Source organism: Andrographis paniculata, unplaced genomic scaffold (genome assembly GCF_009805555.1).
Source record: "Andrographis paniculata isolate CXL003 unplaced genomic scaffold, ASM980555v1 Contig56END, whole genome shotgun sequence".
Taxonomy (NCBI): domain Eukaryota; kingdom Viridiplantae; phylum Streptophyta; class Magnoliopsida; order Lamiales; family Acanthaceae; genus Andrographis; species Andrographis paniculata.
The window spans coordinates 2,210,506-2,354,684 of record NW_026137591.1 but is presented as its reverse complement, the minus strand read 5'-3'; the positions used below and the strand labels follow the sequence as shown (position 1 = coordinate 2,354,684).

Genomic DNA, 144,179 nt, shown 5'->3' with positions numbered 1-144,179 from the left:
AGCCTTTCGGTGTGGCGTGGCGGTAACGCTCCGGTTTGAGCCAGCCGGGGTGTTACAGCGTAGTCACCGACCGCCGCCGCTGGATGTCCGATCGCTGCTGAGTCGTCACAAGTTTTTGCCGTTGCCGAATTCGTCCTCTATCGTTTTCTTGGTTCGAATCGGAAATGGTCTTCGCATCTGTGAAAGTGGACGACTAGAGAGTTCCTTTCATTTTAATTGTTGATTTCAAATTTGGGTTTATTCGATTTAATTTGCTTCCGCTAATTCATATTCGTATTTTTGTATACGAAGTTTATACGATAAATTCAAAAGGATTCGGGAATAAATTCACAACAATTTCCTCAAACAATCAATCATTAGAACTAGACCTGTTAATTGGACCTGTTTCAGGTCGGATCCGATCCGGATCTGGTATATTTTTTCGGATCCGGAACCTCATATGGATACCGGGTCCGTGTCCGGATCCGACTCCATTTTATATAGTTCCGAATCTGGTATTTCTAGTTCCGATCAATATACGGTTGTTTATATATATACTACTATTTATTAATGTACTAATAAAATTGTTTCTTTGGTATTATAATGATATTGTTAATTAGAAATTTTTTTATATTTAAATTGAAAATATATGTTGATTAAATTTAAATGTTGATTTTTTGCAACTATTGACAGATTTTATGCATTGATCCGATCTTGAATTCAAATATAATTTATTGAATATTAGACCCGGATCCGGATTCGAACAAGACCAGAACCGATGGGATCGGATTCAGTCACCATTTTTTAAGTTCCGATGGATCCGATTCTAGATCCGGAAACTGTAATGAGTGGTCAGATCTGGATCTGGAATTTCAAGATCCGGACCGGATCCGACCCTTTGACAGACCTAATTAGAATTATCACTTTTACACTTTTGTTGAAACAACAATCAGTCAAATTTCATATGAATCAAAGCAAAATTTCTTACAATAGTCCAAATCTAACATTCAAAAAATAACCCCATCCGAAGCCTTCAGAAAAACCAGCCAATAAAACAAATACCAAATTGACACACAACAAAACCCTCAACCCTATAATCATAGAAGATTTTATCCAAATATTCGAATATTTGTAAAAATTTACAGATAGCGTAGCTTCCGCAAATTGAAGATATCCCCGAGCATCCAATCTAATCAAATCCAAAATTGAATCACGCACAATAGAGAGAAAAGTGGCTTCTTCCATCTCAAAACATGGAAAATAGGCTAATGAAAAAGAATGCAAAAAAACAAGAAAAAAAAAAGATAAAGAGAAGTAAAGAAAAAAAGAAATCAAATTTGAAGAAAAAAAAGTGGAAAGAAAAGAAAGAAAGTGAAAATAAGGCAAATAAACATAAGAAAAAAAGATTAAAAGGAAAAAAAAAAGATGAAGGAGAAGAAATGGAGAAAAGAACATGATAAATTTGTATATTTATTATCACATTGTTGCTGAAGAGAAGTTGGGTAGATGAACTTTTTGTATTTCATAAGGAATAGATTTACAGTACAACAACACTATATACATTCGTCCTATGACAGAGAATAACAAACAAAATCTAATCCTAACAAACTAATTGTAACTTAGGCTTAAAACTGATTGACAATAGGCTACAAATGTAAAAAATATAATACAAAAGAAGTCCATGAAACAACCCAATCACCTAACATTCATCTTCTTTCTCACCTTCTTTCTCACATCGGTTCCAATTCATTTTGCAGCCTTCAACTTCTAATGCTCCATTGTTCTTCAATTATTGACACCCTCTCCTCGAACCAAGTGTGATCATGCACAACTTGGAGCGCAAAATTTGAACATTGGATTGAATAAGTTCTTGGTGAAGATGTCAACAATCTGAGATTTGCTTCTAACATGAACTAAAGATATGAAACCAGTCAAGACATGATGTCTGACAAAATGACATGCAATCTCAATATGTTTTGTTCTTTTATGGAACACCGGATACGAGCTATATGCAATGCTTATAAGTTGTCATGGTGCAATGGAATAGGTTGTGACACAGTCACCTTCAATGAATTCAAAAGATTGGAAATCGAAACCAGCTCGCTTGTTGTTGTGCTCATGCTCCTATACTCGGCTTCTGTTGATTAAGTGCTTACCGTAGATTGCTTCTTAGCTTTCCAAGAGATAAGATTGGATCCAAGGAACACACAATAACCAATAATAGATTTCTTTTGAGTCAGGGCATGTACCCCAATTTGCATCACAATAGGCTTCCAACTGCAATGAAGATGTTGAATCCAATGCCAAGCTGTGATTCATGGTTCCCTTAAGATATCTTAGTAAGTGTGTTGCTTCCCTCCAATGAGTGATATTAGGTTCACTCATGAATTGACTCAAATGTTGTGTGACAAATGTTACATCCAGTCTAGAGAAGTTCAAATACAACAACCTTCCAATTAATCTACGGTACCTTGATGCATCAGCAAGAGGTTCACCATCTTTTGCAGAGAGGTTCAAACTAGTAGGCAAAGGAGTGGCTGTAGGTTTGGCTTTTAACATATTCATATCATCAGGAATATAAAAAATATACTGCCTTTGAGTCAAAATCATCACATCTACGAGTAACTTTATTTCCAATCCAAGAAAGTAGTTGGCCTCTCCCAAATCCTTGATTGTAAAAGCTTGATGAAGATATAGTGTGACTTCATCGATGAGTTTTGGTGAGGATCTTGTCAGCAAGATGTCATCCACATAAACAGTTAAAACCAAAATTTCTGCACCAATATACTTGAAGAACAGACAATGATCATGAGGGGACTTTTCAAAACCAAACTGTAAGACCTTATCAGCAAGAGTTTTGTACCACACACGTGGTGCCTGTTTTAGTCCATAGAGAGACTTCTTTAATCTACACACTTGATCAAAAGTAGCAGAGTAACCAGGTGGCGGTTTGAGATATAGTTCTTCCTCCAAAGCTCTATGTAAAAAAGCATTATTCACATAAATTTACTACATTATCCATCCTCTTGCAACTGCAACTGCTAAAACCAATCTTACAGTGACACTTTTGGCCACATGAGCAAAACATTTGTCAAAGTCAACTCCATGAACTTGTAAGTATCCCTTTTCAACAAGCCTAGCCTTATACCTGTTGATGGTTCCATCCTTATTTCTTTTTGTTCTAAATACCCATTTGCATCCAATTGCTTTCATTCTTTTTGGTAAAGTGATTAATTCCCATGTCTCATTAGCTTCTAGGGCCTTAATTTCCTCATTCATTGCCTCAACCCAATGTGTTTTTTCTGCAGTTTTAGCATAAATTAAAGGCTCTTCACCTGCATCTTCGGGAGTTTCATGAGCACAAACATAATCTTTCATCCAGCATGGCTTTCTTTTGGCTCTATGAGATCTGTCAAACTCCTCTGAAGTAGTTTGTGTAGGACTGAGAAATGCTGGTGGTATGTAGGTTTTCCGAAAAAATCTGCTAGTGGAGGAATCACACATTAGAGTCATCAGTAGGAATCGATGCAGTCAAAGGGTTGTTCCTTTGTGCTGGAAGCTATGTGTTTTCACTGTTTATGGCTGGTGACAAATTATTAGGTGTGTGGGAGACACGTTGATTCTCTCCCACAGTAGGCAGTGTATGACATTGTGGCATCTCAAGGTTGCAACTAGATTTATCTTCAAGACCAAGAAAGACATCCTCATAGAAGATGACATCCCTAGTTATTTGAACCTTATTTTTTTTCGATGTCCAAGACTCTATAACCCTTTGATACTTTGATTTCATTAAGTAATTCCAAATTGCTCTGCTATGATCATCTACCATAGTTAAAAAATATCTAATTCCATTAGAGGAAGGAAGACTATACGGCCCCCAAATATCCAAGTGAAGCAAGTCAAAGCAACATGAAGCATATGAATTACTTTAATCAAAAGGCAACTTCCTTTGTTTAGCAAAGTGACACGTGTCACAAGGTTTATTGACTGCAGCAACATTAGAAACATAAGGTATGTGTATCAACACTTTATTGGACGGATGTCCTAGTCTGTGATGCCAAGGAAACTTCTTTTCGGCAGCGAGCACCTTCAAAGAAGATTCATGTAAGTAGATGGTATAAGTTCCCATTGAATTTTCCCTTTCCAACATCAGTTTTACTTCTCTGGTCCTAAATCAAGCATTCATTAGCTCTAAAACTCACAAATATATTAGAATCCAAACATAATCTAGGCATTGATATGAGACAATATTTGAAATCAGGGATGAGATAAGCATCATATAGAATGATAGAATCATTCAACATAATATTTCTTGTATGTGTTGCAGTTTGCATTGTTCCATTAGGCAAGTGTATCCTCATAGGCTTCTTCAAAATATTCAAGAACTTCAAATGCATAGGGTCGTTGCTAATATGACATGTTGCCCCTAAGTCCAATATCCAAGAATAAGTCATATTGATATAAGTAAACACGTTTAAACATCTTTTACCTGAGTAATCAACCTCCAACATATTGAGGTGATCAAAGGGTGATTTCACTATGTCAAAGGCCTTTTGAATCTTTTTTTTGAATTAATTCTGTGAGTGCATCATAATTCCAAGCAGCACTTCCAGTTAGTTTCTCCTATTCAATTTGGAGTGCAGTCTCAACATATTGGTTTGAAGAGCCAGCTCTATTTTCTCTTTTCTTTTTCTCTTGAATTGTCTTAAACCAATCAAGAGTTCCATGTAATTTAAAACATGTCTCCTTAGTGTGCCCAATCTTCTTGCAGTGCTCACACATCAACCCTATTTTGTCAATTTTCTTATTGTTAAAAGGCTTGAGGGTTGGCCTATGGGAGCTGAGAAGGACGGTTAGATTAGTATCATGAACAAGGCCATGGATCTCTTGTTGTTTTTCAACACTGCAGAGCATTCCATAGATTTTGTCAAGTGAAGAAAGTGGATCTTGCATGAGAATTTGGCTCATAACTGCATCAAATGTGTCATTCAGCCCTATAAAGAAGTCCATTATATCCTGCCGATGAATTTACTCCTCTACTTCCTTCCTTTATTCAGGAATAGGTGCCAAACAATACAACTCATCCTTTAGCTTCTTAATTTTAGTGAAGTAAGAGGCTATACTCATGTTACCTTGGGTTAAGCTTGAGATTTCCCTCTTCAGTTGATAGATGAGAGGACCATTGCACTGCCCATATCTTTCTTTGAGCATAGCCAAAAGCATATGTTAGCTGTGGAGAAATAGAGTTGAGCATCCACTGAGAATCATGTTATCAGTTCTCCTCCAAATGGCTGCAGCCACAAGTTCCTTAGGCTTTGGAATTTCTCATGTAATGAAGCCTTCTTTGCCCTTAGTTGCAAGTGACCACATTATGCCACGGCTCCAAATCAAATAGTTTGAGTAATTGAGTAATGTGGTCACCAGACTTATTCCTGGATGAACAGAAGGAGGGAGTTCCAAATATGCCATTGATAAGGCAGCAGTATTACCAGGGATGAAGCACCAGATGTGGAGGAATAAGTTGCCATTGCAACACTGAGATCACCATCTCATAGAGAGGATAAAAGGGAAATAAGATCGGAGTAATACCAGGATAATTCAAGGCTCTGATACCATGAAGAGAATTTGGGAAGATGAACTTTTTGTATTCCATCAAAGAATAGATTTACAATACAACAACACTATGTACATTCGTCCTCTGATAGAGAATAACAAACAAAATCTAATCCTAACAAACTAATTGTAACTTGGCGCTAAAATTGATTGACAATAGGCTACAAATGAAAAAAAAAAATTAATACAAAAGAAGCCCATGAAACAGCCCAACCACCTAACCTTCATCTTCTTTCTCACCTCAGTTCTAATTCATTTTGCAGCCTTCAGCTTCTAATGTTCTATTGTTCTTCAATTCTTGACAGTTGCAAATTATGACTTATACTCACATTGAGGGGCACGTGCAATTCAATTTCTATTAACCATTGACGACAGGGGGTCCGACACAAAATTTATTAAACCATAAGGGGTTTAATGAAATTTTAAAATTATAGGAAATTCAGGGCAATTTTTGAAATCATATACTGTGAGTTTTATGTTATTTTGCTTATTTTTATTCACAGTAGGTTTTTTGAGATTTTTTTTTAAAACAAAATAAAATGTACAATCTTTATACTTTACTATAATATATATTTCTTATAACATTACTTTCTTTGTGTGGCAATTTAGTCCATTTTGGATCAACACATAGATTAAAAAATATAATATAGTTAGTGGTGTTTATGAACATTGAAGTAGAATTAAAATAGACAATGTAAATAATATGTAATAATGATAGTAACATTTATTATAAATAAATATTGAATAAAGGGTAATAGTTAAATATGATACTTTTAATTTTATCAAAATTAGTAATTAAATAAATTTAATAAAAAAGAAAAAACATAAATTTGACTGATGAAGAAAGTATATATTATACTATTGTTTAAATAGAAAATGCAAATATAGATACAAACCAATCACACTATATATATATGTTCATTAAAAGTATTATGCTCCCTTCATCCGATATATATCTATTCATTTATTTTTTACAATGTAAATTTTTTAATATCAATATTTTATATGTATGAGATATAAGAGATATTTGAATAGTCAAATTTACCGTTAAAAAAAAAATTAGCTAGATATATAGTGTGTTTGTTTTGTGAAACTGTTTGAAGAGATATTTTTTAAAAATTGTATATTTAATATAAATATAATATAGGTGTAATATATAAATATTTTGGAAAAATAAAATATGTTGATTTATTTGAATAGTCAAATTTACCGTTAAAAAAAAAATTAGCTAGATATATAGTGTGTTTGTTTTGTGAAACTGTTTGAAGAGATATTTTTTAAAAATTGTATATTTAATATAAATATAATATAGGTGTAATATATAAATATTTTGGAAAAATAAAATATGTTGATTTTTTTGACAAAAACAACATATCCGTAAATTTTAAGGATTTTTTTTAATTAATATGAAAATTGTAAGGATCTTTTATATATATATATATATAAAAGTATGTGAAAAGTACAATTACCTAAAAAATATATATATATATAAGATAAGTTGATTTCAAATGGATCAAAATAATAAAATGAATATATTGATTACAAGTGATCAGATATATTGTAGGGATCAAAATAATAAAATGAATATATTGATTACAAGTGATCAGATATATTGTAGGGATGAGACTCTCGTAACAAAGGAAATATTAATATTATATAATTTTTATTTGCCTAAAGTGGACTTTCTGGCTATGATGCTTATTGTGATTTGTCTGAAAATTTTGCCAATATATGTTCAAAGATTATATATTATTAAAAATAACCATTCGGATAAGGGGATAACTTAAAATATAATTATAATAATTTATATAATTAAATTACATAATTAATATAATTAGACAAAATATATCTTTAACCATTAGCACACTGAATTCAGCATACTATCAAAGAAATGTCTTTTAGCGGAATTGAAAACGCTACAAATGTTTATTTTTCTTTGCCATTACAAAAAAATATTAATTTTGTAACAAGATTTTTTTGTTGTTAAATTCACTTTTTCCGTTACTAATGATATTAGAGACGGAATTTGAGATGGAATTACGTTAGCTATGTGAACTTTAGGAATGAAATTCCGTTACAAATATACTATTTTTTTGTAGTGTGCAAAAAGCTATTTGTGACGATTTTGTTGCGGATTTTGATCGATACGTTTACTCGAGTAACAAAAAGTCGTGTCGCCACAAATGTTGTAACAAAAGAGTAGTGGTCAATGCCTGTAGGAGGACTTTTTGTTACGATTTTTTGTACGCGACAAAAAGTAGAATTCTTTTCGTAACGATTCATTTCCATAACAAATGGTGCGGTACAAAAATTTTCTGATAGTTACATCATCTTTTTACATCAGTTTTTGCTACGGGTACTTGTTTGTGACAAAAATTAAAAATCTATATGTAATGAAGCGTAGTCGTAAAAAATAATACCTTGCAAATATTTTCTGACATGCACAACATCATTTTATAACGGTTTTTGTAACATCTTTTCGTGACAAAATAGATCACTTATATGTTAAAATAACATTTTGTTGCAACTTGAAGAGACAATTGTAATAAATTTTGTAGTAACATCTATTTCGTGACAATTAACATATAACCTTTTTTTTTTTCCATATTCCCTATGAAATCCATCATAAAACCTATAGACTAAGGGATCTCATTATAAGTTATTCTAACAATCATGTCAACTACGCACGGCAGGACTACATAAAGAGCAAAAAAGTCAAAATTACATACTTATGCACAAAATGATCATCTAGTAAGCCTTGAAGACATCATAATTATATGCAAAATGTTCACTCCAACAAAGTTAAAACATGTATCAGCCCAAATTCAACACATAAACATGATGCGAAAATGCTCATGCAACGGAAAAAGTACGGCGAAGGAACTCTAGTGTGATGTACCATCCACCTCTAAGATTGTCCTACTTAAATAGTTTTTTATTTTATTTTATTTTATTTAAGTTTATGTGATCGACCATCCACCCTATTTATCAGTTTATCATACTCTTACTTCTATTTATCAAAATACCATTAAACACTATACATATATTTAAGGAGTTGTTTGGTTCAAGAATTTAGCACGATTATGTGGGATTTGGATTTTAAAATCCTACCAAATCCATGTATTGTTACAAAATAAACAATGGAATTTAAAATAATGAGAATTTTAAAAACAGTCTTAAATTCTGCAAATAAAAGATTATTTAGTAATAGGGTACCTAGAGCTGTTAAACAAACCGAGCCGTTCGTGAATGTTAACGAGTCGAGCCGAACAACATAATTAACAGGCTCGTTTGGTAAACGAACGAGCCCGAGCTTTGTTCACGAACGTTCGCGAACGTTCGTTTAAATGATATATTTGTTATAAATATTATCTTTACATATAAAATTATAATTTATAAATAAATAAAATATTAATTTAAAATATATAAATAAAATAAATATTAATTTTCTTTATAATTTATATATAAATTAAAAGAAATAAGACAAACGAGCTCGAACGAGCTTAATCGAGCCTAAACGAGCCGAACACGAACACGAGCTCAAACAACAAAATTCTTAACGAGCCGAGCTCGAACACTACGAACGAGCTCCAAAGCTTAACGAACAAACACGAGCCTTGTTCGAGAACGTTAACGAACACTTAAAATTTGGCTTGGCTTGGCTCGGCTCGGCTCGGATCGTTAACAGCTCTAAGGATACCCTTATTACTTTTAAATCTCTTTCCTATTGTATTTTAATTTTTACTTTTATACCCTTCCCAAAATAACCCTATTTTTTTTTTCTTTTCTTTTTCATTCGCGGCGTCTTCTTCTTCTGGCTTCTTCTCTAAGTGCGTCTTCTTCTCTAAACTGCTTCTTCTCTAAGTGCGTCTTCTTCTCTAAACTGCTTCTTCTCATCCATCTTTCCTTCCACTGCGATTTCACTTCACCGGATTCCAACTACAAGTATATTTTTTTCCTTTCTTTCGCATTTGCGGAACTGCTCTTGGGGACAATTCTTCTCGCTTCTTCTTGCAACTACATCTTCTTCTTGTTCCTCGCGCTTCTTCTTGCAACTACATCTTCTTCTTGTTCCTCGCGCTTCTTCTCTTCCATCTTTCCTCCGACAGCCATTTTACTTCACCGGATTCCGACTACAGGTATAAACTTATTATATTCTTTCTATCTCTTTTTTTTGTTACATTCACACGGCCGTATCTTCTCTTCTTCTTCTTCTTTTTAATTTTTATTTTTTTCTAGTCATGCGCTAGTAACACTTCTTCTGTATTTTTTCTTCTACAATATTTTCTTCTTCAATTAATCGACGCTACAATAGTTATGAATATTTATTTATTTTTTTTTAATTCCAGGTTTGTACTATTCCAGGTATTTTTTATTGCTCGTATCTGTTGAAAAATATTCTTTCCTTCTAACGATTCAATTTATAGGCAATACCCTTTTGTAGTTTTATTGATATTTTTATTTTGGTATCTTATTATATGTATTTTTATTATTATTGCAAGATATACCTCGATTAAGTTTAAGCACACGCAAACGTAAAGTGAGAAAAATGGAAAATTACATGGAATCTTATTATGCAGTTTTCATGGTTGTAGTATTCTTCATTTTATCGAGTTGAATATTAATAGTCCGAAGGAAAAAATATAAACCTAGAATTTCAAACCCTTCTCTGAAGATTGATCGGCACCCGATATTGCATAGACTTGTTTATAAGAGTGATACGCTAGCGATATCAGAAATTAGAATGAACCAAAGGTGTTTTACAAAGTTGTGTGGGATGCTGGAAACGTTAGGAGTGTTGCAAGAAAGTAGAACTGTTAGTATTGAAGAACAAGTTGCTATTTTTCTTCATATTATTGCACATAATGTAAAGAATCGAACAATAATTAGTCTTTTTCTATTTATTCTGGTGAAACCATTAGTAGGTATTTTATTTGTGTTTGTAATGCGGTATTACGAATACATTCATATTTTCTAAAAAAATCGGAACCGGATCCTGAAAACTCAACCGATTTGAGATGGAAATGGTTTAAGGTATATATGTACTTCTTTATGCATTTTTTTCTTTACCGTAATTTGATTTTTTTTAAATAATTAATAACACTTTTTTTGTATTAGAAGTCTTGGGGGGTTAGATGAGACATATATAAAGTGCTTAGTTTCTCTTTAAGACAAACCTAGATAGAGAACGCGAGAGAATGACATCGCAACAAATGTGTTAGGGGTGCGTGTTCTTAAGATATGCAGTTTATTTATGTATTATCTGGACGGAAAGGATCAACAACTGATAGTAAAGTGCTTCGGGATGCTCTTATTATTATTATTAGGTTATCACTTGGTTGATGCTAGCTATACAACTGAGGAGGGTTTTCTTGATCCTTATAGGGGTCAAAGATATCATTTGAATGATTGGCGTGATGGATACCAACCTACAACAACAAAGGATTTTTTCAATTTGAAGCATTCATCTGCGAGAGATGTTATAGAACGATGTTTTGGGATTTTGAAAGAAAGATGGAAGATTTTAAGTGACAAATCCTTTTATCCCATTCAATTTAAAAATAGGATCATTATGGCATGTTGTCTTCTATTAATACTTCAAACGAGTGGACTGCATTTATAGATAATTTAGTTGAGTCTATATTTCAGACTTTGAGGGCTTCCTACTAATCTTGGATTATTTTCTTCATATATTGTTTATTTATTTATTTTTTTTTTTTTAACTATTTGAGGTCATATTTCTAGAGTTATATTACCTTAGAGACATTTGTTGTAATAATACTACTTCAAGTACTACTTTAGTGATATTGCAGTCCTATCTCATACATGTTTCTCAATATTACAAGTTTTTCTATTCAAGTCAGTGTTTATTTTTATCTTATTCCGGATAATATTGCATGCTATTGTCTTTATGTATTTCTTTGAATTATTTGATAATTGTTATAGTTTGCTATATATGTTGTTAGTAGGATTATTTTAAATATACTTATGTATAATGTAGGTATGGCGAGTGAAGGACGACACTATCAAACCTGGAAAAATATTGAGGAATCAAAACTTGTGGAGGCTTTTGTAAACATGGCAATGGTGGTCATATAAAGCTGACAATGGCTTTAAGACGGGATATCTACCACATTTGGAACAAGTACTATAGCAAGAACTACCAAATTCAGGTTTGTTGGGTAAACCTCATATTGAATCAAAAATAAAAGTGATGGAAAGAGATTGGGAAATTGTACACGACATACTCAATTGATCAAATACTAGTGGATTTGGCTACGATCCAGTTACCCATTGTCTGGTTGTTGAACCCGAGGTTTAGGATGCATATCTTAAGGTAAAAAAGTTAAATAATTTTTATTAGCTGTAAAGAATTACTATCTAATCATGTGGTATGAAACAGATGAATAAAATAGCTAAACAATGGCAAAACAAAGTGAAATCTTATTATGAAAAGTTGTGCACTGTATTTGGAAAAGACAGGACTCAATGAAATGAAGTTCGAGATTTTGTTGAGATGGAAAATGATGCTGACAAGAAAGAAGAAACACAAGATTCTGATGGAAATTCCTTCGAAGTTGTAAAACCAAGTCAAAGTAAGAAAAGGAAAAGCCGAGTTGATCCGATGATAGAAGTATTTCAAGATGCAGTTATGCTGCTTGGTGGTGGAATTGAAAAAAATTATAATAAAATTAGTAAGGGAGTTGAACGAGATGAGAAATTTCATAATAAGCATTCCATAATCACACAGAAATCTCAAAGATGCAAGACTTGACTATATTTGGAAAATTCAAAGCATGTGAAAAAATACGAGTTGATATTGAGAAGGTCAAATTGTTTTGGAATTTGGATGAAGGATGACAAAGAGACTTATGTCAAGTATATTTTGGAGTAATGAATGTTAGGCATCATTTGATATGAATCTCTTTTGGATTATTGTTTTGATTGGGTTGACATAAGACTATTGTGTTGGTTAACTAGTTTATGAATTGTTATTAACTATGTGTTAATACTTGTTCAGTTGATTTGGGAATCTATATAGACTCGAATGTCCTAAAACATTACATTCTTGTGGCATTTGGATGATTGGTATTGTGTTTTTATTGTTTCTAATATATGTTGCCGGCTTATCGCATTTGCTTAGTTTATTTGTATTAAATTGAAGTGTTTTAGATGATGTGGTCATCTAACAAATTTTAAATACTAGGAAATTAGATGCTCTCAATTTATAATTTTGCAGCTGCCCATTTGTGAATATTAATTATTTGATTTGATTTATTTTTTTGAATGTTATTTGATGCTCTCAATGCTAATTCTGCGGGATGATTTGTTTTCGTGAATATTAACTATTTGATTTGATTTTTATTTTTTTTTATAATTAAATTACATATGCTATTTATAAAAAAATGATGTATGGGTTTAATTTATCAAAACAAATAAAATCTTCTGGGAGAAGTTATGTCATTTCAAATATAAAAAATAAAAATCCTTCAATTAATTTACAAAACAAACTGAATTTGGGAAATATAAATCTCCAATAATTTTAGAAACCAAATACAAGATAAGATTCCAAATCCTAAATATAATCAATTCTATCACATATAAATCCTATTAATCATCCTAATCCCATAGAGAAAAAGTCCGCGAACCAAACGGACCCTAAGAGTATTTTAGACCTCCGATAAAAAAAAAAAAGAAAAAAAAAGAAGTAATTTAGAATTTTCAATATGTTGTAAACTCACTAATCAATATATACTTATTTCTTTTAAATTAATATTTACTTGTAAGATTTTGATTTTTTATTTTGGTTTTGAATAGTAAAATTTTGAATTGAAATAATTGTTTGATGTGATATAAATATGTATTGATGTACTATTTTGAATGTAAAATTAAAGTTTAATGTACTATAATAAATATAAATCTGTATTTGATTTGATATTTTTTTAGAAAAAATAAAGTTGAAACGGTAAAATCAAATAAAATGTTGTACAAATAAACACACAATAAAATTCTTTATAGACAAATCTGATATGACAAAAGAGTATATTTTAAGTGGTGGGGTGAAGGGGGTTATATTGTTAATTGATTTGGTCAGCATACAGTAAAAAATATGAGTTGCATATATCATTAACATGCGTTATTATTTATATACTATATATTGTATTGTATACATGCAATATGTGTTTGTTGTCGCTCGAAATATTTTTTAACGGTTTAATGAGATGAGCCGGTCGAAATTTAGTAAGTTTTTTTGGCTTTCTCAGGAAAGGGTTTCTGAAACCATCATTACAAGAAAATATCATTTTTGTAACGAGATTTTTTCGTCATTAAATTCACTTTTTCCGTTACTAATGATATTAGAGACGGAATTAATGATGGAATTATATTAGCTACGTGATCTTTAGTGACGAAATTCTGTTACAAATATACTATTTTTTTTTTTTTGTAGTGCATGTTGAACAAATCAGAAGAAAACAAAACCAAATTGATCCGAGAGAGAACCAAATCAAGCAAAGTGATATTTGAAATATGAACCAATAGGAATAGAAGTGGAACTGATGGGCAGTAATAGTGCAAAATGGAACTTCTTATAACAATTTAAGGAAAATGAATTACAACATAAAATAAAGAATAATACAATGGAATTAAAATAAATAAATAAAATAAAATAAAGCTGAATTTGAATGGAATCGGATTTTCTCCCCCATTTTTTATAGTCTTGATTAATTCATTTTATATGTAGCAGAATGATGGAGTTACTACCACAACTTCACAATATCTCAATTTCTACTTCTACTCAACTGTTCGGTCAACAATTCTTCCCCCTGAATTTTCTCAACCAAGATTGGTCAATCATGTCCGTAAGAGATGGCCTGATGGTGTGAAGATGGACTCGTGACCGTGAGGTCATGGGTTCAAACTCTCGACGTCTTTAGATCTTGTCGGTCATACATTGTTCATCTAGTACAACTTACCTTGTCGGACCTAGTTTGTAGGCTATTAGGTTTGACCGGAGGGTTTACACAGAGTGCCCTCGTTGAGTAGCAGTTGCGAATTTCTACATTATCAAAAAAAAATAAAAAAAAAAGATAAAATTTGTCAACCACAATTTATCCTACTTGATCAATGAAATTGAGCAAGTGGATTTTACCCAATATAAATTTGGAGTAATAATGTTGAGATTAATGGTGACATGTGTTGTATGGACTATTTTCATGTGTTGTTAGTTTGTATATTGACTTCTATCATATTAACATACAATGTGCCTTATCTGTCTATATTGTGCTAATATATGATATATGCTGAAATCAATAATAATATGTATTGTATGAATTATTATCATATTCTTTTAGTTCATGTATTATATTAACAAAAATTATATGTTAATTAATTATGTATTATGTATTATTATATGTACATGTACTATGTATTGCCAGTAAAATATTACTCTCACTATCCTATATAATTTGTCATTGTTTTTTATTTTGTTAATCCCATATAATTTTTTTTTTAAAAAAAATAAGATTATACACTTTGTAATCGTAATTTCAAGATCGACAGCTAGTTATTTATACATAATCGAACAAAATCTAAAGAAAACGTAAAGGATCTTTTATATATCAAAAGAAATGAGCTCAGGCTCAGGTTACCGAAATAGAAATCAACCGTAAACCAACTATAGCACACAAACAAACCTCAAACCACAACCGACATCAACGGAAACACAACAAGCATGAGAATCTAACCCCAATTTAAGGAAACATCAACAATCTATGCCTATTCTCATCGCGGACAGACAAAATACACCATAAACTGTAAAGAAGGCAAAGATCAAGAAACCAAACCAAAGAACAGCCTTAGCGCAGGCTGAACATCAAAGCCAACAGTCAAAGCTCCTGATTCGCCGGACAGACCACATGAGAAAATCCAAAGAAGATCGATTGGAACCACCATCGGGATGCTAGGGTTTTTAGAGAGATGAATCGCGATGTGAGAATGAGTTAACCTCATTGATGAACCGGCCCCAGCAGATATATATATATAAATCATATCAGACCGGTTCAAAGAGGATGGACCAGCAAACCGGCGGTCTCACAAAGGTCAGGGTCGGGTCGCAGTTACGGACTCCGGGTTTCGAGGGCGGGTTGAGTTGTGCGCATCTGGGCCTCAAAAGTCACTGGCCAAAAATCTCCACAAATCTCCACGTTTTGGGGCATGGAGAAAGTGTTTAAAAACTGGGTGTCATCACTGTCCGAGCATCGATTGGTTCCAGTCTTTTAACCTGCGGACTTATTAAACATGATTAGTATTCACAAATTTCACCCAATATACGTAAACAACACTAAATCAGTCTTTTAACAGTAAAGAAAACTAGTGCACATTTTTTTCCTTTTCAAAACAGAAATAAAAACAACAATTTTAAAATAGTAAGTTAGAGTTTTTATAGTTTCAAAAACATTTCTAATTAAAAGTATATTGATACATTGTTTTTTTTACATAAATTGAATTTTGGAATTGACAAAATCTTTGTTCCCATATCTGCAGGGTTGTATTCAGTTGGTATTTTTTCAGGTTTCAAAAAACCTTTAGACACAACATCACAAATAAAGTGATACCTTGCATCTATATGTTTGGTACGATAATGAAAATTCGAGTTTATACATAGTTGGATACCAGATTGGCTATCCGAAAAAATAGTACCATCATTATGCAAATAACCAATATCGTTTAACAGACCCTTTAACCACAAAGTTTCTTTTAATGCTCAGTTATAGCCACATATTCAGATTCGGTAGTAGAAAGAGCAACTATATGTTGGTGTTGTCGATTCCAACTAACACATGAACCACATAACGTAAAGATATAAGATGTAGTTGACTTTCTAGAATCTCTATCATTCGCATAAATGGAATCCACATACCTATTTAGTTTACTCTCACTTATGTGTTTACCAGAGAATAAACCAACATCAATAGTACCAACCAAATATGTAAACAAACATTTTAAAGCATTCCAATATTCCACACCCCAATTAGCTATATAACGACTCAAGCAACTAATAACATATGCTAAATCAGGTCTAGTATACACCATCAAATACATGATAGATCATATGACATTAGAATAAGGAATATTCTTCGTGTAAATCAAATTATTTTCAGATTTTGGACATTGTTCTTTTGACTAAAAGAAATTAGATGCTAGAGGGACTTATAAGAATTTTGCATCACACATGGAAAAAAAATTTTCAGAATTTTCTTAATATATGTGAACTGATTTAAAAACAATACATTATCTTTCATATCTCTCACTATATTCATGCCAAGAATTGTTTTTGCATCTCCTAAATATTTCATATTAAATTTCTTACTTAAACAATCTTGCACATGATTCATTCTTTCCACACTAGGAATCATGAACAACATATCATCAATATACAACAACAACAAGATGGGATGTTTAAATTCTATTTTAAAATATAAGCAATGGTCAAATTTACTTCTAATGAATTCCAAAGATTTCATACATTCATCAAATTTTATATTTCATTGCCTAGGAATTCTATTTTAAAATATAAGCAATGGTCAAATTTACTTCTAATGAATTCCAAAGATTTCATACATTCATCAAATTTTATATTTCATTGCCTAGGGGACTGTTTTAATCCATAGAGTGATTTTTTTAAAAGACAAACATGATTACTTTTACTTTTATCAAGATAATCCTCTGGTTGTTTCATGTATATCTTTTCGTACAAATCACCATGTAAAAATATTGTTTTTACATCTAATTGTTTCAACTCCCAATCAAAATAAACAACCAAAGGAAGCATGAATCATATAGTGGAATATTTCACAACCTGAGCAAAAATCTCATTATAATTTGTTCCCTCGTTTTGAGTATACCCCTTATCAACTAACCTTACTTTAAATCTTACTCCATTTTCATCTTGTTTGACTTTATATTGGCTTTTGCAGTCAACAACATAATAGTTTGGCAGTTTTTGCACCAAAATCCAAGTATTGGTATCCTTTAGTGATTTTATTTCTTCATTCATAGCTTTAACCAATTCATCTCTATATTTTGATTTCATTGCCTCATTGTATGACTTAAGTTCATTATCATCTAATGACTCAAACACATTATAAGCAAGCAAGGTGACATCAAAATCATTTCTCCTAGACGGTTGTCTAATGTTTCGCCTAATTTTATCCCTAGCAAGTTGATAATTCTCTAGATTATGGGATTCAATTTCAATAAGTTCAGATTCTACATTTTCTCTCAAACTATTAGCACTAATGCCTAGAATAACATATGAATTTCCAACACTGAAGTCTGGATCAGAATTGGCTGATTCAGTATCAGTTATAGCTGGAGTAGAATTTTCCATTCATTCAGTCTCCGTCTCGGCTAAATTATGTAATTTTTCTCCACCTCATTTTGAGTATTACAGAATCACTAACAACATAATTATCATCAATTAAGAACTGATTTTGTTTCAAACAAGGCATTTCATTCTCACTAAATGCTACATCTCGACTAATAAAAGTTTTAAACCCCGACATAGAATTTAACCTCAACCTATATCCCTTAACTTCCTCATGATGCCATAGAAAGACACATTTTTCAGCCCTAGACTCAAGTTTATCATTAAAAACACGTAAACACAAAAGAACCGAAGACCTTTAAATTTGATAAATCGACATTCCTACCACTTCAAATAGACTCGAGACAAGCACCTTTTAAAGGTACTTAAGGAAACCTATTTATTAGGTAGGAGGTTATTTTAACAGCCTCACACCAAAAGCATTTGGATAAACACGAGGAAGCTAACAAGCTTCGAACTTTTTCCAATAGAGTTTGGTTCATCCGCTCAGCAACCCCATTTTGTTGGGGTGTGTAAGGGGTTGTCCTATTTCTTCTAATTCAATATTCAACACGAAAGTTGTCAAACCAAGTATTGCAATATTCCAAGTCATTGTCTGTTTTTAAGCACTTAATCCTTCTACCCATTTGATTTTCAAGTGAAATTTTTCAATTTTTAAAAGTTTCAAACACATCATATTTCCGTTTCAACAAGATAACCTAAACTTTTCTGGAAAAATAATCAATTATAGACAAGAAATATCTCTTCCCTCCATGTGTGAGTTCACTTGAAGGGCCTAACACATCGGAGTGAAGATATTCTAAAATATATTTTAAAAATTTTGTACTTTCAGTGGGTTTTTTAGGAAAACACATTTTATGATGCTTCTCATAAATGCAGTTTTCACAAAATGGCACATTTCAGAATTTTTCAGAATAAAAATGTAATGCCCTGATTTTGGAGTGTATAAAATAATATTATTATAGCAAATAAATATTTTTATAATATTTCGGGATCAAGAAATTAATATTCTGAAATAAATTTTATTCTTATTTTGTATATTGGTTATAATTATAAAGACGGTTAAACAGATAAATATCGATAAGCATAAATATAAAATGTAATATATATATAATATAATAATAATAATAATGATAAGGATGGACGATGAAAATAATATTAATAATAACGTTTATTAATAATAATAATAATAATAATATAAATTATATATATATATATATAATAGACAAACAAACCAAACCCATATTACGAAACAGAAGCAGACGTCCGCATGGAGAAAGAAACAAGGGAGAAAGGAGAAGAAAAAAAGGAAAGAAAAAGATTTAGTCGTTCGATTTTGATTCCAATTTTGGTATTGTATTCTTTGTTATACATAGAATTTAATTATAAATTTTAATATGAATTTAATATTGAAGATATTGAATTAGAAATTTTTCAAAAATTTCATAACTGGCTATTTGGCTATTTAATCGACGAATTTCTTTAGCTAATAGCCTATTTGTAGTCCTAGCATTATATTCTGAGAATTCCGTATCGATCCGAGCCGAATTGAAAACGGCAGTGCACTGTACCTGCCTGTTTATTCATATCTTTAAGTATTTTTATTTAATAATCAGGCGATATAAATATTATGAGGTATAAGATTTTTACAGCTAGAATATCATAGTCTACTAAAGATAAAAGTTTGAAACCCAACGAGCTAATTATAGAAATTAGCTTTTGAATAAGCAGGTAGCTCCTATGAATAAGCATATGGCTCAACTGATTTGAGTAAATAATAGGGCAGGTGTACGTTGAGGAGATTTGGGTGAGATTGCAAAAGTTAGGGAGTGTCGATAAGAGGTAAGGAGTAAGAAATTAAATCTAATTTTAAGAAATTAGGTATGCATGTTGCATGCGATTCTAATTAATAAGTTAATGTTATATTATGTGAATCATTTTGTTAGTGCATTTATATTTATATATATATGTGTGTGTATGCATGTGGGAGACTTCCCTGTTTATGACATTTGATATACGTATTTGATCGCGTGAATAAATTTATGAAAATGAGGATAGGTGAGTTGTCTCACCAGCCCTTTTCAATAAATTCACTTATTTGACATGCTGCACACATATTGCACGGTTTATTGGATATGTTTTATGGATCTATTGTTTAGTCGTCGTGTGCGGTAGTGTTAGGCGAGGGCATCATCTGTGTTAGGATATTCGACCCTGATGTACCGTAACACTTTGGTGATAGTGGATGATAGTAGTCGGACAACTGGGTGACTTAGTCGCACGGTCATTCAGGGATTAGACCCATTGTAGTTGAGACGTATTTGGTCTAATCATTTGTGTTCGGTGTTGTTCCACTCATTAGATTTGCACCTGGTGAGGTCTACCGGTAGTTTAGGATCATATGTCAAGCTCCAAACATGATCCCGTTAGGGCGCGCGAGGAGGAGTAGAGTTTCCGGGTTTCCCTTGGATGATTCAAGTTGCACGGATTCTACTACATTACACGGGATAGGGTTAGTCAGTGGGAGCCCTATCTTCACTATCACAGACTATGGGACGCCTTGTGGTTAATGGCGACAACGTTCGGCTATCCATTTATTGATTGTGGGAGTCGTATGGTGGGTATATGGAAGTGACCGAATGACCGTTATATTATTATGGGTGTATCAGGTCCTTCCTTGAGCCAAGGATTTTTCGGTTATTTATTGATGATCGTCTAGTGAGCTTGTTATTACGGGGCCGAGGTTATTCCGGCTGCTCACTTAGACAGATGTAGTGAGCCTATTATTATGGAGCCGAGGTTATTCCGGATGCTCACTTTGGCGGATGTATATATATATGTGGATGTGCATTGTTGTCGAGTTTGATATCTTTGTTGCATCATTTCACTATTGGCATGACATGACACGATTTTATGATTGACGGGAATTAGACTTTATTTTAAAAAGGTATGAAATGACATATTTCACGTTAGTTCTTAAAATAGATTTAATTCTAGACTGCTTTGCAGAAAAATATTTGTTTCAGATATGCATGGTACATCCGAGACAGGGGACGTCTTGGGATATAGAAAGACGGGCTAAGTGAGTGAACTTACATCTATTGTATTATATGTAAATTTTTAATCGGAAAAACCTCTTGTTTAGGAGCGTATTTGTAAATATTTATAAATCAGATTTTGTTTTTATATAATAATGCGCTTTTATGTTTAATTTTAGCCTTAACACTGTATTGTGGGACCCGAAGTAAGAGATGACGACCTCATGATGCAGTGTGGCGGTAGCATTTCCAGTATGAGCCAATTGGGGGTGTTACAAGTTGGTATCAGAGCATAGGTTTGGTAGATTTTTGGCTCTTTGGATTAAAAAGGTTTTGAAAATAATGATTATTGAATTGGTTTGGCGAGGTTTGAGTTTTGTGGATGCATTCATGTTAATGTGGTTTATGTTTTAATGTTATACCTGGTTTAGTTGTGTTGCTGAGTTGATATTGAATCAGGGAAGTCGGGAGGCAGTATGTCGAATTCTCGAGGTAATGCTTTACGTAGGGCTATTCGAGACCCAGAGCTAGATCCTTCGTCTGATGAGTTACAATATCCTGTGCCAGAGCATGTACCAATAGAGGCACCTAGTCAGGATTTCTTCCGGCAGTTTATGACTGTGATGATGCCTCAACAGAGGAGTTTTATTGATGTTGTGATGCGGCATAACCTACCAACATATTCTGGTTTCGTAGAATCTGGAGTTCTTGAGTTCTGGGTTGAGAAGATGGAAAAGATATTTCGTGTTGTTCAGGTTCCACCAGATCAACGAGCCAATATCGGAGCTTATTTCTTAAAAGGTCGAGCAAATCGATGGTGGTTAGGTGAGGAAGCTGCGGGAGTGGACCAAGTGGATATGACTTGGGATGAGTTCGAAGCAAAATTAAAAGCTAGGTTTATGCCGTCACATGTTCGAAAAGCAAAGAAGCAAGAGCTGCTGGACTTGAAGCAGGGTTCGATGTCAGTCGAGAACTATTTTGTAAAGTTCAATGAGATGGAGATGTATGTTCCCGACTAATTTTCCTGTGAGCGAAATAGCGTTGATCATTTTGTAGATGGGTTGCAGCAGAGGATTCAAGAAGCTTTAGCTGTCTTGGATATCATTTCGTTGTATGAGGCTTACGAGCATGCTGCTCGATTCTATCAGAAGCAGAAAGTCAGGCATAAGAATAGTGAGAAGGAAATGGGATATCAACATCATTTTCGATTAAAGAACCGAGTCAATAGAGGTTTCAACAATCGGGGGTTATTTGTCAATGTTGTGGAACAAGTCATTCAGGTACCTGTTGTGATAAAGTTCCATTAACATGTTTTAAGTGTAGTGGTAGTGGTCATATTGCCAGACTATGCCTAAGTGTGGTAACTGCAAGGGAGTTTCCAGAACCAAGATTTAGGCCACGGCAGCAGCCGTCTTCGCAGTCACAGGGGAGATGATTAGGACTACCATGGCGAGATGGTCGAAGTCAGTCACATCCATCATCTAGGCAGCCAGGCAGAGGACCTGACCAGCGTGGCAGAATAAATGTGGTTACCCAAACAGATCATCACCCAGGTGAGGTTCTAACGGGTAGATTTCTTGTTTGCGGTTTGTCAGCTCTTGTGTTATTTGATTCAGGTGCAACGTTCTCGTATCTAAACGTTTGGTTAAAATATTGGGTCTGAATTCATCGGTAGAAGTGGTAGTGGAAGTTTTACTTCCATCAGGAGAAGTACTGGAGTGCCGAGAACTCTATATGCAAATTCCAGTTAGTATTTGGGGAGTTGATTTTGCTACTAACTTGTTGAGTATGAAGTTATCCAAGTTCGATGTGATACCGGGGATGGATTGGTTAATGGCATATCAAACTCAATTTGATTGTCGAAAAAGATCAATTTTGTTGGTTGGAGCGATGGGTGAACAAGTGAACTATGCAGGATCTGCAAGACAACCTTCTACGAAGGTAATTTCATCCCTATCATTTCAATCACTTATTCGTAAGGGGTATCCAATGTATCTGTGTGAGGTAAGAGATTTGAAGCAAGGGGAGCAGCGATTGCAAAATATTCCTGTGGTTCGAGATTTTCCTGATGTATTTCTCGATAATATTCCTGGTATGCCACCAGCTTGTGAGGTGGATTTTACTATTGATATTGTGTCAGGTGCCGAGCCAATATCGAGAGCTCCGTATCGCATGGCACCGTTAGAACTCGCTGAACTTAAATTGCAACTACAAGAATTACTGGATAAAGGTTACATTCGTCCTAGTACGTCACCTTGGGTAGCTCCAGTTTAATTTGTGAAAAAGAAAGATGGAAGCTTGAGGTTGTGTATTGACTACCGTGGGCTGAATAAAGTAACGGTAAAGAGCAAATATCCTCTTCCGAGAATTGATGATCTATTTGATCAACTGAGAGGTGCAACTATATTCTCCAAGATTGACTTGAGGTCTGGATATTATCAACTAAGGGTTGCAGAGAATGATATTCCTAAGACAGCTTTTCGTACTCGACACGGTCATTATGAATTTACGGTTATGTCCTTTGGCTTGACCAACGCCTCGGCTGCGTTTATGGAATTAATGAATCAAATTTTTCAACCATACCTCGATCAGTTTGTGGTGATATTTATCGATGATATCTTGGTATATTCTCCAGATAAAAAGACATATGCAAAACATTTGTGTGTGACACTAAATACACTACGTGCGAGGAAGTTATATGCCAAGTTATCCAAATGTGAGTTTTTTTTTTTTTTTTTTTATCCAAATGTGAGTTTTGGTTGAAAGATGTTGCTTTCTTGGGGCATGTAGTTTCTGGTAAGGGTATCTCAGTAGATCTTTCTAAAGTTGCGGCAATCTCGGATTGGACAAGACCTACCAATCAATCAGAAGTAAGAAGCTTTTTGGGTTTGGCAAGGTATTACCGAAGATTCGTTTTTGATTTTTCGAAGGTTGGGAAGCCATTAACTAATTTTCTGAAGAAGGACACAATGATTAATTGGGATCGTGAGTGTGAGTCCTCTTTCTTAGAATTGAAACATCGATTAACTTCAGCACCAATCTTGGATTTACCAGTAGAGGGTGAGGATTTTGAAGTTTATAGTGATGCTTTGAAAAAAGGATTGGGATGCGTCTTAATGCAGAATCAAAGAGTTATTGGTTATCCGTCACGACAACTAAAACCTCACGAAGATAATTATCCTACACATGACTTGGAGATGGCAGTAGTTGTGTTTGCTTTGAAGATTTGGAGGCACTATCTTTATGGTGCCCATTGTAGAATATTACTGACCATCATAGTCTGAAATATATCTTCACCCAAAGAGAATTAAATTTAAGACAAAGAAGATGGTTAGAGTTGGTGAAGGATTATGATCTCGAAATTGTATATCATGAAGTCAAAGCAAATGTTGTAGTTGATGCCTTGAGTCAAAAACCAAGGCATAAGTTGGGTTTTATGCAGTTTCCGATGAACTGTATCAAGATTTAGCACGGATGGAAATTGAAGTACTTGGACTGGGCATGACGCGGGGATATTTGCAAATGATGCAAGTTGAGCTTGAAATTTATGATTATATTAGAACGGCTCAAATGGAAGATAATAAGATGGTCGAGCTGGCTATAAAAGTTCATTGCGGTCAGACTCAAAACTTTAATATTGCTTCAGATAGGAGTCTTCGATTCCATGGGAGGTGGTCTATCCCAAAGGACCGAAGCAATTTGAAAGATAAAATTATGAGTGAGGCTCATAATACACCATATTCAATGCATCCATGAGGGATTAAAATGTATCAAGACTTACGTCAATATTTTTGGTGGAAGGGCATGGAGAAGGATGTAGCCAAATTTGTTGTATAATCTTTAAACTACCAAAAGGTGAAAGTAGAACATTATAGACCAATGAAGTTGCTACAACCTTTAGAAGTTCCGCTCTGGAAATAGGATTCTATTACAATGGATTTTGTGACAGGACTTCCAAGGGCGAAGTTGGGAACATATGCAATTTGGGTGATTATAGATAGATTGACTAAGTCAGCAGTGTTTATCCCAGTACGTATGACTTGGAGCATGCAGAAGTTGGCCAAATTATATGTTCATCATGTGGTTAAACGACACAGTATTCCTGAGGTAATCATATCGGATCTTGATCCACGTTTTCAATCTCGATTTTGGCAAAAATTGCAAGAAGCCGTTGGTACTCAGTTGCATATGAGTACTGCATTCCATCCAATGACTGATGGTCAATCAGAGAGAACTATCCGTATTCTGGAAGATATGCTAAGAGCTTGTGCAATAGAATTTCAAGGAAGTTGGGAGGACTACTTGGATTCAGTGGAATTTTCATATAATAATAGTTATCAAACAAGTATTGGAATGGCTCCTTTTGAAGCTCTTTATGGACGAAGATGCATGACTCCTTTAAGTTGGGATGACATAAGTGATCGACCGATATTAGGTTCAGAAATGATCGAAGAATCAAAAAAATAAGATTCGAGTTATCAAGGAGAAGATGAAGATAGCTCAAGATCGCCAAAAAAGTTATGCCGATAAAGCCCGGCGTGAAGGTCAATTTCAAAGTGGAGATTTCGTCCTGGTAAAAGTATCTCCAATGAAAGGTATTAGAAGGTTTGAAATTAAAGGAAAATTAAGTCCGCGTTATGTTGGACCCTATGAAATCCTCGATCGAGTTGGGGATTGAGCTTATCGGTTAGCATTTCCTAATTCCTTGGAACGAATTCATAATGTGTTCCATGTATCACAGCTTTGTAGGTATGTCGCAAATCCTTCTCATATTTTATCTCCGGATGAGTTAGAGCTAAATGAGGATCTTTCATATGAGGAAATGCCTCTTTGGATCATGGACACAAAGGTTCGAACTATGAGGAACCGAGATATTCGTATGGTGAAGGTAATGTGGTCCTGGCATGGAGCGGAGGCGGCCACGTGGAAAGTAGAACAAGAGATATTCAAAGCATACCTACATTTGTTTAATTAAGTAGTGTTGTTATGCGTTTGAGTTTCGATTTCGGGGATGAAATCTTTTAGGAGGGAGTGAATTGTAATAACCCGATTTTCGAGTGTATAAAATAATATTATTATAGCAAATAAATATTTTTATAATATTTTGGGATCAAAAAATTAATATTTTAGAATAAATTTTATTTCTATTTTATATATTGATTATAATTATAAAGACGGTTAAACAGATAAATATCGATAAGGATAAATATAAAATATAATATATATATATATATAATAATATAATAATAATAATAATAATAATGATAAGGATGGATGATGAAAATAATATTAATTATAACGTTTAACAATAATAATAATAATAATAATAATATAAATTATATATATATATATGTAATACACAAACAAACCAAATCCATATTAGGCAATAGAAGAGACGTCAGGGAGAAAAGGAGAAGAAAAAAGATGAAAGAAAAAGATTTAGCCGTTCGATTTTGATTCCAACTTCGGTATTGTATTCTTTGTTATACGTAGAATTTAATTATAGATTTTATTATAAATTTAGATATTGAAGATATTAAATTAGAAATTCTTCAAAAAATTCATAATTGGCTATTTGGTTATTTAATCGACGAATTTCTTTAGCTAATAGCCTATTTATAGTCCTAGCATTATATTCTGAGAATTTCGTATCTATCCGAGCCAAATTGAAAACTGCAGTGTACTGCACCTGCCTGTTTATTCATATCTTTAAGTATTTTTATTTAATAATCGGGCGATATAAATATTATGAGCTATAAGAGTATTATAGCTAGAATATTGTAGTCTACTAAATATAAAAGTTTGAAACCCAACGAGCTAATTATAGAAATTAGCTTTTGAATAAGCAGGTAGCTCCTATGAATAAGCATATAGCTCAGCTGATTTGAGTAAATAATGTGGCAGGTGTACGTTGGAGGAGATTTGGGTGAGATTGCAAAAGCTAGGGAGTGTCGATAAGAGGTAAGCAATAAGAAATTAAATCTAATTTTAAGAAATTAGGTATGCATGTTGCATGCGATTCTAATTAATATGTTAATGTAATATTATGTGAATCATTTTGTCAATGCATGTATATATTTATATATATGTGTGTGCGTATGCATGTGGGAGACTTCATTGTTTATGATATTTGATATACGTATTTGATCGCGTGGATAAATTTATGAAAAGGAGGATAGGTGAGCTGTCTCACCAGCCTTTTTCAATAAATTCACTTATTTGATATGTTGCACACATATTGCACGATTTATCGGATATGTTTTATGGATCTATCGTTTAGTCTCCTTGTGCGGTAGTGCTAGGCGAGGGCATCATCTGGGGTTAGAATATTCCACCCCGATGTACCGTAACACTTTGGCGATAGTGGACGATAGTAGTCGGACAACTGGGTGACTTAGTCACACGGTCATTCAGGGATTAGACCCATTGTAGTTGAGACGTATTTGGTCTAATCATTCGTATTCGGTGTTGTTCCACTCATTAGATTTGCACCTGGTGAGGTCTACCGGTAGTTTAGCATCATATGCCAAACTCCAAACGTGATCCCGTTAGTTCGTGAGGAGGAGTAGAGTTTCCTGGTTTCCCTTGGGTGATTCCAGGTTGCTCGGATTTTACTACATTACACGGGATAGGGCTAGTCAGTGGGGGCCCTATCTTCGCTATCACAGACTATAGGGCGTCTTGTGGTTAATGGCAACAACGTTCGGCTATCCATGTATTGATTGTGGGAGTCATATGGTGGGTATATGGAAGTGACCGGATGACCGTTATATTATTATGGGTTTATCAGGTCCTTCCTTGAGCCAAGGATTTTCAAACTATTTATTGATGATGGTCTAGTGAGCTTGTTATTACGGGGCCGAGGTTATTCCGGCTACTCACTTCGGTGGATGTATATATATGTGGATGTGCATTGTTGTCGAGTTTGATATCTTTGTTGCATCGTTTCACTATTGGCATGACTTGACACGTATTTTATGATTGACGGGAATTAGACTTTATTTTAAAAAGGTATGAAATGACATATTTCACGTTAGTTCTTAAAATGGATTTAATTCTAGACTGCTTTTCAGAAAAATATTTGTTTCAGGTATGCATGGGACGTCCGAGGCAGGGGATGTCTCGGGATATAGAAAGACGGGCTGAGTGAGTGAACTTACATCTATTGTATTATATGTAAATTTTTAACCGAAAAAACCTCTTGTTTAGGAGCGTGTTTGTAAATATTCATAAATTAGATTTTGTTATATAATAATGCGCTTTTATGGTTAATTTTAGCCTTAACACTGTATTGTGGGGCCCGAAGTAGGAAATGACGACCTCATGATGCAATATGGCGGTATCATTTCCAGTATGAGCCAACTGGGGGTGTTACAAAAAATAACCAAATTTTTGCATAATCTCTAATTCTCTATTACTTAAATGACCTAATCTCCTATGCGACAGTTCAATGTTATCTTGGACAGCATTAACACACATTTCACATTCAACAACAGCTATAGCAGTCACAACATAGAGGTTATTTCTCAAATCAGCCTTAAAAACAACTAGAGTACCCTTTGTAATTTTCATAAAATTCATTCATCATTTTCCTTTAGCCATAGGGATGAGAAACCAACACAAGAAAGTAAATTATTTGACAGATTAGGCACATGTCTTACATTGCAAAGTTTTAGCACATTGCCCAAGTTAAACTTTAAAACAACAGTCCCTGTCCCCTTAACACTACAAACCCTATTATCAGCCATTGTTACATTACAAGTTGAAAGAGTTTTGTAATCACTGAAAAATTCTTTAAAAGAAGTCATATGATAGGTACATGCCGAATCTAATAACCATTTATTTTTGTTAAAATCAATTATATTCGAACATTTAACAGTTACAAAAAACATATCACCTAAACAATCATCATGTAAAATCAAGTTTGCATGTTCATTTGAAGTGGTATTAACAGGAGTTGTCCCATTGCTAACATTGCTATTATTATTAACATTGTTACGATTTTGCTTAGGACAATTCATAATAAAATGTGAAGGATCCCCATAATTAAAACAACGTTTGACGTACTTAGAGAGGGTTTGAGACCTATTCTTAGACTTACTTCTAGGTTTCTTCTTATGTTGACTATTATATAAATTATTCCATTGTTTATTGTTATTGGAAGAAGAGCCATCCTTACTAGGCCTAGAGAGAGATCCACCCCTAATATACATGACTTCACCATGTAACTGTTTACTAGTTTTATAAAGTTATAAGTCAATTTCTTTAATTTTTAGACCATTTATAACAACATCAAGTGTAATCACATCCCTACCATATTTTATTGTTGATTTTACATCTGAATATGAACTAGGAATGACATTTAACAAGACAATAGAGTTGTAATCATCTATATTTTTATCCCCAGTCAGTCTTATATCTTGAATTAACTTGGTAAAAAATATCTAGAATTTCATTTATTGTCTTAGAAATGTCTAATTTGAAGGTAGAGAATTTTTCTAGAAGGTATATTCTATTTGGAAGAGAGGTTTCAGTAAACATATTGTTTATTTGTCTCATAAGTCCTTAGCCGATTCATAAACCCCTAATTTCTAATTACATGGTTAGGTAGGTTCAAAATAATGCACGATAACACTAGCTCATCCAGTTCATTCCTCTTAGCAAAAGGAAAATCAATTGTTTGTTCTAATCCAACGGCTTTAATCAATCTTTGAGTTACAAGGACATTTCTTATCTTTTATTTCCAAATAGAAAAATCAGTTTTTCCATTAAAGGGTTGTATATTAAAGTAGGTTTGATTTGTCATTTCATAGAAAATAAAATAAAATAAATCTGATTTGATAAAATTGTTTTTAGCAAAGAACATATTTAAGAAAACAAATAAAATCACACAAAATTTCACAAACCGGCCACAATCTCACACAAACAGATTAAGGGAAAAAAAGATTTTAGTTTTCTAAACACCCAAAAGATCACCAATCAGTTATGCAGAGACTCAAAACAGATTTGTAACTAAACACACAAGAGAAAACCACACAAATACTAATATATTTAAGGAGCAGTTTCTTGTTTTCAAGAAACCAACTCAACTAATTGTTGGTATTTGCCACAAATTTTAATAGATTTGACAACTTTAGCAAGATACACACTGAACAGTTACAAAAAGACACAAAACAACCACAACACAATGAACCCCACATGTTTAATATGGAAAAAATGAAAATGTTACCGACTCCTAGCTCCGCAACAGTTCTTTGACTTTCTTTTAGTAATCTAAGAGACTCCACATGTCAACACCTTGTTCACTGTGCACTTAATACACATATTAGTAAAGTTTGGATGGTACAACTAAAAAAAAACCATAGAAATCAACCACGTTGGGATGATTTCAGATGTAAATCTCCTACAGGACTTGTTTCAGTCCTTCACAAGGAGAAAACAAACTTTACAAAAGTGAAAAACGCCCTAAATCCAGGCTTCACTTCAACAGTGCTTCAAAAACAAGATTTTGAAAACAATCTTGAGTCTATTTACAAAAAACTTTTAATTTTTACAATGAGAACAAGTTTTTCAACATTAATTCTCGATTTCAAACTTTCCAGTAAACAAAACAAGCTTTAAACAGCTCTGATACCACTTTTAATCATAATTTCAAGATCGACAGCTTGTTATTTACACATAATTGAACAAAATTTAAAGAAAATTTAAAGGATCTTTTATATATCGAAAGCAATGAGTTCGGACTCAGGTTACCCAAGCAGAAATCAACTGTAATCCAACTATAGCACACAAACAAGCCCTAAACCACAACTGACATCCACGGAAATGCAACAAACATATGAATCAAACCCCGATCTAAGGAAACATCAACAATCTATGCCTATTCTCATTACGGACAGACAAAATACACCACGAACTGTAAAAAATGCAAAGATCGAGAAACCAAATTGAAGAATAGCCTCAACGCAAGCTGAACATCGAAGCCTGCAGTTGAAGCTCCTGATTCGCCAGATAGATCACTGGAGAAAACCCAAGGAAGACCGATTGGAACCGCTGTCGGGATGCTAAGGTTTTTAGAGAAATAAATCACGATGTGAGAATGAGTTAACCTCCTCGATGAATTCGCCCCAACATATATATATATATATATATATAAGAATAAGATTAGACCGGTTCAAACAGAATAGACAAGCAAATCGGCAGTCTCGCAAAGGTTAGGATCGGATCGTGATTACAGAATCCGGATTTCAGGTGGCGGATCGGGTTGTGCGCATCTGGAGGCACAAGTCACTGGCCCAAAAAACTCAACATACTTTAATCACATTTTAAATTTTATAATTTATAATTTTTTATCTTAATTAAATTATTTAGTTATCTTACTCTTAATTTATATTGATTTTTATTATATAATAATTATTTTTATTAATATATTTTTTAATTATTTAATAATTATATTTTACTAAAATTCTTATATATCGCTGATGCGGCCAAATTATCCCGGGCAGATAGAGTTTAATAAATAATACCGCACTTTTGACATCCTTCTTAAAGTGAATACAAAATTTTGTATGAAATTGTGTATTTTGTACTCATTTGAGACCCTCCGTTACACTATCGACAGCACAACCAAATTTGATAAGACCAACCACTAGAAAAAGCCATCTTACAAAACACACATACCAGATTCGTCCCCCGGTCCCGGACCACACCATTCTCTCCCCTCACCTCAATCCACCGTACACAACAGTCCAGGAACCAAAGTCCCGGTTCCTCCGAGCCCACCAACCAAAAAAAAAAAAAGTAAAAATAGCCTGTATCTAAGTGACACATCCCACACTTCCCTTCAAAGAAAGGAATTCCAAAATTTGCAAAATGCACCCTCAGATCTCATCCACAGTACTAATTAAATAAAACTCAGAATTATTTTCCAAAAAAAAAAAAACCATATGGCCGTGATCAAGCTTTTCTTGATCTCCTTCATCCTTACCTCCTTAATCATCTCCGCCGTCTACAACATTCCGACGAACCGGCGGCGCCACCCTATTCCGACGTATCGGCGGCGGACGTCCCTATTTATCCCCAACAACGCCCCGGGTCCGTACAACGCGACGTTCGCTTACCTGATCTCCGGCGCCGGCGGCGACACGATGAGGCTGAAGCGGCTGCTGCTGGCGGTGTACCATCCGGCGAACGTGTACCTGATCCACCTGGACGCGGCGGCGCCGGCGGCGGAGCAGCGGGAGATGGGGCGGTTCGTGGCGGGACAGGGCGTGTTTTCTGAGGTGGGGAACGTTTGGGTTGTCGGGAAACCGAACGTGGTGACGTACAGAGGGCCGACGATGGTGGCGGCGACGCTGCAGGCGATGGCGGCGCTGCTGCGGGCGGGGCGGCGGTGGGATTGGTTTATTAATCTCAGTGCTTCGGATTATCCGTTGATTACTCAAGATGGTATAGTCTGAATCTGATCCAGAGTGAGTCATGTTTTCTTTTCTTTTCTTTTTTTATTTTTTATTTTTTGTGAAAATACTTTTTAAAATAATTAGTACATTCAAAAATTAATTTTGATAATATTTATTTATAATATTTTATGAATACTATTTGTTCACTATTTTTATTTTTATTTATTTACATAATTTATCATTTTTTTTATAAAAAATAATTATTATTTTATCATAGTATTTTAAATTTATAATTAATAATTTTTTAACTTTTATTTAAATTAATTAATTATTTTAATTTAATTTATAATTATTTTATAATATAATAAGTAGTTTTATTAATATATAGTTTTAATTATTTATTAATTATATTTTTTTTAAATTTCGTGTATATAAGAGTAATTTCTTTACATTTCTGTTTTTTTTTTTTAATATCATATAAGATGTTTTTTTATTTTTTTATTCTCTATAAAAAAAATTAAATAAATAATTATAATGATATTTTTTATAATAATATACTCTAAATCTATTTTTTTTCCAAAAAATATTTATTATTTATTTATTTAAAATAATATTTGCATATTTTTTAATTTATATCTTTCAATGTTGAAATTTTATGTACAATTATTTGCATATTCAATCTTAATTTTTTTTTTTTTCATTTAATTAATACAATCATTTAATACTTTCTAAAATATTTTTATTTTATATTATAATCAATTAATATATCATTATATTTATTAAAATTTGTGTTTAATCTAGTACAAATTGCAATTTTTTTTAAAAAATGTTATGCAACAAGTTTAATAAATAAAAGAAGTATAGGGATAAATTTATTTTAGACAAATCAAAATAATAAAATAAATAAATTGATTTTGGAAGCGACGGAAGGTGTGTTATTTTTCAAAATTTTCAAAATTATAATACTTTTTTTTTAAAAAAAAAATATTATATAAATTGATCGAAATAATTTTTTTTTTTTTACATATATATTTTTTTATTATTATTTGTAAAAGTAATAGATTCGATAGATTAGTTTATACTTTATATATATATATATATATTCTTTTTTACCATACAATCCTTACAAAAATACATTAATCCAATCCAATAATTATGAGTGAATGATTCGAAATTGTTCATACATATATGTCGTATTTGAAGCAGAATATGCCTATCATAGAAAAATAATTTGTAGAAAATAAGTTTTTAATTCCATATTTTAAGCAAATAGAAAAGATCTATTCTTAAAATATACTCCCTCCGTCTCAGATACTATGTCCACGTTGCCGTTTCTGTCCGTTCCACATACCATATCACTTTTGTTTTTTGGAAAAATGATTACACACTTTAATCTCATTTTAAATTTTTAAATTTTATTTTTTTTAATTTTAATTAAACTAATTAGTTATCTTAATCTTAATTTATAATTATTTATATTATAAGATAATTATTTTCACTAATACATTCTTAATTATCTACTAATTACATTCCTCCTAAAATACTGTGTGTACAGTGTTTAGGGAGTATTTTTTTAATTAATAGTGTTAAAAATTTTAAATGCATACATAAATTGAATTTCTTTAAATTTTGATTGCAGATCTGATACATGCCTTCTCTGACGTGCCTAAAGATCTCAACTTTGTACAGCACACCAGTCGCCTCGGCTGGAAATTGTACGTAACAATTTTAATTTATTAAATGGTAAAATTGTTCTCAACTTCCTCATTATTTCAAAATTAAGCGTAAAATTTCTTAGTATTTTAATTATTGCATGACACATCTTATATTTTAAAAAATATTGTATAAAACCCTACCACCATGAAAATTTTTTTGTATGATGAGAAGATAATTTTATACCTGTATATCTTGCATGGTGCAATATTTTTTAAAGTATAACAGAGCGCCATCCAATTTTTTAAAGTAAAATGGAAATTTACGCTGAGTTTTAAAACTACATTGAGGTTTCCTGCAATATTTTTTAAAACATAAGAGATGTCATGCAATTTTTAAAGTAAAAATAATTTACGCTGAATTTTGAAATCATGAGCAATTTTGCCTTGTTAAATTTGACCTCAATTTTATATTAATTTAGTATTTTAAAAAATTCGAATATATAATAAAAAATAATAAAAATAAGTTGGGGTGCAGGAATAAAAGAGGGAAGCCAATAATAATAGACCCAGCTTTGTACAGTGCCAATAAATCAGAAATTTGGTGGGTAATTAAGCAGAGGGCTCTTCCTACTGCCTTCAAGCTTTATACAGGTATTTATTTATTTATTTATTTATTTATTTATATGATTCTCTTTTGCACTTTATATTTATTTATTTTATTTATCTAAAAATATTATTGTTTTTATGGGATTCCAAAAGAATAAGCATTACATGTGGGCTTCTGAAAACAATGCCCCACAACAAAATTAAAGCCTTAAAATCTTTAACTACCCTATATTTAGAGCTGTTACGCGAGCCGAGTCGTCGGCTCGGTTAAAGCTTGTTCGCGAACGTTAACGAGTCGAGCCGAATAATATAAACAGACTCGTTTGGTTAATGAACGAACCCGAGCTTTGTTTGCAAACGTTCGCAAACGTTCGTTTAAATAATATATTTATTATAAATATTATATACACATATAAAATTATAATTTATAAATAAATAAGTATTAATTTAAAATATATAAATAAAATAATTTTGAATTTTCTTTATAATTTATATATAAATTTTAAAAAATAAGACAAACGAGCTCGAACGAGCTTAATCGAGCCTAAACGAGCTGAATACGAATACAAGCTCAAACAACAAAAATTCTTAATGAGTCAAGCTCGAACACTACGAACGAGCTCGAAAGCTTAACGAACGAGCCCGAGCTTTGTTCGCGAACGTTAACGAATACTTAAAATTTGGCTCGACTCAGCTCGGCTCGGATCATTAACAGCTCTACCTACATTACTACATGCATATATATATATATATATAAGACAACATATTAGGTTTGTCTAGTGTGATTTGTCTATTAGGTCTAATTTGTATTGTATTAGGTTCAGCCGAGAATTTAAGCCAGCATATTAAATATAAATTTATAACACATATAAAAATAGAACTTCCCGCAAATATTTGACACAATATATATTGTATATTATAGTTTTATATGTAATTTATAGTATTTTTTTTATGATGCTGATAAATCTTCAATAAATAGTCTAAACAAATATATATATATATATAGATACACAAATTAGTTAGGTATAGTCGGTGCAAGTTGTCAATTGTAGCACTTGCAAGCAAAGGTTGGTAATGATTTATTTCATACCAACAAATCCTTTTTTATTATTTATATCCCAATATTTATTAATTATATGCATCACTTTCATATATATATACATATATATTCCATCTTTATTTCAATATTTTTATTTTAAATTATTTTTATAAATTATACTTTTTTTTCTCCCCTATCTCAATATATATATATATATATTTCTTGGTTTTCTTTTTTTTTTTTCATAAAAATTATACTATTTTTTTAGAAAAAATTATACTTTTTTAGTTTTTACTAAAAATGTATATATTACTATAAATACAAAAATTTAGGTTAAATACTATTAATAAAAAATTAAGTAATTATTGTATAATAAAAATAGTTTAATTAATGTTAAAAAAATATAAATTAAGAAATTTTAAATGTAACTAAAGTGTAAAATTATATTTTAAAAAATGAAGAAATAAATTATGTAGATAGAAAAAAAAAATAAACAGTTGAGGTGGACCTGAGAGAATATTATTTTTTTTACTTTATTTTATCTATTTTTTATTTTTGTTATTATAAAAGAGAAAAGTACATAATACACTAAAATTTTACTATTCATCCAAAAATTTTCACTCAGAAACATCAAATCAAACACCTATTTTTAATTTTTTATTATACTAAAAATCAATTTTACATTCGAAACATCACATCAACACTTATTTATATCACATTATACAACTATTTAAATTCAAAATTTTTACTATTCAAATTTTAAATTAAAATCCAAAACGTCCAAACAAACACACGATAAATTTGGTAGCCAAATAAATTATATATACTTTTAGACAACAAAGGGAATAGTATTTAAATTATTTTATTATTAATTATTGATAAATATGAAAATGTTATTAATATATATATATTTTGTTGGCTTTTTTAAATATTATTTAAAAAAATATATTATATTAAAAATACTGGGTATCAATCGAAAGAAAACACACAAGTATTTAAAGCAGTCTAACGCATTTCTATTTTCAAATTAAAATTAAAATTAAAATCGCACCGACACTAATACGCCTTTTAATTTATTAATGGAGGCCATGTGAATTTTATTGGACAAAGAGATTTTTTCTCGGTTTATTATTACAATTATTTTTTAAATTAATAATTTCAATATTTTTTTTAAAAAAAATAATTCTCTCTGCGTCCCAGATATCATGTCTACGTTGTTGTTTCTGTCCGTCCCACATAGCATGTCATTTTCCTTTTTTGGAAAATAATTACACACTATAATCAAACTTTAAATTTTTTAATTTTCACTAATAAATTCTTAATTATCTACTAATTAATCCCTCCTAAAATACCGTGTCTACTGTGTAGCAGACACGGTATCTGGAGACGGAGGGAGTATATAGTTAAAACTTCAAAGTTTATTTATTTTATTTTGACTATGTTGTTTTGGGTTAAACAGTGTATATGATATTTTGGGAGAGAATTAATATAGTATTATGTTTTTCATTCCTTAAAATTATATTACTAATTTTTTTAGTTGTCTATTAAATTTATATTTATTTCACTTTCAATAAATACTAATTAATCTTTTTACTACTATCTCCGTTCCACATTAGTGTCTTAATTACCGTAGACACGAGAATTTAAAATAAGTATAATTAGTAGATAATTAAAAATATAGTAGTGAAAATAATTAACCTATAATATAAATTATTATAGATTAAAATTAAGATAACTAATTAGTTTAATTAAAATTAAAAAAAATTAAATTAGAAAATTTAAAATAAGATTAAGGTAAATAATCATTTTTAAAAAAAGAAAAGTCAGTGAAACGGATAGAAACGACAACATGGACATGGTAAGTGGGATGGAGGGATTATTATTTTATTTATCGCATCATTTCTTTTACCAAATTTTAATAAAATTTTCATAACACATCTAATTTATTTTTTTTATATTTCACTTTAACATTAAAATACTATTACGGTATTATTTTTTAGTCTCTCTGTCTAAACAAACTTAAATAAGTTTGCCGGATAGAGAGAATATATTTTTATGTCTAAACAAACTTAAATAAGTTTGCCGGATAGAAAGAATATATTTTTATAAGAAACTATATATAAATCAATATTATTCATCCTCCATAGTTCTCAATAAAAAAAAAAAAATATATAATTTTCTTCAGAAAATATTACATCAACATGTTATTTAAACAAAAATTCAAATTGAAACTTCAAACTCAAATAAAAACATTTGTTTGATTTTAGTTTGAATTTTAATTTTCTACTTGAAATTTATGTTAAATAATATTTTGATTTGATATTTTTAAAATATAATATTATATTTTTATTTAAACCCATAAATTGATAATAAATAATAGTAACGTATTTTCATTTATATATATATATATATATGTTTCTTTAGCAATATTTTTTCAAATTTACCATTTGGAATCTGCATTTTCCGAAAAGAAAAATATTTTTTTCTCTCACAAAACATCCCATCAAATATTATTTTCATACTAAATTTAAACCAAATTTTTTTCCAAACTCATCAAAAAAAAAAAAACAGCAGAAAGTCTATTTTTTCTTAAAATTTATAACTAATATTTCAATAACACAAATTAGTAAAATAATACATTAATTCACTGTACGTATACTTAATTGGATTCGTATCCTGTGGTAGTTGCGTCTGCCTAAAGATATTGTATTATATGCAACTAAATACCAGTAATATTTTTATTTTATTGCACTTGGAACACTTCAATTTGTTGCAAGAAATATTAAATTAAAATTGTTTGATTAGATAACTAGATAAATATTTTATTATCATGTAATTTGATTGGACACAATAATTTTTTATTTTTCCTATAAAAAAATAAATAAAATCAATAACATATCATTGCTAACCGGTGACTATCACAAAAGTTTTAGCAATGCCGTGAATTTATTTTATTTTTATTTTTGTAAGTTACAACCAATATCGTTATATTATTACAAAAAATTATAGCATTCTCACAATATATCTCACTACAAAAAAAAAAAAAAAAAATAGTATATTTGTAACTGTTACGTACGGAATTTAGAATTAGGTTAAAAGCCCAAGGTAAAAAGAAGAATGGGCCTGGCAATAGAGTTGATTGAATTGGCTGAAGGACACCATGAGGAAATCAAGGAAAATAGGTTTACCTCAAGTCGGAAGGTCGGAAGGTCGGAAGGTCCTCAAGACGGAAAGACCTCAAGTCGGAAGGTCTTCAGGTCGGTAGGTCCTCAAGACGGAAAGACTTCAGGTCGGAAGGTCCTCAAGACGGAAAGACCTCAAGTCGGAAGGTCTTCAGGTCGGAAGGTCCTCAAGACGGAAAGACCTCAAGTCGGAAGGTCTTCAGGTCGGTAGGTCCTCAAGACGGAAAGACCTCAAGTCGGAAGGTTTTCAGGTCGGGAGGTCCTCAAGACGGAAAGACCTCAGGTCGGAAGGTCTTCAAGTCGGGGGGCTCTCAAGACGGGAAGTCCTCAGGACGGAAAGACCTCAGGACGGAAGGTCTTCAGGTCGGGAGGTCCTCAAGACGGAAAGTCATCAGGATGGGAAGTCTGCAGGTCGGGTAAACCGTAGATCGGATAGAAGGTGAAGTCGGGCAGACGCGGAGGTCTGTAAAGAGGAAGGTCGGGCAAGGAAGAGGTACGGACAGACGCGGAGGTCTTCGGTCAAAGACGGAGGGCGGCTGATGAGGTTGGCCCAAGTGAGGTCGGGCGAAGAAGCAGGTCGGGCGAAGGACGAAGTCGGGCCAAAAGGGCGGAAGGTCTGTAGTCGGCTCAAAGAGTGAAATATAGGGATAATTTTGGTCTGCTGAGGACGCGTGCCAGCAGGAGAAGGGTTGGAAGGCGGTTGAAATGGAGACGTTGTAACCGTTCGGGTGACGGTTTTCAGTACGGTTTCCCAGAGAATATTTAAAGGCTTGGATAATCATTTGGCAAGGCATCTTCAATCAACTTCAACAAAGCAAAGTCAGATTTGGGGATCACCACTTTAAATTTCAGTCTTTTATTTTCCAGTTTATTTTCTGTACCGTACAGTGTTTAGAGATTCCTAATCTCAGGCACTAATTAATCAAGTTTAAGGATATTTTCTATATCTTTGAATTTTACTTTATTTTTGTTGAAAAATTACATCAACAAATTGGCGACTCCACTGGGGAGCAAGACACAATTGCTCATTCCAATTCCAGCGATAATTTCATACGTCTTAGATCCGGCCGTATCATCGAAAGGGTCCATATGGCAGGTTCACAACCTCAATCATCATCGGCACCGGTGGGAGAATCCGTTCCACCACCTAATGTGCCAAATGCCGGGGAAATCCCACAACCACCAACAGATTGGTGGTCTTATGTTCAACAAATGCTGCGTGAGCAACAAACGAACATGTTGCGTGAGCAACAGAGCATGATGCAGAACATGATAGATCAAGCATTGTCAATGGTTAGTCTTCAACCCACTCAAACTCCACCAGGAGTATCACCGTCCAGACTACAGACAAATTTCGCAGGGCCATCATTCGTGGATAGTATATTTCCAAGTGCCACAAATCCCAACCGAATGGATAGGGGAAAGTCTCCTCTGACTTTTCCCAACACTGTTCCACTGGGACCAAGGGTTACCAATATGCAGACGAACAATACAAGGGAGGACAGGCCTGAAGGATATATACATGATCCTATTCATATTCCTGTGCAGGATCCGTTCCATGTTCCTGATCATCAACGCTTTCATGTAGATCCTGATGAGCTTGCACATATATTAAGGGATCAGTATGGATTAACTCCTCAGATGGCTAACCGCCCTGCATATCAGAGACCTTTCCCAGAAAGGATCATTAATGAACACCCTCTCCCAAGGAATTTTCGACCACCCGACTTTCATGCATTCTCAGGGGAGGACGGATCCTCCACCATAGAACATGTTGGTCGGTTTACAGCACAATTAGGAGAAGTTGGCAATAACCCTTTTTATAAGTTACAGCTGTTTGGTTTATCTCTTACTAGAACGGCGTTTTCGTGGTTTGTAAGTCTGCCTCCTGGACAAATTCAGACTTGGGAAGGACTGGAGATGGCATTTCACGCTAGATTCTTCAATCCTTTACCAGTTGTTTCTTTAACTGATCTTCTAGAATTGAGACAGTTTCCAGAAGAATCTGCTTCACAGTTTATAGAAAGGGTGCGATTGATGAAGGGACGATGTCCTACGGTAATCAGTGAGAAAGAGATGACCAATTTAGTGGTCCGGAATATGCATACTCGTTTAAGAAAGGCACTCACTGCCCTGGATGTTGAGGATTTGGCAAGTCTTGCATCCAAGGCAGGACGTCTAGAGTCTTTGTTCAGAGAGGAAGATCAGCATAACAGGCGTAATAGAGGCCAACATATGGCGAGTATGGGAACAGAAACATGTGACTTTGATTTTAATCAGTCAGAAGAGATGGCAGCCGAAATCCTTTCTGGAAAACCGTATGTATGCCCTAAATTGAAGCCAGTACCAGGATCTGAAGGAAAGGAGCAACCGACCTTTGATAGTTCGAAAGCTGATGAAATCTTTGATATCCTACTGACTGATGGGCAGATCCGTATTCCAAAGGGGCAAAGACTTGCCACTAAAGAAGAAATCAAAGGGAGACCATATTGTAAGTGGCATAATTCTTTCACACACACTACAAGTCAGTGTACTCATTTTAGGAAGGAAATTCAAAAGGCCATCAAGACAGGTCGGCTCAAATACATCACTCTAGGTGTAGACCAGCAACCGTTTCCGAATGTAACAACGGCAATGGTTGACATCCAACCAAGTTCGGAAACAAGGAAAAGTTCGGCCAATGATGGACAAAAAGGGGAACGAACTCAGCCAAGCCCCGGAACAAAGAAAGGAAATCAGCCAAACAGTAGGCGACCGGAAGAACGACTCAAAGTTTGTGAGAAACCAGTCGCTGAAAAATGGGACCACCCAGATGGTTCTTTTAATGTGGAGGTGAAAGAAAAGGTTTTGGTACGAGATCACCCGACCAGAAAAACAGGGTCGGTCGGGAGCAATTGGGCTCGAAATAAAAAGCCTTTACCAGTTGATTTAGATCCTCGGTTCCCAGGTATGAATCGTACACAGATTCGCAATGCCAAACGCAGGTATGCTGCAAAGTATGGGAAACGAGTTCCTTTAGCAAAACGACTAACCGACGAACAAAAAGCAGCCGACCACTTGGCAGGAGATCAGTCTATTAGAGTCTTTACAGAACAAACGACTAACGAGCAAGGAGCATCCACTCAATCTCCAAAAGGTCGGTCCAGTCGGGTCTGTTCAGGAAAGCAACCGAACGACGGATTAGGCGCTTACGACTATGCCAAAGGAAGTTCGTCGGGATTGGGGAAAGGTAAAGGGATGGCAGATGAAATAATTAAAGGTTTTAGATGCCAACATTGTGAACGAATCAACATCAATCCATCTCTTGAAGAATTCCGTATTGAATCTTTGACGGTTCAATCTCAATCTCGGGATAAGACAAAGGAAGAAGTAGTAACTACAGAGGAAAGTTCAAGATCTGTTAAATCTCGTCTGGGACCACGAATCCCTTGTCGAATGACAGAGATTAATCAGATGAGTGATGAACCGATGTGGGCGAGTCTGGTAGATGAAACTATGGACGAACCTTTATGGGCATTCTTGGCAGATGGTGAATTAGAGGAGACAGAGGGGGCAAAGACCTCAGATTCCGATCCTCAGTCGGAAACACCTTCGATTGTGTTTCCTCCTATTCCAGAGGGTGCGATCTCTCATTTGAAACCTCTGTATGTTAATGCTCACATTTGTGGGAAACCAATCACAAAGGTTTTCGTGGATAATGGAGCAGTCTTTAATGTTATGCCATTGAAGACTCTCAAGAAGCTAGGGAAAGGAATTCATGATCTGTCTCCTGTGGAATTCGAAATGACAAGTTTTACAGGGCAGCCGACTAAGCCTGAAGGCATGATGGTTGCCACGATCGAGGTCGGGCCAAAGAAGATCTCCACTGTTTTCTTCATTGTGGACGCAGATACTACATACTCTCTCTTGCTGGGAAGAGACTGGATTCATGCCTCTCAATGTGTGCCATCAACCTTGCACCAACAATTAATGTTCTGGGAAGGAAATCAGGTCTTCAAAATGGAAGCGAATGACAACCCATTCGATGTATCAGAACAAGTTGAAGAGTCAGTGTTTTATTCCAGTCCTTTGGCTCCGATGTCTCAATTGTATATGGCCAGGGAATACCCAAACAAGGGTTATAAAGTCACTGGCCAGAACTCGATGTTCTATTAAAAGAACACCTTTATTGTATGGCTCATGATAAAGCCACACCCATTCCCATATAATTTGTTTGTAATGGAAGATACAAGCTTAGAAGTATGTAGTTCTCTTATTAATAAGTTCTATTTAAAGCAGTTATTACATAAAGCAGAAAATAGTAAAGAAATTCTGGATGTTCACCTCCAAGAAGATGAACAATTTCGTTGGCCCGACTTATTAGAAAAAACAGAACCAACAGCTTCATCACAAGACCCATTATTGGAGTTTAATTTAGGAACCGAATTGGTTCCAAAAGTGATCAGGTTAAGTGGTTATTTGTCTAAAGAGCAACAAACAATGATGCTCGAAGTTATTAGAAACAACATTGATTGTTTAGCATGGGATTATTCAGAGATGCCTGGTTTGACAAGAAGTCTAATAGAGCATCGATTGCCTATCAAAGAAGGTTGTAAACCTTACAAACAACCTCCAAGGCGAATGAGCCCGGATCTGATGCCTCAAATCAAGGAAGAAATCCAAAAACTTCTCAAAGTGGGTTTCATTCAACCTTGCCGTTATGCGGAGTGGCTGGCTAATATTGTGCCAGTGGTCAAGAAAAATGGTAAGATTAGGATATGCATCGATTTCAGGGATTTGAATCTAGCTACCCCTAAGGATGAATATGTGATGCCTATGGCCGACATGTTGATAGATGCAGCAGCAGGGCATAAAATCCTTAGTCTGATGGATGGTTATGCAGGCTATAACCAAATATTTCTGGCAGAAGAAGACATTCCTAAGACAGCATTCAGATGCCCAGGGGCTTTAGGTATTTATGAATGGACAGTCATGCCATTCGGGTTAAAGAATGCAGGGGCAACTTACCAAAGAGCCATGAATTCAATCTTTCATGATTTAATTGGCAGATCTATGGAAGTTTATATTGATGATGTTATTGTTAAATCTGCTAGTTTTGACGAACATTTAAGAAATCTTGAAGAGGCATTCGAAAGAATGAAGAAATACAAGTTGAAGATGAATCCAACCAAATGTGCTTTTGGAATATCAGCCGGGAGTTTTTTAGGATTTTTAGTTCATGAGAGAGGAATTGAAATTGATGCCAATAAGGCTAAAGCCATTCTTGATAGTCGGCCACCCAAGACGGTTAAAGAAATCCAAAGTCTGTTGGGTAAGGTGAATTATTTGAGGCGTTTCATTTCTAATGCTGCTGGCAAGGTCAGACCCATTACTAAATTGTTGAAAGCTGGGAAAAATGCTTTTGAATGGGGTCCCGATCAACAGACGGCTTTAGATGCTATCAAGCAGGCATTGGTTCACCCTCCAGTCTTGATGCCTCCTAAACAAGGTCGGCCACTCAAACTTTATTTGGCAAATACATATGAAGTGGTTAGCTGTTTATTGGCACAGGATGGTGATGACGGGAAGGAAAGGGCAATTTACTATCTCAGTAAAACCCTTACAGGACCAGAACTGAATTACACTATGCCAGAAAAAATGTGTTATTCATTGGTCTTCGCTTGCACTAAACTCGAGCATTATTTGCTGCCCAGAAGAGTTGAGGTCATATCAAAGGTGGATCTTATCAAATTGATTTTACAGAGACCTACTACGAAGGGCAGACTCATGAAGTGGGCCATCAAATTGGCTCCTTTTGATCTTCAACATTCCCCTTTGAGGGCAGTCAAGGGACAAGCAGTAGCCGACTTCTTAGCAGAATTTTCGCAAGTCGGGTATTCTCATAGTGATAGCGGCCGACCACTTGGTTGTTCATCATATCTGAATACCCTACAGGTCGGATGTGTACCTTATATAAGTACCAGAACATGGTTGATGTTTTTTGATGGTTCTACCTCTGGAAACAAATCAGGGGCAGGGGTCTTTTTGCAAGGACCTGATGGTCAGAAGATCAACTTACAACTACGATTGGAAGCCATGACCCATAATTCGGCAGAATATGAAGCTTTAATTTTGGGTTTGGAGGCTTTAATTGCCAGGAAGGTCCAGTCTGTAATCATAAGGGGGGATTCTCAATTAGTAGTCAACCAGGTAAACAATCAATATGTTTGCAATTACCCTCATCTGCGCAGATACAGGGACATTGTGGGTCGGTTACTGACAAAAATCTCAGAAGTAATAATTGAGTTCATTCCGAGGAAAGAAAACCAACGTGCTGATGAATTGGCTCAAAGGGCATGTAAAGGAATTCTGGAGGATATGTGGTCGGAGGTCAAGTCGGGCATAGAAGGAAAGACAGACCCGATATGCGAAGTTACGGTCGGGCAGGAGATAGTCGCACAGGAGCCCGACTGCGAAGTTACGGTCGGGCAGGAGATAGTCGCACAGGAGCCCGACTGCGAAGTTATGGTCGAGCAGGAGACTGTCGGACAGGAGCCCGATTGCGTAGTTGATATCAGGCAGGAGTCCGACGGCGAAACAGTGCCCGATTGGAGAACAGAGCTTATCATGTATTTACAGAATCCAGGTGCGAGTGTTTCGATTGCGACACGATTGAAAGCTTTACGTTTTCAATTGATAAATGGAATTTTGTATAAAAGATCATTTGAAGGTTTACTTTTGAAATGTTTGGGGTCTAAAGAAGCTCTAGAGGTAATGACAGAAGTACATGGTGGGATATGTGGAGCTCATCGGGCAGGCCTGAATATGAGATGGGCCATTCATCGTTTGGGTTTTTTCTAGCCAAAGATTTTTCAAGATTGCATACAATTTGCCAAAGGCTGCCAGGAATGTCAGAAACATGGAAACTTAAACCATTTGCCAGTAACCGAATTGCAATTCTTGGCAAAACCATGGCCTTTTAAATCATGGGCTATGGATATTATTGGTAAGATACATCCTGCTTCATCGAAACATCATTGTTTCATATTGGTCGCGACTGACTACTTTACCAAATGGGTGGAAGTAGTTGCTTTGAAAAATGTGGATCAGAAAGAAGTGATAGACTTCGTTTTGAACCAAATTATTTACAGATATGGTATTCCTCAGTCTATAACAACCGACCAAGGCCTGGTTTTCACAGGGGAAAAGTTCTCTAGTTTCTTTGCAGAATTCGGTGTTCGATTACATCATTCTTCACCTTATTATCCCCAAGCCAATGGACAAGCGGAAGCAGCAAATAAGATTATTATTGGGATTATAAAGAAGATGGTTGAAGGGAACCCAAGAAAGTGGCATTTGTTATTGTCTCAGGCTTTATGGGCACATAGGAATACCAGAAATACGGCCACAGGGTTCTCACCTTACCAACTCACGTTTGGCCAAGATGCTGTTTTACCAGCCGAAATCCGAGTATCATCTGGCTGAACAGAATTTACTGATGGTGGTCTTACAGAAGAATACCAACAACTTATGTTGCAACAGTTAGAAGATTTGGATGTTAACCGACTCCATGCAATAGGGCGAAGTGTGAAACAGAGTGAAGTCAGAGCAAGGAGTTATGGAAAGAAAGTTCTTCACAGGACATTCCAAAAAGGAGACCTAGTCTGGAAGACCATTCTTCCTACATATAAGAAAACTGACCAATTGGGAAAATGGTCACCGAATTGGGAAGGACCATACATTGTTCAAAAAGATATTGGGAATGGTGCTTTCATTATTGTAAATCATGAAGGTAGAAGAGTACATGATTGTATTAATGCTAAATATCTGAAGAGGTATTATCCTGCCTTTTCAGATAACAAAACTGCCTGAAGCAAAATATTATTCTCAGAACCCATTTGTGGGGTTCGAACCTATTTAAAGGTTCAGTTCGGTTAGTCATCATGTATTTGTGAGAAATTTTCTGCCTCTGAATCAGACTTTTCATCCCAGTGAGTGGATATTAGCTCTGGTTCTTCTTCAATAAGATCTTCCAAATCTGGTCGGTACCTTTCCCATTGGCTTTGCATGTCGTCTAGATCTTGATGGGTACGTGCTTGCATGTCCGTTAGGGCTTGATGTTCACGGTCAACGATGGTACGCAGTCTTGAAAAGACTTTTCGTTGATTGGAAAATATATTATCCCAACCAAGATCTGGAAGTATGGTTGCTGCGTGATTTTCAATCATTTCCATGTGATGATGGAGGTCAGGAATGCGACCAACGATGTCACGAAGAGGTTCATACCCCTCAATGATTTTTTCCATTAGGCGGATGACGCGATGAATGTTTCTTCTTCCTCGTTGGGAGAATCGGAATTTGAAGTCTAGTTGCTTGAGTATATGTAGCAAGTCTTCTGCATGGCCTCCAATAGGGTGATTACCCACAAAGAAGGGTTGAAGAACACCTTCCCAGTTGCTTGATGGAACATGAGGTCGATCATTCGCCATGTTTGTTAACACTTCAAGTGTTTTTGATTTTCAAAATATGCCTTGGAATGTGTTTCTTAAAATGTGAGAAACAATGTTCTTTTAAAGAAGGAGTTTGTTTCGATTCCTACAAAGTTGGAAATTGAAAGGTGATCCTTGTCTTGAGAGAAGAAAGAAAAAATGGATTACTAAGTCAAATGTTGTTACAAAGGGGGAAATATTACAACAGTGCCCCTAGGGCAGTTTTTATATGTGTCCATTTGATTTCATCCCTGGATAGCCTTCTGGTATTGGCAGCCGTCTGATATCTTATGATGAATTGGGATCGGGCTTGGGTTTTCAGCTCTTGATCCAATTCAGCTTCATTCTTGGTATACCTCTCAAGCAGACACTGCTCATTGGTAACTTGCTTATCCAGGGTAGACTGTTCTTTCCTTAGTTCCCGCAATTCTGCCTCCTTTTTCTGAATGGCTTCATCAACTTGAGCCTTCGTGCTAAGGAGACCGCCCAGCCTTCCAGTAGTCTGCTGAAGGGATTCTCGGGTCTTGGCCAAAGAATTTTCCAGTGTTGTTTGATCGAAGTCGGGCTGGGGGGTTTCGGCTGACAGGAGTCCAATGACTAGTACTTCAGTCTTGAGCTCTGTAAGTCTTTCCATCAGCCGATGTAGAATGGGGACGGCTGGAGATTCCGTCGGAGTGTAGAAGAGAAGGCCACCAACCGTCTGAATGAGTTTGTCCAGTAAGTCGGATCTCAATTCTGACAGGGGATGGTTAATGGCCTCAGTGAATATAGTTCGGGCCTCCGCCGGAACCGGAACAGTCGATAGGACAGCTAAGTCCGAAGGCCCCTGCAAGTCCTACAATGTCAATAAGTATTCCAAGAGAGGTGCAAATTTATTCTTATAAGATATATGTCACCTCTGGGCGGACTGCTGTCAGTGAGGGGGGCAGCAATGAGGTCGGTTGAGTAGGGCAGACAGCTGGTATAACAGCAGCCGACTCGTCGGCTGCTGCGAATGGTCGCTGAGGTGCCGACCTGGGTCCCTATGGAAAGTGGTATATAAAACAGTTAGTGTTTTCTGAAAGAAACATTGTGGTATGAATTGGTTTAATCTTACCAAATTCACAGAAGTCTCTGATTCGGACGAAGACATTTCTTCCATTTCTGGAGGTTGGGCTGCCGCAGGTGGTTCTTCTGCCTGCCACTCAATGGCTAGATGGAGCGCCGCTGCAGGTTGGGCGGCTGCAGGTTGGGCGGCTGCATCTAGAGCCACTGCAGCCGGGATCTCTGGGACACCTTCGATTTCGGGATCAGCAACATCAAGGATGTTGTTTTGAGGGTCAGCTTCGGCGAGGGCAGTTGGTCCTTCCTTCGAAATGGATGAGTCTGATGCCATGTATGGCGGTTGACCCATCTGGGAAGTTGTCCCCTCACTGTCCGAAGAGACCCCTGCTGCTGATTCGATGGGTGAAGGTGTCTGTGAAATCATGGCAATGTTGTTGTTAAATATATCAAAGTTGGTCATTAGAATCCTAAGTATTGCTGATGAGAGAACTTACTGGTTCTATAGGCACTGCTGGTAGAGATTGCCTCCTGGCCGGGTGCCTGACCCGACCACTCCTCGGTACGGGAGGAAGAGTTTGCCTCCTCGTCGGGTCCTCCGCCCGACTGCTCATTGGCAAATTGGTCTGGACTAAAGGTCCGGTTGAATGGTCGGCTGGGAGTGGCGTCGGTTGTGTGGTCGGTGTCACCAAGGTCGGTTCTGGTGAATGAAATGAGTAAAATCAAAGTTACGATATAGTGAATTGGTTCACGGTGTTAAGAAAAATTACCAATTCGGGGTCGGGTCCTTGCTGACGTCCTAGTAGTTCCAAGGTCCGCTTGCGCTTGCTGGTCGGCCCCAGAGGTCGGGGGTGTTTGCAGCTGGGAAGCTTTCCTTTTTCGTATTGGAACACTAGATCCGGTCCCCGGGGCGGCTGTTTGTGGCTGGGTGCTAGTGTGTCTAGCCGCCCCTAGAACCAATCCTTGGGGGGGAAGGAGTATGTTCAGCAACCGACCCTCATCAGGGGAAATCAGGGGCCATACAACCGACCACCATTCATTGAATGTTTCTACAGTCTCAGGGTTGGAGCGAAAAGGAATATAAGAATTGGAAATTATATACGTGGTGAGCTGGGCGATATAAGAAGGGATTGAATTCGGTAGGACTCGTCGGTATATTGGTCGCGACTGACTACTTTACCAAATGGGTGGAAGCAGTTGCTTTGAAAAATGTGGATCAGAAAGAAGTGATAGACTTCGTTTTGAACCAAATTATTTACAGATATGGTATTCCTCAGTCTATAACAACCGACCAAGGCCTGGTTTTCACAGGGGAAAAGTTCTCTAGTTTCTTTGCAGAATTCGGTGTTCGATTACATCATTCTTCACCTTATTATCCCCAAGCCAATGGACAAGCGGAAGCAGCAAATAAGATTATTATTGGGATTATAAAGAAGATGGTTGAAGGGAATCCAAGAAAGTGGCATTTGTTATTGTCTCAGGCTTTATGGGCACATAGGAATACCAGAAATACGGCCACAGGGTTCTCACCTTACCAACTCACGTTTGGCCAAGATGCTGTTTTACCAGCCGAAATCCGAGTATCATCTGGCCGAACAGAATTTACTGATGGTGGTCTTACAGAAGAATACCAACAACTTATGTTGCAACAGTTAGAAGATTTGGATGTTAACCGACTCCATGCAATAGGGCGAAGTGTGAAACAGAGTGAAGTCAGAGCAAGGAGTTATGGAAAGAAAGTTCTTCACAGGACATTCCAAAAAGGAGACCTAGTCTGGAAGACCATTCTTCCTACATATAAGAAAACTGACCAATTGGGAAAATGGTCACCGAATTGGGAAGGACCATACATTGTTCAAAAAGATATTGGGAATGGTGCTTTCATTATTGTAAATCATGAAGGTAGAAGAGTACATGATTGTATTAATGCTAAATATCTGAAGAGGTATTATCCTGCCTTTTCAGATAACAAAACTGCCTGAAGCAAAATATTATTCTCAGAACCCATTTGTGGGGTTCGAACCTATTTAAAGGTTCAGTTCGGTTAGTCATCATGTATTTGTGAGAAATTTTCTGCCTCTGAATCAGACTTTTCATCCCAGTGAGTGGATATTAGCTCTGGTTCTTCTTCAATAAGATCTTCCAAATCTGGTCGGTACCTTTCCCATTGGCTTTGCATGTCGTCTAGATCTTGATGGGTACGTGCTTGCATGTCCGTTAGGGCTTGATGTTCACGGTCAACGATGGTGCGCAGTCTTGAAAAGACTTTTCGTTGATTGGAAAATATATTATCCCAACCAAGATCTGGAAGTATGGTTGCTGCGTGATTTTCGATCATTTCCATGTGATGATGGAGGTCAGGAATGCGACCAACGATGTCACGAAGAGGTTCATACCCCTCAATGATTTTTTCCATTAGGCGGATGACGCGATGAATGTTTCTTCTTCCTCGTTGGGAGAATCGGAATTTGAAGTCTAGTTGCTTGAGTATATGTAGCAAGTCTTCTGCATGGCCTCCAATAGGGTGATTACCCACAAAGAAGGGTTGAAGAACACCTTCCCAGTTGCTTGATGGAACATGAGGTCGATCATTCGCCATGTTTGTTAACACTTCAAGTGTTTTTGATTTTCAAAATATGCCTTGGAATGTGTTTCTTAAAATGTGAGAAACAATGTTCTTTTAAAGAAGGAGTTTGTTTCGATTCCTACAAAGTTGGAAATTGAAAGGTGATCCTTGTCTTGAGAGAAGAAAGAAAAAATGGATTACTAAGTCAAATGTTGTTACAAAGGGGGAAATATTACAACAGTGCCCCTAGGGCAGTTTTTATATGTGTCCATTTGATTTCATCCCTGGATAGCCTTCTGGTATTGGCAGCCGTCTGATATCTTATGATGAATTGGGATCGGGCTTGGGTTTTCAGCTCTTGATCCAATTCAGCTTCATTCTTGGTATACCTCTCAAGCAGACACTGCTCATTGGTAATTTGCTTATCCAGGGTAGACTGTTCTTTCCTTAGTTCCCGCAATTCTGCCTCCTTTTTCTGAATGGCTTCATCAACTTGAGCCTTCGTGCTAAGGAGACCGCCCAGCCTTCCAGTAGTCTGCTGAAGGGATTCTCGGGTCTTGGCCAAAGAATTTTCCAGTGTTGTTTGATCGAAGTCGGGCTGGGGGGTTTCGGCTGACAGGAGTCCAATGACTAGTACTTCAGTCTTGAGCTCTGTAAGTCTTTCCATCAGCCGATGTAGAATGGGGACGGCTGGCGATTCCGTCGGAGTGTAGAAGAGAAGGCCACCAACCGTCTGAATGAGTTTGTCCAGTAAGTCGGATCTCAATTCTGACAGGGGATGGTTAATGGCCTCAGTGAATATAGTTCGGGCCTCCGCCGGAACCGGAACAGTCGATAGGACAGCTAAGTCCGAAGGCCCCTGCAAGTCCTACAATGTCAATAAGTATTCCAAGAGAGGTGCAAATTTATTCTTATAAGATATATGTCACCTCTGGGCGGACTGCTGTCAGTGAGGGGGGCAGCAATGAGGTCGGTTGAGTAGGGCAGACAGCTGGTATAACAGCAGCCGACTCGTCGGCTGCTGCGAATGGTCGCTGAGGTGCCGACCTGGGTCCCTATGGAAAGTGGTATATAAAACAGTTAGTGTTTTCTAAAAGAAACATTGTGGTATGAATTGGTTTAATCTTACCAAATTCACAGAAGTCTCTGATTCGGACGAAGACATTTCTTCCATTTCTGGAGGTTGGGCTGCCGCAGGTGGTTCTTCTGCCTGCCACTCAATGGCTAGATGGAGCGCCGCTGCAGGTTGGGCGGCTGCAGGTTGGGCGGCTGCATCTAGAGCCACTGCAGCCGGGATCTCTGGGACACCTTCGATTTCGGGATCAGCAACATCAAGGATGTTGTTTTGAGGGTCAGCTTCGGCGAGGGCAGTTGGTCCTTCCTTCGAAATGGATGAGTCTGATGCCATGTATGGCGGTTGACCCATCTGGGAAGTTGTCCCCTCACTGTCCGAAGAGACCCCTGCTGCTGATTCGATGGGTGAAGGTGTCTGTGAAATCATGGCAATGTTGTTGTTAAATATATCAAAGTTGGTCATTAGAATCCTAAGTATTGCTGATGAGAGAACTTACTGGTTCTATAGGCACTGCTGGTAGAGATTGCCTCCTGGCCGGGTGCCTGACCCGACCACTCCTCGGTACGGGAGGAAGAGTTTGCCTCCTCGTCGGGTCCTCCGCCCGACTGCTCATTGGCAAATTGGTCTGGACTAAAGGTCCGGTTGAATGGTCGGCTGGGAGTGGCGTCGGTTGTGTGGTCGGTGTCACCAAGGTCGGTTCTGGTGAATGAAATGAGTAAAATCAAAGTTACGATATAGTGAATTGGTTCACGGTGTTAAGAAAAATTACCAATTCGGGGTCGGGTCCTTGCTGACGTCCTAGTAGTTCCAAGGTCCGCTTGCGCTTGCTGGTCGGCCCCAGAGGTCGGGGGTGTTTGCAGCTGGGAAGCTTTCCTTTTTCGTATTGGAACACTAGATCCGGTCCCCGGGGCGGCTGTTTGTGGCTGGGTGCTAGTGTGTCTAGCCGCCCCTAGAACCAATCCTTGGGGGGGGAAGGAGTATGTTCAACAACCGACCCTCATCAGGGGAAATCAGGGGCCATACAACCGACCACCATTCATTGAATGTTTCTACAGTCTCAGGGTTGGAGCGAAAAGGAATATAAGAATTGGAAATTATATACGTGGTGAACTGGGCGATATAAGAAGGGATTGAATTCGGTAGGACTCGTCGGTCAGGGCTTTGAAAAATTATATGCGGACACGCGACGGGTCCAGGGATACCTTGGCAGTTTAATTGAGGTTCATAATTAAAAGTGTAAAAGGTTTTCTGCCCCTTTTTATCAAGTTTTTTGCTACTAAAAAGAGACCTGGGTTTGAGGGCAACGTCCCAGGCAAAAGAATAGGTGGGATGAGGACAAGGCTCAGGAGTCGGAAGAGGATTTGGTGCTGGAAAAGGCCAAAAATGGTCGGGAGCATAACCCGCATATTTTTTATACATAGAAAATCGAGAGTTATTGCGGGTATCTGTTAAAATTGCGGTTATTATTGGATCGGAAGATTGGAGTTTATTGCGTCCTGAGCAGAGTCGGTTGAGGGCTAATCCCAAATGTTTTTCAGATGTTGGCATAGTGGGCGGAGATCCTAAGTTAAAAGCGTTGGGGAAGTAAAGACGGAACCAAAGTTCTAAAAACCAAAAAGGACCCGACGCGGCAGTGTCTAATTTTCTATTATCGTTATCTGTTAAACGAAGGCTAACCCTGGTGAGTCCTTCAAACAGATTGGCTAAAAACAGGGTGCCAAGGGAGAAGAACCGACCTGACGCGATATGAATGGCCAGGTCAAAATGCGAAGAAAGAACACATTTGGAAGGGGAAACAATTACGTACCTACAAAGCCAAAAAAGGATAAAGGCAGTATGCTCCCGGTCGGTCACAGGGGTCCCTGGAGCCCCTTGCTGGTCGGTTGCGAACTTTGTCCAACCCCATTCCTTCACACCTTGTAAAGGCCATCCTGGATGGTCTTCTGATGGCTCCTGCCCATCTAGGGCTCCCATTACAGGGTCTTCACCCACGACTGGGAGATGCGCGATCATTGCCACATCCATAAGAGTTGGACCAAAGGGGCCCGATGGTGAGAGGAAAGTCCCATTTTCCGCATTCCAGAAGGCAGACATGGCCAAGAGCACCTTCTCATGCAGGTTGATAGGCATGGTGGACAGTAGTATTGCTTGGTCGATTTTTTGAGATCGCCATTGGGTCTGGAAGTGTTCTGCTACCCGTCGATACCAAGCGCGGTAAGGATCTTTTGGGTCTGTGAGATGGGTTTTGATGCTGTCTCGAGTGCGAACTGCTTGGTAGTTAGGGTTGTTGATGGCTAAGGAATTTCGGGATTCCAAAACTTCCCTCATCCGATTTGCGTCTTCAGGAGTAGTGCAATATGGGCGGATCGTCGGAGTTAGTACTTTCGAGGCTGAAAATGGGCCATCTGGGAGAGTTCCGTCGAAAGGAAGAGCAGGAAGGTATTGATTCGCCATAGTTAGAGTGTTTTGGGATTGTGATTCACAAAAGCTTGTATTGCGGAGAAGGAAGTTAATCAGGAGTGTTGCAGTAACTGGTGCAGTTGCTAAGAGAATTTTTCGAGAAGGTAGTGATTTATGAACTTCCAAACATTGATTGTTAAATGGCGTTTGAAAGTCCCTTGGCGGCGGGCAAGTTGTTACGTACGGAATTTAGAATTAGGTTAAAAGCCCAAGGTAAAAAGAAGAATGGGCCTGGCAATAGAGTTGATTGAATTGGCTGAAGGACACCATGAGGAAATCAAGGAAAATAGGTTTACCTCAAGTCGGAAGGTCCTCAAGACGGAAAGACCTCAAGTCGGAAGGTCTTCAGGTCGGTAGGTCCTCAAGACGGAAAGACTTCAGGTCGGAAGGTCCTCAAGACGGAAAGACCTCAAGTCGGAAGGTCTTCAGGTCGGAAGGTCCTCAAGACGGAAAGACCTCAAGTCGGAAGGTCTTCAGGTCGGTAGGTCCTCAAGACGGAAAGACCTCAAGTCGAAAGGTTTTCAGGTCGGGAGGTCCTCAAGACGGAAAGACCTCAGGTCGGAAGGTCTTCAAGTCGGGGGGCTCTCAAGACGGGAAGTCCTCAGGACGGAAAGACCTCAGGACGGAAGGTCTTCAGGTCGGGAGGTCCTCAAGACGGAAAGTCATCAGGATGGGAAGTCTGCAGGTCGGGTAAACCGTAGATCGGATAGAAGGTGAAGTCGGGCAGACGCGGAGGTCTGTAAAGAGGAAGGTCGGGCAAGGAAGAGGTACGGACAGACGCGGAGGTCTTCGGTCAAAGACGGAGGGCGGCTGATGAGGTTGGCCCAAGTGAGGTCGGGCGAAGAAGCAGGTCGGGCGAAGGACGAAGTCGGGCCAAAAGGGCGGAAGGTCTGTAGTCGGCTCAAAGAGTGAAATATAGGGATAATTTTGGTCTGCTGAGGACGCGTGCCAGCAGGAGAAGGGTTGGAAGGCGGTTGAAATGGAGACGTTGTAACCGTTCGGGTGACGGTTTTCAGTACGGTTTCCCAGAGAATATTTAAAGGCTTGGATAATCATTTGGCAAGGCATCTTCAATCAACTTCAACAAAGCAAAGTCAGATTTGGGGATCACCACTTTAAATTTCAGTCTTTTATTTTCCAGTTTATTTTCTGTACCGTACAGTGTTTAGAGATTCCTAATCTCAGGCACTAATTAATCAAGTTTAAGGATATTTTCTATATCTTTGAATTTTACTTTATTTTTGTTGAAAAATTACATCAACAGTAACGGAATTTCGTTCCTAAAGTTTACGTAGTTAACGTAATTTTATCCCCAATTCCGTCACTAATAGCATTAGTAATGGAAAAATTGAATTTAGAAACGAAAAAACGTTCGTTACAAAATTGATATTTTCTTGTAGTGTCTATTACTCAAAAAACTCAACCACACTAGAGAAGACCAACCATCCTTTACTTTTACTTATAACATAATTTAAATATGTGATAAATTTACACAATAATTAGATTATTTTTATTTTTATTTTTTTTTTCTAGTAGTGATAGAAAATATTTTAATCTATCTCAATTTCGTATCCACGTTACGGTTTCTATATATTTCACATCCCATGACACTATTAGATACTTTAATCACATTTAAATTTTCTAATTTCTAATTTTTAATTTTAACTAAACTAATTAATTATACTATTTTAATTTATAATTATTTATCTCATAATATAATTATTTTTATTGATAAATTTTTAATTATTTGCTAATCACATCGTTCTTAACTGTATTTACTTCTTCACTACCGTCAATATAAATATTTTGTTTAAGTGACCATGTAATCTAACTTAATCATAAACAAAATACTACATTTGTCCGGCTCGAAGTGTCTCATTTACTTTTTGCCTATTAATCTTTAAATATTAATTATTATATAAAGATATAATACAAATTAAAAGAAAATGATAAAAATACTTTTATTAGTTACTTATAATATTATTATAATGATATTTGTGCAAAAAAATTATACAAATATAAAGATATTTTTAATGTTAAGTACAATGACGCAAAAAGTAAATGAGATCCTTAGAGCCGGACGAAGGGAATATTAATTTTTCAATAATTTCAATCTTCTTCTTCTTCTTGTAAATTTTATTTTATATGAATTAATCTAAATGAAAACATATGATCATGCTAATATAAACAACAATTCCAGGTTCAGCATGGACAATCCTATCAAGATCCTTCGCGGAGTTCGTCATCATGGGATGGGACAACCTCCCCCGAACCCTTCTCCTCTACTACACCAACTTTGTCTCGTCGCCGGAGGGATACTTCCAAACGATTCTCTGCAACTCCGACCATTGGAAGAACACCACAATTAATCACGATCTCCACTACATATCGTGGGATGTTCCTCCAAAGCAACACCCTCGATCGCTCGGCCTCAAAGATTACCGGAAAATGGTCCTTAGTAATAGACCCTTTGCGAGAAAATTCAAGAAAAATGACCCCGTGCTTAATAGGATCGATCGCGAGCTTCTGAAGAGAGGAAGCAGGCAATTTTCATGGGGTGGGTGGTGTTCGAAGGATGATGGTGGTAATAAGTGTAGTGAATTGTATGGTGAGAATTATGGAGTGTTGAGGGTTGGGGGTGGGTCGAGGAGATTGAGGATTTTGTTGAGGAAGTTGGTTCGTACTCGAAATTTTGGCAAGAGACAATGTAAATGACTTTTTTAGGGTTTTGAGTTTGTGTACAAGGAAAATGAGAAAAAAAAAAAAAAAACATATATATATACTGATGAATTTCTACACATTTTCTTTCTATTGGAAAAAATGTCCAAGAAATTAAATTTCATTGAAAATAATCGGCATTGGTTGTTTGAGTGTGTTTTCTTGTATTTTTGGAAGATTTTTTATTATTATTTTTTTTTTATACTTGGATTATTTTATGTTTAAATGAAAATTAATAAGATAGTGCATTTGATATTTTTGAATGATATGTATATAGAGAATGGTTAGTAGTTATGCAATTTGCCTAAATTTTGTCTTTTTGTGTTTTTATTTAGAATTGGATAAAATTGTTCCGTTCATTCAACATGGAAATATGTTTTTTTGATCATTTGAGGTCATTTACGGTATTAAAATAACTTATTTTTATTTTACGGCATTATCTTTAATTTTTATTTTTTTTCTACAAATTTTCTTATTTTGAATTTATTTTTTTTTGAACGTTAGGATTTATGAACCTATAAATATATAATTGTCTATCTTCATATTCAATTTTCATTTTATTAACAAAATGATATTCAACGTTCGAAAAATTATTTTTGTTTAGCCATGTCAATTCATACAATCAACATATATTGGTTAACGTGTTGAGTAAGGTTAATCAATACATCCCGTGGTGAAACCAAAACCACATAAAGGAGAAATTAATTTTTCAAAATTTTAAAATAATACATTTTATATATTCGTGTTTTGAAAATATAGCAATTCAAAGAATAAAATTATCTGAATATAATAAATTTATGTTCTTATATATAAAAACACGATTACGGTGTTGACTAGGGCTCATTCAACACATTGTAATAATATAATATGATTGCTGTTGAAATACAATATATAATATTATTCTAACATTTTAATACTCACCTTTAAATTTATTGATAAATAACAAATTATAGAAGCACTATATATTCCGTATATTTACTTTAGTATTGTTTGAAATCGACAAATAATACTATAAAAGAAAATTTGTACTTTATAGAAAATTATTAAAATTGTCTCACTTCTAAGGTTTTTTTGTTTTGTTTTGTTTTGTTTTAATTTAAATTGTAGTTTTTTATTTATTTATTTTTGTTTAAAGTGTATTTTAGTATTATATAGTAATTTAGAAGATAAAATAATATATTTCATTAATTTTTTTCAAAAAAATTAATACTAATAATTTTGATTTGAAATCAAAATCAAACAAACCTTAATTTTTAGTATTTATTTTAATTATTTTTTATACTATATATTGACATAAAATATTTTTTAAAATAGTAATAAAACAAATAGGAGGTGTGAGCAGGGGTTTTAGCCCATTACAATTGACACTATTTCTATTTTGATTTGTCTCGTAATAATTGACACTTTTCTATTTTTGATAAAAATTATTAAAAAAATATATATTTAACAAATATAAATCAATTTAATTAACTATATAACATACAACATCATAAATCAACTTAATTAACTACAAAACATACAAAATCAAAATCCATTTACTTCTATCTCTCTTAAAAAAAATATATATTTTTATTTATATTTAAAACTACACATCTTTTATAAAATTGATTTATGTTAATTATAAACAAACAAAAATTATCTTTTAATTTAGTTGTATTATATAAAATTTTATTCTCTACAAAATGATATCCATATTGCCATATATTTTTTAATTGCTATGTAATTTTTAAATATTTAAACATATTTTTTAATTTTTTTAATCATATATATTAAATTTACTTTAAAATTATAAATATTATTAAGTACATAAAAAAATATAATAATATAATAACTCATTATTATTAACTAATTAAATATTCTTATTTTAAATACGGTATTTTTAATCAAAAGTTTCAATTGCAGTGGGGCGAAGAGAGCATTATAGACGGAGGGAGTATAACGAATGTTGTGTAGACTATGTACTTTAAGCATTTTTATTATATTAAGGTACAATCTTGCTTTGAGACTAATTATGACAAGTACTACTTATTTTATTAATATGTATTGATTAGGACAACTTAACACTCTATCTACTACCGGTATATATATTACCCAACACACCTCTTCTTAACAATCACAAAAAAGATGTCATCTTTTGATTCCATGGCATGAACTTGTTATAAGAACTAACCATTGAACACACAACATACAAGAGAAGTTGTAACTTCAAATAATAGTACAATTGAAAACCATTACAATATATGTGTTGAGTACGAAAAAATCAATGTGTAGAGCTTTCGAGAATGAGCCTATAAATTGTGCTGCGGAATGGTATATAGGTCAATGGGCCTCTTAATGGCAGTAAGACCCTAAAATGGGCCCAAACGATATTAAGAAATAGGTTTTTGGGAGAAACCTATGAGATCGGTGAATACAGAGGTCTGACAAGGGAGATGGTAGGTATTTCGGTCGGTTGGCATAGAGGTCGGACAAAAGGAAGTCGTGTGAAGAAAAACCAATACAGAGGTCGGGCCAGTGGAAAGCGGGCAAGGGAAGGCATAGTAGTAGATATGCAGGTCGGGTGAAAAGCAGTTCTAAGACGGTTGGAGGAAGTTATAACTAGCGAGCGGATATGGAGCCACGACCTAGATGCGGCGGTTGACATGAGGTTTTAAATAGGTCTTCTCACGACCTAAGCAAGGATCTTCAATTGACATCACTATCAGTGAATTTCTTTTGGGGATCATCCTTTTACTTTTACAGTCTTTAGTATTTCTTTTCTATTTTTCTTATGCATTGTACGGTGTCTAGAGATGCTTAATCTCAGACATTTATTTTGTCAAATTCGAAGATAATTTCTATTTTTGAATTTTACTTTTTATTGTTGAAAATCGACATCAACAATATGATTTATAATATATTTTTTTGATTAGTTTCACTTGATATGATTCAAAGCTCTTTTGTGGAGATTATTGATGTATTTAGCTTTTTTAAGCGATCTTCTGGCACAGAAAATGGCTTAAGTATTGAAGACAAGTGAGGGTGAGCCCATTGTGGCAAGAAATTCTCTTTCCACCTGCGCCCGAGCAAGCAGAAAGACATCCACCACTGACAAGCGAGATCCTAAGGTACCCAAATTTGCTTAAGTGTTAAATATCCCAGCGGTTAGCCATTCAAATACCGGCTAACGACAACAACACTATTTGAGTTGTTTCGATGCCCTCAAACCAAGCCAGCCAAGTCAGGCAAGCGAGAAAGATCTATACCCCTACAATGTCAGCCAAGGCAAGTGAACAAGCTGGGAGTTAGGGCAGTTTCAACTTATCAACGCCCTAATTGCCCAGCGGTTGCAACAGTTTCTAACTACTCTCAACTGTTACTTTGCAATCGCTTAACTACTGTCAAGTTCCGATCCATAAAATTTATAAATAGGGCTAAATTTATTTGTAAAAAATACTACATAAAATTTGCTCATATTGCTTTTACTCTATTCAATTTCCGAGAGCTCCAATTATGTAAAGGAGTTCTATTAGTTAGTGAAAGTAGAGGGAGTGGAGATTTTCTTCTCCCTTGACCGTCCTATTAATGCTTTATGTAGGTAGAATTACAGTTTTGTTATAGCTTTTCTTTATTGTTTTCATAATGTAGATTCACTGTTTTTCGTAGTTATTAATTGAATATCATGATTTCTCCACATATATATATATATATCTTCATCCATAAATTTAAGTTTATATTTGATTGTTTAAGTATGAAATCTTGACAAGTTGCGGAAGTTGTTCAAAAGAATGGATTATCTAAGTCTAAATTTGCATTGTATTTTTATTAACAGATTTTAGGTAGTTCATGGTAGTTAAATACGCGTGAACTTTGTCAAACTGCTTAATTACTGTTCAGAAAACAAACAGTAATTTAGTAAAACGCAAAAAAGAGTAACATTTATATTATATTTTAAAATGTTCAACTAAAATATTTGAGTTTAGAATTTTTGATAATATTTACTATTGATTATCGAAAATTATGAAAGTACTATTAATATATATTTTTTCCATTTTTAAATACTTTTGTAAAAGAATAATACTATCTTTGTAACGCAAAAAAAGTAACATTTGTTTTGTGCAAGTAAATTTTTTAATATTAGTATTATATTTATTTATAGTAAAAATGACAAAAATGCCCTATTAGATTGTATGATATAAAAGTAATGATTTTGTATAATATATTAGAAGTTGAAAGAGTATTAATTATCTTAGGTAGGTAGTACAATTACTAAATTAGAAAATAATATTTCTTTTTTTGGACGGACAAAAATAAAAAATGGTATCATTCTTGTAGGATGAATGAAGTATATTTTTACTAAAAGAAAAAAACAAAATTTTGTATTGAAAATAATATAAAATATGAAAAACGAAATTTTAATAAACCTATTTTGATTATTTTAATTATTAATTTATTTATTATTATAATTTTCAAAAAAATTATTCTATTTTATTTATTTTGATATAAAATTTATATTATAAATAAATTAATAATATTTATATTTTTCCCTTAATTTAATAAACTAATATATTTTACAGATATATATATATAATAATTAATAATTTCAATTACTTTAAATTTAAAAAATAAAATTATAACTACCAAAAATACAAATATATTAAAATGATAAATAAAAATATGTGTAAGAAAAATTGTTAGTATCTAAGGAATATAATAATATGGAATAAATATAATTAAAGTGAAAACATTATTATGAAATTTTGGGTAAGATGAATTTTCAGAAATTAATTTTTTACAATTCAATGAATTGTTTCAAAAAGCTTATTTACTAAATATCATAATTAATTTCTTTTACCTATATAATAATAATAAAGAAAACAAATGTGTGTTTGTTTAGTAATTTAGTTCTCATATTTTTTTTATGAAAGATTTTATTGTAAATAAAAATGAATATATTTTTTATTATTAAATAATATTTTTTTTTACGAGAGAATAAAAAATATATATTATGTATATTAAAAATAGTGTGAGACAAAATTGATCAAACGAACAAATTAACAAACCCCAAATAAATTAATGTCGATAAACCATATATATATATATATATATATATATTCATTCCAACACTTGCATATCGATTTATATTCCATTCATTAGGAAAAAAAAATAAAAAATAAAAAATTCATATTTTTCATATCTAACACAAAAATATTTTTCATTTTTAACATAAAAATATTTCAAACTCAAAAAACAAACACTACAAAAAAATCGTATACTTGTAACGGAATTCCGTTCCTAAAGTGTACGTAGCTAACATAATTTCATCCCTAATTCCGTCTCTAATGTCATTAGTAACGGAAAAAATAGATTTAGAGATAAAAAAACTTCGTTACAAAAATGATATTTTTTTTAAGGGAAAACAAACACACCTTTACACATTATGCATGCCAGATATCCCACTTTTTAAGTTTAATAATCATATATATATATATATATATGTGTGTGAGTCATTTGTGAGATGTAATAATTATATTTTTTTTTATTTTAAAATAATATTTGTAAGAGACTAATACGATTATGGTAGCGCATAATGCCATATAATGTTATCCCACACTTGCACGCACGTTCTTTGCTATTATGACTATCGATCAAAATATATATATATATTATAAGTCCTATTTTTACTTCTTATATATTCCCTCCTAAAATTATTTGTGTCCTAACTACAAATTATGGACAAAAATCTATTCTTCATTTTGGCCTTCTGCCTTCTTCTCCATGGAGCTAATGCTCAACTCAAAATCGGGTTTTACAACTCCTCGTGTCCTCAAGCTGAGTCGATAATCGAGCGAGTTGTCCGATTAAGATTCAGAAACGACCCTTCCGTTACACCGGCATTGCTTCGAATGCATTTTCACGACTGCTTTGTCAGGGTAAAATTGTCATTTTTCGCGCTATAGTTTTAATTAGAACAAGTTAGTGAAAAAATTCGTCGTGAAAATTTACTTGAGTTTCAATATGTGCTCCGAGTCTTGGGGTTTGTTTTCTTTAATACATGTACACATATATATATATATTTATATTTTAAATTTATTTATTATATAATTCTAATGTTTTTTTTTTATTAAAATATGCTATTTAGTCTCGTAAAATATTACATTCAACAACTACTGTATAGATATAAAATAAGAACATTCTATTTAGAATGTGTGTACTATATAGTCTTTATGTGGTAAGGATGTTTTACTTTGTCGATAATATTATTTTGTCCTATTTAATCATATATTTATTATAAGTGATTAAAATCTAATATTGATAAATCCGCTACACTAGTATCATATTAATTAATTTTATAATTATATAATTTATTGAAATAATACTTTAAATTATAATATCATTGTTCAAAGTAAATGCACCATAAATATATTACTCTCTCCGTCCAAAAAAATATTTCCGTAAGTATAAGAAATATTAGGATTGGTTCAAATAAAAATTCTAGAAGATCTAAAATTAAAAAAAAAAAAAGAAAAATTAAAAAATAACAAAAAATAACTATTTGATATGATATTTTAAGATAGAAAAAATATGTCTTACTGATATTTTTTAAAAAATTTATTAATATTAATCAATAATGCAAAACACTCTATAAACATTTATATAAAACTCTACAAATCACTTTTAGTAATTTGGTACTATTCAATTTTTTAAAACATATTGCATCAAATATATATTTTCTCTTATAAAATATCAAAACTAATATTAATTTTTTACCTTTTTTTCTTCAAATTTGCAAAATTTTAAATCTCTCCAAAAATCTCGCTTAAACATATTTGTCATTCACAATCATTTCCGAATATAACTATAGGGCTGCGATGCATCGATACTCGTAAACTCGACGAGGACAAAGTCCGCTGAAAAGGACGCCGGTCCAAACGAGACCGTCCGAAACTACGACCTCATCGACGCCGCCAAAGCGCAGCTCGAGGCGGTGTGTCCCGCCACCGTCTCCTGCGCCGACATAATCACATTAGCCACGCGCGATGCAGTGGCCCTATCCGGTGGGCCCCACTACAAAGTCCCAACGGGCCGGCGTGACGGGCTCGTCTCCAACGTTGAAGACGTAAACCTGCCCAGCCCGGCCCTAACCGTCCCCGAGGCCTTCGCATTTTTCGGGCCCAAAGGATTCACACTTGTCGACATGGTCGCCCTTTTCGGCGGCCACTCGGTCGGAGTATCGCATTGTGCGTTTTTCCAGGACCGGATCTCGGATTTTCAGGGCACGGGTCGACCCGACCCGACGATGGACCCAAGGCTGGCGGAGACGCTCCTGAAGAGGTGCGGGACGCAATCCAGGCCGTTGAATAGAGATCCGACCGTGTTCCTCGACCAGGGTACGGGATCGGTTTTCGACAATCAGTTCTACGGTCAGATTCGATCGAGGAGAGCGATCTTGAAGATCGATCAAGAACTCGCCCTGGATCCATCGACGGCTCGGATTGTTTCGATTTTCGCCTCGAATCGGACTGCGTTTAATCAGATTTTCGAGAGGGCTATGATCAAGATGAGCAAAATCCAGGTTCTTGTTGGAAATGCTGGGGAGATAAGGAAGAAATGCAGTGTGTTTAATCCTCGTCCGAAGGGAAAACGAGGTTGATGATGATCATGACATTAAGGTTTTATTGATTCGATTAATTTCATTCTTTTAAGGTTTGGGGATTTTAAGGTTTGGATTGTGGGACAGTCATTTGTTTGATCTTGTATTGCTCGTTATGTTCGGAACTTTGGGAGCGCGTGTAAGACCAACGGCAATAATATCTCGACCGCCACATCAGAATTTAAAAAATAAAAAATAAAAAGGTGATTTTTCCTGTCAGGTATCTTCACGTAGATGCCTGAGAGATGTTTTATGATTTTTGTAATTTAGTTTAAGTATGTTATTTTATTTTAATTTTGCAATAATTTTATAATTTATTAAATTTTATATTTTATAAAATGATATAAATATAGAATATTAATTTAAAATTTAAAATATATAAATAAATATTATTTAATTTTATTATTCAAATAAATATTAACAAAAAATTAATTCAATTTATTGAATAAAATATAAATATAAATTTTAACACAATTAAATAATATGATGTTATATTAAATAATAATTAATCACAAAATAAAAATATAAGTAATGTATATTTAATTAGAAAAATAGAATGAATATCTTTGTTGTGAGTATAAAATAAAAGAAAGTAGCACCGACGTGGTAGAGAAAAAGTGACGTGGAGGACAAAAAACAGTGGAGATATCTAAATTTTGCTGGGGATAATACTACTTCAAATTTAGAGGCTTTAAGACCGTTCGTCAATTCTATTGGTGTGGGTTCCGAAAGTACTCCAAAGAACCTATCATTTCGTAGGATTTTGAGGCGGCTCTGACGCTAGAGCTTGCACAGCTTCGAGCCTAAATGAAGCTTCGATGGATTTAAACTAAAATCTACTAAATTTAAGATTAATCTACTGAAAAACGGATAAAAACATGTTGAAAACATAAATTAGCAAGAAATTCGGAATCTCCTAAAATCTATGGATAAACTAGAAATAAAAGGATAAAAAAGACTAAGGATAAGATTTGTGTTCTTGTCATATGTGTCTATGGTATTTTCACTAGTTTTATTCATAATATCAAATAATTACCTCTTCTACTAAAAAGGTAGTTTTAGTTATTCCTTTCATTACCTCCAATCGCCTGGTAATCTCCCTCAATCAGCTTTCAACCGTTGGATTTGCTTTGAACCACCTCCATTACATGTGAACCGGCTCCCCACTCATTTTGAACTTTTCCATTGCCCTTGAATCGATCTGCAGCTTACCCCAAATTGCCTCAATCACATCTCTAGCCGGTCTACGGGGTTTTGTTTCCAACAGCCTTGAGTAGCATGGAGTCTTCGGTTTTCGTCTTGTTGCCTTGTTTCATGGAGTTTTCTGAATAAAATATGAAAGTGCATAGGTCTTCCACTAATGTTCAGTACGAAATTATTAACTCAGGGCGAATGGAGGTGGTTATCCCATGATATGTGGAAGTTGTTGCTTTCTGTCTTGTGGAGGCAACCTTCATCTATTTTGTGGAAGCACCGCAGTCCAATGGAGGCAGTTGTTTCCAACCCAATAGAGGCAGCAATTTTTGACTTTATGAAAACATTGTTCCGGGATGGAGGCTCCATAGTCCAAGGGGTTGTTGCCCCAAGGGTAATGGAGGTTGCTGCCCCAGGGTCCATAGAGGTTGTTGCTTTCGGCCCTGTGGAGACAGCAATCATTTGCTTTGTGGAGGCATCACAGTCCAATGGAGATTGTTCCATTCGGTTCTATGGAGGGAGCAGTCTTTGGCTCCGTGGCATGAAGCTCCATTGTTGTTGGATGGCTCCGTGGCCTGGGAACTCCGGCTCTGCTTTTTTCTTCGAGCCTTCTTCATATTCGGGTGCTTTTGGACTCATGTCCAACAATGCCCTCCTCAAAAGGGCTGGGCGATTGCTTTCATTGAGCTCATGTCCTTTTGCTCCGAGTTGTTCGCTTGCATCAACTGTGATAACTTCCGTCGACAAGGGATCATTCTCGGCCTTCATTTCTTGGACTTCATTTCCATCCCAAGACATCAATTTTTTATGGAGTGTCGAAGGCACGCACTCACATGCATGAATCCAATTTCGTCTCAAGAGAGCCGAATAGAATGGCTTACTATCAATCATCATGAAAGTTGGATGGTATTTTCTTTGTCCCCACCTGCACGTCCAAAGTGATCACACCTGCCGGTTTGTAAGAATTTTCCATAAAATCGGTAAGTCGTACAAATATAGAAATCAAATTGTCACTAGTCTTTTTGAACTTTCATAGGGTCTCAATTAGCAACACATTCATAAAAGCTCCACTCTCCATCAGAACTTGGTCAAGCGGATGGCCATTCATCGAGGCCCGAATGCGCAAAGGCTTGACATGTTGGTTTTGGCCAGGCCCGAGCCTCTTAAATTCTATCATGGTTACCACATCATTCCATTCGAAGATAGGCTATTCGTCAACGACAACTTTCTATAACTCTTGAATTCTTCCAGAGCTTTGAATTGTTCCAGAGGCTCCTCCACTTGCTTCATTTTTGGAAAAGACTCCTCCATCCGCTTTCCTCTTTGAAGGGGCTTATTCGTTTGCTTTTTTATTAGAAAAAGCTCCCCCATTTGCTCTCTTTTTAGAAGCGGCTCCACAGCCTGTGTCCTTAGCGGTTCCACAACCTGTTTACTTTCTAGAAGCGGCTCCACAGCTTGCTTTCTTTCTGAAAGCAGCTCCACAACCTGCTTCCTTAGCAGCTCCACAGTCCGTTTCTTTCTGAAAGTGGCTCCATAGCATGCTTTCTTTATGAAATCGGTTCCACAACGTGCTTCCTTTCTGAAAGCGGCTCCACGGCTTGCTTAGCAGTTCCACTATCTGCTTTCTTTCTTGAAACGGCTCCACAGCCTGCTTTCTCTCTGAAAGTTGCTCCATAGTCTGCTTTTTTTTTTAGGCGACTCCTCCATCTGATTTTCTTTCGGAAACGGCTCATGTGACATTTTCTTCTCCATACGAGCTTGCAACTTTCTTCTTTGAGCTCACCTTTTTTTAGTCCTCTTATTGCCCCTCTAGCGGAAAGGTTCGGCTCATTCACAATCTATTTTTCATTCTCTTTCACGATAGGGGGTTTCCGTGTCGCCTTGGGAATGATGGTGATTTGGCTAGCCGTGGTAATAGTCCAAATCCATTTTCCATTTGTGACTTTCACTTATGCTACGATGGCCTCCGGCTTGGGTTCTTTCTATAGTTTCTTCTTTTCCGATCCTGAGGCTTTTAGACTTGGGATGGTGACACCGACATTAGGCTTTTTCTAGACCGTCTTTGGTCTTGCCTCCTCCATGTTCAAACTTCAGCATTTCCCAAATGTCATTCTTGTGAAGACGGTTTTCTTAGCTGCTGCCTTCGGTCCTAGAAGTCGTGAAGCGAAGGTTTTGACGGCTGGGTGCCAAGCTCGTCTTTCATAGGCTCTTTAGCCGACACGGTATTAGCAGTATGAATAAACCCTTTGGTCAGCGCCAATGCCGGACACAAATAAATCTTTCCATTTGCTAATTTTGTGGCTAAAGCTTCTGCCGCCACAAAGCCTTTTTCGTCAGAAGTCGCTAAGGCTTCTGCCCCCTGCATGTTTTTTTTTTTTTCGAGTGGAACCTCTATAACCTCTGGAGTCTCTGCCCCTACAGCCTCCTTTATATGGAGCTTCCATGGTCTCTGGAGACTGTGTTCTTGCAGACTCCTTTTCATATGGAGCCTCTGCACTTGTAGCTTCATTTTTGTTTTGGATCCTCCATGGTCTCTGGAGTCCCTGCCTCCGCAAACTCTGGAGCTTCCATGGCTTCTGGAGTCTCTACTTCCGCAGGCTCCTTTTCGGCTGGAGCCTTCACATCCTCTGCCCCTGCAGCTTCTTTTTCGTATAGAGGTGAATTATCCGTGCTCAAAGTGGCTTTATGTTTTGTGGAGGCATCCTTCCTCTACTTTGTGGAAACACCGCAATCCAATGGAGGCAGTTGTTTTCAACACAATAGAGGCAACAATTTATGACCTTATGAAAGCATTATTCCGAGATGGAGGCCTCATAGTCCAAGGAGTTATTACCCCAAAGTTAATGGAGGTTGGTGCCAGGTCCGTGGAGGTTGGTGCTTTCGGCCCTGTGGAGACAACAATCATTTGCTTTGTGGAGGCATCACAGTCCAATGGAGATTGTTGTTTTCGGCTCTGTGGAAGTAATAGTCTTTGGCTCCGTGACATGAAGCTCCATTGTTGGTGGTGGGCTCCGTGGCCTGGAAGCTCCGACTCTGCTTTTGTCTTCAAGCCTCCTTCATATTCGGGTGCTTTTTGACCCATGTTCAACGGTAACCATTCAACAATCTTATACTCCCTCCGTCCCGGATATTTCTTCCGGTTTACTGTAGACACAAGAATTTAGAAGTGGTATAATTAGTAAATAATTAAAAATGTATTAAATAAAATAATTATCGTATAATAAAAATAATTATAGATTAAGATTAATATAACTGATTAGTATAATTAAAATTAAAAAATTTATAAATTAAATTTTTTAAAATAAGATTAAAGTGTATAATTCTTTTTCAAAAAAAGAAATGTGACAAAATAAGTGAGACGGACGGAAATAGAAAGATGGACGTGAGAAGTGCGATGGAGGGAGTATTTTTTTTAAAAAAGGTATATATATGTTTTCTTTTATATATGACCACTTATTTACATTATTGCAAATATCTAGTTTTTTTTTTTTAATTTTTATTATAAGCTTATTTTTAAAATTTCAAAATACTTTCAATATATATTTAAATATATACCTGGTTTCTGCGTACTACGTCATTAATATTATTTTGAAAGTGGTATGGATGGATTATATTTTTAATTTGGTTTAAAATTCTTGTATTAAATGGTATATACAACTTAGTAAATGATATGAGAAATTTATAAGGATTGGGGTTTGAATTTTGAGTTGGGATTTGAATAGTAAAAATTTTGAATTTAAATAGTTGTATGATATGATATAAATAGGTGTTGATGTGATGTTTTGAATGTAAAATTGATTTTTAGTATAATATAAAAAATGAAAAATAGATGTTTGATTTGATATTTTTTAGGGGAAAAAATAGGATGAATAATGGAAATTAAATCCAATACCCCAAACAAACACACCCTTAAAGGAAAAAAATATCAAACGTGGACCGTAATATAAATTTGTTAGACAATAGCGTAAATTCGTTTAATCATATTGAAAATCTATGAAATGTTTATGTATTAAATAAAAAAAATTCTATAATGGACACGTAATTCTAGTAAAAAAATTGTTGCACGTGAGATAAACTCGTGACCGGAAATAATGGAAATCAAAGTGAAAAGGAGGTGTAAGCTTACTAAAGTGGCTAATCACTTGGGCCTATGCGTTGGGCCAAAACACTTGTTATATTTTAGGTAATTCATTTTATTTTTTTGGTTAGTCTCTTTAATGGGTTGTTAGTTTGTCAGGCTAAGATTTATTTTCTATTAGGGCATCAAATTGCCTTTTATACACATATATATATATATGTCGATACACCTAGTATCAACATAAATACTGCATGACATTTACGTGGATGCAATATGGTTTATTCAAACTCACTTACCTGTTGTAATTTGTACCTATAAATATGATTGAAAGTAATAAAATGACAGACACCTTATTTATTCCATAAATCACCCATCTTTTTCCCTCGCTCTCTTTATCTTTCTTTATTTTACATACATACACATATCATTAGTACATAAATATATAAATATTTCATATAGTAGTACATATATATATATACTTAAATACATATATATACAATATAATACATAGATATAATATATTATATACAATATATAAAATAGTAGTTAGCGGTAGAGATAATTAATATTTTTATTGGCTAATCCTATAATATTGCAATAATATATATATATATATATATTGTATACTCTTTTGCTCCTACTCAATGAATTGATATTCAATGTGTTTTTCTTTGAGTCTCCACGTGGTATCGAAATTAATAATCGACCCATGTGTTTTTTAACTTGATCGATTCAAGCAAGGGTTCTAGTTATCATGTCACCAGATTATGCTAATTCCTTATTCATCTTGCAGAGTTAAGTATTGAGCTTCAATTCATTCAATACTATTGTTATCTTAATAGTTCATCTAGAATTAATTGTTCTGATTATTCAGAAATGCGTTTAATTATTACCAAAATCATCGATATCGACTACTTTGAGACATAATAAGGGAAGTATATGGGTGTGTCCGTTTTGTGAAAATAGTTTGAAGGAATATTTTTTATGTGAGATACAGAGAATTATGTAAAATATATAAAAATAATGAATATGCGTAATATATTAATATTTTCTGAAAAATATGTCGGAGAAAAAACCAAAAAGAACAAACCTGTATCTTTGTTGCAAAGGGAAAAGAAAGCTTTGTTATCGGAGAAACTCCTAAACCCGTAGAGTATGTGCCATTTGGAGGAAAACAAATAGTATGATCCTATCATGAATCCTTAAGTCGACCTCTCCTCACTTAATTGATACCTTTGGCTATGTTAACACAAATTATGAATTATGAAAAATGTATTAACTAACTTTGTAAGAAAATCTTAATTATGAATTATGAAAAATGTATTAACTAACTTTGTAAGAAAATCTTAGATTTAACTCAAGAAAATAGGCATTGTTACATATTTCACAAAGATGAAGAAGTTGTAAGAGATAACTTTGTTACTTGAATTTAGTATTTGATGATAAAATGGGATTGAGAAATTTATCAGTAAATAAAAAATAATAGACGTTTTTTTATGTGACCAAGTGATTTTTATAATTTTTTAAGATCATCTCCAACCAATTATATTTATTAATTTTTATTATTTTATATGTGGAGGAATTTGAAATCCAACAATTTTCTGTTTTTGCCTCTAGCTTCCTCTCCATTTTTGGAGGAAGAGTTTTTAAAATTTTTCATTTGGTCATTCATTTTATTTTTTGTTATATAATTTATATTTTAAATTTATTTGTATATTTTATATTATTTTATAAATTATAAATTAAATTGAAATGTTTATATTGCAATAATTAATATGTCATTATTACAATATTAATATTACGTAACATATAAAAGAAAAATTAATACTCACTCTATTAGGCAACAAGAGTTATATTTATTTTTAATATAAATATAAAAAAATATTATTATTTAATAATAGTTGGTGGTATTTTAGATTAAATAACAAATTTAGTTTTGTGAGTTTATTTATAATTGAATGATATTTATGTAAATAAATGTCATTGAATGAGTATTTGTTATAGCCAATGGAATATATAGTTACAAAACAATAGTTTTATTTTCTTAAATATTCATTTCACTGTAAAACTATCTCTATATTTTCTTATTATTACACAAATATCACTATTTCTTACACTAATACACTTATAATGACAAAAAAAAAAATATTTTACTCATGTTTTCTACCAACTATTAATATACTATCATTATTCTTTAACACAAATAAGACTATAGTTTTATAGTTTTTTAATGAAGTATTATACACAAATACTATCATATAAAATTAAAATAAAATATACGTACATATATATGTAAATATTTCACACAATATATAATTAAATTAAATGATTTTATTATTGTTGTTGTTGTTTTAAAATTACCCATATTGTATAATTTGAATTTACGAAGAAATATTTTTTGGGTTAATATGTAATTAAATAAAAATCGAATAAATTTTACGTAATTGTATAAAATAATGAATATATATGAAAAAAAAATTAGTGGAAAAAATAAAATAGGTTAAATGAAGTTAAAATTTAGAGAAAATTTTAAAATATAATATAATATTCGGTTGAAATTGGTCTAAGAAGCCAAATATTTATGATGGATTGCTTTCCATCCCTTAACAAAACTTATGTTATGTTGAGAAATGTTGAAAAAAATAAAAAGAAATTCATAGTTTAGCTCACGAGATATATTATACAACAAGACATTTGTAGTTGCATTAGTGTTTGCACTCTCAAATCAAAAAAGAAAAGAAAAGATGTTTTCCCTAGTATGAAGAAAGGTTACTCTCATAATGTATATTGGTCTTATTGTGCTTTTTAAAATGCTATGAATATAGTCTTTCCAATGATGGTCACCCAAATACTAGCATTGTTTTAGTGTTAATTTAGCAATTTCCCGACTCTTTTTAACACTATATGATGAAGGAAATTACAAAAAATATATCATATGTATACCCCATTATCACTTTTATCTTATATTTATACTGCTGACAAAATATATCCTATATGTTTTTAAAAGTCGTTATTTCTATTCTTTGTTCGTGCATGGTATGAACATCACGTGCGGCCAAATGACAGAAATAACGACTTTTGAAAACATGTAAGATATATTTTGCCAGCGGATAAATACAAGAGAAAAGTGATAATGAGATATACGTGTGAGACATTTTTTGCAATTTTTCCATATATGATGTTAAATATATATATATATATTATGTATACTATCTTGGATAATTTTCTTCTTTAGGTAAGCTTATGATTTGAACTAGGATATTAGAAAATGTTAAATGTAGATTAGTCGGTACATACTCAAATGGCATGTTCAAAATAATGCTAAATTTAGGAAACCTATCTAAAAGAAAACTAGGGTATGAAATTAATTACAACCTTATTTTTAGGTTTTTTAAACTTTATGCCATATACTTCTTTTCTTTATGTTTTTCTTAGATTACTTTTCTTTTAACTTTTACATTTAGCTTTATTTTGATAAAATTAATTCATTAGATATTGTTACTAACTTTTATAATATTTCAAGCATATGGCTTTTCCATAGATATTTTTTTTTTAATTTTTTAGTTTGTTTTTACTTTCACATTGCTCTTATCTACTGCAAGAATAATTCACTGTCAAACAATATCTAATAGTTAATAGATTAGCAACACATGATGTTAGTACTGTTACTAGATGTTGTTAACTTGATAGACTTACAACTTATTTTGCTATCTCATACTATATAAGATAAGTACTCTTGACTTCAACCATCATGGCCTCGACGGAAATGCAGATGCTCCACATATCGCGTGATTTATATCTTATGTATATTTTTATTTATATTTTATTTTAAGAGGTAGACTAAATACTATAATACGTTATATTTTTTGAAAGAATGATTGAGTATGTTATCAACCTTTTTGTTTATGAAACATGTTGACTCTTTCATTATTAATGGTTTAGCTTCTAGAATTTAATGTAATTTGTTTTTAGGAGCGGATCTCCTTCCTTTGTTTTGTATTGGTTGAAATATATTTTTTTACAAGCATAATTTAAATATATTATAAGCGTTGAAGGTCTATACGAAGGTTCGAGATAGGATATTATTAGTTTTTTCTTATATTATGAGCAATAATGTTGTCCTCTTAAAGACATAGGCAAACTTGATACAGGAAAACTGAGTCACAAGGGCCACAATATCCTACTTTAGGGAAAGACCAGCGTTTTTGGATCCATTGGTCCATGCACAAATATTTTGGATGACTTGAATATTGTCGCCTTAAAAATTAATCTTTTCTCATGATTTAACAAGAGCAAATTTGTATGCAACCTTGAGCGCCAAAAATTCTCTAACGTAAGGAGAGATCAAACTCTAGCAAACAATGGAACTCCATCCACAACATTCTCCTTGGTCATTCTAGGCAATGACACCCATTAAAGTCTTTACAGATGAAATATCAAACCGTGAATCATATTTAATTTTTAACCATAATGAGAAAGTGGGGGAGCCTAGCTGATGGCATGCCCGCAACTTGATAGATCAACACATTGTCATATGTTCCTAAGCATAATGGTCAAATCAACTGCTACATTTTTTTTTGTCCATAAGCCAACTTTGAGATCTCACTTTCAGAGGAGAAGATACGTATATTTCTTTTCCTCCAAATATTGTGAAGGAAAACGGCTACCTCCTAAGGAAGATCCTTGTTTTCGAGATGGAAGACGGATCCGAATCTGAATATAAGTAATATCAAAAGTAGCATTTTTCCAAATCGATATATTAGTTTTCTTTCAAACGAGATAGGAATATGGGCAAAAAAGTAGAGAGTGTGATAAGTCCTGAATAAAAAAATCTACAAAGTAAAAATTATGGTGATAGTCGAATATTTCTCTTGTTGCATGCCTAAGTTGTTGGTAGGATGTCAATACTAACTTTCCATAGGAAATATTTAACATGTGGACTAACATCAACATTCTAGAGCACCTTCCAAAAAGATCTAAAATAACACAAAGATGGACAATGATTCCTTTACTAGCGTGGTATGCACTTTTAACCTAGAATTTCTCGTAAGAATCATAGTGCCAAATAATAGTATTAATCATATATCTTTGTAAGAATGGTATGGATAGATTTTTTTTCGATATCAACATCAAGAAAACAAAGCTTAAGCTTCATCAGGTCCCATTCTCCGTAATCTCAATTGATAAGTTGCCCTACCTTATGAATTGAGGGTGGGGATGAGACATGACTTTAAAGAAAAAAGGTCGAGGAATACACTGGTCCTCCCAAATATTGAAAGATACCCCATTTCTGACTTAAAATTGAACTCCTTTAATTAAAATATTTTTACCTGAAATATCCATTTCCAAATCTATAAAACTTTTCTTGGTGTGTACTCTAGAAAGAGACCAGTTGGAAAATATTTTGGATGGAAGAGTTTAAATAGTAGGGAACTTTTATTTGCAATAATCCGCCACAACTGCTTGACTATAAACACCAAATAAATATTCTAAGATCTTGGAAGCAGAGTCTACCTTCATTTTTGCTATTGCACATTAATTTCCATTTTTCCAACAGATCGAACGATCATTCCAATTTCTCCACCAAAACGATCTAATGATTTTTCCCATCTTGTAGATAATGGAATTAGGAATTATGAGAATTGACATCTCATAAATTGGAACTTTTTGAATAATGGATTTGATAAGGATTTTCTACCTGCCCCGGACAAGAGCTTCTCATTTTTATCTTTTAACTTTTGCATATATTTTGCTGACAATAAATCTGAAAGCATGGGCACACCTTGAGTGAGGTATAAAAGGCAGAACCAAGTATCTCCAACTTTCAAGAGGCATAGGTTTCATCTTAAAAAACTATTCGGCCAAAACTTAAATCAAAAAATTAGTATGTATTTTTCTACTAATAAAGATACTCAATTTATAGAAGTTGATCAGTTGTCCAGAGGCCTTGATGTAGCAATCTAGAATTGTAGAGAGTGAATGTATAGATTTTCAATTTGCTTTGGTAAAAATGATGGTGTGAAACCTCCAACCTATACCTGCATATCGACACTCCTTTAAAGAGTTTATTGACTTTAGCATCATTAAAAAGACCGAAGAGTTTTTCTATGATGATAAGAAATAAATAAAGGGAATTCCTTTGTCAAAGTCCGTGAATAGATTGAAGAATTAGGTTGATATAAAACGACATAATAGCTCCAGAGGAAGCACAAACCAAATCCATAACACAAGATACAAATCTGAAGTCGAATCCAAGCATGAACATGATTCTTTTCAAGAAATATTAGTCCACTCTATAATAAGCTTTGGAGATGTCCAATGTGATTGCAAGGAACATTTTTGCTGGTTGTGGTTCCTCATGAAATGAAGAATGTCATAAGCTAGGAAAATGTTATCAAAGATTATTTTGCCTTTGAGAAATGTGGACTACTCTGCAATGATAAGTTTTCCAAGCTCAATCTTCAACCAATTTGCCACAATCTTTGATATAATTTTATAAAAGACATTGCATAAAGCGGTGACCTGTCGCGTGGTTAATCAAATAATTCACTTATTCCGTGATCAAAATTTAATGTAATACAGGGGAAGGGATCGTCTCCACAATGAAATTCACTCTTTCGCGTTCTAATGCAGTAAATAAAAAGGGGGAATTTTCTTTTGTTATCTAATGAAAATAAAATAACAAATCAATTAAATTAAGGGAGAACTAGCTATTAAGGGGATGTCTAGCTCAAAGGATGATGCAGTTATGACACTTGTGTTTTATCATTAATTCAATAAAGTTAATTCTTATTAAAGTATCAATAAATTGGTTATAGTTATCAATAAGCTCAGACAACCAATTTTTTCTTACAGTGTAGGTAATTAAGGTACGACCGTTAACTAGCCCTAATTAAGCAAATAAACATAGGTGTGCCCATAAGAAATATTGCCTAATTGCATTCTAATCTAGGAAAACCCAATTCAAAACAATGACTACCTAAGAGGAACAATTAGATTTGATTGTCTAACCTCCGGGAAGAAACTATTCAACCCGGTTGTCACATATTCAAGTGTGAATATAATTACGGATATCCTACCTGAATTGACTTTAGGTTATTAGACTAATTCAAATATCGGTACCAAAGTATTCAATCAATCTAACAATAAAAAATGTTATTCTCAGAATTAGACAAATATTTATAAAGAAAATTAAGAATCTCCAAAAAAAAAAAAAAAGAACCAAAACATTATCACCCCACAAATTAGAAAAGTATCTACTCTATAATCAAATAACAAAGAACAAAAGAGAAAGATAAAGTCATAATGGGAGGGGAAATCTTCTCTGTCGATTTGCTCATGCGCGATCTATGAGTCTGTCAGTCTCTTGCTCTTGTGCATATCTGCTCTGGCCGTTCTCTAGCTCTTCTGCGTGTCTTCACCTCTTTTTATTTAATTTTTGTCCTATTTATTTTGTAGTTGGGCTTTTGGGCCTTTAGTTAAATTCCCATGTCAAGAGGGTGTAGTTAGTCATGGCCATGAGTAACTAGGTTTTGCAAATCTGAATTTTTCTTTACTTTTTCTACCAATTACGCCAAATTTGATATTTGCTCTGTGCATACAACAAATAAACAATACGCATATAAATTAGGTACAATCCAATCAAAATCAATCAAATATAGCATATTATATGAACATTTAACGCATGTGATTTCGAACTATCAAGCGGTATGATGATAATCTGATAAATCAATCGGGCTTTTTAATTTGGGTATGAGCACCAAATAAGTGGAAATTACGGATTTCACTGAACCATTCTAGTTGAGAATTAAGAAAATTTCTCTCGTGATGTGTTCAGCAATGATGTCACAATTCTCTTGGAAGAAGACCAGACAAAAACAATCCGGCGTTGGAGAGAATAAGTTTTTCATTGCAAACACTGCTTCCTTAACTTCATTAGCCAAGTACTATAATGTTAATAGCTCATTTATCTCACTGGAAACCGAAAAATTGACTGTGTGAATAACCAATTCGATCGAATGATCTGCAGGAGTACTCGTTGTGAAGAGATTTTTAAATTAATTTGTAGTCTCCTGCAAAATATCTTCCTATTTTTTGTTCGGACTAAGAAATACCTTGGATCGTGTTAATTCGTCTTTTTCGCAGAAGCACACATGGATAGAACACTGTGTTTCTCAAGATTAACCTTTATCTGCCTATCATTTTCATAGGAAATGTAATATGTGTTGGGATCTAGGCCTCGAGAGTTTCTATGATAATTTATAAATTTTTAGTTGACGTTTTTATGGAGGTTTTTCCTCCAATCTACCAAGAGGTTTTTACACGAAAACAGGGCATTGCAGGATCCTTGGGACCTAGCTGAATTCCAGGCCTCCTGAATTGTTTCTTTGAATCATTCTAGTGATGTCCAAGATGCTTTATATATAAATATTTTGCGTGCTTTGTTGTTTCTACAGCTCATATTGTTCTTAACCAAAGATATTTGCGTGTTGAGTTAACTACCCCTCTGTCCAGTTTACAATAGAATTTTTCCATGCCATTTATCCTATTACTCTATAATCGGACCTTATCCTGGAATTTCGTCTAGGCCACATAAGAGAGGAGCTACTCGAAAGTTTTGGATTTGGAGATACAATCTAGGGCGACCCCCAATCTTTTTTTTTTTTTTGTTTTAAAAAATTTCATTGAAATCGTCAACAACAGTCCAAGAGCCCAAAAATTTGTTCAAAATTCTTCGTAGCAGATTCCAAAACAAAGATATGTCTTCTGCCTTTGGCTCGCCGTAGAAGCCTATGAGTCTAATGGCCGTTCTATTTGGCCATGTCTATATAATTAGATCAATGAAATGTGGATTAGCACCAATAAGACACTTTTTTTTGTCCTACTTCCACCACAAGCCTAAACTTCCTGATAACCCACTAGTATCCTGTGCCACCCCGCCTAACTCCGCTTTCTTGTAATAAAATCCAATTTAACTTCTTGGAGTTTAGTATCCGTAATGAATACCACTTCGGAGTTAAAGCAACGATTAAGATCGTCAAGGTTTCAAACTGTCCAAGGGGACCCAACTCTTGACAATTCCAGTTAAGGATTTTCATAATGCTTCACAGGGCTGCATTATAGTGTCCACCATTGCAAAATGGATAGTCTCACTTGTTAGTAATTCCGATTGCTCTTAGGTGATGAAAGAGTGTCAAAGAGACTTCCCTGGGAAAAGTCCATTCTGAAATTACTCTAGAGCAAATATATTCAATTCTAAAATTTTTTCAGCAGGGCCCCTAAAAAAAATGTGCTGAGGTATTGACATGTTTAGTCTAATCAATCCACTTAATCTCTATTCACTATCTTATAGCCTAGCGTTGGCTTATCCATATACATGAGTTAACCTAGCATTGGCTTAAATTCGGAGTATCACAGCCCCAATGATCGGTTGTTTAGGGGAGAGAACTCTATCAACAAGTGCGAGGTTGCCTTTATTAGTGTCCCATATATCTTCTTTAGCTAGGATGAAGTCGATTATTCTTTCGAGAGTTTGAGATTCTTAATCCTGTCTAGAATGACATCTTTCAATTCTTCCGCTGCCATGGTACTAGAATGCCATCAAACAAGACTAACTTAAACCATAATTATGATAAAAGGCAAAAATATAAAGATTGATAGATCACGAGCTACCGAGCTTAACTAGAATATGGGAAAATCCTTCTCAAAATGAGAAAAGGAGACAAACTACCACACTACTGAAGGATAAAGACAACGACTATTCTCAATAACTATGAGAAAAACCCTAAGCATGGGTGTTTTCATATTGAAACATGTAATATAATTTATTTGATATTGATTGGAATAAGATTTGAAATAATTGAAAATTAGTTTTAGGGATACTTTGCTAGATAAATAGAAAAGGAATAAATCCCTCACTAAATTCACAAAAAATTAAGGCCTTCGAAAAAAATTTCTAAGATTACATCTATAGCAAACTTGTTTGCAAATTCTCCCCAAATAATTTGTGATGAACAATGAAGAATTGTATATTTTTCCTACTTCCTAAAGTTGTAAAGGATGTATATCTCTTGCAGATATCTTACTTGTCTACAAGAGAATATTTTTTTCGAAAATTATAAACTTGTGTGTATAAATTAAAAAGAAGATAAAATTCAACAAAAGGTTAAAAATTCAACTACTCCCACAAAGAGGCCAAGAACATACACACGAACACAACTAATTATTTTATTTCATTTCATTTAATATATATATATATATCACTACAAAAAAATTAGTATATTTGTAACGGAATTCCGTCACTAAAGATCACGTACCTAATGTAACTCCATCATTAATTTTGTCTCTAATATCATTAGTAACAGAAAAAGTAAATTTAAAGACCGAAAAAATTTTATTACAAAAATGATATTTTCTTGTAGTATATATATATATATATATATATATATATATAAGGGAAAGAAAAGGAACAAAATTGAGTAACAAACCAGCAAAAAAGATTCAATAAAGCCACGTAATAATATTCCCCAATCAGTCAACAAAGTAAACCATACACTATTTCACCTCATTACTTTTGGCCGCATTCATTCACTTGTCCCACCCTTTTTGAAAAATTTAATTTTTGTATATGTATATTATTTAATCTTTATTTTTTTTTTTAAAAAAAATATATATGATATTAATCTGTTATTTCATTTAAAAAGAAACCAAAATTAATTCTCTTGAAAATTAAATTTGGTCTTAACATATTCATCACCTCCTTTTAAACTATCAAATCAAATATATTATACAAAAAATTATATTATCATTTGAAATATTTTATTAAATATCTTTTTATATTGCATCAAATGCTCTTTCAATTTAAATATTTATTATTTTTAAAATTAAATATCTTTTCATATTTACATCAAATACTTTTTTCAATTTAAATGTTTATTATTTTGAAATCTCAAACTCAAATTCAAAGCTTTAAAAAACTCGATCACTTGGACAATCTTTTGGTTAGATGCTTATTTTAGCTTATGATTTTACACTAAATTTTAGGTAGGAATGATAAAATTTTTAATAAAAATTAAATATTGTATATGATATTTAAAATAGGAAATATGTTTTTATATAATATTTCAAGAAAAAAATAAAAATTCATCGTATATATGATATATTTTTTAAAAAATAGAGTAATAAACAAAATAAAAAAAATGGATCAATTAAAAAAAACATGCGATGTTTAAAATAGAAAATATATTACTATAATATTTCAAGTAAAAATATTCATATGATCAATTGTAAGGAAAAATATAAAGCTCTACTTAGATGAAATTTTTAAAATTTTAAAAATAGTAAAAAGTGAAGATTTTATAGTATTAATATTTTATATAAGAAAAAAAATATTTAATTCTAAAAAAAATTATTATCGATTAGTATTAAAATTTTCAAAAAAACTTTCTACGTAAACATAGTTAATGAATAAAATAAAAATAAAGTTCAAAAAATATATAAATATAGCCTAAATTAATGGTCAACAATTTTGAAATGCTCATCAGGCTTTTTCTTTCTTTTTTGTTTTCTTAATAACTCCAAATCGAGATCCTAATTCAATATTTTTTTTTAAAAAAATGGTGTGTTTTTTAGAATGAATTGGATTTGATGCTTTGAGTTTTTTATTTAAATAAGTATATATTGGATATTATATGTTTTCTCTAAAGAAAACATATAATTTTTTCGAAAATTCAAATAATAAATAATTATGTAGAGTCTAATAATAAAGACATTTTTGTTATTGTTATTATTATTATTATTATTTTATTTATAATAAGGATCTAGGAATTAAAATTAAAAAAAAAAAAGAGTATAAATTAAAATTTTTAAATTACATTTTGTATAATTATTTTTAAAAAAAAATGTGAAAGGAATGAAAATAAAAATTATTGATAAATTATATGGAAGGAAGTGAATATAATTTAGAAAAAAAAAAGCTTCATGCCGTTTCTTTCCCAATATGAAAAGTCGGAAAAATATTTTCTACCCACCTTGTGTTTGTTTTCTTTAGCCATTTTTTTTTTATTTCTTTTTACAGTACAGACAGATTGCCATTCTTCAATTTTTCGTACTAAAAATAAAAATAAAAATAAAAATCTTACAAAACACAACAATAATAATAATAGAGAAATATTAATAATATATTTTTTTACGACGTCGAAACCTACAGTAGCAATCTGAAAATGCGCAGTGGGTAAATCTCTCATCGAACCTAATACCTACAAACTAGGTCAGACAAGCAAGTCACGCTAGAAGAACCCATGACCTCACAGTCACACATTCAACCCCCACCTCACCGTGCCGGCCATCTTTACGGGACGAGAAACATTAATAATTGCTAACGGCTCTTGTTGGCATTCAATATTTATAAGACCTTCTTACACTTACATTTCAATTAATTCCCAAAATTTCAAATTAGCAATTTTTTCGAACTCGTAGGTCCAAAATCCACCCATATATATATATATATATATATATATGAATTAAATTATTAATTGGATCAATCAAGTGGGTCCCACTCCAAGAAAATCGATGAAATCCTTGCTGTATTTGCCACAGACATACAACAGCTCGGGCACTGAGGAATCTGATGAATCCAAATCTGATGAGTTTGATCGATCCGAATGCCCCCCTGCAGATCCACCCACTACTGCATTTAACAATTAATTAATTAATTCGACAAATTAAATTAGGGTTGGTTAATCCTATCCCTATCCTGTTCAATTCGGAGATAACGATGAAGAAAGAATCGCACTTACGTGGAGGCTGTCCGAAACTGGAGAGGCAGAGATCAGTGCCAGTCGACTGATGAGTAGATAATCGGTCGTGATCGGAAAACAAACAGCAGGCCGAGCTTCCATTATTATTACTATTATTATTATTATTATTATTATTATTAGAGTGGCGGCGGCGGTGTCTTCGATTTCGGGCGATGATGACGTGCCAGTGATTCTTGACGGCGTTATCTGTTCTGCCGGGGAAGAGGCGGGCGATCATGGCCCATTTGTTGCCGTACAATGACTGCGCCGCCAGCAGGCGTTCCTCCTCGTCGTCGGTGAACGGCCGTCGATTTATACGAGGATCCAGCTGGTTGAACCATCTCAGCCTGCAGCTTTTTCCTACAGGAGTAATTCATTAATTAATTAATATATATATATATATATATATGTATTTGGTGAAATGAAATAATACCTGATCTGCAGGCGTAGGCGTCCATTTGCATTTTGTGGGCGATGAGGTTCCAGTTGTGGGGTCCGAAAGTGGCGACGAGGTCTTTGAGAATGGCGTCCTCGCGAGGCCTCCAATGGCCTCTGCTGACTGTGCTGCATGACCATGACGAAGATGAAGATGAAGATGAAGAAGATGATGCATTTGCATTTGGCTTGCAGGAGACTTCATGAAACGACGTCGTAGTCGCAGTTGTAGTTGGAATTGGAAACCCTCTTGATACTTGTTGCTGCAGATCCATTGAGCTGAGAAGAAACTAGTCACTGTTAAGAATATATAGCAGAAGAAGAACGAGTGAAGAAGCTAAGTTATAGGTATGATATCAATGAATGAAGAAGACTCCAGAAGTTATCGAACCGTTAAATTAATTTTAAAGAATAAATAAATAAATAAATAATAATAATAATAAAATTGAATAAGCGACATGATGTTGATGTAAATGTAACGAGAGGGGTTCGGTGATATGAACCTCACCTCGGGACTCACTCTCACTGCGCTAACTAATCAAACAACCACCACACTTTTGCTTCAATTTTATATACTTGCTTAGTCCTGACAAAATATTCATTTTTTTTATTTTAATCTGTTTTATAATAAAATATTTATTTATTTATTTATTTTAAATAATTGTACTATCTACCTAATATTACAAATATCTTTACAACTTACAATATATTACACAAATATTATTACCTTTATATCACACCATAGTAATAAAGTTATTTTAGTCATTTCTACTTTATTCATACTACATTTTAATATAATACTAATATTTTTAAAATTTCGTGTAAAAAGTAAATAAATACCTAATTTATAGGACGGGGAGAGAGTATATATTTTTTTATATTGTTTCTGTCAAGATGGATGTGTTTATTTTTTTAAGTTTTGAGTAAATTAGTTTTTATATACATATATTTTGAAAAGTACAGAATTTAAATATAAAATTTAAAAATTTTGGCAAAATAAACTTTTGTAAGTTTCTTTTGGGTGAATTCGTAAAAAAAAAATATTTTTTTTTCTTTTTTTTTATATATATACAAAGTTTAAATAATAAAATTTTATAAAAATTAAAAAAACACACTGTATTTTGCTTGGCACCATAATAAAAATAATAAGATAGGGTATATTTGTATAAGAGTTTGGATTTTAGATTTGAGATTCGAAGATAAAATTTTTTAAATTGAAATAATTGTATAATATAAAAAAAAAAAATTGTACAAAATTTATTTTTAATTTTACAAAATTGCGTCAAATCTTAGTACTTCCAAAACTGCATCCAACTTTCTCATAGTTTTGTAAAGTCTTTGTCTAACCCTTCGACCGTCCTTATTGAATGGTGTTTGACCTACGCATATTCAAATTGTTAATGAGTTTCAAAGTCTTAAAAAAATAATAATATAATTGGATAAAATAACCGTATTTATAAAAAAGGAAAAAAGTAAAATATTTTTTAAATAATTAATTAGTAATTGGATAATATAAAATAGAAATATACATACTCTGTTGTTGAAAAAAAAAATTATTTTTTAAACTTTTTCAAAATAAATATGTTAATTTTTTATTTTCTTTTCAATATTTTACCATTTGAAGTTTACAAAATTTACATAAACAAATTATTTATTACAAAATATCACATAAAACAAAATATTTTAATAAGAAACTTAAACATTTAAAATCAATAAAATAAACGCATCCGAAAACTCCAAAACACTTGTCTAAACATTATTATTATTATTATTATTATTATTATTATATTGTGTCTTCTTCGAAACCAGAAACAGACACACGTGTGGTTACAGTTGTTGTACGCACTCCGGGGATCTCAGGTCCCTCCAGTCATTTCCTACTCCTCTGGAGCTTCAGTCCATGGATCTCCCAAGAACCAGTACACCTCGTGTGAGGTGGGGTGGGGTGGGGTGACTCGGGGTGCGTAACTGCCCCCCTCTCTATAATGTGTTTTTGGTGCTTTTACTTTTCCCATATTTCTCACATACCAACGGATTCTGTTTGTCTTTTTTCCATAACTCCTTTTTTTTTTTTTTTTTTTTTTTATTTTAATTTTAATTTATATATTTTATTCTTTTATTTCCATTTTTCAAAAACCACACGAAAAACGAATCTCTGGTTTGTTGAGGGCACCGCACCAACTTCAACCTTATAACGATTTTCCAACATCATTCATACATGCTTTTCTTTTTTTTTATTTTTTAAACTTTGTTTCTGTACGGTTTTAGTTTGAAATATTCTTTTAGGTTAAGTATTAAAAATTACATCAAAAATATAAAAAACAATTATAATTAAAATTTGTTCATATAATATTTTTTAATTGAACAATTACTCATAAATATTATTAGATAAAAAAAAATATACATATTAATATATATTATTCACTCGTAAAAAACTAATCATATAATACAAAATATTATTTTTTATATTACGAATAAAGTCTCATGTGCCATACACAAAAAATATTCGCTTAGTGTGACTTGTATGTCGAGCCTAGTTTGCAGGGTATTAGGTTCGGCCAGGTGTTTACCTAGTACGTACTTTCGGATAGCGACTGAACACTACAAGAAAATATCATTTTTGTAACGAAATTTTTTCGTTTTAAATTCACTTTTTCCGTTACTAATGATATTAGAGACGGAACTAATGATGGAATTACGTTAGTTATGTGATCTTTAGAAACAAAATTCCGTTACAAATATACTATTTTTTTGTAATGGAAGGTTCCCACGTCATAAAAATATATATATATATCAATTCAAACTTAATATTTTAAACATTTTTTATTTGTTCGGTTTGTAATCAAAATTAATTTTCCTACTATTTAAAAAATTCAGTAAAAAAATATACTTTTAAAATAAAATATTATATTAAAGTTCAATTTTTATTTTTTTAAAAAATATAAGCATAAATCCAACAGACTTTTTAATAAAAATATTATATTATGTGTTGTGAATTTATTGCCATATTTTTTTAATTTATCGAACAAATCTCGTATACAAAAATACGAATCAGTTAGTAGAGGAGGCAATTAATCGAATAAACCCAATACCGAATCAAAAATGAATTAACACATATTAAGACAAACACATATTCTGGAATTTGGAATGAAAACAAACAGCCCATTAAATCAATTAAATGCCATTGAAATCCTTCCTGTGACCTCAACCGAAACACGAACTGTGAAATCAATTCTTGATTTCTTCCCTATCGATAAACGGCTTCAGCGCACGGCGGCAGGCGGCGGCTAATTCCTTCTCCGACGGTCTCACAGCGACGGTTCCACACTAGGCAGCAACAAATCATCTTCTCCGAGCAACGACCGATGAAACAACAACTCCTAACTCCGGCGAGGAAACCAAAATCTAGCAGCTTCTGCGACGATTGCTCCAACCTTTTTCGAACTTTCTTTCACCGGCGAAGGGACGGCAGTTTTTGGCTCAGCCCCATGGTGCGTGATGGTCTATGGTAACCACGCCTCAAGGTAGAGGTCAACTCTTCACTCTAAACCTCGACACCCACCGGAATCGGCCACCGGAAAGGGCTATTCACTCGCCTGAAAAACCACTCGGAACTCACCAGAATCCTCTCGGGTCACCGGAACTCCATTCGCGGTTCTCTCCCTCTCCATCACTCCCACCCCCTCGATTTCACAATCCGTTGTATCTCACTCAAAACTGACTCCCAAATAAAACCCCCAATCTCACATTTTATATCTAATTAAATATACACACGGTTATAACCAACATAACAACATAACAAATTGACTTAGGGTTTGATATATGAGTTTGAGAATTGGATTTGGGTTCGAATCCGGTGGGCCGGGCTAAGGAGTGGGCCAACTTATTTATTTATCAAGGGACTTGTCGGATTAGGCCTTGAACGGCCAAAATTCCCAACAATCTCCACCTATTTTGGTCGTGATTTAACCAAATCCCAAATACGTATTTACTAGATATAGACTTACCTAGTATCAATGGATTTCATCATTGTCTTTTGTTTTTCGCTGCATCTACAAACAAACGTTAATGCAGATAAAACACTTACACAAAGAACACATAGATCCTAACATGCACCTAGATAGATCACATAACAACCTAGTACAAAGAGCACAAATACTACACAATCAAACAACATACATGCATATACACAAAGGAAAGCAAACACATGCCGAATACAAAAATATAGAATCACATAATAGGAGCTCCACCTTATTTGATATCTACTAGAGAACACTTAGCACTAGACACAAAGAAAACCTTAGGCACTAAACTTTACGGCTGTAGCACACACCTCTATGGGCTAAGCACAACCTAAGAACCTGGATCGATCGACCACTAACACTAAGATCTCCGGAGACGCAACCACTCAGACATCCTACCTAGAAGAACACTCAGCAACCTAGGAGGAAACCTAGAAGAATACTAAGCAACTAGGACGAAACCTAGAGGAACACTAAGCAACTAGGAACAAAGCTAACCCTAGAAGAACACTAAGCGACTAGACGGAAAGCAAAACACTAAGCACCGAATTCGATCGAATACTACCACTAAGAAAACCCGGGAGTGCAATCACAAAGCAATCAATCAAAACATGATATGACAAACAACTAATCACATAGTATACAAATCAAGAATGATGCATTTTTACCAAGAAATCACATAATGCAACAAAACTAATTTTATTCTTGATTATCCAATTTACAATTCTATTTAGGCATTTTCCAATTAACACCTAACATGCAATATCTAATACACAAAGAAAAGATTTAGCATGCATTCTACTACAACAATTTGGCTAGAACAAAAAAAATTTCACTATGCTATCAACATAACCCAAGAAACATAACAAGAATATAATCAAGGGACAACAAAACTCCCAAGAATATCACCAAGGAAAAATATAAGGAAAACAATCAATTCCAAGATTATACACCAATCTAATCACCAAGAAATGCATAGCCAACCAACATAAAGAAATTCAACATATTATCTAATAACAATTTCACCAAGATTCACCAAGATTAATATATACCGAAATTAGAGAGTTGAGGGTTTAGCCTTTTACCACGATTCGAGTCTTACAAAACTCAAACCAAATTATCTTTCAATTTCGGAATCGGTTTCCGGACTCAGATACCATTGTTGTGAATTTATTCCCGGATTTTTTTGGATTTATCGAATAAATCTCATATACAAAAATACGAATCAGTTAATAGCGGAAGCAATTAATCCAAAAAACCCAATACCGAATCAAAAATGAATTAACACAAATTAAGGCAAACGCATATTCTAGAATTTGGAATGAAAACAAACAACCCATTAAATCAATTGAATGCCATTAAAACTCTTCCTGTGACTTCAACCGAAACACGAACTGTGAAATCAATTCTTGATTTTTTCCCTATCGATCGAAGGCTTTGGCGCACGGCGGCAGGCGGCGGCTAATTCCTTCTCCTACGGACTCACAGCGACGGTTCCATACCAGGCAGCAACAAATCATCTTCTTCGAGCAACGACCAATGAAACAACAACTCTCACCTCCGATGACGAATCCAAAATCTAGCAGCTTCTGCGACGATTGCTCCAATCTTTTTCAAACTTTCTTTCACCGGCGAAGGGACAACGGCTTTCGGCTCAGCCCCATGGTACGCGATGGCCTATGGTAACCACGCCTCAAGCTGGAGGTCGGCTCTTCACTCTAAGTCTCGACACCCACCGGAATCGGCCACTGGAAAGGGCTATTCACTCGCCTGAAAAATCACTCGGAACTCATCGGAATCCTCTCGGGTCACCGGAACTCCATTCGCGATTCTCTCCCTCTCCCTCACTCTCACCCCTTCGATCTCACAATCTGTTGTATCTCACTCAAAACTGACTCCCACCTAAAACCCCCAATCTCACATTTTATATCTAATTAGATATACACACGGTTATAACCAACATAACAACCTAACAAATTGACTTAGGATTTGATATATGGGTTTGGAAATTGGGTTTAGGTTAAAGGGTTTGGGTCGAATCCGGTGGGCCAGGCTAAGGAGTGGGCCAACTTATTTATTTATCGAGTGACTTTTCGTGTTAGGCCTTGAACGACCAAAATTCCCAACATTATATAAATATATAAGAATTATAGACATCATTTTAGAAATTGTGGGTGAAGGAATTTTTTCTTTTTAATATATATATATAATATATCGTCGTTATAATAAAACAATATCTATATATTGATGTATAAAATAATATATTTGTTGTGTTTTTATATAATCTGTCAAATAACAATACATACAATAACATATGTTTCAAAATAAGAAAATCTAAGCAAAATACAAAAAACTTCATATTGAATTTACATACTAAAAATCAGGCAAAAATATTCCTGAAAATTGAAAAGTAATATAAAATCATATAAACAAGCCTAAGATTGAAATCAAAGAACAAACTTCATGTTCGATCTTCATGTTAGAATTGACGGGTTGAGAATTCAATTTTGGATTCCACCGCATCAAACAACGACAACGACACCCAACATAGGTCGGACAACAATGGCGTTGGTGGCTTCAGCAGTGCACAATGACGACTTCCTCAGGCGACACCTTCCTTAGGCGACGAACGACAGCTCCGGGCGACTCTCAAGAGATTCGACAAAAAAGATTTGGGAAACCTTTTTTTGCTTAGTCTACAACCTAATAACTTATTTATTACTAACCCAATCATCTCAAAACAAAAATCCAAACCTACGGATTTGATCTAGAACCCTCACTCTAATCGACTAATTTCCCCAATAATTCACAAAGTATAGGCAAAATGAACAACTTACGGAAGGAATTGAACAAGAACGATTGTAATTTTTCTGAAGAAAGAAAACCTCCAAAACCCACCAAGAAGAATTACGAAGAAGAAGAACCAGAACGCACTAATTTCTGATTTCACACCAACTGAACCGAAAATGAGAACGGGAGATATAAGGGACGGGTCGGGTCGTGGTTATAAAACAGGGCTGGGTTACAGGGTTTGGGTTGCGGTTCAGATTTGGATAATGGGACATGACATTCATCGATGGTTTCTCCCGTAGGGATGCATCACAGCCAAGTGACCATTTTTCGCCTAATCAAGTTGCATGAGAATTTCCAGGAAAGATTTACCAATACATAATAAACTTACACTCACAACAAACCTTAAGTAAATCCTGTACTTATAAATAAATATTAGTCCTGCAGAAACTAATAACTCATTAAAAAAAAAAAGGACAATTTAACGCAAAAATGAGGCAACATGCGAACTCCACTTTAGAAATAATCATAAAGTATATACATGTCATGACAACGCTAAGAAAAACATAGCGAACGCTTATACTAAAGACATCCTATCACATGCTTGAATACTCAGAAACACAAAGACAAGCACACATCACACTAAGAAATTCGACGTCGATCACAAAGAAGCTAAAAATATAGATTTGCACACATTATTACAAAGCTTAGCAAACTAACATGCAGTTAGACAAATACTCAGATATTCTCGGGAAACTAACAATTTAAATTATCCACTTAGTTTATGAAATACAAACATAAAGTACAAAGACAACAAAAAAGCACAATCAAATCACAACAATAAAAATTGATTTATTCTACTCAGTAACAAAAAATACATGCCATTAATCACAAATGATCAATAATCAAAACAAAAACAACATGCACAACAGATATCCAAGCTTCATAGACTTGATTTTCATGAAAAATTTTAGCATTTTTTTACACTACTGAAAATTTTGCTTGCACTGTTTTAACAACAAAAAATTTCAAAATTTATACCAAAATGTAAAACAGCAAAAATTCAGCACAATTTTATTAAGAAAGAAGTCAAAATATCAATATTTAAACAATTATCCTTTTACAACATTGACATAGTAAAAGCAAGTAAAGAACAATGAGAAATTCAATCAATATACATCATCTAAAGTTTTACTACACAAAACTATATTTAATTGATCATTGAATTCAATTATTTGATTTGTGTTATTTACTTGACCTCTATTAGTTACACAAGGATAATCTTTTAATATAATGGTATACTCCACCACAATCATTAACTATTTGATGATTTATTATCTCTATTGTTGTTGTTTTGATTATTCATTTTGAAAGTCTACCTTTAATCTGCATAATCTCGCCACTTGAGTTTTCAATCGATTTATTACTATATCTAAAGTAATGTTATTTCTACCATATTTAATTTCGGATTTAACATCACTATTGGAATCAGGAATGACATTCAAAAGCACAACTGGAGAATATTCATCAATATAAAACAACTTATTTGACAAGGTTACTTTCGAGTACAAGACATTTAACCTATCCCACAATTATTTTGTATTAAAAAACTTACCTAATTTCCTTAGTACATTGTCAGTTAAATACAATACAATACACGCACATGCACATTCATCAATTTCAACACGTTTTTTAATGTGTAACATTATCGTATGTACCATCTATTGCTCGAGAAAATTTTTGAGTAATTAAAGTACTTTCCATTCTTTGTTTCCAAATAGTAAAATTATCATCCCATGAAACGGTCGCATATTAAAAAAAAATACCCATAGGAGCAATTATTTAAAGAAAATATACGCCCACATAAGAAATCACTCAAAAAACATAGTATAAACAATTAACTACCAATTAGGCACAAGATTTGCAACAACAACAAACTAGAACCACAAAGGAAAATAAGATTCTCAAGATTAAACGCTATCCGCAATCAGCAATAGGTTCTTTTTCGGTTCTTTCTATCTTTCACATCAACCACAACTAAACCGTGTAGGAAGGTTCTTTCAGGGCTTGTTCGGAGATGATTCAGTTACCATAGAAATGGAAAAAATTAAAAAATAGAGTCCCTCCGTGGCCCCTTACTTAGGCAGATCAATCTCTTTGAGAGAATTTTGGTGTGCTAAGAGAGGAATCTCGTTAAACTTTTGGCCTGCAACTCACCGAAAGATCTCTCATGCTGCTGTGCAAGAGCTCTTGTTTTGAGTTCCGCTAAAAGAAAATAAAAGAAGCGAAAAAGAAAAGATTGTATAAATGGTCCATGAAGCCTTTCCCAGGTCAATAATTCCTTTCATTTTTCTATTGGTGAACAACCAAGTAACGTTCTCAACAAGCTAAATTTGAATTGCGCGCAAGCCCAAGCCCGCACCGTTATTATGGAAGAATTGAGCTTATTGTTGAGCTGGTTATTTTTCTTACTCAGAGTTCAAGGGCAACATATATATAGTCCCTCTTAGGTAGAAAGCTCTAAATAATCTTATCAGAAAAAATAAAAACTATTCATCTCCCTCCATGAATTTATTAGTGGGTAACCTTGAAAGTAGAAATGATACAAAAACCTTATCTTATATTAGAATGACCCTATTGAGTTCCATAGCTGGATAGTCGATTCCCACAACCAATCTTTTATCATGATTATGTATTTCTCTCATGGTTAGACTAAAGGAATCATTCATGTTCATAAAAGGACTTTATTCTATCATCTTAGATGCTCAGACTAATGATAAAAATTACCTATCACGCAAATTGGGACTGTTATCGGATTTTTTTTGTTAGAGGAAAACTCCAAATCATCATCATGACTATCCTTCGACACCTATCTCTTCTATTACGTTGGAATTTTCTCGAGAAAGGATTTGCTTTTTCCGTTTATTAAGCCACTTCACTGAACTGACCACACTATTAGTGAATTTAGGCTAAGAAGAATGAATATTCGACTACAAGCGGAAGAAGATGGAAAATAATGTGACGATCCGAGTACACACCTAGGCCTAATAAAGGGAAAAAACAAAATCATCCAAACCAAATCTAGAAACCAGGGAAACGAATATGACGGCTTATACTTACATGAAGACACAAAACAGACACTAGCTAAACGATTCAAATGTTCAGGATCAGTTGAAAGCCTATGGACTATAATATATATATACTTAATGACCATGGCATAAAACAAAGAATAATGTCCGACGATAATAAGTGCTCGTCCTCCCGTGTAAATTGTGTCTGTTCGAGTTTCAGCTTTGCTAAGGCACTAGCAAAGAAGTCATTAAAGCGAGCTCTTTAAAGTGTCAAAGTCCTTATCCGAACCACTATGTATGGAGTATATGTGTGTTCCAAAGAATAAATTCTTAAGATAAGCTATTCCGGAAAGAAATGTAAGTTTTAATGGCCTTCCTATTCATAAATCTCGCTACCTCTTAGCTAAAGACTGAGAGAGATTTTCGACAAGTACTAAAATTTCTGCGCATATGGACTTGCCGCTTCATAAGGACTTACTAATATACTACTTTCTTATATAGTTTATATAAATTACCAAAAATAATAAGAATTTCTAATTATAGTACAGTTCTTGCATCTCACATGTCTTACCGTCATTTATATGTATATATATATGAAGGCCGATCTTACTATATTGATTTTTTATTTTCTGCATTGTGCTGATAATATATGTATATAGTAAAAATATAAATAGCACAATGTAATATTTCGTGCAGCACATTCTACATTTTATCCCAACATATATCAATGTAAAAATAGCATAATATATCAATTTCGTCGGCTGCATCTAATGGAAATGAAAAAAAAACCTTGCAAAAGAAATACAAAATGAAAAAGAAAGAATAATTGAAAAGTCTGTGTCAGTATCCTAAATCCTATTGGCCTATCTCTATCCTCATCATTTATGGGTTTAAACAAAGAAATTATTTTTTAAATTCATATATTTATAAATAAAATTATATTATTATTATTTATAAAAAAAATATAATAAATATTATGTGTTTACACAGACGCACAGACAGATCCTCCTCTCCTCAACTCATTTTTTCTTCTATCATCAATTCTTTCATCTTAGCATTTCTATTTTTTTTTCTTGGCCATTTGGATCGGAAAATCCGCATGAAGAAAATGATTGAAGCTTGAAGGCACTGTGTATCAGTTATATTTGTATTTGTATCAGAACAATTTTTTTTATTTAGGTAAAAAAAAATTTTAAACCTAAATACACTATTTTATTTTCTAACTCTAATATTTAATTTTGCAATTTGTCTAATGCTACGATATTTGGTTTTTGTTTTTGCCTTCTCCTGTCTCTTGTTGGGTGTGAATTCGTAAGTATATTTTTAGGGTTTATATTTTTATAAAATTATATAGTTTGTCTTTATTTGTTTAAATATGAATTTTATTTCTTATGCCCTTTTTAATTAGGGCAAAACGAAAAGATATTTTCTTCCAAAATGTTCTAAATTAAAAGACGCTACATCAAGTTCTATCGAGCCAAATTCTAGTATTAATGTTAATGAGATTAAAAAAAAGCAGTGGCCATAATTAGATGAAGAGAATGATATTTTTGGTGATCTTGGTATTCGAAAACCAATTGAAAGCTATCCCGTTGAAATCAAAGATGAATTGAGGCGACGATATTTGGCCAATGAACCTTGTCAACCATTAGGACATGATTTTTCGCTAAGTCAATATGGTGAGGGTAAAAGAAAATTTCAAGAGGTATGGTTCAAAAGTTTTGTCTGGTTAGAATATAGTGTGTCTAAAGATGCTGCCTTTTGTCTTTGATGCTATTTGTTTGGTGAAGGCCATAAATATGGAGACAATGCATTCACTAAAATTGGATTTAAAAATTGGAAAAATGCTATTCAAAAAATTCAAGGAGCACGAGGGTGGTGGAAATAGTTCACATAATTATGCTAGAGATAAATGCTTTGGATATAAAGATCAAAAGCATAATGTGGATTATGTGTTTGCGCAAAAAAATAGTGAAATGAAGATTGCTTATCGCACCCGGTTAACTGATGTTGTTGATATAATTAGATATCTTTTGGGACAAGGCTTAGCTTTTCGTGGACATGACGAATCATCACAATACGCGCATCGAGGTAACTTTCTTGAACTCATCAGTTGGTATTGCGAGCGAAATGAAGAAGTAAATAGTGTAATAAATTCAAGTGTTCCTACCAACAATCAATTGACTTCTCCGGATATTCAAAGCAAATTATCAATGCATGTGCTACAGAGGTGAGAAATGTGATTTTGAATGAAATTGGAGATAAATATTTTTCTTTTTTAATTGATGAGGCGCGAGATAGTTCGGTAAAGGAGCAAATGTCGATAATTCTGAGATTTGTGAATGATGATGGAAAAGTGATTGAACGATTTGTTGGTGTAGTACATGTTAGTGATACTTGTTCGCAATCTTTGAAAAATGCCATTGATGATTTTTTTGCAAAGAATGGGTTGTCATTATCAATACTAAGAGGTCAAGGCTACGATGGTGCATCTAATATGCGAGGTGAGTTCAATGGACTTAAAACACTTATTTTAAAGGAAAATGGGCATGCACACTATATCCATTGTTTTTCTCACCAACTTCAATTAGTTGTTGTTGCTAGCGCGAGCAAAAATAGGTATGTCTTAAATTTCTTTGAGTACCTTTCTATGATTGTTAATGTTGCCGGAGCTTCATGTAAAAATAGATATAATTTGAGACAACAACAACATACTGCTCGTGTCAAACGTATAGAGGAATGTGGTGTTTTGACATGAAAAGGAAAGAATCAAGAAATGGTCTTAGCTCGAGCTGGTGATACTCATTGGGGTTCTCACTTCAAGACAATTCTTCGACTTTTTCAATTATGGGATGTGGTGAAAAAAGTGATTCAGGCAGTATTTGAGGATGGTGATGATCCAAAGAGTCGATCTGTTCCGGTTAGTTTGATTGATAAAATTGAGAGCTTTGAATTTATATTCATTGACCATTTGATGATGCGTTTATTAGGAATGACAAATGTTTTGTCATAAACTTTACAACAGAAGAATCAAAACATATTTCTTGTTGTGCACTTGATACAATCACTGAAAGATGAATTGGGATGAGGTAATTAAATTCTTGTTCATTTTATAATGATATTCAATTACTATTTTATAGTATTAATTTATTTTTTTATTTTTATTATTTTTATTATAGGTTGTTGATATTATTTCTCAAGAAATGAATGCCCGATTTTATGAGTTGAATTCTGAGCTGATTATGTGCATAGCTTGCCTTGATCCTAGCAATTCATTTGTTAGTTTTGATCTTGAACGGATATTCCACATGGCTGAGTTGTACTTAGATGACTTTACCGGGGAGAATTTAATGGAATTGAGATTACAACTTCGATCGTACATTCATTATGTGCGAAGAGAATCGGATTTCTCAAATCTTTCTGATATTGAAGGTCTTGCAAAGAAGATGGTTGAGTTCAAAGCTGATACTGCTTTTCATTTGATATATTGACTTATAGTACTAGCATTGGTCTTGCCGGTCACAACTGCAACATTCGAAAGATTTTTTTTCTGTTGTGAAGATTATAAAGACTGATTTGCGTAACACAATGGGAGATGGTTTTCTTGCGGATTGTCTAGTATGTTATATTGAAAAAAATATTTTTGTAAAATGTGAAATCGAAAAGATTTTACAGAGATTTCAAAATATGGCAACCTGACGATTACAATTGTCGCAATGGATATAAAAAATATTTTCAATATTTCACTTTTTATTATTAAGAGAAGCCCCTCCGATTTCAATGTTCTGGCTCCTCCACTGGTTGAAATATCGGCATAATTTTTCTTTTCTTTCTTTTCAACCGTCTGTTATGAATTAACATTGACATATTTTGTTCAATAATAACAAACCTATTTAATGTGTTCTAATATTTTTTCAGTAATCGAGTTTTTATCAGTGGCATCAACAATAACATTCATTGATTCAATTACTTTTTCGGCAATTGAACACTTTGTATATATGATTGTTAGATGAATAATCCAAAAAAATATTTTCCTCCGATCTAAAACCGAATTTATGCAACTTTATTTTTTCATTCACAATATAACACTATGTTCCAACAATTATTATTTAAAATGTTATATAAAACTATTCTTTATTTTAAAATAGTATTATAAAATTTTTATTTTCATTTAAATGATTATTATTTTGAAAATAGTTAGAGTTGCTTTTAAAATATATCCTAACAAACACATGATATTTACTATACATGCACGATTTTTTATACCCCCTTCATCTTAGTTAATGTATCCATTTTTTTAAATAGTAAATTAAGAAAAAATAATAATATTTTATTAATTAGTAAAAAAATGTAAGATTACTTTGATATTTTTTTGAAATGAATATTTTTGTAATATTTAAAAATATTTTAGTATTTAGACGTGTTTACTTTTACTAAAATTAAAAATAAATACTTTTGAGTAAAAAAAAAACAAAAATAATGAAAAACAATTCATTAAATTGAAACAAATAAAGTATATAAACCCACACTATTATTATTATTATTATTATTATTATAATTATTATTATTTATAAAACATTACATTCAACCCACTGTTTAAACAAGCTAAAAATTATGTCTGTTTGGCCAAAATTTTTATAATTCATTAAATTTTTTAGTTTGGAATATTAAATCGAACACTTAATTGTTTATTTTTATATTATAGTAAAAAATAATTTTAAATTAAAAACATCACATTTAAACTTATTTATATTATATTATACAACTATTTAAATTTGAATTTGAAACTTTCAACAAACACCATGTCTAGTGCTTTCAATTTTATTTTATTTTTTTATTTTTTAAAATTTCTTATATGTACTCATAGATTCTCGTAAAATATACTGTTATCTTTTATCAAATATTATATAAAAAGAATTGTATAAATAAAATATTGAACTAAAAAATAAAATCAAACTATTAAAAAACACACACACTTCACTATATTTCAATTTTTAATACATAATAAGACAATTGTGTACCAACACATCCACATCATACTAACTATTACTACCCAAATATGAAAAAAAAAAAAAAACAAAAAAAAAAAACGTCGGTGCAGGACAACTTATATATATATATTTATTTTAAAATATCACATCACATCTACATCTAGAAAATTTAATCAATAATTTTTAAATACCAAATTGGCATACAGCCATGATAATGACAACAGTTGAGGACATAAATTAAACCTAGTTTATGTCACACGACATCAACAAAATAGAAATATTTTTAATTATATATATAATTAATTAAGTATGTGGATGGAATAATTAGCATATATAGATTACCAACATTATTGAACTTAGGGAAGCATCAAAATGTCCTTTTAGTATAATACAAAAGCATTAGGTTCCTACTAATTAAATAATTTTAAATATTTTAATTGGTTCCATATAATTTATTTCATTAAAATAAATAGTTTTGTATGGGTTTAAGGTTTTCTTGGATTTTGGGGAATGTAAGTTTACTTTTGAGAACCTAACTCTGGATTTTTCAGATTGAATAAAAATGTTAATAATTAACAATGTGAATAAAATATTTGTCAATGTCAGTTCTTGGAAATGCAATTAAGGATCTGATAAGAACAAGAATAACAAAGACTGACAGGTTTTAGTTGTTTTATTTTTAGATTACATCAAAGAATTAAATTAACAAATTAAATTAATGCCATGGTTTTTAAATTGAATTGGGTTCATTTGTATTTACGGATGTGAAATGGGGCGGGTTAGCCCGGACCCGTCCCGGAACTGTTCTTAATGGGGCAGGTTCGGGTCTAAATAATATGTTTCGGGGCGGATTGTGGATTTAAAATTTTAAATTCGGTCGGCTTCGGGGTGGGTTACGGGTTTTACTAAAAATCCGCCACAACTCGGACCCGGACCCGGACCCGAATCCGAATATTTTTTTAAAATCATTATAACTAATATATATGTACATTTATATAATAAAAATATATTATTTATTTACTTAAATAATTTTAAATATAAAATTCAATTAGTCGTCTGCTCCAAATAATTTTTTAAAATTATTATACCTAATATATGTATATTTATATAATAAAAATATATTATTTATTTATTTATCTTATTTTTATGGATCAATATTTGATTGTTTTTAGATTTTTTTTGTGCTTTTAATGCTATTTGTTTTAGTATTCGATTGTTAAAAAAATATTTATTATTATATATTTAAAAAAGAACGGGTTTGTCGGGTTGGCTCCGAACCCTCCAGGTTTGGGGCAGGGCGGGCCCTAGGGCCAAGTGGAAGCGGGGCGGGGCGAGTCTCGAAGCCTAATATTTTCTAGCGGGGTGGGTCTCGGAGCCTGCAGAACCGTCCCGAAACCGTCCCGAACCTGCCCCGTTGACATTCCTATTTATATCATAATTTTTTATTTATACTATAATATGACAAGACCATATCATTTAATAACTATTAAAATCCCCTTTATTACTGTTGTAATAATAAATTTTAATTGCCTTTTGTGGTATAATATTTTATCATTAAATTAAAGGAAATACTATTCTTGTTTGTTTAATTTGTAGAATATAATTTTATCATCCACTTATTCACCCTGACTCTTTATATATATATATATATATAGAAATAAAAGAAAAATAGGAAGATGTGTGTTTGTTTGAAGGATTTTGGTGGATTTCCACTATTCATCCAATTTTTTCCCCCCAAAAACATCAAATCAAACACCTATTTTTCATTTTTTATATTATACTAAAAATCAATTTTACATTCAAAACATCAAATCAAACCCTATTTATATCACATCATACAACTATTCAAATTCAAAATTTTTACTATTCAAATCCCAACTCAAAATCCAAACCCCCAAACAAACACACCCTAGACATAACGAGTTAATAGATTTTTACTAGGCTACATTTTCATTCCTTACTATTCACTAGTTAATAGATTTTTCAATGAATTTTTTTTGAAAAAATATATATCTTCTGCGATGAATTCGATTTTCAAATTCTTTTAGTTGTGCAACATATATATTTCCCTAACGATATATCAATGTGTTTTAGGAGTGATATAATTTTCAATGACATTATTTTTGTGTGGGGTCTATTATTAATGTAATTTGTTCGTTCATGTTGAATTCTTAAAGATATTAATTGCACTTGTATTATCAAGTAAATAGTAAACTGAGCATTGATAATTTCATAAAATCTTCAAACATTTGTTTCAATTATAACAATTGTGATCAACAACTTCTGGCGGCTATATACTTGGTTTCCGTAGTAAACAATGCAATTGAATTTTATTTATTCGAATGTCCACTAATAACATTGTTACCAACAAAGAACAACTTTCATAAGTGCTTTTCCTACCATCATAATTTTTAGTCCAATATGGATCTGTATATCCAATTAATTCAAGTGAAGATCGGTTTGAATATCATATACACAATTCAGTTATAGACTTCACATATCTAATGATAATTTTCACGGTTTTCAAATGTGATTTCTTAGAAATATATTGAAATCTAGCACATACTCTAACACTATATGAAATATCCGGCATGCTCACAGTCAAATATAAAATGGCACCGATCATGCTTCTAAAAGTTACTTATCAACACTTATTCATTTTTCATCTTTGCTAAATTTGTCTGTCTTGTCCTACGAGAATCCTACACCCTTACAATTTTCCATGTAAAATTTTTTTACCAAATTTTGAGAATATCAAGTTTGACCTAAAAACATACATTATTTACACGGTCTAATTTGTAATCTAAAAAGTATGTTACTCTCTATTCATACTTCTATTCATGCTCATCTTGAATTCATATGCATTAGCTTAATAAACCCATCTTTCTAAGTATCATTCATTGATCCAAACACTATATAATCAATATAGATTTTTGCAACCATAACATGATGTTCATCCCGGTTATGAACAGTATTTTATCAATTGATTTATGAATGTAATTTATATCCAGAGATATGAATACAAATGGTCATACCATGCTTTGGGTGCTTGTTTTAGACTATATAAAGCTTTGTGCAACTTATAATATACAATTTGTATTATGTTGGCACATCCGCTCACTGTGGAAGATAGCATGAACATTGATTGTGCTTGCTGTTGAACATAGATGTTTGCCATATTTTTTTACTAGAATAATATATTTTTGGATGTTGAAATTGTAGAGCAAAGATGTGTTATTTCTATTAGAAAAAACGAGCACTTCTGAAGCCTGCATTTCCATGTTGAAAATTGTTATGAAACTGTTGTTAGGATATGGGTTTTGGCTACCCCTTTAGCACACGATTTTAATGTATGTTGTTGTTGATATGGTGGAATTTGAAGCTTGGAGCTTTTAGTAGTATCGCTCGCCTCAGCCTAAAAAACTACCTATTTACCTTTACTTTTTCCTAACACATCTTGCCTTTAAGAATTTTAGTGATTTTTTTGACCTGGACAAAGAGGTTATCCAACCTACATCTTACAAGATAGTAATAGACACTTCATACAATCCTCTCCATGGTTGTGGCCTAGTGGCTTCTTGCCATTTATTTGGAGTGACGACTATTTTTACAATTATTTCCTAGGCCTCTAAAGATAACTGACTGATGAGAGAGTTTTCAACTACAACATCCATTGAGGATCTAAATTCCAAACTAATTTCCATATAAATATTTGAATCTTAAGATAGTTTGGGATCTTATAATAAGGACAATTTCTTAATAGTTGCTTATAGATACTCCAGGCCTAAGGTAAAAATTCATTTAGAGTTTATTTAAATTGCATGATCTCTATTTTATGTTGGATTGTCTTTGATGCAGGTTGAAACTTGGTGATGAACACCTGAGCTTTTCCTTGAAGGTGGTGGAATGCTCGATTGAGTTAATCTATCTTCTAACTTCGTCACTTAGAGAAAATGGAAACATATAACTCTTTTACCTTAAAAGTTGAGCAAATGCATAAGAAGTTTCTTAGATAATCGTGAACTTTCATAATGAAGTCTGCTAAAAGTGTTTTGACTAACAAGAGAGATTAGAGCGGGCTTCAGCTATAATAGCCTTCCGAATGTGATGCAATATTTGTTATTAGAGATAATTTAAAAGAGTTCTGTAATGAGCATTCATAAGGGTCTTAGTAGTTGGAATCTTAGTTTCTACTCATTATTGAATTGCCTGAATATTTGTGCAACAATTGGTAAGTGGTGTTGTTGATAAAATAATGGTGGAATAAGTGCGAGTTATGGCTTGCTCACGGATCAGTTAAACTTGTAGTATTTGGGATTATTAGACACTAGAGATATGTTGTTGTATGTTAGCCATCCATATATGAATATTGATACAAGCTTGAATCAATTGAAGATCAGCTTCAACAATTGGTGAATTTCCTCATGATCTAGATGAGTTGGATTTGGATGTGGCATTGGTAGTAGTTGGTAGGTTCTTTGGTTCAACATGATTCTTTCTCTATGAGTTCTCTAAACAAACATCTTTGTGTTTGAGAAAAAATAACAGAACTTCGTTCGTGTTAAAAATGTTCCACAGGACTTTTGTGAATATTGTGCCACATTAAGTTATAATTGTTTAAAAAATAAATAATAAAATAGCGTATACAATTTTTTACATAGAACTCAAAATATTCCTAAGATATAAATCTTGAAATTAAAAGCTCTGAAAATGGTGCCAAAATTTAATGATACGTAAAACTGGTGGAAATACTATGAATAAAACTTGTGTTTATGGTATATAGTTGGTGGTAGATTTATGATAAAATAAATTCGAAGTTGTAGTTGTCTTACTTACATCAAATATAGATTTATATTCTTTTATATTTGTGAGTTTTCATGTCAACTAAAAAATTTTAAGTCGCAAAATAAGTTCAAAGTAATACGTATAGTGATGTATGCGAACAATAGACATGAAATAATACTGACTTGAAAACATACAAAAAATAGATTTTATTCTACTGAAGCAAGTAAATATGAAACCTAACGAGTATATATTATGATGAGATTAAATATGGTGAACAACAGTGCGTGAGATATAAATGAGTAGTGTTGACGGATTTATGGGTGTTATGAGAGTTTGAGGTGTACGGGATATATATGCATCGCGAAGTGAAATTGGATAGTAACAATGGAAATCGGTGTTGGAAAATTTTGACTGAGATCTATTGTAATGGTCAAATGTGGGAAGTTGAGAAAAAAAATGGGATAAAGAAAAAAAAAAGAAAAAAAAAAGAAAAAATAGAACTAACATAAGAAAGAGATCTAACACCATCACTTTCATTTACAAGTTTTTACATTCCTTTCTTATTTCTTTTATTTTTCTTTCTATGTTGTTATTGCTTTACATTGTTTTCTATACCATTCCTGCACCTTCGGATTTTCTTTTTCTAAATTAATATAGATTTATTTCCAGCCTTGGTTCCTGTTTTAGTTTTCATTCGTATAATGAGATTTCATTATAAATCATCATAGCCAATCAGTATCAGATCCATCCGTCGCTATTGATTTCATTCGGATCTATTACACATTATTTTTCTTCTTGCAACACCAGTTCAAATTCTTTCTTGAGGAGGTCATAGAGCCCGAGTGACGTTGATTTCGACGGGCTTAAATTTATTAGGTCATCATCGACAATTTTTAGCAACATCAGATTGAGACACCTAGTGGGACTTCAAAGAGTCTCACACATATATTTAGTTGTGATGTCCCAAGTTACCTTCGCCAAAAAGTTTCACCATGTCAAAAAATAATGGAATCGTGGAGAAGCATCGTCGCAACCCACTGTGGGAGAGGTTGAGTGCGATAAGTCCTCTGCAACACTGAGGCGTGATGATAGGCTGATTACATTACTGGAAAGTGTTCTCCAAGATCATATCCGGGGGAAGATTCAAGCGGCACTCCACGGGTCGGCACTAGAGCTTTTTCGATATGTTACGAATGTCTTAAATCTCATCATCCGCAATGAATTCGCATAGATGAGGAAAAATGAAGCTCTTAAGGGGAAATTAGTGACAATCAACCCCAAACACCTTGAATTCGATCTCCTAGTGAAGATGTCATGAGAGGCAATGGCAGATTTTTCATCCGCCCCACTCCAATATGGTCATATGACCATAATAGGCAAGGGAACCAGACCTGAAACATCTTGGCCCGGCACCATGAAGGTGGGAGAATCCAGACGATCATCAGAGTAGGCCATTTCTGGGCCACCTCCAAGTTTCGGATATGATTGTTTCACTTTCGTCACAATGGTATCATAATCCATTGTTCAGCAAAGTAGCATGACAACAGTGTAAAAGGCTTCTTACACATGTGAGGGCATGGCCACCAACAACTCCAGAATCATCTCACATCTTACTAGCTCCAGAAACGACCTGGGAAGCGGGATCTCCGAGAATGGCCTGAGGTGCAGCTCCACCAACACCATCTCCAATTGGAGGGCCCAATCAATCATCAAAGAAGTTTTTTCACATTTTGAGAATATCTTTATGTTGTCGGCATCAGTGCCAACGAGATACAAAAAGGGGAAATGAGTGTGATTCCTACCACAAGGATTGATTCACTAAAGTTTCCAAAGCCAACTTCACACCCTCAATCAGGTCCCGAACATCCTGGAGGGCAATTTGAGGTAGCTCCATAACCACGGCCTCTCATCAATCCTCAAGCGATTGAGGGGGTTGTCTGGCGCTTGTATGGAGACCTCATTCGGTTGCCAGCGAGGCCCAATTACCTAAGGTCATTTCCGGATCAAATATTAAACAATCATCCTCTCCACCGGAACGTCCAAATTCCATAATTCACACTTTTTTCTTGGAGGATTCTCTCAAAACCATTGAGCATATCAGCTAGTTCATGGTGCAATGTGGAGGAGAATTCAAAAATATTTGTTGGTACAAACTTTAGTTATTTTCATTGTCCCTGACTAGATCATCTTTGACGTGGTATGCCTCATTATCTTCAAATTTGTTCAAGATGTGGGAAGATCTAGAAATAGCATTCCATGAACGATTTTACAGCCGAATTTCAGATATCAAAGCCTTGCACATCACCAATTTGCACTAGAAGAATGGAAAATCCGTTAAACAGGTCCTCGAATATTTTTTTAGGGTCGAGGGTCGATTCCAAGTGCGCATACAACATGAACCAGAAACTTCGGGAGAAGCTAGCGCTCCAGGAGTACCGGGACTTTCAACAACTAATTTCGAAAGCTATCAAGGCAGAGCAACTCCTGGATGCTCAGACACCCTGGGACCGAAAACATCAAAACGGAGCTCATCATTCATATTCACAAGAATGCATATCCGAAAAAAACGTATATGCGACCCCCTTGATCAAAAACCTAAATCGAAATGTGGATAACTATTCTCTGCTTCGATCAATACCAAAGGAGTTCGCTCGGCGAAAGCCTACGGATCAGCTTCCGGTTTCAACGGAAATAAAAAGAATCTTGTCCCGAGGAAGATGAAGTTCAAGAGAGGCGAAAGGTCGGTTAAACCTATGAGGAGCTCAATGTGGAATAGGTTGTCACCTAATGACACAGTGGTAGATCTCAACTTTGAAAAATATGGAAAAGTATGGCAAGTGACCTTCATGGACCAAGTGATTGTTACACCACACTCGACACGCTGCTCTGAACAGTCCCTGAGGATCGGAGCTAGATTAGTAACCAGAGGATGAACAAAACCAGTTCTCTCACTTGAATGCAAATGCAGAGTAGACAACGTCAGCACCAGACAACTAGGTATGGTCGTTGGGAGCTAGAGCAGTAGGATAAAAAATTCTAGACAGGCTACATGCGGGATAAAATTAATTTTCGGCACTGGGTCGGACGCGTAAAAAATGGAGGCCAAAGCTAGTAATTCTGAATGACAAAGCTTCTCCCAAACAACAATCCCCTTCCAGAGGATTTTACAGCTTCAGCTCCGGGGGACGAACTTAAGATTGGGGTTCTTGATAATGAGGGAACTTCAGAGGCCAGTCTCGATATCATAGTCTATGATCAAGACTTAGAGCGAGCCTTACAATGCGAAATTGACTTCAAGGTCGATGCGTTTGGATTTTTGCCAAGAAAATGCGAGATCCTTCAACCCCAACCACCGTGCTTTCTAGGGAGAAAATATGACCCTAGAACTACCCGGATCGATTCTTTGCTGAATTAAAAATAAAAAATAAAAAAGAAGTTTCACGAAGTTGGAGGAACCAGTTCCATGCATATGAAACTGTCATAATGAAAGTGTCATGTAAAGCTCAAACAAAATTATCGCCGAAATCTTATACAAAAATATTGGACTTCAAAATTTGACATTTCATACGAACTTGTTGGCTAAACATTTTTGTGGGGGGCATTTGTTATCCAAAGTGTTGTTGTGATAGTTTTAATATATAAAAACTATTTTATCCTTACGATGTATAAGATTAATATGAGAATATTGATATAAATAAGTATAAATATGAAAATATTTTTATTGTGTAGTATGATCTACACATAGTAGAAAAGAAATTTTTATTTTATGTTTAGACAACAAAAAATGACAAAATATATACTTACTAAGTAGAACTGTTAACGAGCCGAGCCAAATATAATTTTAAGTGTTCATGTTCAATCGTTAACGTTCGTGAACAAGATTCGTGTTCGTTAGTTAAGCTTTCGAGCTCGTTGGCATTGTTTGAGCTCGGCTCGTTAAAAATATTTATTGTTTGAGCTTGTGTTCGTGACGGCTCGATGAGGCTTGATTGAGCTCGTTCGAGAGCGTTTGTCTCACTTTTTAAAATTTATATATAAATTAAAATGAAAATTTGAAATTATTTTATTTATTTATAAATTATAATTATATATAATATTTATAATAAATATATTATTTTAACGAATGTTCGCGAACAAAGTTCGGGTTTGTTCGTTAAATAAACGAGCATGTTTATGATGTTCGGGTCAACTTGTTAACGTTCGCGAACGAGCTTTAACCGAGCTGAATTGAGCTGAAGCGAGCCGAGTTTACGAACGGCTCAGTTCTTTTAATAACTCTATTACTAAGTTAACAAATATAGTATATTATATTGAATTATTATTTTTTATGAGTTAATAAAATATACTTATATTGTGACTATATATCCATATACTTGATAAAACGTATCATAATATATATATATATATATCCATATATATTATTTATTTATTTTTTATTATATATGATTTTATTTTTAAAAAAGTAATATATTTATTGAGGTATATATTATTTTAAACCATCTATTACATATTTTAAATTTATTTTAATCAAATACATTATATTATATCTACACCATCAACTAACAAAGTTGACAACCAAAAAGATGCTAATTACAACATTGTACAAATATTTCCTTATCTAATTTCTTAGCCCAATAATTATATATATATATATATATATAATGTTACATTTATTTGGAAATAACTCTCAGAATAATAATTCTTTCTATTCGACATCCATTCGGGTCGGGTGCTGATTCTATATCATATGAAAGTATAAAAAACAATACATGTATAAAATATTAATTTGTATTGTTAATTTTATATTCACTACAAGAAAAAATCATTTTTGTAACAAAATTTTTTTGTCTTTAAATCTATTTTTTCCGTTACTAATGACATTAGAGACGGAATTAGTAATAGAATTACGTTAGCTACGTGAACTTTAGGGACGAAATTTCGTTACAAATATATTATTTTTTTGTAGTGTATTTTGTGTTTTGAAAATTTATATCTAATGTGCTGTAGCACTGTATTGAAATATTCATCAAATTACTTTGTAATATTCATTGGTGGGCTACAGCCAACGAATTTTTTCTTTTCCCTTCCCTGCCGTATAATTGCAATGACTTAAAATTTTATATTCGTTATACTTTAATATTAATTTAAAATAATAGAAAAAATAATACTGTATTTTATTGATAACGTAAATAGTGGTAATTTGAGTTCTAAATCACAACCAAACCATCCCTATATTTCTATACAATTTATACAAATAGAATATTCTGTGATACATATATATATATATATATACTATTTAGTTACACGTTCAATGATATAAATATAAAGTGATTGAAATAAAGACAAAATAAATGGCTTTTTATCTCACGTGCTTAGTATATATTTGTAGCAATTTAATTTAACGATAAATTAAAAAAGATGTTCCAAAAATATAGAATATACAAAAGTTGTTAACCATTAAAATGTATTTTGATTAAAGGAGCAGCTTTCTTTGAAAATTTACGAAAGATATGTTGTAAGCATGCAACGCCACTTTCTTTAATCCACCATCACGAGGGTGTTTTTGTCTGCCGACTTAGATTTTTTAGTTTGAATTTTTTAATATTAAATATATATTAAAAAATTATATTATTCATTCTCTCGTAAGGATCACATTTATCTTTTACTTAAAATATTTTTGCAATTTTTTCTTAATTTATACTATATTATGATATAATATTTACTATTTAACTATTAACACGCAAAAAGTAAATTAAACCCTTAGAGCCGGGAAAACACTACAAAAAAATAGCCATTTGTAGCGAAATCGCATCCGCTACAATTTTTTCGTTACAAAAGGTATTTTTTGTTCCGGTTATTACCGTAACAAATTGTGTTTTCGATTTGGTCAACCTTTTTCCTTTTGTTGCCGTATTGTTTCGTTACAACTACAAAATAATTTTATTTTAAATTTCAAACTAAATCTAAAATAATATATCATATTTAGAGAAGATATATCTCATATATAATACATACATAATACTTATACTTATATATTAATCTATACAAATTAAAATAATTATTTATTTAAAAAATAAAATTACTATATACAATTAAAAAATATAAATGAAATAAAATATTCAACTTTACCATTGCATAACCCTAATCGTCGCAGCCCCCATTTTCCTCTGATTTTTCTTTTTGTTCCTTTTCTTCTCTGTTCTTCTCTACGTTCTTCTTCGTCTTGCGTCTTCGTCTTGCGTCTTCATCTTCTTCATTCTTCTAGCGTCTTCGTCTTCTTTTTCTTCGTCTTCCTATATCACCTTCCTCAGCCGTCCAGCGTGCTCCGCCGCACCCTTCATCAACCCGTCGATCGCGCTTCGCCGCTGCCCACCGATGTCCTCAAACGCCAACCCTAATTTTTCCCGTAAGTTTGAATTTGTTTATTTTTGTATTTTTTGACTAGTTAGGCTTTTATTTTTTTAAAATTTTGTTCATAGTGTTAGATTTAGGGCTGATTTCCTCTATTTACGGTAAACTAAAAGCTTATTTATTAGATATTTTTAATAATTTTTATAAAAATATTTTAAAATCTATTTAGTCCAAAAATTAAAAAAATAAGTAAATGCGAAACCAAACTTACTAGTATTTTCTAAAATTAATAGGCACAGCCAGTATGAAATTCTAATTTTAATACAAAACCAAACATACTAGTTATGTTATTATTGTTAGTTTGCTAATTGTTTTCTTCAATAAATGCTTGTTCTTTTTGTTTGAAATCATAATTTTAATATGTTCTTGAATGTGAAGAATTAGGGATAGGAGAACCAAGCTTGAGCCAAATAGGTGTATATTGTGGATGCTAGCGATATTGCATTTCAAGTGGTTTTATTAAGTTTCTTAATTAAGTATGTATAGGTGGCATGCTATTTGTGTTTTGTTTGGGGGCGTAGACACTTGAAGACAACATTTGACTTAATATTTAGAGAAATTTTCTCATAAATTTGCTTCTTCAATACTTTATACAATATTTAGCTTGCATTGATCGAACAACCACACTTACGGTAGACAAACAACTATCTAATGCTTTATAGTTGGTCAAACTATTCATCGTCACTTATCATGGACTTCTTTATATTTTTAGGGTGTGTTTGTTTAGGGGTTTGGATTTTGAGTTAGGATTTGAATAGTAAAAATTTTGAATTTGAATAGTTATATGATGTGATATAAATGGGTGTTGATGTGATGTTTTGAATGTAAAATTGATTTTTAGTATAATATAAAAAATGAAAAATAGATGTTTGATTTGATGTTTTTGGGGAAAAAAAATTGAATGAATAGTGGATTTAAAATCCAATCCCTCAAACAAACACACCCTAATGAATTGTCCCCTTGACATTATCATGAAAATAAGAAGTATATGCACAATGAATGTAAGAAGTATATGCACAATGATTTGATGCGAAAATGAATCTAAGACTTTTGGACATAATTGTTGAACATACATTCTTTGGCAAATTTTTTAATATTACTTTGTAATTTTGTTGATAAAACTGAATATGATACCAAAACTAAAACTGAATATGATACTAATATCTTGTAATTTTGTCATTTTTGAATAATATTTTGTAATTTGGGGACCACTTCCAAATGTAAATTCAACTGCTACCATATAAATTGTTTTCTTCTCCAAACCTTCTAGAAGCTTTTGTATATATGTATATATATATATGTGTAAGAAGATAGTGGTGCATTCTGCTGCAGTTCATGTTCTATGCTGATAAAGCACAACAACTACCAAAAGTCCAGTCTAAATATACTATCATCATTGATATGTATACATTGTTTGTGTTTTTTCTGTTACTCGTTATTGCTTTTATAAAGTGTTATGATGATTCTTCGATCTACTCATATGCATTATAGATGACATGAGGCGTCTTGAAATTGAATAGGTGTGTGATACCCGCCATTGAGGGACAACGTACTTTTGGGCAGAAATCTAAGCGTCGATCCAAGCTTGCTGCATAATAGTAAGTTATCCATGCATCCATAGTATATCACATTACTTGTATACTGATGGCTGAAAATGTGCGTGTGTGTTACACAATTCACAGGGAATTTATATTTGTAAATCAGTGAGTGGAAGTTTATAGAAAACGATCAGATATAGTAATTTTTGTGGTTGTAGACCCTAAGTAGTCATCACAATTATTTATACTCTTTTTACTGGTGAGTTTCTAGGTCGAATACAAGGATTTTAAGTCATGAATTTCAACGGAGAAAATCTTGAAATAGCGATGAAAATATGCAGGAAGGGATCCGCATGCAGCGGATCCAAAAGCTAGGATATATAAAGCGGTAAGTAAAGCGATAAAAAATGGAGTGAGCGGAAGTGAGCGAAGCGAGGGTGACAGCAGTTAAGCAGGTCGACAAGCAGTACTTAACTACATTGAACTACCTTGAGACCGCTTTTGGCGCATAACAAGGCTCAATAATCAATTCTTCTCTAGCTCTAAACCAGTGAAATGGAATTCTCTAAATTCAAACTTTATATAAGTGTGTAAAAATGGTGGAAGAATTGAGGATGAAGAACTGAATGATATTTCATTATCTACTATGAAAGCATGAAAAGACTAAAGCTACAAAGCTGTAAACTAAAGCAGTAATCTAATCTAAGAAAGTTGTAAAGACTTGGCCAAGGGAGAAGGAAAACTCCTACTCCCTTGGCCATTCCTGTGGAGAACTCCCTTATAGGGTTGGAGCTTTCGAAAATAGGAAGACGATTGGCTTGAGAAGTACTTGCTAAGAGTGTTTTTAATCGAAGTATCGATCTCTTTACATAAAGATATCTGGCCCTATTTATAGCAGGTGAAATGGGACAGTTGCAATCAGTTGTTGGGCGGTTCCAACCGCTGGGCAGTTAGGCGGTTACTGGTAGTTATTCTGTTGAAGCAGTTGTTGGCCATAACTCGCGCTTGCTTTGATTGCACTGAACTGTAAGGGCGCAAATCTTCCTCACTTGCTGAAGAGCTGGAGGGCATCAGCGCAGCTAGGCTCGCTTGTGCTGGCTGGAAATGGAATGGTTGTACCGCTGCAGTTGGAACACTTAGTTGGAATCTGGTGATAATCTGCAGCGGTGGGTGTCTGGGCTGTCGCTTGCAAACGGGAGAGGTTGTCGCTTGCGGGTGGTGAAGGCTGCCGCTTGCCTCTCATGCCTTAATATTTTCCAGGACATATTTTGGGCGCTTGCGAGCAGAGGTGGCTATCGTTTGTGACGTCTGCCTTAGCTTTGATCAAAAACAGACTACCGCTTAACAAGGCAAAAATCGTTAACAATCTCAACAACGAATTCTGGATCATGCCAAGCGATATATATCAATAATGTATGCCATTAATGAGTTATTGTGATGGTTTTTATACAGAAATTCGAGTAATACACAGTTTTGTCAAGCTAAGAATATGCTCCTATTTGGAGTTATCATATAGTTTTTATGATATGAACATTCGAATTATAGTACTGATATTCATATTTTTAGTTCAATACTACTATTTTCGGTGGTTATATAAGCCGAGGCAGGTTAGTATTAAGATTCAACCTGAAATAAGTTATGTTAGGGTCTGAAAATTATTTACATGGCACGCTATTAAAGTGGTACTTATATCTTGATCCACAATACAACATGTGTTTAATTTAGTGCATACGATTTATGTTAATGGGATTATTAAAATTCTTCAAACTTTTTCTTTCTTAGATGACAAGAGTTGGATTGACGAATCGAACCATACTTCGTCTATTTATTTGGATGGTGTGATACAATTCTTAAACTATGCTTTTCATGGGAGGGACATAAACTCGGTTGTATATTGCCCATGTAGGACTTGTTTAAACTATGCCACTAGTACTCGTAGAAAGATATTGCTTCATTGCATTAGGTACGGGTTTGACCCGTTTTACAGGGTGTGAACTAGCCATGGTGAAGTTATGGGTGAAACATCAACTAGCACGGAAGACAGGCTTAGGTGAACACTGTGGGAAGATGACCTAGATATACTAATGCGCGATTATGATATGCCTGACCACCTAGGTGAAGGGATCAATGAAGGCAACACTGCGACCGATGTAGGTGACAACCATAGAGATGACAACAATAGTGGGTGGAGGCAAATGCTTGAAGACGTGCAAAATGATCTTATCCCAGGGTGTAAGAAGATTAGCAGGCTTTCATTATTGCACGTCTCTTGCATTTGAAGGTTCTATGTCAATGGTCTAACCACTCGATCGACCTACTATTAGAGCTGTTGCGGGATGCCCTACCAGATGTTGTGATCTTGCCGAAGAATTACTACGAGGGAAACAAAATAACAAAGAAGTTGGGGTTCAATTATAAGAGTATAGATGAATGCATTAATAAATGTATGTTGTTCACGGGAGATGATGTAGAACTCAAATCTTGTGTGATTTGTGGGGCTAGTAGGTTCGTTGACGGCAGCCCCACTAAGGCAGCAAAAAAGATGAGGTACTTTCCCTTAGTGCCCCGTTTACAGATATGGTTTTTATCTTCGAAAACTGCAGCTTCCATGTGCTGACATGCTGAAGGCCGTGTCAACGATGGACTGTTACGCCATCCGGCTGATAGTGCAACATGGAAGAACTTCAATCGTTGTCACCCGTCATTTGCCAGTGACATACGCAATGTACGTCTAGGGTTGGCCACTGATGGGTTTAATCTTTTCGGAAATATGAGTGTGAGCTACAACATTTGGCCAGTAGTTCTTGTCATTTACAATATACCACCATGGTTATGTATGAAACAACCATCATTCATCCTATCTATAATTATCGATGGTCTGAAGGGACCCGGGGATTGCATTGATGTTTTTCTTCAGCCTCTGGTTGCTGAGTTGAAAGAATTATGGAGTACGAGGGTTAGAACATATGATGCAGTAAGTCAGGAAAATTTTCAAATGCGGGCCGCTTTAATGTGGACCATTAGTGACTTCCCAAGGTATGCCATGTTATCTGGCTGGCCAACACGGGGGGCAAACGCATGCCTTAATTGCGGTATGAGAACACATTCGGCATACTTGAAAAATGGTCATAAATTCTGCTATTGTGGACACCGGCGATACCTACCTGACGGTCACAGAATGCGTTTGGATCGACAGTCCTTCGATGGAACGATTGACTTTGCAGCACCTACGACACGCATAACTTGTACAGAACTGGTAGAACAAATACGCGATGTGCCAACTACATATGTGAAAGATGATTTGATTGCACAACACTTGGTACATCAATCTAGAAAGCGGCGCCGCTATGAGCATGAAGAAGTGTTAGGGTGGAAAAAGAAGAGCATATTCTTTGAATTACCATACTGGGTTGAGAATGATATACGACACAACCTTGATGTGATGCACATTGAAAAAAATGTTTTTGAGAATGTCCTTCACACTTTGCTAGGCACAAAGGGCAAAACAAAGGACAACCTTAATACAAGAAAGGATTTACAGTTGTTGACTATAAGAACTTCTTTGCATCCTATTCCGAGACCGAATGGTGGTTTTTATTTACCTGCAGCCGCTTACACCATGAGTTCCTCTTAAAAGAAAATATTTCTATCGGTCTTGAAAACTCTAAGACCCCCCGATGGTTTCAGTAGCAATTTATCCCGTAGGGTGAGAGTGGAGCAACTAAGCATTTGGGGATTGAAGAGCCACGATTGTCATGCTCTAATGCAGAAGATTCTTGCTATTTCCCTCCGCCGGTACACTTTGTATTTTTTTATTGTAATACCCCGATTTTGGAGTATATAAAATAATATTATTATAGCAAATAAATATTTTTATAATATTTTGGGATCAAGAAATTAATATTTTGGACTAAATTTTATTCTTATTTTATATATTGATTATGATTGAAAAGACTGTTAAACGAATAAATATCGTTAAAGATAAATATAAAATATAATTGTTGATACAATTTTTCAACAATAAAAAGTAAAATCTGAAAATAGGAAATTATCTTCGAATTTGATATAATTAGTGCCTGAGATTAGGAATCTCTAAACACTGTAGGGTACATAAATAAAATAGGAAAAATAAAACTACAGACTGGAAAATAAAGTGGTGATCCCCAAAGGCAATTCTTTTGAATTTGATGTCGATTGAAGATCATTTGTCAGAGCAGACCCGAATCCTTAAATAACCCCTTAAAGAAACGGTTTGAACCGCCGTCTGGTCAGTTACAACAACCGTTGTCAACCGCCCACCAGGTTCTCCTCTGTTGACACGTGTGTTAACCGACTCACCAACCGCTCTCGCCAGTTACAGCACTCAACTAACTCGGCCGACCGCCTCTGAAAACCTCATCGCCTTAAATGAGCGGCTGGTCCGACCGGCTACTCAGCAGCCCAAAATAACCCCTGACTCCTTAGACAGACTGTAGGCCAACCGACCAATCCAAATACTAACTGGTCGCTAGACCAAACGACTCCTTGGCCACCCCACCAAGCGACCACCATCTGGTCTCTTGTCCGACCTTGTATCGTCCGTCTCATTCTTCTTCGCCCGACCTCACTTGGTCCGATCTGCGTAATAACCGTCCTTCTTTGCCCGACTTCCTCTTTCGACCGACCTGTGTAATAACCGTCTTTCTTCGCCTGACTTTCTCTTTCGACCGACCGCCGTATCAGCCGTCCTTCTTCACCCGACTTCCTCTTTTGCCGACCTCCGTATCAGCCGTCCTTCGTCCGACCTCAGTTGGTCCGACCGCGGGCCAACCGACTGCGGACCATCCGACAGCGAACCAACCGACCGGCTCTGTTTGCCTTATCTCCGTAGATGGACAACTGGTTCAACAGACTATCCTCTTGACAGACCTCCACGTCTGTCGATACTTCTTCTTTGCCCGACCTTCGTCTTGACAGACCTCCACATTTGCCGATACTTCTTCTTTGCCCGACCTTCGTCTTAATAGACCTCCGCGTCTGCCGATCTTTTCCTGTCCGGGGCTCCGCACCTGACCTTATCATATCTGAGCTCCGCACCCGACCTTATCATTCCTGAGCTCCGCACCCGACCTTATCATTCCTGAGCTCCGCACCCGACCTTATCATACCTGGGCTCCGCACACGACCTTATCATCTCTGCCTTCTCCTGAGGAAGGCTTTTCCTTAACAGCGTCTGGAGTTATGTTCGGACTCTCTTTTTTGAAATCCCATTGTTTTTTGTGTGCTCAACAATAATATATATAATAATATAATAATAATAATAATAATAACAATGGATGATGACGAAGATATAATAATTATAATAATAGTAACGTTAATAATAATAATATAATATAATATATATAATAATATAATTATATATATATATAAACAAATAAGCAATCCCATTTGTGAAGAAAAGAAAGGCAGAAGCCGACGTCCGTAGGAGAAAGAAAAGAGGAGAAAGAAAGAAGGAAGAGGAGAAAGAAAGAAGGAAAAGAAGAAAAGAAGAAAGAAAAAGATTTAGCCGTTCGATTTCGATTCCGACTTCCGTATTTTATTTCTTGTTATACGTAGAATTTAATTATGGATTTTAATATGAATTTAGATATTGAAGATATTAAATTAGAAATTCGTCAAAAAATTCATAACCGGCTATTTGGCTATTTAATCGACTAAGTTCTTTAGCTAATAGCCTATTCGTAGTCCTAGCATTATATTCTGAGAATTTTGTATCGATCCGAGCCGAATTGAAGACGGTAGTATACTGCACCTGCCTGTTTATTCATATATTTAAGTATTATTATTTAATAATCGGGCGATATAAATATTAGTTGCATGCGATTCTGATTAATATGCTAATGTGATATTATGTGAATCATTTTTTCAGTGCATGTATATATTTATATATGTGTGTGCGTATGCATGTGGGAGACTTCACGGTTTTATGATATTTGATATACGTATTTGATCGAGTGGATGAATTTATGAAAAGAAGGATATGTGAGCTGTCTCACCAGCCCTTTTCAATAAATTCACTTATTTGACATGCTGCGCACATATTGTACGGTTTATCGGATATGTTTTATGGATCTATCGTCTAGTCACTTTGTACGGTAGTGCTAGGCGAGGGCATCATCTGAGGTTAGGATATTCGACCCCGATGTACCGTAACACTTTGGCGATAGTGGACGATAGTAGTTGGACAACTGGGTGACTTAGTCGCATGGTCATTCAGGGATTAGACCCATTGTAGTTGAGACGTATTTGGTCTAATCATTAGTGTTCGGTGTTGTTCCACTCATTGGGCTGGCCACTGGTGAGGTCTACCGATAGTTTAGGATCATATGCCAAACTCCAAACGTGATCCTGTTAGGGCGCGCGAGGAGGAGTAAAGTTTTCGGGTTTCCCTTGGGTGATTCCAGATTGCACGAATTCTACTACATTACACGGGATAGGGTTAGTCTGGGGGTCCTATCTTCGCTATGACAGACTATGGGGCATCTTGTGGTTAATGGCGACAACGTTTGGCTATCCATGTATTGATTGTGGGAGTTGTATGGTGGGTATATAGGAGTGACCGGATGACCGTTATATTATTATGGGTTTATCAGGTCCTTCATTGAGCCGAGGATTTTCCGGCTATTTATTGATTATGGTCTAGTGAGCTTGTTATTGCGGGGCCGAGGGTATTCCGGCTGCTCACTTAGACAGATGCAGTGAGCCTATTATTATGGAGTCGAGGTTATTTTGGCTGCTCACTTCGGCGGATGTATATATATATGTGCATGTGCATTGTTGTCAAGTTTGATATCTGTATTGCATCATTTCACTATTGGCATGACATGACACGTATTTTATGATTAACGGGAATTAAACTTTATTTTAAAAAGGTATGAAATGACATATTTCACGTAATTCTTAAAATGGATTTAAATCTAGACTGCTTTTAAGAAAATATTTGTTTCAGGTATGCATGGCACATCCGAGACAGGGGACGTCTCGGGATATAGAAAGACGGGCTGAGTGAGTGAACTTACATCTATTGTATTATATGTAAATTTTTAACCGGAAAAACCTCTTCTTTAGGAGTGTGTTTTGTAAAATATTCATAAATCAGATTTTTTATATATAATAATGTGCTTTTATGGTTAATTTTAGTCTTAACACTGTATTGTGGGGCCCGAAGTAGGAGATGACGACCTCATGATGCAGTGTGACGGTAGCATTTCCAGTATGAGCCAACTAGGGGTGTTACAGTTATCATTTCTCGAATATGATCATTGTGCGCTTGTACAACTTCAAATCAAATGTTGTATTCGTTCTCCTTCTTTAGGGCACTACCGAGAGAAGTAGTTTTTGTATTGATAGAATTGTGTGGCTTTTTCAATTCGATGTGCTCATCCAACAACTCACTTCGTCAGTTGGAGAAGTTACAGGAAATGGTAGCTTTGACTCTCTGCCATCTAGAGAAGTTATTTCCTCCGTAATTTTTTGACGTGATGGAGCATCTCCCAATTCACTTGGTGGAAGAGGCAATGATTGCCGGACTTGTGCATTATAGGTGGATGTATCCTATTGAACGTATTTACCTACTCTTAAGAGGTATGTCCGCAACCGTGCACACAGCCAGAGGGGTCCATTGCATGCGGATACCTCTCGGAGAAGTGTACGTCATTTTATTCAAAGTATCTTGGTGATGTCGAGACAAAGAGAACCGAGGCCCGCGACATGATGACCAGGGGTGCAAAACTGGCCGTGGTGTTGGTGGGATGCGTTGTAACCTTGATTTTATCTCATTGCAACAAATTCACGGGTACATATTAGGCAATTCGGAAGCTATTGAGCCAGCAAGAAGGTACTTTTATTTACTCTACGAAAATATTCCTATTGTGCGCATAGTGAATACTTAGATTAACTTCAACCATCTACTACTAGGACTCATCTTGAAAGCATAAGAAGGACACGGCCACGTGCAAGTCCCCGGGAAGTGCAACAGATTCATACAGAACAATTTCCAGGCTGGTTTCAAAATTATGTCCGTGTTCATTTTCACTCCATTCTCACTTTGAGAAATAAAGCCTATCAACGATGCGTAAACATAACTTATTTGTGCGCTTAGGTAGAAGAACCAACACACATTGTCGAGGGGATGGTTACTGATTATATAAAGACATTAGCACGCGGACCCAACCGTCATGCAACAAGGTACACTTCATGCATAGTTGGAGATTTGCGCTTTAGAGTCAAATCAATAGACGATGGGAAAAAGATTCGGTGTGCCGGAGTGATGTTCAATGCGGATACTATGAGTTTTGCCAGTGCAAGAGACGTTAACCCATGTTCAAGCACCGTTGCATATTACGGTATGGTGACCAACATTGTAGAGGTGTAGTACAACAACGAGAATAAACACTGTCTATTCAAATGCGATTGGGTGGACCCAGAGAGGGGCGTGAAAGAAGACAAATTTAGGTACAAGTTAGTAAACTTCCCGCATTTGATGTACACAAAAAATCTTCCCACGGATGAACCATTATGTCTAGCTACACAAGCAAGACAAGTTTGGTACATCGATGATCCAATTGATGGAGCATGGAGTGTCGTTGTGCCAATGGTAAAGAGAGATAACTACGATGTTTACACGATGATTGATGACAGATTCAATAATAGGTTCCCCTTAGATGATGGGTATTGTTCTGGGGAATCCCGTGACTATTGGGTGGGAGAGGGCGTAAAAGGTACGATAGTAGAAGGAGAGCAGCTAGGGAATGTATCCGTTGGTATACAAAGCCACCTTGGCGATCCTCAGACGAGGACACCGATGGGGCTCCGATTTAGCGGAGATGAGTCGGTGTAGTAATTTGGCTTCACTTTTGGGTTCTTATATACTTTTTTACTTTTGGAAAAAATGAACGGACTTGGAAAGTGAAAACATTACTATAGTAGTCTTTACTTACGGCTGACGATTTTGAATTAAATAAGGTAAATAGAATCATTCACACTTAATATATTCTCGGCCTAGTAAGTGTAGTTCCTATGAAATAGTTATCTTATCATTCTACATTTGTTGTTGAAAGCATGATGTTCCTAATTTATTTATACATTCTTGCATATATGTTGCTAACAGAAAATTTGAATTATTTCCCTTTAGGTAATGGCAAGAACCAACCGTGAAAGGCAATCTGTATTGCAAGAGGTTGGAGGTCACCACTCCGACGGGTCACAAGAGCCTTAGCACGCAGCAGCCCCAAGACAACCAATCATCCGGAGGTTAGTGCACCCTCTCCACCGAAGCAAGTTGGTCCTAAACGGATGACCACTAGACGCAAGGGTGCCCATGTCTCACCTCTTTTGGACCACTTAAAATCAATTGCCGAAGAGTGGGAGAGAGAGTGGGATGCTTGGACGGCAGTAAGGGCAGATGCATCCTCCGTTCGACGCCCTTTACTGCAGGACTCACAAGAGCCAGAGCAGGTAATATTGATTGTCAGATACGCCTAATAAATTCCTTGCCTTGCTACAATGATACATCGAAACTCCTAACACCGCATAAGTAAAATATTGTAGACGGTGATCGGCGATGTGATTGATGATGATACGATAGGTCCTACGCAGGGGATGGAAACAACTGGGCCCATTACATTGGGAATAAACCATGCACCGGTGGCTGAAACCGATGGTCCTCCGGAAATGGATAAAGATGATTTCACCCAGAGAGATGAACCAGCTAAGATGAAAGGTAGCATATTACAATATATATGATTTCTAGTACTCACTAACAAGGTAAGTGTTGAAGCATAGGAATACTAACTTAATATTCAAATATATTCGTAGGTCCAATGACAGAAACTAAGAGGGGGCGGGGAGTGGCTAAGATGCCTCGTGGATGGGGTGGGGACACCCCAATGACTGTGTTTATGGTCAGGAATGGCAGAAGCATCATCGGGCCAGATGTGAAGGATTACAAAAGTGGAGTTTGAGTCATCGCCAGAAATGGGATGCGTCTTCCATTACGGTATTCAAGTTTCCAAGCAATTCCCGAACAGTTGCGGGAAGGTGCATGGATTGAGATACGTGTAAGTTTTATAGAATAAAGATGAGAAACTCTTATATTAAACCTCTGTTTACTATACATGCTTCCTTGAGTAGAGCAAGCTTACATATTAACACTTTATATTATCTTAGGACAATTGTAGGCTTCCGGATTCGGCAGAGAAGGTTGTTATGGGTGACCTGAAGGATGTCTGGTGCCATTGGAAATGCATCATCAAGTCTACATACTTCGCACCACATCAGAATGACGACGAAGCATTAAAGAAAGTCCCCACCGATCGGATTGTCGCTGAAGAATGGCCGTTGCTTGTCCAATATTGGAAGGATGAAAAGGTTAAGGCAAGTTACATCTATTCCTTCATCTTTTTATGCTCTTCCCATGCTACCTATACTACTCCAATTCATATGGGTCGATGTTCGCAGGATATTGCACGGAGAAATACCAATAATTCCATAAAAAGAAAGTTTCCGCACAGGACTGGCCGGAAACCATTCACAACGTTGGCGGATGAGGTCTTCATTCTCTTCTTTGTGCAATAATTTAATCAACAACTATGACTCTCCATTTCTTATGTGTAAGTGAAGTAAACTACCGGTTTCTTATTTGGCTAACTCTTAGATAAAGGCAACAGGGAAAGAGCCTGATAATTTGGAAATTTGGATGTCGTCTCGCACGAAAAGACGTGGTGGTGATGATGAGATGACTGATGATATTTTGGTATGCAAACCTATCTCACCTTTTGTTAAATGGAATTTTAGTACTTCTTATCATCATAGTTTTTATTTGTTTGAAATTGTGTAGGCTTATTTGAATGATAAACTTAATAAAATTCCTGTTGATAAAAGAACCCCGGCGGCTCGTGAGGCTTTGTACCGCCGTGCACTCGGGGGGGAAAAGGAATAGAAAAATAGTTGTTGATAGTGCTGCTAGCTCTGCCTCCCCCTGAAGTCATTTGACTGGAGGGCCTGATGGTCCTGATCTCCGAAAGCTTGCTGAGGACTATCAGAAAGACCTTGTTGAGATTAGGGAATTTATGTCTGAATTTAGGAGTGCCCGCGCTAAGATGTCTAAAATTAGAACCATCCGTGCTGAGATGTCTGCTTTATTGAATTCTTCCCCGCGTGCCTCGATACGGGGCCTGTAAGAATGCATATCTCGTGTATTAATTGGTTTTACATTGTACCATTTGGGGCGAGTCATGTCATTTCATACTCACCTGTCTTGCAGTGCTCTAGCCTCACAGATGGAAGGTCACTGACGCCGGGGACTAATGTCCTTAACCCGTTGACGGTTAGTAATTTTTCGTTGCTAATTTTATTTGTATTTGTTAACTGAATCACCCTTTAGATAATAACATCCACTACTAACACATCACCACCACCTTCAAGAACATGCATGTAGATTATATGATTGACATATGATAATGTTTTTCATGTAGATCGGGTCTCGTATTCTTCTCATATCTCGTGGCTTGGAAAAACACGTTGTTGGTGAGGGGGTGTTGCTATCCGATCCTACCCCAGGTTTATTGTCAACCTAGTTATATTTTCTATATGAAATCGGTTTTTGTTGCAGCCATTTTGAGTAAAACATATTTTATGGTTAATAGTGAGTCAGAATAGTAATACATGATATGGTGACAATGCTATTTATGTGGAACTGTAATTGGGTGGTTGTTTGCTCTGTATAACCTTGTTGGATAGCATATAAATCTATAATTAAATATTTTTGTAGGCTGGTGGGTAAATTGATTTTTTTTTCCCCAAACCACTTTGATTTTTGATCTAATATATGTGTTAGGTATTTGGATACATTAACACTCAATTAATTGTTGTTTTTAAATTGGTACATGTTTAAGTTGGTTGTTTAAACAAACAACTTTCACATGTATCAAATAAATTGATCACGTTGCTAGTTGTTTTATACTTGTGGGGTTGTACAGATGTTGGTCCGGAAGTCATCAAGATAGGATCCATGCTATAATTATACTTATACTAATCTATGTTTTACAATTTTGATTACGCTGTTGTATGGATGGCTAAATTAGGCGATTATCTCCGACCTTTTCTCTTACGTATGCTATAATGTTTTAGTTAATATCTTTAATATTTTATATTGATTAAATATTTCATGAGTTTTATTTTCTTTCCGATGATTTGCACATGTTTTCTTTATATGTCCGTAGGTGACACTGTTGACATAGTAAGGGTTTTTGTTACAACTGCTACTGTTCCGGAGGCTGAGCTTATTCTACGGACAACATCTGGAGCACAAACACTCGGTGAGGTTGTCCGCGGCGAACCAATCGACTGGACATTCAAAGATGTACGCAACCACATTTACAAGATTTTCTATTGGATTACAACTTAACCATCTCACAAATAAATTCTTATATAATTTTACACAATGTTGGCAGTTTGTTTGTCGCCCGTAACTACGGTGTACGGCCACTTTGACGCTGCATGGGACGTTGCAGCATGGCACGTAGTTCTATGATGATTGACTTTTGTTTGTGGATTGATGCTAACTGAGTCCTTTATGTTGGTTGAACTTGCTGTCTCTGCTACATTTTGTGTGTTTGTTGCTACGCTTTGCCATATATGTTAGGCTATGTTGCGAAATATTTATGTTTCTACACAGTGCATACTTGCTACAACTCATGGTGATACAGAATTGCCGTAATATTTCCATATTTTGTAATGTCATTTGGAAGTATTTTCTCACAGTGTACAGGTTTTTCGGTCCGAAACCAATTTTTTTAGTTATTATTTAAAAGATAAGGGAACTTTTTTCGATACAAAAAAATTGGTCGTTACAAATACTGGTACAAAAAATATTAACTAGGTTTTTTAAAACCAACTATTATAACGAAATTACTACCGTAACAAAAGCTGTTACAAGTGGATGAACATTTATTGTAACGATTCTTTTATAACAGTAAATGTCGGTTACAAATAAATCGAAAGTACAATAATAGCGTTACAAACACTGTTACAATAAATGCGTTAACCGCCCGTTTTTTGTTGCGAAAAAAGTCGGTACATAGACCTTTTGTAACTCGAGTATATGCATCGGTCAAAATCCGGTACAAAATCGTTACAAATAACTTTTTGTACCAAAATCTAGAAGGTAGTATATTTTAAATAAACCTCAATAAATATAGACTTAAATAGATATAAATAGATATAGAAAATTATAGAGAACTAATCAAAATTCTAATAAGAATTAATATATAAATTCTACATGTATTGTTAAAATGTTATATATTTTTGAAAAAAATCAAATTAGATGGTCAATTTTAAATCAAATTATCCATTATTTTTTCTATAAAGTATGCAAATGAATCAATTGATATAAAATTCAAATAATTAAATATTATGTAGTTAAAAAAAATAAATTTATTATAAATTATATATTATAAAATTTTAAGTTAAAAAATTCAATAAATTAAAAAAAATAATTGAAAAAAGCAAAAATAAAATATAGAACTAAAAAAAGAGAGAAGAAAAAAAAATAGTTTGTCTAATATAATAAAAAAAAATACAAGGAAAAAAATATATTAAATAACAACCACCCAATAACATTTGTAAGCTTATATTACTCAAATAATTGTCTAGGAACAGAGCCAACATTTTTTAAAAGAACTACTATCTTGCTGGAGGTGATCTCCCGTGAAATAAAATATAAATATTAATTCATTGTATTGTCGCTGAAATTTGTTGACGATGGTCCAAAGGGTTTAGGCCAGTCAAAAATAGACAATTATTGGATTTTCTGTCCTACTAAAAAAGTATCCGGGCCTAGTATTGCGATAAAAACTGATACATGAACAAATCCGGATGAGATCGATTATAATAAAAAATATGAAACTGAACGAATATGAAAAGATCGAAGAAAATTATATTCTACGGATGAAAAAAAATGATACAAAATAAATTTGAAATTTAACTTTAAAGGGTTCAAAGTTGGAAAACAAAAAGTGAAAGAAAATAATGCATTGCAACAAAGACAAAATAGGAACAAGAAAATATAGGAATAAAACAAAGGGAAAAAAAAACAATATAGAAGTGAATTGTGGTGTTGAACAGACTCATTTTCTTCTCCTTTTTGCCATTCTTTTATATTGTATGTCTTGTCCTTATCCCTTAATGTTACAAACTATTTTACCCACTTTTCTTATTGTGCTCATTTTAAATCCACATTATTTTTTCCCCAAGTTTGTACACTTAAATTTTGGAACTACTCCTACTACTCATCTGGACTAGTTTTGTTCATTGGATTTGTTATTATGCTTTTATCCGGACTGGACTGCTTCTCGTTCGGGCCGGTGTTGTGGAGCTTTGGGTATGTTATTGGTTCATCTGGACTGTGCAAAATGTATGATAATGGTATATGAAACTGATTAATTATTTATTAATTATTGTAAATATCAGTGTTGTTGTTCCAGTGAATTGACTAAAAAATATTCATGTGGATGAATGATAAAAATTGATGGTCAAAAGTGCAACTAACAAATTATACTCCCTCCGTCCCATAAATATAGTCTTAATTGTGTTAGGCACGAGATTTAAAGAATATTGATATTAAAATGGTAGTTGGTAAAAAATATGGATAAAAAACTTTTTTGTCCTTGTGAATGTATTAGTGTAAAAAATAATGGTAATTGTGTAATAAAAATGAAAAAATAAGAGTAGGTTTATGGTGATATGATTATTTATGGAAATAAGACTATTGTTTTGAGACGGAAAAAAATGGTAAACAAGACTATTGTTTTGGGACGGAAAAAAATGGTAAACAAGACTATTGTATTGAGAGGGAGTGAGTATATTTTTAGCACTTTTTTATTTATTCCTATTAGTTGATTATTTTGTTTAGTAAAAAAAAAAAAAAATACTTTCTCACTACAAAAAAAATAATATATTTGTAACGGAATTTCGTCCCTAAAGTTCACGTAGCTAACATAATTTCATTCCTAATTCCGTCTCTAATGTCATTAGTAATGGAAAAAGTAGATTTAAAGATACAAAAAATTTTGTTACAAAAATGATTTTTTCTTGTAGTGTCTGTTTCGCCATGGATGATTTTTTTTTTAATTTTTCTCCATCCCACAAAAGATGACTCGTTTATATTTTTGGTAACGATAAATAAATAAATACATTTGCTTATATGATATGTTATACTACCTCCTACATAATATTTTAAATAAAAAAATATGATATGTTATACTCTCTCTGTCCGAGAAAAATAAGTGTGTTTTATTATTTTTGTTTATCCCAAACAATAATCTTATTAACATAAATAATGAGATTACCATAAAATTATCATTAACTTTTTTATTATATTATATAAATGTCACTAGTTTTGACACTTAGATTAAAACATACTCATAAGAATAATTTTTTTTTTCCCATTACTTTCTAACAAATATTAATATTCTTTACATCTCCTTTTAAAAAAAAAAAGTGTTATTCTTTAGAAACAGTATATTTTATTAAATAGGATTATTATTATTATTATTAGTGTAATTTATATACAAGAAAATATCATTTTTGTAACGAAATTTTTCCGTCTTTAAATTCACTTTTTCCGTTACTAATGATATTAGAGACGGAATTAATGATGGAATTACGTTAGCTACATGATATTTAGTGACGGAATTCCGTTACAAATATACTATTTTTTTTTGTAGTGATAACTCCTCGTATTTTAGTAAAAATGTATAAAATATTATGTATTTTATTTATTATGTGAAACTATTTTCTGTTAATAAAAAGTTTACACGAAATACTATTTTCGTCTAAAATTGATACTTTATTATAAATGTGAACCCAATAATGCAAGTTTTATACAAATAAAAGAGATAAAATATTTTAAACAATTTTTTTCGAATAAATAAATAATTTAATTAATTAAATAATATTCCATTTTATTAGTTTTTTAAGACAAATTGTTATCTGATTTTTAAAAAAATTATAAATAAATTATTAATCAATTATTTATTTATTTATTTTATTCAAAAATATATATTTAATAATTTTATTTTTTTTATTTGTATAAAACTTGCATAATTTTGGTATTTATTTAGACTCAAACATCATCGTTGGATAATGAGAGTGTTTTATGCAAACTTTAAATTTAATATAAAGGATTTTCACGCAATAAATAAAACACAATATATTTTGTGTATTTTTACTAAAATACAAATGTTATATAATTTACCCTTGTTATTATAAACAAAGATAAACATAAAATATAGACCATTGCAAAAGGTGTAGAATGAAATAAATCAACTTAAATACACTAGTTTATTTATAGTGATAAATTGCATTTTTATCTTTATCTTGGGAATCCGCAACTATTATTTTTTTAGTACATTCTAAGAGTAGATTTGTTTTGGAGTTTGGATTTTGAAGTGAGATTGAATAGTAAAAATTTTGAAGTATAATATTTATATGATTTGATATAAATATGTATTTATGTGATGTTTTGAATATAAAATTAATTTTGTATAATATAAAAATGAAAAATAGATGTTTGATTTGATATTTTTGGGGGTAAATATATTTGAATAATAGAATTTTAGAAAAATTCAATAAACGAACACACCCTAAGTAAATTTTCGACTGAACTTATAATAGCCTAGTGATGAATTGCATTTTCATCTCATGATAAATTGGTAATGGCTTAATTGATGATATTAATGTTGCTAAATTACTATCGATAGTTAAGAAAAAAATAAATAAATAAAGACCAAAATAATTATCCCTTGTAGCGATAATATAATATGATCACATGATCGTGCAAGAATGAACATTATCATCGCTAAAATGATAGGTTATCCGATCATCTATGGTCGCATAAGGAAGTTGAGGGAAGTAGCCGTGCACGCTTTCATTGTAGCCATGTGTGTAGTAATTATACGATGACGTAAAGTTGGACTCCTCCAAATATTGAGAAGCATAAGGATAATACTCGGCATCATATGGGAATGGCCAAAATTCGGCCTTTCTTCCCGTTCTTCTCACCACTTTCAAAACTCGCGTTTTCTCTATGTATCCGGTCACCGTCACTTTTTGCTTCTCCATGTCGATATCCAAGCTATCCACACCTACAAATATAGACTATCATGTTTCATTACAATCATATGGATTAATTATGTGAAGCATAGATTAAAACCCTAATTTTTAACATCATATAAGACTTCTATTCTCTTTTGAGGGTTTTTTTTTTTTTAAGTGCAACTATATTTACTTATTATTATTTTTTACAAGTTTCTTTTTCATTCATAATTTTTATCTTTAAAAAATATCAAACAAATTTATTTTTTTGTTTTTACGTTATAATAAAAAAAAAATTTAATTAAAATATCATTCAATATTTATTTATATTACATTAAATAATTATATTAATTTTAAAAAATTATTATTCAAAACTAAATCCAACTACAAAGCTGACAAACAAACACACCCATGGTTCTCTATTTAAAAAAAAAAAAAAAGTATTATTAATTTTTTTTACATACAAAGCATCACATCGTTACTATTTTTTAAACCAAAAGTCAATAGTAAACCAAATATAAACCAAAACATACCTAAAGCATTGGATCAACGTAATGTTTTAAATGAAATTGTGTCTTTTTCTTTTCAATCTAAATTGAGTTTTGAGGTTTGAGTTATTTATTAAAAGTGATATTTGATGTGATATTTTGAAAAAAATATATATTTTTCAAAAACATATATAATCCAATTAGTAAAATCCAGTATAGAAATTGAAATGAAACAAATGTCTCAAATAAATAATATCATTTTATGTAATATATTAGAGAAAAAATAAGTATTGGCGTATTTAAAAAAACAAATAATTCTTTTATAAATAGTGCCAAAAATAAAGTTGAGAATAAAACTAAATAAATCGTTAGCATTCTCTCTTATAGCGTAGAGAGTAATATTTTATCTTGGTTATTGAAATCAGGCAAGTGATTAAACTTCATTAGGGTTTTCGAGCTTGTTTAAATTATATTTGACGTCGAAGATGACGATATAGACATACACACGCATTTGTATGCATTCATATATATATATATATGCATATGTATTGTAAATGTCTTGCCATGCAATCGAGAGATAGCTCTCCGAATCCTTTTCTCGCATCCTTCACAATCCATATGAACAAGAAGCTCCACGATCTGCGGGTTCCCACGTTATCAAAAAAAAAAAAAAAAAAAAAAAAAAGCTCCACGATCTGCGCATTGAAATAATTAAATACGAACAAATTGAACAAACACAACCCGAAAGCTTCAAAGAAGAGAAAGGGCTCCATACATTGACAGCATTCGATGCATCAACCTTCTTGAAACGACGACCAAACATTCTGCACAACGGCGCTAATCGAAGAAAGCCCTTAACTCACAAGTTGGAATTAATTAGGGACTCTTCTAATGTGTATATAGTAACTCATATATATATATATATATATATAAAAACAAAAATGAATATTGACGATAATCTGGTTTAGATGCGGATTGAATTAGTTAGAATATTTGAGACAAGTTGAAGGCTGTCTACTTTGATCCCCCCAATACATGTTGCAATGGGAATCACACATATACCTTTATCATTTGCTTCAAATAATTCCAAACAAGTTGACCATATGATAGATATGAATGATGTATAAATTCTTGGTGGAATTTAATTTGTGTAATAAATAAATTAAGGGGATTGATTCCATTTTCCTACGTGGTCTTATCACAATGTTTGTTTGGGAATTTTGGAATAGGGAAATAGATAAATAATCAAAAGGAACAAAATGGATAATCGAATGAATTGTATAAAGAAATACTTTTTCAAAAATTATAATTTGTCTTTACTCTAGATTATATTTATTTATTCCCTCCTATATCCAAAATTATATGATTTCGCATGAATTTTAATAAAAATGAGTAAAAATAACTACTTTTTGTTTTACAATAGAAAAGTTCAATTGTCGTATTTTTATTACTGAAAAAAAAAAAGAATACTATTTTAGGATAAATTGTTTAAAAAAAGTATTAATTTGAATAACAGACAAAGTATAAGATAATCTAACGGGCTTTGAAGAATGTAAATCTCTTATGGAACCTTATAGCCGGAAAACTAGGCCCAAACAAGGCAAATCCAAATCATATATAGCAGACAACACCCAGAGGCGTTGGGAGTTCAAAAGTTCATCTCCCACCACCATCAGGTCATACCTAATAATCATTAGTTTTTTTCTTTTTTTTATGACGTTGGAATCCGTAGCCGTTACCCGAAAGTGCGCACTGAATAAAATTTCAGCCGAACCTAATAATCATTAGTTTTTTTTTTTAGTTATTTGTAATGCAAGCTTCAAGTGCCTCTACGAATTCTATATGGGTTATTATTATTAATATTATTGTGTAAGAATTTAGGAAGACATGGCTTTAAACCTTCAATATCTCCCGTGTCTTATCCATACATATGGTTCACTTAGTGTGACTTGTCTTGTGAATCTAATTTGTAAATTATTAGGTTCGATCGAAAATTTATTCAAAGTATACTTAAAGAAAAAACGACTGCAGATTTCTACGTCATTAAAAAAATAGGGAAGATGATATTGATATGGACCAAATGGCACCGAATCCCTTATCCGGAAAAGCTTCCTCTCGCCCCGGCGACTGGTGGAGGCCTTCAAAGTGAGCCGGAAATAATAATGTTATCATGATTATTTTCAATCCATAATTATTTGCGTCACATTTTGTCCTATTAAGATTGCTAATTTTAGTTTGAATATAGCATAGTATAATTTTCATATATATATATATATATATATATTTAATGATTTTATAAGTGTAACAGAAAATTTTGGCATAAGTGAAGAAAAGTTGTTAATATTTTAAAAATATCTTCAATTGAAAATAAAAAAATATAATCTTACTACAAGATATTATACTCACGAGCAGAGCTTATTCCATATTTATAAATATGTTGTTGGCATGCAATATATTCTTGAAATTAGGGAGTGGAATAGGGACTTATTACAACATTTTTTTTATATAAATATAAAATTAATTACACAGAGGGGTATATTTGGAGATTCATTATGTAAGGTCTTTTTCATAAAAATATAATATTTTTTTCTCATAAAATAATATAAAAATACTATTATTTAAATCAAAATTTAAATTAGCACTTTATTTCAAATTAATTCTTGTTATTTTTTTTTTTTCAAAAATATTTATAATTTTCCAAAAGAATGAATTCATTAAAATTTTTAAAAATATAAAAATCAAGAATCAGTATAGTCCATCGAATTTATACCATTCAACAGTAGTGCTCAGGAACTTTTATATCGGTAGATTAACATATATTTATTTGATCAAAAAACAAATATCCTTGTGATTTTCATATTGACCTTTATTATGCTAATTTGACCTACAACAACACATGATAATATAATATATAATTATAATATAATAATATAGTGTATAGTATAATTTCATACCTAAAATATTATTGATTTCAATAAACTAAATATATTTATGATACAACATATAGTGTTGAGATGATTATCATTTTTTGTGTACAAAAATATGTAGTATATACTTTTATAAAATTAAAAGTATTTTAATATTTAGATATAATTATTTTTATTATAATTGAATATCTACTTTTGAATGAAATATATAAAAATAATAAAAGAAAAATTACATTATATTTGGAATAGAATGAATATAATACTCTCTCCATTAGGTAAAAATACTTCATTTTGTCTGAGATTGAAAAGGTGAGGAAAAAAATAGTTGGAAGATATATTTTAAAATTTAGTTCATAATCAAAGATGATAAAAACAAAAAATATAATAAAAAAATGACAATAGTGGTAAATAAATATTAAATTCAAAGTAATAATTAAATGTTGAAAATTTAATTTTTTTAAAATTAACAATAGGTTAAATATAATAAATAATAATAAAAAAAACGTGTAAATTTGACGGGACTCTACCTAGGATTTCCAAAGGGTTAAAGACAGCCCCCTGACCTCATGTATGCATAAACAAACAGGCACTACAGGTTTACCCAGCACTTTCCGACAGCTCAGCGAGTTTTCACGTCATTAAAAAAAAAAAAAAAAAAAAAAAAAACTGAAAAAGAACAGGCACTGCTCTTCTCCAATGACAGTATACCAGAAGTTTATATTTAACATAGTGCAGTGCAACAGAAAATCCCTTTACAATGAAATGAATCTTGTTCAAAGGCATTACAAGGCAATGCAGAACAATATAGGAGAGAAAAACATCACAGATTATTTACCAGAAGTCGATTCCATTGTTTGCATTGCAGGGGCTGTCACCTGCACTAAATTCAAACCCGAATTTGAATCTCGAAACCTCTCGCGGATTTCTCTGTATTCTTGACATATCGCACAGAGATGACAGAAGAAATGGGTGACGAAATCTCCACACGGTGCTTCCTGGAACAAAAGAATTCATCAAGATAGGCGGATAGCATTTATAGCTTGGTCCGATCAGTTAAGAAATACAATGCAACAAGAAATGCGGATCATGACTTTCATGACCGTATATTATAGAATCGTAGATAACCAAAGCTACTTCCAAATCATACAATGTATTGATCTTTCTCTACAGATATGGTTTGTTTTAGCAGCTCATAAAAATTAGCGGCGCATAGCATATTACAAGAGCTAAGCACCACAATAAGAGGACGGTCTGTGCTGATTTACATGATAATTACAATAATATGTGTCGTGTGAATTATACTATGTATTGTGCTATCTTAACATGTGTCATATGCCGCGATCAAATATGTTTTGTCAAAATTTGTGTTATGTTAACATGCAATACTGGACTTAAATGAAATTAATTACGGCATGTGTCGTATAGATTTTTACCACGTGTTGATTGCAACTAACCAGCACAATACTGATTAACCCTAACCAGCACCTTAATTGTAACCACCACAATACATATTTTGTGTATATATATATGAAGGTAAACAATGAAGATGTACAAGAAATGGAATGCAAACATGGTGGTTAACAATTAGAGGATCTAATGAACATAACCATTGCACATTATTTATCGTTTACCAAGAACTCATGCCCAACAAATTGTTTTCAAATTCATCATCACATCAAAACAATGTTGCTTCGGAAGGGAAGCATTAGTAGCTAATTCGACATGTTGTTATATCATTTCAAACTCACGTGAGTTAGTTCTAAGCGCACAGTGTACATCAGGTAAAGAAGTAATGAATATGAAGAAAGAAATTAATAAACAGAAACTTGGGATATAACAGTGCAGGGCACACTGTTGTGATGTCCCATTCGAATATACAGCTTAATCCATAAAATCAATGTCGAGCAGAAACCCAACCATAGAGATTAGGTCCACAACTACCATTAAAAAAATTTTCAAACTTGTATATAGTATGATGATACATACGCACACCTCAGATAGCCTAACAGTGTATTTGATTCATTATTCAATTCCCGGTGGTGTACAAGAGATGGAAAGGTGCAATCCCCAAATTCAGTAACACAGATCCACACTGCTGCTTGATCGAAACTAAAACCCATACCATACAATGACCATATAAGTTACTGTGCACAGATGGCTTTGCAGAATTCATGGTAAAGTCTCAATATTACTACTACTACTACTACGAAAACTAATGCAAATTGCTGCTAATTGAAGCTGCTGTTCAATGTAAATCAAATACAAATGCCAATTGTGCAACAACCGAACCACTATGAAATCAACTAAAATTCTCTTAATATACAAATTGTCTCCAATTAGTAGAGATAAATAGCGTAGAGATGGAAATGGAGAACTGCAAGCATCTAAGACTTTGTTTAATTTGATGATTGATTATTAATATTTATGCTGTAAACTTGTAGAATAATCGATCAAAGTAAACAAGGCCTAAGGGAATATGAATTAGATTTTTTTTCCTTTTTGATGTTAACATTGGAGTCCTACAGAAAATATGTTTATCACACAAGCATAAGGAAAAAAAAAAGGGAACACATACCGGCAAATTGTACTTCGTCCTTAATGTTCTCCGGTAACCACATGCGTAGAATGCAGCAAAGCATCCAGGTATACCCAATGTAAAGCCCTCGGTAAATAAACAGCAAAAGGTATTAAGAAAGGCCCACAAGATAAAATGCATCGCACAAGATCCCACTAGAGTTCCAGAGCCTAAAGACTCTGCATTTTTTGCAAAAAGATAGCAAGGACAAAATAATCCAACATAACCTGCAGGAGAAAGCGTCCCTTAGGCAGTATATAATGTAAAAGTGTGAATCATTTGTATGCTAAGAATATATTATGGAGGAATAATCATCACTTGGGAGCACAAAGCATGTGAATTATGTCAAAAACACTATTTTCCATCTTCAAAATAATCGATAAAGTTAATACTTGATGCACAATTAACCCGGGGTCGGATACTACTTCAAAATTCATGGAATTAAATCAGCATATGTTGTATGAATTATTACCCGTATACTCTTAGTTTATACCATACATTTTTACTGTGTTAATATACACTTGTGTTGGGATCAATCACAACATATATTGCGTGTGGATTATTATCATGTCCTGTCATTTTATACCTCATTTTCTAATTAGAATTAATCAGCATCTTAACAGCCGTCCAATTAACACCACCCACTTAGAATGGTTAATCTTTTGTGAGATTGTTTGAGAAAGTTCTAACACATTTCACTACATAAGTCTACCACCCAACACATAATTTAACTACCCACAAAGACTAAAATAGAGGACGCTCATCAAATTTATCTAGAGCTACTAAAAATACGGCACCTTTCATTTACTTTTTCGTCAAAAAAAGGGCACCTTTTCATTTACTTTTTTTGCTTCTGATAAATCAAGATCACAGAACAAAGAGTAGCATACAGCTCTGCATATCATCAAAACAAGCACAGATTCCTGAAGACCACTGCTCTGGCCTAATGTTCAGTGCTGTAGATGTCGCGTCTGCAGGGGATTGTGCTGCATCCGTTTCTGCATCGGACTGCCCCAGGGGCATATAAGGTGGCGGTGTATATGTTATATGGCCCACCATTAATTCTTTCAAGTAAAAAGGACTAACACTTTTAACAAGTGTAAAATACTTGAGGAACAAACTGCAACAATAATATCAAAAAAAATCAAATCAGAACTGATTTTCATTCAAAACTATCACAAGGCAAAGCATCTCTACATTTGTTAAGCATGCGTTCGTCTAGTACACAATCGTTGCAATTAATAAAACAGTAGGAGAGATCATGCATCTGAAAACGTACACCTTTATACATTCTACCATACAAATATTCTTGAAACCTAATCAAGTAGAGAGCGATTTTTAAGTTTTTAAAACAACCCCCAAATTAATATGTTGAGCAAAATTTTATATGAAATGCTACATTTTGAGCAATATAATTTCCTTGAAAACATGAGATGGTAGCTGTCAACAACACAACTAAATAGGCTCCGTTTGGTTGGATGGATTTGGATTTGAAGGTAGATTTTAAATGAATTGATTTGAATTACTTCGAATTTGAAATACTTCATAATTAAAATCCATCTTTTTAGTTACAGAGGGAATGGATTGAAAATTTACAACAAGCTTTGAAAATTTGAAATCCATTGCATAGCCAAATGAAACTAATGAATTTGATCGTCATTTGAAATATCTTCAATCCAAATCCCTCCAACCTAATGATGATAATATATTGTATTACAAATATTGATGCCACTGTGCTTAATACAATTAAGCCACGGTTACCATCGTAGAAAAGCATTATTGATGGATTAAATCTGTTAGAATTTTTGGGGAAAATCATTTCCTCCATTGCAAGATTATAGCAAAAATGAAATAAAAATGAAAATACAATAAATAAAACGCTCATCGAAGCAACAGATTCAATCTTCGAACAATACTTAGATTTCAAATCCAACCAAAAAACTTGAGAAATTAAACTCCAAGTAAACTCAAGATCACTTAGATTTGAAATAAAGCTAGAGGCAACAACAACCAAAAAAAAAAAAACCTAAAACTAAAACCTCGCCTAAATATACCACAGCACAATGAACTGCCTTCCTTCAAGAATTGTAGAGCACAAAGTGAATGAAATCTGAATCGCGTCCAGATTTCTGGATTATTCAAGAAGTACGGAATGGGCACCGACCTGCTACCGTGATCCCTTGAAAGTTGAAACTGTTGACAAGACCCTAAACTTCTCCAAATTAGTTATAAACTCCCGAAAGCGCTTTTTTGTTTCTGTTTTATTTATTTATTTGATGATGCCAACAATAACATAAAATCGTGCGTACTAATGAAGAGTCGCGTTTTGCTATATAAAACCCATTCCCATAATGGTAACACGTTTTTTGTGTAAGAAATTGGGGTGCAAATATCATAGGTAAATTGCTTATAATTCATTCGTCTTTGTAAAAAGTCGATTTCAAAACTTACACAAAAGTTTCATTGTATTTTAAGATATGCTGTACAATTTTTTTTATTATACAAGATTTCCTTATATTTATACAAAATATTGTATAAAATTCCCTAAAAAAAATTTGGTGTAGCAATAATTTTTGAATTAAAAAGTGGTACAGACTTTTCAGACCGATTGAATAATTTTTGTCAATACAATAACATGGTCTAAAATATCGTTGTCTTGTGGGGGTGTTTTTTTTTTTCTCTTTGAGTTTAGACACAGCATTGAGATTTTTATTGTAAAATTTAAAATTTAAATATAAAAAATAAATTTGACCTATCAAAACTAGTTAATAGGACAAATTAATTCACAATTCATCAGAATCTGCAAATAACACTTATTTGCGGGTCAATCTGCGATGAAACGGACTAAAATTTAGTTAGTCAAATCCACCGGCAGATGGCGAGTTAAACGAGCTACCTTACGGAGATTTTAAAAATATAAATATTTCAAATATTTTTTATAATTAATATCCAAAAAATAGTTTTATAGTAAATTTAAATAATAAATATTTTACAATAAATAACTAGTGTAAAAAATTTAAAATTTAAAATATTATTAATCGGTGTATTTAAAAAACGTTAATAATAGCAAATATTTTTAAAATATAAATCATAATTAATTTTCCAGTCAACAAGTTCTAAAATAAGAAAATTATAAAACAATAAAATGGAAAACAAATAAAACAAACGATGAAAAATTAAAACAAATAAGATTGTGATATTAATAAAAGAGTTAGAGAAAAACAATTACGATGGAGACAAAATTGGTTAATTGGTTTAGACTAATGATAATAGTAGAAAAATATACATTTAATTAAAACGAGTGAATACTACTTATTATTTTTACTAAGCTTACAAGCTAATCCGCCCGACTGTAGACTAATCCACTCACAATCCATGGCCTGTGTGGCTTGGCTCATTTAGGCCCGTATTTTGACAAGCTTAAAAATTTAAAATCCAACTCTCCTTAATTGCTTTTATGTTGTATTTTTAATGGACTAACCCGCCCCCTGCATTGCTTGTATGTTGTTCAAATTTCCACAGTTGCTATAGTCTAGTTTTGAATTTATTGTATGGTTGTTTTTAGATGTCATGGGATGTAAAAATGGATTGAATTGAATGCGGAATTTTTGTCCATTCTTTTGATTGGTTGCTCTTAAGGTAGTACAATTGCTCAACTCTATTTTTTTGTGTTTCTTGCAAGAGATTTATGGTGATTGCTGATGTACATTTTGTGCAAATAGTTCTACGTTTACAAGTTGTGGTTTTCGTTGTCTACGATGGGTTTCTTGAAAGGTAACTCAATGAGATACTATCTGATCTACGTTATTACGAGTAGGCAAAAAAATACCTAGCATTATGCATTTGTAGCACAAAAGACGAGTTGTCGTATGCTATGAGATTTGTTAGTGTGGTTTGTTGGAATATGGTGAAAATTCCTCAAATTATTACGAATTATAAGAAGAAGTTTTCTGAGGGTCTCTCTATTCTGTTTCTTCTGACATGGATATCAAGGTAATGAACATATCCAATCATGTTTTTGTGATATATGTTGGTTTATTTTCTACATAACTTTATATAGTATTAAAGTTTATTTCTGTTAGATTACTAATAGAACTTTCTAAAATGTAGTGATTCTAACTTATGTAAAAGCTCTTTTTTCAGTAGTCAACCGTATTTTGCTAAATTGTTTCTTTCTCCTCGATTTTTTATGTAGAGATCTTTTCAATATTTTTTTATTATTTTTTAGAACTTGCAAATGTAAGTATTTCATACGGCTATAATTGCATGTCTTTCCAAATGATATATGTTTAATATTTAATTGTTAATTTTTTAACTAGGAGTACCATAATCCAATCCATAACTTCTTTGTTTAGTGAGATGCCAATATAACTCGGTTTTCTTTTTCTTTTTTATTGGATGTTGCCATGTATTTACTTCTGAGTTACAAATGAGTAAGAAATGAAATTTATTTTATAAACAAATATTCCTTTGTCTCGTGGTATTTCAGTTTACAGGATTACATTATTTTGGGACAAAAAACTTTACCTGTGAAATTTGATTTTATGTTTTACTATTCCAATTTTTTTGCCTCCCAAAAATATCAAAGCAAACACCTATTTTTTATCTATTTATTATACTAAAATTAAATTTTACATTCAAAATATCACATCAATATATATTACATTAAACAACTATTTCAACTCAAAATTTTACTATTCAAAATCAAAACTCAAATTTCATAAGTAAACACGCCAAAAATATATTTGAAATGTTTGCTTTTGTAGTAAACATTTTGATGTATTAACTCATGTTTCACTTTACAGCTTCCAACACAATACTATATGGCATTGATATGAATGTCGTGTCAGGTTTAGTTTATTGCTTTTTGTTATTCACTTTATGAGCCATAAATTTTTATTATTTGTCATTATATACAATTACTACCTTGACTCTTGTTGTACAAGTTGTATACTATAGACACATTTATCCATGATTTAAAAAAAAAAAAAAAAAAAACATCAAAAGTTTTAAACTATGATATTTGTTTAATTATATGCTTTTTTTTTTTTTTGTTAATCTGATAAATTCTTATATTTCTACATTCTCTAATGAATTTGAAGTCCGTATGAGTTTTGATTAAAATATGTTTTATGTAACTGTTAGATTATAGATACATTGAAATTTCAACTAAAGAAATTATATACTAATTCTTTAATTTAAAAACTAAACTTAATAACTTTTTTCTCATAATAGAATAATTGTAGATTGTACATGCACTCAAGTCAAAAATACTTTTTAATAATATAGTTGTTAACAAGTCAAATCGAATAGAATTCTAAGTATTTGTGTTCGTCAATAATGTTTGTAAACATGATTCGCGTTCGTTCGTTAAGCATTCGAGCTTGATTGGATATGTATAATATTTATTTTATTTTTCAATTTATATGTTTATCAATTTTTAATTAATAATTTCATATACATATTTTAACGAACATTTGAAAATCAGGCTAGGGCTCGTTTGTTAACATAACGACACTGTTATATTGTTCAGCTCAGCTTGTTTACGTTCACAATCGAGCACAAGCCAAATTCATGAACGACTTGGTTCGTTTAACAAATTTACTTGTAAAACATTATTGTGTCTATTTTAGTTTCATGTCATATATCAGAACAATTTCACATCATAAACGATCATTTCAAATGTTAATTTATGATATTTTATCTTATCATGAATTGAAATTCGAAGGAAGTTGTGGAAAAAACAATAGAGACTCGCCATGGAGTTGATGCCCAAGATAACCTTAATATAACGAGGAAGACTATTGTCCAAAGCTCACCTATTCCTCTCCCATTAAGTTCTTCCAACCATAGTGATCTATCTATGTTTAATGTCAACAATTCTCTCTTTTACTCCTAGATTGCATATTATGTTGTTTGATAGCACAAATGTCCATTACACATCACAATCTATGTTAGTCCAAAAGGGTTATTTTACTACAGTGAAACTCCACTTTAATATAAATTACATAATTCAATTTGATTTCAACATATATAGGTGTCATTTGTTACCACTCCGTCGCATAAGATTATACACCAGAGATTTTCTTGACTGTCATTTTCCATTTGACAAGTTATGACCATCTTGTTATTTTCATGCAAGTAGATCTCGTTTTTGTTACAAGTGAGCCATGATTGATATGAAAATGTGAATTGCTGATGTTTTAATAATACAATGATATAAAACTATAGGTGTCATGGAATCTATTTCTTTTTTCTTTCTCCAAAGTCATTGTTTCATGACATTGAGGTGTATTTTTCATGTCTTCAAGATCTCTTTCAGTAAGTTGTACGTCTACTCTCAGGTCTTTCCCATCTTCAAGAACTCCTACTACCAACGGTGAGAATAATCTGTTTAAAGAACCATTTCTTGAAAATACTCAACTAAGACAATCTGCTCCTTAAAAAATATAAAGACCACTCTCTGTGTGGTGAGTACCTTATAATATCTATTAAGGCTGGCTCCAATTAGAATTTGGAATGAGCTTTTAATGTTTTCATTTCCCCTTAACATTCTTGCATCCCAGGTTTCTTTGATGACATTTTTCTTTGGCGGTTGTAACTACAAAGTAGCAACAAGTAACAAAAATTACATGATTTCTAATATTCCAATAAAAGGGGTTGTGTTGCAAGTAAGAAGAAAACTTCTAGAGGTGAAGTTTATTTAAGGCTCATGACAATTTTTTATTGGTACAATTTTAAACTCTACTATCTGATGCATTACATTTGCTTTCATTGTTAGCCCTCAAATTTGTTTAATTATACAATTGAAGCATGTTTGAATCCTTTCGTGACAGATACATTTATAATTGCATTCATTCGTAAAATCACCCTGACGACTAGAACTTCAGCACATAAAGATGTTGCTATAGAAAGCAGATCAATCCTGGGTTAGGGAATGACAATCATTTACTTGGGTGGACATCTTCCTCAAATTCGCTTAAATGTAACTAGCAAAATGAGGTTTTATATATTTTCCAATTAAAATTTATAATCTACTTAAAAATGATCTCATTCTTACAGTAAAATTGTCCCTAGTTCCAAAGCAAAAACTATGCATTTGTTTTCATACACAAGATCTATTTTTTCTCTAGATGGTTAGTAAGACATTGAAAGATTTTGTTAAATCATATTGTACCATCAAGTATTTCTTATTTTAAACTTCTGGAAGCCTGATTTGTTTTAATTTTGGTTTTCTACATGTTAAAAGAGGAAGTACTGAAGTAAGCATTATTTACTTCCTTTTTCTTTTCATTAAGTAAAGATAATCCTAGAAACATTGTTTCTTCAAATTCTACTATAAATAGATGATGATGTGATATTTTGAATATAAAATAAATTTGTAGAATAATATAAAAAAAAATTATTATTTGATTTGATATTTTTGAAGAAAAAAAAATCTGAATAGTAAAAACCTGTGTAAAATCCACAAAAGAACACAACAAGACTTTGTTAAACCATATTGTACCATTAACTGTTAAGCCTGATTAGTTTTTGTTTTGATTTTTTACTGATTAAAAGAGGAAGTGCATAAGTAGGTATTATTTACTTCCCTCTTTTTTTTTCCATTAAAAAAAATATAATCCTATAAACATTTTTTCCATTTTTGGCTCTTGTCATCTCTTCTACATGTATATTTTTAAAAATAAATAAATAATTTTTTTATTACCCTCCACCCCACTCTTATGTTTTCATAAACTTCTAAAGATGTGTAGTTTTAGTATTCTCTTACTTCTATTATCGACTAAAAGTAATTAATTCATTGCTTGTTAAGTTTTGTTCCTTGTTTTTTATGTTTAATTTCATGATTATAACAGTACATTCAATTTTAGCTATAAAATCCTGCCAACTCAATAAATTTTAACTTTTGTTTCATTTTCTTATCCAAGTTTAACTTATATATATATATATTCTGATGAGTCTGTTTGTTTTAGTGGGCATAGAATATACGAGATGTGAGTTGCAATGACACAGACTATTGCAACTACATAAAATCAATTTGTTGCCCTGCATATAGCAACAAGACTTCTTACTTTAAATTAAAAAATAAAAAAAAATAAAAAAATAAAAAAAAAAATTCAATTTATTAGGCCTCTCTAGTTTTCATGCAAAATTCTTTAATTTTCATTCATGTTTATCTCCACTATATGTTCAATTTTGGGCTGAATTTTACCATGTGCTACAATATATTGATTGGTCACATATCTTATTTTTTATGATTGAAATTTTTAATTATATTTATAGAAATATATGTTGAGGAAGAATAAAACTTGTCCTATCTCTTAACAAATGGTATTCAAAGTCTAATATTTGTTTTTCAAAAGCTTCAAGGACCGGTAAATTTATGTTCAGCAGTTCGGTGCCTATGCCTTCATACTTGTCTGGACATAACACAATATGTGCATTCCATCTGTTATCAAGCTCCAGATGATAGATGCACTCTCCGGCCACGTAACGTCCTAGTATTTGGTATGATCTCTCTGATCCATCAATTGCTATTCTTTGTTTTCCGTGCCTGCAAAATTAGAGGGTTGGGTTTAGATAGAGGTTTTGAGAGTTTTGAAGTTTTAAAATTTTTTGACAATAGTTAAAAGTCGATGAATAGTGCCAAAGTTTTCAAAAGTGTATATATTAATAGTCATTGATTTTTTACATTGGCTTCCTGTCATTTTGAAAATATCCTTCTTCACATTGGTCATATATGTCTCAAAAAATTTTGGATTAAATTATCGTCAACTTTTTTATCTAGTGTTTTATTCATTAAAGACAAAACATAACCTAAAGTAACATTAGGGTGCACTACATTCATTCAACTCCATGAATTTGATCCATAGGAGTCTATGAATGTGTGTAAAACTTACATAGAACTAGAACTCATTGGAGTAACTTATGACCTTTAGAGTGTAACCAAGCTTGTAGGGATGAACCAAGGTGAGTTCAGGGTAACAATGATTTTAGACCCCGTTTGATTTGAAGGGTTTGGGTTAGATGTCATTACATCAAATTAATTCATAAGTTTCATTTGAGAATGATACTCATGGAACCAAATGATGGATTTTAAAATCAAATCCATCTAATCAGACGGGACCCTGAAAAAGATGATAGTATATAGAATAAAAGGATTGGTTAAATGTTTATGTTGATTAACACTAATCAACCCATTGTAATGGCATTAAAAACATGTGTTATGTATACCGTTATCATGTGCTATTAGTTAATATTATGTATTATAGGGTTATGTTAATATGTGATATGTATTGAGGTCATGTTCTCTATATACTAGTATCATATATTGTTATCGTTTGTATGATAACATTTGTTATGTGTACTATTTTACCGAATATTTTCGGTACATTAGCACACTAAGCAGTGGAGTCATTGTGCTGAAAGTTAAAAAAAAAAAGTAAAAAAGGGAACTAACTCACAGACAGTTTGCTCTAATTGTGTATGGTAAATGAATTTCAAGACTTCCGAAATCTCTTTCTCAAACTGATGAAATGGTCCTCCCTTGAAATTCATCTTTCTCGGCCTACAAAGCCCTTCTCCCAGCTACATCATTGCCCCCTTTTTGAGAGTTTTGAAGTTTAAAAATATTTGGACAATAGTAAAAAGTCGATGAATACTCCCAAAGTTTTGGAATGTGTACATATTAATAGTCATTGATTTTTTTACATTGGATTCCTATAATTTTGAAAATGTGCTTCTTCATATTGGTCATACATGTCCTAGAAAATTTTTGATTAACATATCATCAACTTTTTTATCTAGTATTTTATTCATTAAAGACAAAACAAATACCTAAAGTAACATTACGGTTCATTGCACTCATTCAATTCCATGAATTTAATCCATAAGAGTCTATGAATATGTGTAATATTTACATGGAACTAGACGTCTTGGACTAACTTATGATCTTTAGAATATAACCAGCCTTGTAGGGATGACCTTTAGACCCCATTTGGTTTGAGGGGTTTGGGTTAGATGTATTAAGGGTGTGTTTGTTTGAGGGTTTGGATTTTGAGTTGGGATTTGAATAGTAAAAATT

General features: G+C 33.4%; 7 protein-coding genes across 22 annotated transcripts; 4 read left to right on the top strand and 3 right to left on the bottom strand.

Annotated features, from left to right (window-relative positions):
• The first annotated feature begins 28,141 nt into the window (after positions 1-28,141).
• On the top strand, positions 28,142-123,738 carry LOC127256598 (uncharacterized). Of its 9 annotated transcripts, XM_051282703.1 has the most exons (13): positions 109,180-109,429; positions 110,955-111,032; positions 111,117-111,137; positions 120,145-120,467; positions 120,561-120,732; positions 120,828-121,069; positions 121,179-121,385; positions 121,470-121,559; positions 121,666-121,764; positions 122,275-122,337; positions 122,486-122,570; positions 123,233-123,372; positions 123,464-123,738. In XM_051282703.1, the coding sequence occupies exons 6-13, from the start codon at positions 120,992-120,994 to the stop codon at positions 123,479-123,481; spliced, it is 780 nt and encodes a 259-aa protein (XP_051138660.1). In that variant the 5' UTR covers positions 109,180-109,429; positions 110,955-111,032; positions 111,117-111,137; positions 120,145-120,467; positions 120,561-120,732; positions 120,828-120,991; the 3' UTR covers positions 123,482-123,738. The 9 variants fall into 9 exon arrangements, with proteins under 9 accessions (XP_051138663.1, XP_051138660.1, XP_051138665.1 ...); XM_051282708.1 differs by lacking the exon at positions 111,117-111,137 and having other exon boundaries at positions 120,609-120,732; XM_051282707.1 differs by lacking the exon at positions 111,117-111,137 and having other exon boundaries at positions 120,598-120,732.
• Positions 31,827-57,372, top strand: LOC127256595 (beta-glucuronosyltransferase GlcAT14A). Its single transcript, XM_051282697.1, has 4 exons — positions 31,827-32,466; positions 34,057-34,132; positions 34,608-34,723; positions 56,710-57,372. The coding sequence occupies exons 1-4, from the start codon at positions 31,965-31,967 to the stop codon at positions 57,222-57,224; spliced, it is 1,209 nt and encodes a 402-aa protein (XP_051138654.1). The 5' UTR covers positions 31,827-31,964; the 3' UTR covers positions 57,225-57,372.
• Positions 38,296-43,069, top strand: LOC127256594 (uncharacterized). 3 transcript variants are annotated; one of them, XM_051282695.1, is made up of 2 exons: positions 38,296-38,918; positions 39,063-43,069. In XM_051282695.1, exon 2 carries the CDS (start codon positions 39,989-39,991, stop codon positions 43,052-43,054), a length of 3,066 nt encoding a protein of 1,021 aa, XP_051138652.1. In that variant the 5' UTR covers positions 38,296-38,918; positions 39,063-39,988; the 3' UTR covers positions 43,055-43,069. The 3 variants fall into 3 exon arrangements, with proteins under 3 accessions (XP_051138652.1, XP_051138651.1, XP_051138653.1); XM_051282694.1 differs by having other exon boundaries at positions 39,015-43,069; XM_051282696.1 differs by having other exon boundaries at positions 38,296-38,974; positions 39,151-43,069.
• Positions 62,920-65,074, top strand: LOC127256596 (peroxidase 57-like). Its single transcript, XM_051282698.1, has 2 exons — positions 62,920-63,139; positions 64,072-65,074. Exons 1-2 carry the CDS (start codon positions 62,939-62,941, stop codon positions 64,858-64,860), a joined length of 990 nt encoding a protein of 329 aa, XP_051138655.1. The 5' UTR covers positions 62,920-62,938; the 3' UTR covers positions 64,861-65,074.
• LOC127256597 (transcription factor MYB117-like) lies at positions 82,227-83,748 on the bottom strand. Of its 3 annotated transcripts, none has more exons than XM_051282699.1 (3): positions 83,363-83,748; positions 82,930-83,289; positions 82,227-82,820 (listed from the first exon to the last, which is right to left on the bottom strand). In XM_051282699.1, exons 1-3 carry the CDS (start codon positions 83,637-83,639, stop codon positions 82,675-82,677), a joined length of 783 nt encoding a protein of 260 aa, XP_051138656.1. In that variant the 5' UTR covers positions 83,640-83,748; the 3' UTR covers positions 82,227-82,674. The 3 variants fall into 3 exon arrangements, with proteins under 3 accessions (XP_051138656.1, XP_051138657.1, XP_051138658.1); XM_051282700.1 differs by having other exon boundaries at positions 82,227-82,817; XM_051282701.1 differs by having other exon boundaries at positions 82,227-82,802.
• A 3,965-nt stretch (positions 123,739-127,703) lies between the features above and the next one.
• Positions 127,704-129,486, bottom strand: LOC127256704 (heavy metal-associated isoprenylated plant protein 45). The gene is made up of 3 exons (XM_051282852.1): positions 129,369-129,486; positions 129,157-129,232; positions 127,704-128,155 (listed from the first exon to the last, which is right to left on the bottom strand). The coding sequence occupies exons 1-3, from the start codon at positions 129,414-129,416 to the stop codon at positions 127,836-127,838; spliced, it is 444 nt and encodes a 147-aa protein (XP_051138809.1). The 5' UTR covers positions 129,417-129,486; the 3' UTR covers positions 127,704-127,835.
• Positions 129,487-132,247: 2,761 nt separating this feature from the next.
• On the bottom strand, positions 132,248-136,335 carry LOC127256791 (protein PLANT CADMIUM RESISTANCE 10). Of its 4 annotated transcripts, none has more exons than XM_051282985.1 (4): positions 136,260-136,335; positions 134,986-135,215; positions 134,096-134,322; positions 132,248-132,515 (listed from the first exon to the last, which is right to left on the bottom strand). In XM_051282985.1, the coding sequence occupies exons 2-4, from the start codon at positions 135,152-135,154 to the stop codon at positions 132,348-132,350; spliced, it is 564 nt and encodes a 187-aa protein (XP_051138942.1). In that variant the 5' UTR covers positions 135,155-135,215; positions 136,260-136,335; the 3' UTR covers positions 132,248-132,347. The 4 variants fall into 4 exon arrangements, with proteins under 4 accessions (XP_051138942.1, XP_051138943.1, XP_051138944.1 ...); XM_051282986.1 differs by having other exon boundaries at positions 136,135-136,313; XM_051282987.1 differs by having other exon boundaries at positions 136,140-136,313.
• Between the last annotated feature and the right edge of the window lie 7,844 nt (positions 136,336-144,179).

Bases quoted from the DNA above. Each gene is read 5' to 3' on its own strand.
- LOC127256596 (XM_051282698.1), top strand. From the start codon at position 62,939: ATGGACAAAAATCTATTCTTCATTTTGGCCTTCTGCCTTCTTCTCCAT. The intron at 63,140-64,071 runs GTAAAATTGTCA...ATATAACTATAG, and splicing joins TTCACGACTGCTTTGTCAGG to GGCTGCGATGCATCGATACT.
- LOC127256594 (XM_051282695.1), top strand. From the start codon at position 39,989: ATGGCAGGTTCACAACCTCAATCATCATCGGCACCGGTGGGAGAATCC.
- LOC127256791 (XM_051282985.1), bottom strand. From the start codon at position 135,154: ATGGTGGGCCATATAACATATACACCGCCACCTTATATGCCCCTGGGG. The intron at 134,323-134,985 runs GTATGCTACTCT...TTTCTCCTGCAG, and splicing joins TTTTGATGATATGCAGAGCT to GTTATGTTGGATTATTTTGT. The intron at 132,516-134,095 runs GTATGTGTTCCC...CTTTTGTTCCAG, and splicing joins GGACGAAGTACAATTTGCCG to GAAGCACCGTGTGGAGATTT.
- LOC127256598 (XM_051282706.1), top strand. From the start codon at position 120,992: ATGCGTCTTCCATTACGGTATTCAAGTTTCCAAGCAATTCCCGAACAG. The intron at 121,070-121,178 runs GTAAGTTTTATA...ATATTATCTTAG, and splicing joins GTGCATGGATTGAGATACGT to GACAATTGTAGGCTTCCGGA. The intron at 121,560-121,665 runs GTCTTCATTCTC...GCTAACTCTTAG, and splicing joins TCACAACGTTGGCGGATGAG to ATAAAGGCAACAGGGAAAGA.
- LOC127256595 (XM_051282697.1), top strand. From the start codon at position 31,965: ATGGCCGTGATCAAGCTTTTCTTGATCTCCTTCATCCTTACCTCCTTA. The intron at 34,133-34,607 runs GTACGTAACAAT...GTTGGGGTGCAG, and splicing joins AGTCGCCTCGGCTGGAAATT to GAATAAAAGAGGGAAGCCAA. The intron at 34,724-56,709 runs GTATTTATTTAT...CAACAATTCCAG, and splicing joins TGCCTTCAAGCTTTATACAG to GTTCAGCATGGACAATCCTA.
- LOC127256597 (XM_051282699.1), bottom strand. From the start codon at position 83,639: ATGGATCTGCAGCAACAAGTATCAAGAGGGTTTCCAATTCCAACTACA. The intron at 83,290-83,362 runs GTATTATTTCAT...TTACTCCTGTAG, and splicing joins CGCCTACGCCTGCAGATCAG to GAAAAAGCTGCAGGCTGAGA. The intron at 82,821-82,929 runs GTAAGTGCGATT...TGTTAAATGCAG, and splicing joins CAGTTTCGGACAGCCTCCAC to TAGTGGGTGGATCTGCAGGG.
- LOC127256704 (XM_051282852.1), bottom strand. From the start codon at position 129,416: ATGTTTGGTCGTCGTTTCAAGAAGGTTGATGCATCGAATGCTGTCAAT. The intron at 129,233-129,368 runs GTATGGAGCCCT...GGGAACCCGCAG, and splicing joins ATGCATCGAATGCTGTCAAT to ATCGTGGAGCTTCTTGTTCA. The intron at 128,156-129,156 runs GCAAGACATTTA...CTATATTTGTAG, and splicing joins AGCTATCTCTCGATTGCATG to GTGTGGATAGCTTGGATATC.